This window comes from Impatiens glandulifera, chromosome 6 (assembly GCF_907164915.1).
Source record: "Impatiens glandulifera chromosome 6, dImpGla2.1, whole genome shotgun sequence".
Taxonomy (NCBI): domain Eukaryota; kingdom Viridiplantae; phylum Streptophyta; class Magnoliopsida; order Ericales; family Balsaminaceae; genus Impatiens; species Impatiens glandulifera.
In genome coordinates, this window is record NC_061867.1 from 6,852,967 (window position 1) to 6,997,145 (window position 144,179).

General features: G+C 28.8%; 14 protein-coding genes and 1 long non-coding RNA gene across 20 annotated transcripts; 6 read left to right on the forward strand and 9 right to left on the reverse strand.

Annotated features, from left to right (window-relative positions):
* The first annotated feature begins 9,882 nt into the window (after positions 1 to 9,882).
* Positions 9,883 to 14,256, forward strand: LOC124941342 (homeobox protein knotted-1-like 3). 2 transcript variants are annotated; one of them, XM_047481649.1, is made up of 6 exons: positions 9,883 to 10,927; positions 13,074 to 13,194; positions 13,274 to 13,467; positions 13,551 to 13,682; positions 13,764 to 13,900; positions 14,006 to 14,256. In XM_047481649.1, exons 1-6 carry the CDS (start codon positions 10,160 to 10,162, stop codon positions 14,007 to 14,009), a joined length of 1,356 nt encoding a protein of 451 aa, XP_047337605.1. In that variant the 5' UTR covers positions 9,883 to 10,159; the 3' UTR covers positions 14,010 to 14,256. The 2 variants fall into 2 exon arrangements, with proteins under 2 accessions (XP_047337605.1, XP_047337604.1); XM_047481648.1 differs by having other exon boundaries at positions 9,884 to 10,927; positions 13,998 to 14,256.
* Positions 14,257 to 25,445: 11,189 nt separating this feature from the next.
* On the reverse strand, positions 25,446 to 37,965 carry LOC124941510 (ubiquitin-like domain-containing protein CIP73). 2 transcript variants are annotated; one of them, XM_047481851.1, is made up of 16 exons: positions 37,791 to 37,965; positions 35,289 to 35,421; positions 34,050 to 34,167; positions 33,766 to 33,846; positions 33,249 to 33,358; positions 33,099 to 33,170; positions 32,578 to 32,739; positions 32,245 to 32,314; positions 31,997 to 32,154; positions 30,168 to 30,332; positions 29,980 to 30,051; positions 29,741 to 29,873; positions 29,093 to 29,488; positions 26,940 to 27,247; positions 26,761 to 26,835; positions 25,446 to 25,866 (listed from the first exon to the last, which is right to left on the reverse strand). In XM_047481851.1, exons 2-16 carry the CDS (start codon positions 35,415 to 35,417, stop codon positions 25,858 to 25,860), a joined length of 2,058 nt encoding a protein of 685 aa, XP_047337807.1. In that variant the 5' UTR covers positions 35,418 to 35,421; positions 37,791 to 37,965; the 3' UTR covers positions 25,446 to 25,857. The 2 variants fall into 2 exon arrangements, with proteins under 2 accessions (XP_047337807.1, XP_047337806.1); XM_047481850.1 differs by having other exon boundaries at positions 31,997 to 32,160.
* A 6,198-nt stretch (positions 37,966 to 44,163) lies between these two features.
* LOC124941149 (trafficking protein particle complex II-specific subunit 120 homolog) lies at positions 44,164 to 51,737 on the reverse strand. Its single transcript, XM_047481423.1, has 10 exons — positions 51,141 to 51,737; positions 50,846 to 51,052; positions 50,542 to 50,724; positions 49,343 to 49,452; positions 48,915 to 48,974; positions 48,436 to 48,724; positions 47,683 to 47,975; positions 46,556 to 47,430; positions 44,849 to 45,760; positions 44,164 to 44,592 (listed from the first exon to the last, which is right to left on the reverse strand). Exons 1-10 carry the CDS (start codon positions 51,549 to 51,551, stop codon positions 44,372 to 44,374), a joined length of 3,561 nt encoding a protein of 1,186 aa, XP_047337379.1. The 5' UTR covers positions 51,552 to 51,737; the 3' UTR covers positions 44,164 to 44,371.
* A 1,094-nt stretch (positions 51,738 to 52,831) lies between these two features.
* Positions 52,832 to 59,140, reverse strand: LOC124942035 (synaptotagmin-4-like). 3 transcript variants are annotated; one of them, XM_047482440.1, is made up of 13 exons: positions 58,671 to 59,140; positions 58,489 to 58,593; positions 58,310 to 58,360; positions 58,101 to 58,221; positions 57,854 to 57,975; positions 57,462 to 57,563; positions 57,184 to 57,258; positions 56,044 to 56,123; positions 55,695 to 55,845; positions 55,378 to 55,608; positions 54,453 to 54,746; positions 54,101 to 54,214; positions 52,832 to 53,185 (listed from the first exon to the last, which is right to left on the reverse strand). In XM_047482440.1, the coding sequence occupies exons 1-13, from the start codon at positions 58,773 to 58,775 to the stop codon at positions 53,039 to 53,041; spliced, it is 1,698 nt and encodes a 565-aa protein (XP_047338396.1). In that variant the 5' UTR covers positions 58,776 to 59,140; the 3' UTR covers positions 52,832 to 53,038. The 3 variants fall into 3 exon arrangements, with proteins under 3 accessions (XP_047338396.1, XP_047338397.1, XP_047338398.1); XM_047482441.1 differs by having other exon boundaries at positions 58,484 to 58,593; positions 58,671 to 59,139; XM_047482442.1 differs by lacking the exon at positions 58,671 to 59,140 and having other exon boundaries at positions 58,101 to 58,217; positions 58,489 to 58,580.
* Positions 59,141 to 61,878: 2,738 nt separating this feature from the next.
* On the forward strand, positions 61,879 to 62,997 carry LOC124942842 (probable glycosyltransferase At5g11130). The gene is made up of 2 exons (XM_047483411.1): positions 61,879 to 62,233; positions 62,319 to 62,997. The coding sequence occupies exons 1-2, from the start codon at positions 61,892 to 61,894 to the stop codon at positions 62,982 to 62,984; spliced, it is 1,008 nt and encodes a 335-aa protein (XP_047339367.1). The 5' UTR covers positions 61,879 to 61,891; the 3' UTR covers positions 62,985 to 62,997.
* Positions 62,998 to 74,390: 11,393 nt separating this feature from the next.
* Positions 74,391 to 76,299, forward strand: LOC124941465 (putative pentatricopeptide repeat-containing protein At5g52630). Its single transcript, XM_047481799.1, has one exon. The coding sequence runs from the start codon at positions 74,419 to 74,421 to the stop codon at positions 76,264 to 76,266; it is 1,848 nt and encodes a 615-aa protein (XP_047337755.1). The 5' UTR covers positions 74,391 to 74,418; the 3' UTR covers positions 76,267 to 76,299.
* Positions 76,300 to 76,744: 445 nt separating this feature from the next.
* LOC124942121 (myb family transcription factor PHL6) lies at positions 76,745 to 79,867 on the reverse strand. Of its 2 annotated transcripts, none has more exons than XM_047482547.1 (7): positions 79,087 to 79,867; positions 78,807 to 79,014; positions 78,496 to 78,572; positions 78,234 to 78,273; positions 77,675 to 77,750; positions 77,298 to 77,364; positions 76,745 to 77,197 (listed from the first exon to the last, which is right to left on the reverse strand). In XM_047482547.1, the coding sequence occupies exons 1-7, from the start codon at positions 79,669 to 79,671 to the stop codon at positions 76,994 to 76,996; spliced, it is 1,257 nt and encodes a 418-aa protein (XP_047338503.1). In that variant the 5' UTR covers positions 79,672 to 79,867; the 3' UTR covers positions 76,745 to 76,993. The 2 variants fall into 2 exon arrangements, with proteins under 2 accessions (XP_047338503.1, XP_047338502.1); XM_047482546.1 differs by having other exon boundaries at positions 77,298 to 77,367; positions 79,087 to 79,866.
* Positions 79,868 to 83,184: 3,317 nt separating this feature from the next.
* LOC124943037 (F-box protein CPR1-like) lies at positions 83,185 to 84,710 on the forward strand. The gene is made up of 2 exons (XM_047483604.1): positions 83,185 to 84,405; positions 84,633 to 84,710. The coding sequence occupies exons 1-2, from the start codon at positions 83,185 to 83,187 to the stop codon at positions 84,708 to 84,710; spliced, it is 1,299 nt and encodes a 432-aa protein (XP_047339560.1).
* A 9,269-nt stretch (positions 84,711 to 93,979) lies between these two features.
* LOC124941811 (polyadenylate-binding protein-interacting protein 6) lies at positions 93,980 to 96,745 on the forward strand. Its single transcript, XM_047482164.1, has 3 exons — positions 93,980 to 94,108; positions 95,326 to 95,734; positions 96,414 to 96,745. The coding sequence occupies exons 2-3, from the start codon at positions 95,348 to 95,350 to the stop codon at positions 96,534 to 96,536; spliced, it is 510 nt and encodes a 169-aa protein (XP_047338120.1). The 5' UTR covers positions 93,980 to 94,108; positions 95,326 to 95,347; the 3' UTR covers positions 96,537 to 96,745.
* A 2,519-nt stretch (positions 96,746 to 99,264) lies between these two features.
* LOC124942546 (syntaxin-32-like) lies at positions 99,265 to 103,171 on the reverse strand. The gene is made up of 5 exons (XM_047483072.1): positions 102,538 to 103,171; positions 102,213 to 102,463; positions 101,908 to 102,083; positions 100,660 to 100,860; positions 99,265 to 99,663 (listed from the first exon to the last, which is right to left on the reverse strand). Exons 1-5 carry the CDS (start codon positions 102,770 to 102,772, stop codon positions 99,504 to 99,506), a joined length of 1,023 nt encoding a protein of 340 aa, XP_047339028.1. The 5' UTR covers positions 102,773 to 103,171; the 3' UTR covers positions 99,265 to 99,503.
* A 2,746-nt stretch (positions 103,172 to 105,917) lies between these two features.
* Positions 105,918 to 109,039, reverse strand: LOC124942039 (E3 ubiquitin-protein ligase At4g11680-like). The gene is made up of 5 exons (XM_047482446.1): positions 108,908 to 109,039; positions 107,831 to 108,489; positions 107,059 to 107,184; positions 106,690 to 106,969; positions 105,918 to 106,291 (listed from the first exon to the last, which is right to left on the reverse strand). The coding sequence occupies exons 2-5, from the start codon at positions 108,388 to 108,390 to the stop codon at positions 106,124 to 106,126; spliced, it is 1,134 nt and encodes a 377-aa protein (XP_047338402.1). The 5' UTR covers positions 108,391 to 108,489; positions 108,908 to 109,039; the 3' UTR covers positions 105,918 to 106,123.
* Positions 109,040 to 113,818: 4,779 nt separating this feature from the next.
* On the reverse strand, positions 113,819 to 117,210 carry LOC124941885 (dnaJ homolog subfamily C member 18). The gene is made up of 4 exons (XM_047482254.1): positions 117,113 to 117,210; positions 115,371 to 115,691; positions 115,207 to 115,275; positions 113,819 to 114,549 (listed from the first exon to the last, which is right to left on the reverse strand). The coding sequence occupies exons 2-4, from the start codon at positions 115,608 to 115,610 to the stop codon at positions 113,938 to 113,940; spliced, it is 921 nt and encodes a 306-aa protein (XP_047338210.1). The 5' UTR covers positions 115,611 to 115,691; positions 117,113 to 117,210; the 3' UTR covers positions 113,819 to 113,937.
* Positions 117,211 to 128,025: 10,815 nt separating this feature from the next.
* LOC124941917 (probable L-type lectin-domain containing receptor kinase S.5) lies at positions 128,026 to 130,876 on the forward strand. The gene is made up of 3 exons (XM_047482299.1): positions 128,026 to 128,579; positions 128,684 to 129,394; positions 129,935 to 130,876. Exons 1-3 carry the CDS (start codon positions 128,168 to 128,170, stop codon positions 130,771 to 130,773), a joined length of 1,962 nt encoding a protein of 653 aa, XP_047338255.1. The 5' UTR covers positions 128,026 to 128,167; the 3' UTR covers positions 130,774 to 130,876.
* Positions 130,877 to 131,782: 906 nt separating this feature from the next.
* LOC124941294 (pleiotropic drug resistance protein 1-like) lies at positions 131,783 to 138,495 on the reverse strand. Its single transcript, XM_047481595.1, has 15 exons — positions 138,333 to 138,495; positions 136,513 to 136,795; positions 135,813 to 136,396; positions 135,432 to 135,748; positions 135,189 to 135,349; positions 135,009 to 135,115; positions 134,774 to 134,930; positions 134,491 to 134,702; positions 133,838 to 134,170; positions 133,485 to 133,775; positions 133,197 to 133,414; positions 132,813 to 133,040; positions 132,555 to 132,726; positions 132,226 to 132,480; positions 131,783 to 132,146 (listed from the first exon to the last, which is right to left on the reverse strand). The coding sequence occupies exons 2-15, from the start codon at positions 136,556 to 136,558 to the stop codon at positions 131,889 to 131,891; spliced, it is 3,339 nt and encodes a 1,112-aa protein (XP_047337551.1). The 5' UTR covers positions 136,559 to 136,795; positions 138,333 to 138,495; the 3' UTR covers positions 131,783 to 131,888.
* Positions 138,496 to 138,564: 69 nt separating this feature from the next.
* LOC124941295 lies at positions 138,565 to 139,910 on the reverse strand. Its single transcript, XR_007099633.1, has 3 exons — positions 139,791 to 139,910; positions 138,780 to 138,868; positions 138,565 to 138,651 (listed from the first exon to the last, which is right to left on the reverse strand). It is a non-coding gene; the product is annotated as an uncharacterized LOC124941295 (long non-coding RNA).
* Positions 139,911 to 144,179: the final 4,269 nt, after the last annotated feature.

Sequence of the window (144,179 nt, forward strand, 5' to 3'; positions counted from 1 at the left end):
TTGTTCTTTTTCTTTACTCTTTAGGAATTTTTGTCCATGAACGTGTAAAGAACTTTGTAATTTATCCACACTCATTGATTAGTGTCTCTGGCCTCTTCAATAGAGACCACCACATAACTTATTCTATTTGTTAAGGTTCTTAGAACCTTTTCCACAATTATAGAATCACCAAAAAAAATTTCCATTGCTCCTCATTCTGTTAGAAATACACATAACCTTAGAGAAATACTCTTTAATGGTCTCATCATTCGTCATTTAAAAAACGATTTTCTTACTCTCGCATTCCCTCCATATTTACTTTTAAGAGATTTCCAAATAACTTTGGTTGAACTTCTGTTCAACACCTACTCAAGTGTAGCCATTTAAAGCTAAAAATATGTAGTATTTTATCTTGTAATCCTTCGTTTTTGCTTCTTCTAGCTTTGTCAGTTGTTGTCGATCGAGAGCATCAGCTTCATCCGGTTGTTCAATACCTTCTTCAACCAGGTTCCACAAAGCCAAAATCTTGGATAGATCTTTTCTTTTCTCTCCACGCCCATCCATTTAGAACTCAAAGAAAACTATATATATATATTTTGCACATGTGAATCTCAAAAATTGGATGTGTATCAATTTTTCTCTCTAATTTAAAATTGTAACTTAAAGTATTTAATAATTTCTTTTTATTTAACTTTTTATTATTTTAAAAAATTATTTAATAATTTTTCTCTCTTTAAATTTATATTATAAATATTCACTTTATCATTTCAAATTAGATCATTATGAGATAAATTCTTAATTTAATTATTAAGATGATTTAACTCAAACTATAAACTACTAAAATTCAAAATAAATAGAACTCAAACTACTAATATTCCACCTATATAAGAATAAAATACTTAAGTATAAAAGAGAAGTTCTAATATTATATGCTAATTAAATTGAATTTTTAATACATCCTATAAGAAAATAAATTAAAAAAAAAGACTTCTGAGAAATTAAAAAGAGAAATAACAGTTTATATATTTATATATTTTATTAATTTGATTTATTCATACTCCTTATTCATTTTTAAAATACATAAATTAATTAATTATTAATCGAAAAAAATTATAAATACAATAATAATTAATTAAATTAAAAAAACAATTAATATTTTTTATTTTAACCTCTTATTCTCTCTCACATTTTAAAAATATATTAATTAATTAATTAATTAATTCAAATATATAAATATATAATTACAAATTAATAGATAAAAAAAATATATATAAATGAAAAGAAGAGATATATTATTAATAAAAATATGATAAATAAATAAATATTTTAAATTAAACTTAGTTATCCTAAGTAATTATATTTTCATAATTATATTTTCATATCATTCTCTCTACTTAATTATATTTTCATAATTATATTTTCATATCATTCTCTCTACTTTACTTTTGTTACAATTTTTTTTCTCCCTTTCATTACTCATAATAAAAAAAACTACAATAGGGTGAAAATCAAAAGTTACCATAAGAATTCTTAAGCCGAACTCAAGCTATAAAGACACTCTAGTTGGCACAATGACATGTAAGCATCCCCTCTCTCTCTCTCTCTAATAACATAAATATATATCCACTGTTCGTCCTTCTCCCATTTCTAACTTAGACATTGTTTCAGGAAAGGATTTTTTTTTATTTTTACTTGTTTTTAGGAGTTTGGTTAAAAATTAAGAAAAAATTAATTTTTAAAATTTGAAAATTAATTTACTTTTTTATTTTAAAAAATATAATGTATGTGAGAGGATGATGGTTTAAAGAGAGAGGATAAAATTAAAGAGTAATTTTAGTATTTAAATGATAAAATTATTTGATTTGATAGTTAATAAGATGTTTGAGTTTTAGAATAAAAAATGGGTTTTATCCAAAAAATTCTTTCATCAAACGAGCTCTTAGGAATCTTTTTTGTTAGAAATATCTCGTAAATAACATAAGTATATATCTACTGTTGTAATTATTACGCTGCGAATTTGACAAAATACCTAAATTAATCCCTGAGTTTCAACGAAAATACAACGAGTTAAAGAACTCAAAAAACACCCCAGTGAAAAGCTAAAAAAAACACTCAAATGAGTAAAGAACTTAAGGAACACTTAATAAAAGAAAGAAAATACATTTCGAATTCTAGAAAAATAATTAAATGATTGAATTTAAATGATTGAAGTAGAGATATGAAATATTTTTAGAGTTTGAAGAGGATATTAATAACTGAAAATTAAACCATCACAATAAATTCATTTATTAATCCAACGGTTAATAATTTATCCAACGGTTGTTATTCCTAGACTCTTGACATTTCAAGATTTTATCCATTGTCATTAAACTTCATCAAATATTTACATTTAAATTTGATATGAATTTATATTTATTTAGATTAAATTATATTTAATTTATTTATTCAAATTCTCATTTTTATTTATTTAATGAAATTAGTTTAAAATTTTAATAAATATGTTTTTAGGTGGACTCTGGCCATGACAACAGATTTAGAGTTGTGTTCATTAGGAGGCTCTATGCTCTTGGGCATCTTAATCTTTAAGGGCGTGGGTTGTAGCCTAGAGTAAGTTTGTAAAACAAATATATATATAACAAATAGATAGTGCTCTTCATTTTATAATTTATAAACATGTTATTAAAATAATATTATTAATATTTTATAATATACAAATATTTATAACAGTACATAATTTTTAATTAATATATAATAAAACTTATTTATATAAATTATATATAAGATAATGTAAATTATATAATAGTATTATTTATTTTAAAATTATATTTATATGATAATTATATATTATTTTTTATTTAAAAGATAAAGATTAAAGTAATAATTTATATAAATATAAGGGTAAAATAATCTCTTATATTTCTTAATTTTAAACTATTTTAAAAATTTATAAAAAAAATATAAATTAATATTAAAAACAAATTAAATAATTATATTGATTTGGTTCAGTTATTTAATAAATAAACTGATATATTATTTATTATTCCAAAACTATTTATAGGTATTAATATTTTATAATTGTCTTCTCGAGTGTATTCACACTTATATCTGTTTTTGTCCACCATTTTGTACTTTTATTCTAATTTTTATATATTTTTTTCCTTTTTTTATATATTCTCACCAAACAAGGCTTAAATTCATTAAATTATACTTTCATATTTTTTTATTTATGTAATTAGTTGTGACTTATTTAAAACCTAATTAATTTAAATTTTTATGTTTTTTTAACTTATTTTTCTTCAACTATATTGTTTTAGGTATAAATTTGTTTTTTAAATTGAGTATTCATTTGATTAGATTTTGTATATTTATTTTTACTTATTACATATATTAGTGTAATACTTATAATTTTTTTAGCCACACAATAAAATAAAAAATAAAAAAAAGTATGAATTCTTCCTTGATAATATATTCTAAATAATTAGTTGACTTGAGATATATTTAAAATTATAAAATTAATTTATAAAAAATTGAATGTCAACCATTATAAGCTTTTAGTCATATTTTAAAATATCATTTTTACATCTAATTTATTGAATTATTTTAAACTTTGAGACATCAGACATAAACATTCTTTTTACAAGTTATTCTAACCTTATCATGATGTACAATAAAATCATACATGTTAGTAAAGTTTAATCCAAAATGGTACTAATAGCTTAGAAAGCTTCAACAATACATATTTATTAATAATACCACTCATATTTATTAATACATATTTATTAATAATGTATTGCTACCTAAAGTGGTATATATAGAGTGTTTCATTTCTTACTTTTTAAGTATTAAATAACTATAAATACATTATTTACCGACTTTAAAAATTAGTAACTTTAGTTTAATATATTTTTTTATTTAAATTTCATTTTTAATAATATATTTTAAAATAATAAAATTACTTTTTTTAAATAATAATATTAATTATTAAAATAAAAAAATATGTATAAATTATTTAAAACATGTCAAAATAAAATAATATGTAAGAACTATTTTTGTGTATTAATATTTTAAATATATTTATTATTTAACACATTAACCTAGCTAGCTAGTTGTAGTGACTTAGCCTAACCTATCAAATTTTACACGTAAATGACCATTATTTATTATATATTTTAAAATTATTAATTATTCTTATAAAAATAGTATATAATACGATTATATATATATATATATATATATATATATTTAAATATTAAATAAAATAATGAATCCTATTATATTTTGATATATTTTAAATTCTTGATAAATATTTATTATTTATATTTATAATTTATTGTAATTATTACTTATTTAAATAGTGAAGCTACTTAGTGTGTTTGTGCATGTACCAAATTTCAAGTGAAATCATTATATAATTGTTCAATTGTGAGGAAACTAATTTAGAGTTCAAAATAAAAAAATTCACATTAAAAAAAATGAATTGTTCTCAACTAAGGTTTAGAAGAACATAAATAGATATTTTGAGAATAACTAGATAAATAATAATATTATGTATAATAAATTATTAAATTAAAGATATGATTAATTAATCCTGTCTTAATTAATTAATTAAGGAAGTTATTATTGTTATTAATTTGTTGTATACTTTTATTTATTTATTTTAGGAAGTAATATTATTGTTATTTATTATATACTTTTTGTTATTTTAGGAATGTATAATATCTTTTATTTATGGAAGTTGTAATATTATATTTTAGAAAAAAGAGTAATTAAGTAAATCAGATTTTGACTTGGACTCAAAGTAACCCATATATATATATATTGAGCGTAAAAAAAAAATCATATTGGATCGAGAAGTACGAGGAGCTAAGAATCGATGAATTTGTTACCCATGATTCCTCCTTCTCATACGGTAATTAAGTCTCTATTTCTTGTTATGATTATATAGTTTTTGATTAACATGAAAATATTTATTTGAAACTGACTTGTTTGGTCTTGTTTTTTTACTAAAGAAACCACAAACTCATACGGAGAAGTCAGATAAAGTTGAGGAATGCAACAATATCGGCAGTAGTGTTCTTGTTCCTATTATTATTATTGATGACGAAGAAGATGCAAACATGAGAGGAGTGGCAGAAATAATCGAGAATGATGCAGACATGAGTGTAGTGGTAGAACAAGGAAAGACGATGAATCTAGCTGAAATCGAGGATGATTATTTGGTAGGTGATGATGATGATACAATCTACTTCAGGAAGATGGAAATGGAAGAATATAATAATGATGATGTTTCGAGTCGAGGAGGAGGAGGCAACTTGATTGTAGAGGAACATGAGACACCATCATCATCGAATGTGTTTAAGATATATAGTCCTGTATTGTTGAAGACACTAACGACATCAATTACAGTGCAATCAAAGGAAATGTCGAAGAAAAGAAAACAAGAGACAATGACAACCACCACTAGCAGCAACAAAAGATACAACTTGAGAAAGAGGTGTTGTAATTGTGCAACTAGATCAAGTTCATTATGGAGAAAAGGTCCGATGGGGAAAAACACCCTTTGCAATGCTTGCGGGATTCGATACAAAAAATCTGGATGTCTCAATCTTAGATAGTCGAATATCATCCATTTTGTTGTTGTTCAATTTCTAAAACATTTATATTGTATTCTGTCTTTTGGTTTTGCTAACGGTTGGTTAATAGATGTTAAAAGTTTATATATTTTAATGTTTTTTTATTATAACTATTAAACTTTGATTCAGTTAATAATTAAATAGATATTCACTATTAAACTTTGTTTATACAATCAAAATTTAATTTCGCAGCTCTTAAGTAACAAGACAAAAAAATATAATTTATAAACTTACTACAAAATCACTAAATTGTTTCTTTACTTAACCAACTCACACAAATGACCAATTAACGAATGAGAAAGCGAAGCAGTGACCGGCAAGGACCTTCCATGCAATGGCCTGCTCGTATGAAATGTGGCGTCCCATCGCCGACATGCAAATTCCACCCGGTAAATATGTAAAACCCTGAAGGATATCATCCATCAGCCACCAAAACATATGCTTCAATCGTATTGGAGGCCAAAAATCTCAATATATTACCTGCTGCATTATTTTTGACAACTCTGAGAATAATGTTTTTTGTCAAATATCTTGTCCAATGTTATGTCTTGTAATGCCACCAAAGTTGTCTCTAACATGTCAAGCCCCGCCTGGTTTGCAAATATGAATACTGGAAGCGGCTACACACAAAGTTCAACACACTCACAAATAAGCATAAAACAGTAAATTTGTGGTAAATGAGGAACATATACATGTAAATCTTGAGAGCACACCACTGATTCATTCCAATACCTTTGTTGAGCAGCACAGTATGGCATCCTGATGCTGCCACAATTGCTTTAACATTGCTATCTCCACTGCCAAGATCAGAACTCAGCAACTGGCTTCCTATATGGTAACTGAGTAAAAACAATACATAATAAAATAAAAGGATTACAAGTGACTATATAGAACAGACACAAAATTTATTTATTCATTTTGCTGGTTCAAGGCTAATGTTTGACTCTCATTCAATTACTGAGATGTGAGTTCAAGATGTTTTGGATTGCTTGAAAATGATGAAATTTCTTTTGTATAAGATTAATTAACTTATGAAATGTTTGATTAAAGATAATCAAATACTGATTTGGTATTGAGTTGATCACAATATCTCCATTTGATTTGTAATAAGTCAATTTCTCTTAATAATTGAGTTATTTAGACATTTGATTGAAAACTTATCCAAAGCAATAAACCTGAAGAGAAACAAAATTAATAATTTGTGATAATTTTAAAAATGTTAGAATTATTTTTTGGTAAAAAGACTTAAATAGTATTAATATATATATAAATAAAATAAAAAATAATAATTTAAAATATAAAATATTTTAATATTTTAGTTAATAAATTAAATATTTAATAAATAAAAATGATGTTTAAGTGGTTTGTGTTATATAAATAACTCAAATCATGTTAGTACAAAACTATTATGTTTATATTTAATAGAAATCATGTTATCTTCTTACATATTATACTCATTCAATTTTCCTGATTTTAAGACTTAGGGTTTCCTGCATATCCCATATTCTCACTCACAAAGTGGAGAAAAATGTAATTATTATAAATATATTATTATTTATTAAGGCCTTGGGTTAAGGTAAATAGAAGGTAAATAGGACTGTGTAAAAAAATCGGATAATTGATAATCGATAATCAAACCGAACAAATAGCTTATAGGTTTCATTTTACTAATTTATTAGTTAATTGATTCTAACGGTTCATATTTTTACCGATTAAATTGTTCATGTTTTTTACCGATTAAACGGTTCAGTTTTCAGTTGAACTATTTTTCTCTGTAAATCGGTAATAATTTAATTATATATTAATAACTTATATTAGTTATTTTTTAAAATATTAGATATATTATAAATAATATTTAATAATATATATTAGTTATTTTTAAATTTTAAATTATAATTTGTATAGAATTATTTTTAAAAATATTTAATTTATATTGATATTAGTTTAAAAATATAAACCTTAAAATATATATTATTACACTAATATAATATATAATAATATAGAAAAATGAAGAATAGCATAATATTTAATTTTAAAAATTAAATTATCGGTTCACGGTTAAACCGGTTAACCAACCAAAACCGATAAAACCAATACTAATAATGGTCGATTAACTAATTTGTAAAACAAGAGGTAAAACCGGATTTAACCGGTTAACCGACCAATTGAACACCCTATTGACAACTCACTTCTCAAAGTAGCCTATTTAATAAGAATATAAGATGTTTAGTTAAATTTATTATTTTTTTAAATATAAAATATTGTAATACAATGATTCAAGATAAAATATAAAAAAATTATTTGATTATATATTTAAATTAACTAAAATAATTTTTAAACTAAATCTAAGACAAAAAAAAAATTCATATTTCTATTATTCGGGAGCCCAAAATTCGGTGTCGACTCTGATAAAGATAATTAAAAAAAAAACGAATAAAATTCTTAACAAACTCAAAAATACCCTAAAATCACAAAGCCTAGACTAGTAGAGGCTGAAAACAACTGTCTATGGGCTATTGCATTATGTTAGGTTAGGTCTTAACTATGCTGGCTATAAAGCCTTTACTAGGCCCATTAAAAAACTAGCTAGGTCCATTTCATGGGCCTAACTAACTAAAATCATCCACCATTACTAAGCTATTATTCTCAAATAAAAGTTGTAGGACCTAAAAGTACAATTATTAAGAATATAAGGATGATTTTAATAATTTAATAAGTTTAATTTAGTGCTGCCGTATTTCTGACGGAAGGGACCAGCAAACCAGAGACAAGTTGGTAGGGGACCATAGTACTCCGACGTCTCTCTTCCCTTTTGTTTCCCCAATGGTGGTCCCCACTTTCTCTCTCTTCTCTCTTTCTAAATTGTCAGCACCTTTGTGGATCCCACGAGCTTAACAGCTGGGGACCACAAACTTCGTAAGTACCCGACGAGTTATTTAGCCGGCGGCTGGACCACAAGTCAACTGCTAAGTGGGTCCGCTCTTAACCATATCGTGCCACGTTTCCATTTCTTATTGGCTTTGTCGGCGCGTGCTTTCAAATGGTCCCTAGAAAAAGTGGTCCATATAACACCCTTCTGCCACGTGTTGGATATGTCGTTATCGTATATAGATAGAGAGAGAAACTGTCGACGTAAGATTTTACTTATATTTTATTTTATTAAATATATTATTTATTTAATTAATCTTTTTAATTTATTGATTTTTTATATAATTTTTTGTAATAATTTTTTCATTTGTAATAATTTTTTCAATGATTAAATAATAAAAAATTTAACCATCACCTGAAAAAACGAACTACACAAAATGTAACATGTTAAAATGTAACATGTAAACTTAACTAGGCAAGATTAAGGAAGAAAAGAAAATAAATGATTCAAAATAGATAAATAAAATAAAATAAAAATAATACCTCTATTTCAAATAGATGATAGAAAATATATAAAATAAATAGTATTTTAATATTTAAATAAATAAAAAGAGTGTTAAAATAGATAAAATAAAAGAAGGAAAAATATTAAATTTTAATAAAAATCTAAAAACACACAATATCAAACAAACTCTAGTAATATCAATTATGAAAACAAACCAACAATTAATAATACTAACAAAAATAATAATTGCAATAATGCAATTAAATAAAGAATGAACCAAAATTTTAAAAATTTATAATTATTTCTCCTTTCACTAAAATTGACAATTTATTATGATATATAAATATATATTTGTTAACCAGATTAAATTTTAGTTATTTAAATAACTCAAACAAAATTATCCGATCCAACTTTCATTTCATCTATACATCACTTAATTTGTTAATAAAAATATTAAAATATTTTTTATTTTAAATTATTATTATATACTTTTTAAATCTTTAAAAAAAATAAAATAATTAACTCAAAATTATAAACAAACATTAACTTTTTCTCCATTTTTTAAATAACCCCACACTTGATATTTCACAATTAGATTGTTACATCTACCACAGAACTTGACTATTTGTCGGTTTATAATAAGATATTAAAAATGTCCTAGAACAAATTATTTAATCATTAGCTTATTAAAATAAAAATAAAAATATTTAAATTTATAACAAATAAAATATTATTAAAGTAATACTGATAAAATATTACGTATTAATTACGTAGGCAAACCGGAAATGAACAAATATAAAGAAGGTTATTTTAGTAATTTTAAATATATACCGTAGAATTGTATCATCTCTCCATTATAAGCAAGATAAGAAGCATGTCCTACATAAACCTCTCTTTCTCTCTCATCAATTCAAAAATTCCTTCTTCTGCAATTTCATCATCATCACTGATTCACTCTGTATACTGAATTACTGATCTGTTCTTGATCATGATCGAGATTCGTTTCTGTAACCTGTAATTCATCGCAGTTGATTCATACATATATCAAATATATGTACATACCAAAAGTAGATTAACCGTTTCATTAATCAGCATGCTGTCTGCATCGGTATAATCGGTGTTCGTCCTTTGGATCTCTGAAAAAAACTGATTCTATCTATTGTTTTCACTACTCATGGCGTTTCCTAATCATCTCTCGCAAGAAATGGCGTTGCAGAATTTCTCAGGTCATCATTTACCTGAACATATAGGTCAGTCATCGCCGGAAGATGCAGGAGGAAAGGAGCATAAGGATATACAGCGCCTTATACTTGAATCAACCGGTAAGTCGTCTTCGGAGCAGCATCAACATCAGCATCAACATCATCATCAGCATCAGCAGCAACCGACTTGGTTAAACAGTGCAATCCTACGGCAGAGTCAGTACGGTGAGAGTAATTTCCTTCATCTACATACGAATCCTGAATCTACAACTCCTCAGACTTCAAATCAGTGGCTATCGAGATCGATTCTTCAAAGGAACGTTAGCGACGTGAGGGACGATGTTCAAGTATCCGGCGATTCGATGATTGCTGCTGCGATGTCTCACGATTCAACCGATTTGAACCCTAGCAACAACGATAATCGAAATATTGGGAGTCAGTTGGAGAATAATGGAGGTGGAGGTGGAGATTTGACGGAAAGTGACGTCGGCGGTGGCGGTGGAAGCGATGGTGTAATGAATTGGCAAAACGCGAGAAATAAGGCTGAAATCTTATCGCATCCACTTTATGAACAGTTATTATCGGCTCACGTTGCTTGTTTGCGTATCGCTACTCCGGTGGATCAGTTACCGAGGATCGACGCTCAGTTAGCACAGTCGCAGAATGTGGTCGCGAAGTATTCAGGTTTAGCTCATGCTGCGAATCTTGGAGTGGATGAAAAGGAGCTTGATCAATTCATGGTAATACACTTTCTTCTGTTCATCTTCTTTGTTGGCCCTAATCTCGAGATTTGCATCGACTTGTCTTTATCTGTTACAGTGATATTAAATGATTCTGAGATGAATTTATCTCATTTATTGGTTGAATCACATCAAAAGAGAAACAAAATTACAGTAGCCTGTGTTATCTGCTTTGAAGCTTCCTAACTTTTCATATCATATCTGTGCATTAATGGATGAATTGGTGTACGAATTATGCCAGTTTTTATGGTAAATCTCCATAGCTATTTGGCATATCTTCAACCACAAATTTCTAACATGCATGGTTCACTAAAAAACAACTGCCTGTGATACTGAAAGCTGTAGTATACAGGTTCTTGATCAGTCATCAGTTCAGTACTTGTTCTTGTTAAGAAGAAATAGTTATTAATGCAGTGATTATGTGAATTGATCTTGAGCTTTGTAACTCAACATATATCTTAGGTGGACCATGTTTATCATAATTAGCTCCATATATTAGAGTTGATTGTTTATATGTAACCTTTCTAAGGCTTTAACTTACTATATTAATGGCTAGCTTATGATTCACCTTGAATCGTTCAGTAATAGTGTCAAAGTTCGAAGACTCGAACTTCTAACCATGAGGATGTGCATTAAATCTAATTCTTTGTCTATAGTTCAATAGTAGCTTGGCTGAAAAGAAAACATACTTGTCTTCTCCTAACCATGTTTCTCAAAGAATAGGAATGCATCATGCATGTAATATATATAGACTTGGGACTTTGTTGTGGTTTATTTGGATCGTTTTAGATTATTGAAAATTGAGTTATTTGGGTAAGAAGATAATATGGGTATAAATATAAGGAAAATGTATACTTTTAAAAGGAAAATAGAAATGTATTTTAGTTATACTTTGATGTTATAGACAAGGATGGCCCTCCTCCTCACATGCTATTAGGAAGCTCTGAGGGTTGGATTGGATTGGTGTCCCTCTTTATTCTGTCGTTGGATGAATTTTAACAATCACGAGTTTATCGAGTTTGAAAAATATATCATCAACATTTTAGAATCTCATATTCAAATTTAAGTGGTTGGATTCTCTTCTATCTTGAGTTTGAGAGTGATATTATCATATATTACTATATTTATAAGATATTATCACAATATTATTAAAAATATTAAATATTTTGATAATATTATTATTATATTATTTTTTTATAAATTTAATGTAATGTTTATAAATTAGTCATAAAAATGTAATTTTATATACTATTCAATACAATATCTCTATTCTAACAATAAAAAATGTAATTTTATATACTATTTAATACATTATCTCTATTAATCTAACACCTCCAATTATCAAGAGACCACCCAATGAGATTCAAGAGCACTTCAACATGTCGAGGGTAGGAGCCTCTAGTTGGAAATGAGGAGAGGACTATAGAGATCTCCGAGGATCCCTTTTTAATGATAAGACAACGGTTAAGGATCTTTTGACTAAGTATTACAGATTTGTATTACAGTGAATAAGTAGGGTTAGGGTTAACTGTCATAGCACAATGCCAATTCTCTTAATAATTAATGACTTATCAATAAAGTGGAAATTATACCATAATTAATAATTACTTGAATCTTAATAGGTTATCTTGTCCCTTACTAATTAATCTCTTCTCATCTGTATAATCTTACTCTATCATCATCTCAATGGTAGGTTATCACTACAAGTGTTTGTTCTCTTCCTAATCTAATGATTCTAATCTCAGATTCTATTATTCTTTTATACCATTTAGATATTTATCTATAATTCGAGGCTAGGTTTAGCTTAGATTTTAAATGATATCATAACAATTTGTATGAAGGATCACATAAAAAATGTTATATTGGATACTCCCTTGCAAATTACATGAGATGGGGAGATTCCACCCAAAGTTGAGGACATGATGGATAATCCTCCTCCCAAAACTAGAAGTTACCTTCATCGAGAGAATATCAAAACTACGTGAAGAGTACATAGAAAAGAGAAAAAAAACAAATCTTTAAGGAGTACAAGAAACATTGGATATATACTAAATTGTATTTACAAAGTTATGAGTTGAAAAAGAATATTTATAGAAAGTATATAATATTTAATTACTCATCAGCTTCAAATAATTGAAATGTGCAGACTCATTATGTCCTATTGCTTTGTTCTTTCAAAGAACAACTGCAACAACATGTTCGTGTACATGCAATGGAAGCAGTTATGGCATGTTGGGAGATTGAACAGTCCTTACAAAGCTTAACAGGTATAATGTCATTGCATGCCCTTGATCTCTCTTAATAGAATAATGATGATTCTACTTTACACATATAATACTTGTATAGGAGTTTCACCCGGAGAAGGAACAGGAGCTACAATGTCGGACGATGAGGATGATCCACTAGATAGCGACGCGATTATATTCGATGGAGGAATGGACGGTTCAGATAGCCTAGGATTCGGTCCTCTCATTCCCACAGAGACAGAGAGAACCTTAATGGAACGAGTTAGACAAGAACTCAAACACGAACTCAAACAGGTTGAATTTTGTTGTAGCTAGTTAATGAATGGATTTTGTTGTAAATTGTAATTGGGTTAAATAATTTGAATACATAAATATAGGGATACAAGGAAAAGATTGTGGACATTAGGGAAGAAATATTGCGTAAAAGGAGAGCAGGAAAGCTCCCTGGTGATACAACTTCCGTGTTAAAATCTTGGTGGCAATCGCATGCCAAATGGCCATACCCGACGGTAAGGTTTTATTTGAAAACGCATATTTACGTAAATAATTTGTAAATTTGAATAAGATTGGTTGGTTGATTGATTGATCAGGAGGAAGATAAGGCAAGATTAGTACAAGAGACAGGGTTACAATTAAAGCAGATAAACAATTGGTTTATTAACCAGAGAAAGAGGAATTGGCATAGCAATCCTTCAAGCTCAACAGTGTTGAAGAGCAAAAGGAAAAGGTATTTAATTTAATTTAATTTAACTCAACTCAATTCAATTCTATTTTTTATATATAGAAACGTTGGATCTAATTAATTCTTGTTAAAATAAACGAAGTAATGCAGGTGAGAAAAATACAGGAAGCTTTGCATAAACGACGATGAATGAATGATTCATTTTTCATGTATCTATAAATACACAAGATTCGATAATTCGATAAGGTAAGACCTATTACTATTATTATTATTACTATTATATGGTCTTATCAAAACAAAATGAAACGAATTAAACATTTCAATTGATTATTGCATTGTACAGTAAGTAAAATAACAGATTGGAGATTGATGATATGATGGAAGATATCTACATTTTCATCACATATATATATATAAGTAGACATATATTTATAGTTTGTGTTTGTGAGATATTTGGTCAAATTGTTTTGGTTAAGGTATTTAAAAACTATTTTCTATAATTTTTTTATATATATTGAACTAATTCAAATTCTAAAAGAAGAATGAGTGATCTTATTAAAAAATTATCAAAAATTCTCCATTTTTTTTAATGAAATTACAAACTTTACTTATAAAATAATTTGGAACATACTAGTTTTCAACACTATTTTTGTTTATTTTATACATATACTTTTGACTAAAGATAATTATTATTCTGATTAATTCAGTGAATGACATACCACCAAACACTTTTAAATAACTTATTTATTGTAAATTTTAATGTGAAAGGTTTAGAAATATTCTTTCCTACCTATTCTATTATATATAGATGGAATGAATTTAGTGTTTTTCGGATAAAAAATAATTAATGGTTTGATTTTGAAAAATTGTGGACTTTTCCTTTTTTCTGATAAAAATTTAAAAGTTATTTTTAATATTTTAATTAATAAATTCAGTGATTAAGGAATGAAAAGACAGGGTGAAATAGTGATTAATTAGATTATTTTATATTTGATTTACTTTAATAACAAAAATTAAGATAGAGATCAAAATATTACGGGCTTGATTTTATCGGAAAACGTTTTCGGTTGAAACAGAGTTGATTATGACGTATTAGTTCTCATTAATAATAATAAAAATTAATATAAGGATAAAACGAATGGAAGTCTCATGAACTAACTAGTTCTTCTTAATTATTATCCATCATTTTCAATATCATTAATTACTCCTTTTATTTTCTTTATATTTTACATTATGGTGCAACTAAAAAATAAAGCTAATAATATAATATTGTAACAGAAACAAGAATTGTTTTTTTTTAAAAGTCAAGAAAATAGAGCAAAAATGTTACGCTTAAAAAATTATAATAATGACAAATTGCATTCATAATTAAAATTAGCTTAAATGGTTTTTCATAATCAATATATTATTAATACATAAAATTATAAATCTAATCTAACACTAAAAAGTAGGAGGATAATTATAATTTTTCCGCGGTTTTCGATTCGAATTGTTATGTTAAAGACGTTTTTTTTTCAATTTGATCGGTACTTGACCGGGAAGTACCGGGGATAAGGCGGAATCATATTTGTGTTCTCATTCCGATTTTACCTCAATTGTATCTTTAACACTAATAAACACAATTTAATATATAATATCACAAATATATTTATTTTTATTTTTATTTTATAAAATTTTAAATTTATTTTTTTTATAATAATATATCAAAAAAATTCATTTATATAATTTTACCAATTTTGTAGAGAATATAATATAATAGTGTCTAACGGAGATTTCTCAAAACCAAACGAGCCGGAACAAGAGTAAAAAAAACTTGAAGGTAATAGAACGGACGAGATAAACGCATTCTTCACCCCCATTAACCTCCCTACTTACAAGTGATCTAATGTATGGTTAAGTAGTGATCTAATGGTTAAATCTTGCCATTTTATTTTTTAGAATTTTGGATAATACAAATTTAAGGAATTGATGAGGACAATGTTATAGAGACTATGATTCAAATTATCTATGATTGATGAATTAATATGTGACAGAGATGAATTAATATGTGACAGAGCAAGATCGGTAGTTACATATTTGAATTATTTTGAATGTCATTGTATGTAGGAGTAAGGTAAGATGGATAGTTTGAAATAATAATTTCTCCAAATGTTGGATAACCTTTTTTTTAAAGAGAAATGATAGGGGAGCGACTCCCAACGTGACATACTACCGCATTTCTTTTAATAAAAAAAGAACGCGCCTCTTCCTCTTCTCACCTGCGATTTTGATCAAACTCTAACCCATTCCCTCCGGTCACTCCCTATCATTTCTCATTTGATCCTAGCCTTTTCCTCTATCTCATTCTCCTTCGCGCGCCTCTTAACTTTCCCCTTCGCAGGTTTATGAATCTCCGTTCTTTCGTTCGACTATCGTTCTTCAATCTCCATTCTTCTATAATAATTCTTAAAAAATGGTGAACTAATTCATCCTTCTTAACTACTTTCTTCGTTTATTGAATGATGTTGTTTAACTTGCGAGCTTCTGTGATGTTTAGGAATTTGATAAACAAATGGTGTTCTATGATGCATCGAAGAAGAACGAAGCAAAAAAGAATAAGACAGTGAAAATTAAGTTATCTTAAGATGTTAAAAGGTAATAACGAAAATGTTTTAAATACTGCAAATGTATAAACAAATGTTATTTTCTCTTAATGTTTTGAATACGACAAATGTATAAACAAATGTCATTCCTTTTAATGTTTTGAATACTGCAAATGTATAAATAAATTTCATTCCTCTTATGTTTTAATACTGAAATGTATAAACAAATGTCATTTCTCTTAATATTTTGAATACTACACGTTCTTAATCCAACATTTTCATGTTATAAGAACTGCAATGTCTTGTTAGCAAAACTGCGTTGCCATGTTGTATTAAACTGGAATGTCATTTTTCTTAAATTAAAATGTCATTTATTAAACTGAAATGTCATGTTTATTTAACTGAAATGACATTTTATTAAATTGAAATATCATGTTTATTAAACTAAAATATCATATTTATTAACCTGAAATGTCATATTTATTAAATTAAAATATCATACCTGAAATGTCATATTTTTTTTTTAACTAGAATGTCATGTTTCTTAAACTGAAATGTCAAATTGTCATGTTTATTAATTTGAAATTTGAAATTTGAAATGTCATTTTATTAAATTGAAATGTCATGTTTATTAAAATAAAATGTTCATATTTATTAACTTGAATTGTCAAGTTTATTAAACTGAAACAAATTCTTTAACTATAATTTAATTCTTCTTAACCTGTTATATTATTTTATTAAACTAAAATGTCGTTTAGATTTAGTAAACATGAAATATCATATTTCATAAACTAAAATGTCATGTTTCTTAACTTGAAATGTCATGTTTATTGAACTTGAATACGATAGAATCATGTTTATTTCATTTGAATCAATGATATGAAAATAAAATGTTTTATTTTTTTATTTTTATTTATATTTTAATTTATTGAATATATAATTTGCTTATTTTATTATTTAAATTTTGAGTTATAATATATAATATATTATTAACTTATTTTATTATTTAAACGGTTATACATGACATTTATACAATTTTAATTAGTTAATATATTTTTAATTTTATAAAATAATCAATTTTACTTTTGATAAACATCACTTGAGTTTCACATTTTCAATTTGGATTAAGCCTAAAGACTTTATTAATGTTTACCTTCAATATTTCCTTAAAGTTTATTTATTAAACATATTTAACTAAACTCAAATCAAATCAACACATGATTAAAGTGGTTGTATATTATTAAAATTTTCAATTTGACAAATTATCAAGAGATAAAAAGGGCTATATATTGGAATATAAACAATTAAGAGATATGTAATTTTAAATAGACATATTGGTACTTGAGGCTCAAATTTAGATATTTGTGTGATTTGAGATTTTAACTTTAAAAATTATCATAGGAACATCAAATAAAATTAAATGATTACTTGCATCTTTCATTTATATCGATTTGTTTTTTTTTTCAAATTTTTTGATTTTCTTATTTTTCGATCTAGAATTCCAGTAAATCATTGACTCTTCGAATACATTGGGATTTCACGCCATGCCGAATCAACTGAAGAAAACTATTGAAACTTTGAAATATGGGGATTCTTGATGTTGTCCCTAGCATGCCTGTCAATTCCTTTAATCTCTAGGCGAAGTGTTTCACGTGTTACCGAGTCAATACATACCGAGAAGATTTATTTAAAATTTTCATTCACATAAAGAAAGTTAAATTTTAAATAGAAAATGAATAAGAAAAGATAAAGGCTACTTAATTATAGATGTTCATCGTAATTGTGTTCACAATAAAGAAAAAATGAAGTTGCACATTTTAAGAATGACGAGATTTTTCTTTTGGAATTTTATTTTACTAAAAGTAAAAGTAGTAACATATATTTAATTTTTTATACCTACTTTTTATGATTATATAAATAACTCAATCTAAATTATTTCGAACCCTATTCTCGACTTCCTAAATCTCTAAGGTCCAATGTCCAAATCCCTAAACCTTCTTTTTGTGATTCTCCTTAAATCTCTGTTACGACTTAAATCTCTAACAATGGTTCCTGGTTTCTGATCTTAAAGATCAAAAGGAAAATTAGTGTTTAAAGTGCCGCGAAATAATTATGAGAAGAATAATTCAAAGATTATAGGAGAAGAAGAAAAAAAGATGGAAAAGAATACTGCTAGTATACCTAACCGTCCCAAACGAAGAGCGAAATCAGAAAATACAATTGAGGTAAGCAAACTTTTACAAAACTTTTCATTCATATCTAATTGGGGAGCGAGTTCAGCAAATATATAACAGTTGAATTTACCAAAATATTTAGTTGCAACTGCTACAACTGCTAATTGAGATTTTAACCAAAGTATGTTTTGTGAATAACATGAAACAAAATGAAAACAGAATTATTGAACAGAATATAAGAAATAGAAACTCCATAACAATATCTAGCCTAACTACTCAATTGGATGTTGCAGGGTGAGATTCTATTCAGGGATCGTAACATTATCTCCACCATTAAATATTCATCGCCCTCGACGAAGAGCTTTTGACCTAGTTTTCCTCCACGTTGATAGCATCTCATGGCATTGAATTATTATCACTTCAGCATCTTCCCATGTATGGTCTTCTGTTTGTGCCCCTTCCCAATTGATCAACAACTATATTTTTATTTTCCCATGCGTAATGAAGTCTTGTTCACCCACAATATTGCATTTCTTGTTAGTTCGTGCACCAAGCTGGGGAATTTCTACAATGGCAGCAGGGATCCCTTGGAAGTTCTTCAATTGCGAAACATTGAAGACATTGTATATCCTGGTATTATGGCTTCGAGTTCTAGCTTGTAGGCTATTTGCTCAATCTTTTCCAGCACCTGGAAGGGCCATAATACTTGGATGAGATCTTGTGGAATAACTTCTGGACTTGGCGTTGTCTATATGGTTGTAGCTTCACCAATGACCAACCTCCCACCTTCAAAGCGAACTTCTTTCTCCTTTTGTCATGCAACTGCTAATACGATTCTGGACTATTTGCAAATGGAATTTTAGGAGTTAAAGTGTGGCTTCCCTTGCTTTCAATGACACATTCACCTCTTCCACTCTCGAGTCTTTTGCAACATATGGTGTGTGGACAAGGAAAGAATATTCGTATACTATTTCGAAAGCATTGTTTGTATGGTTGTATGAAAATTGATGTTGTACCACCATTTAGTCAAAGACAATCAGGGCACCCAATTTTTTGAAGTTTGGTCGGCCATGCAGCGTAGATAAGTCACCATATACACTACACTTGTTGACAATTTTGATATGGCCATCCATCCGGGGGTAATGTGGACAAGACTTATTAAACTCCTTGTATCCTCACAATTCCCGCCTGAAATTTCTCAAGATCACCTTGCCCCAATCGCTGATGATAGTTGTTGACATTCCATTGAGCTTTAAAACGTTGGACACGAAGGTTTCAGCAAATGTCTGGGCAATGAAGGGATGCTATAAATTCATAAAATTGGTCATTTTGGCTAGCCTGTCTACTACCACAAATATAATAGTTTTTCCTTTTAACTTTGATAACTCTCGATGAAATTCATAGAAATCAATTTTCAAAATTGATTGGGAATTGTTAAAGGCTATAGTAGACTTTAATATGCTGAATTGTCTAATTTATTTTTTTGGCACACTTTGCAGATCTAAATGAATTCTCTAATATTCTTCAGCATCCGGACCGGAGTAAACTAGCTGTATCTTCTTTTAGGTGATCAGTGTTCCCGAATGGCCCCTTCTGCTCCATTACCAGTTGATCATATTTTCTCAGTATCCCATCATCATACAAAATTTCGGGTGAGTGTCAGCATTTGCACGAACTTTTCGAATGATTTTGGCTAAGTTGGGATCATCTTCATATGCTTCGTGAATCTGTTTTTGGACAATAGTGTGATATATGAAGATCCATGCACATTGGAATCTTATTGCCCGCCTAGACAACGCATATGTTACCAGATTCTCTTTCCCTTTTTTATATTGCACCACAAAATCGTATCCCACTATTTTTAAAGGCGTTTCTATTGGATCGGGACCTGTACTCTATATTCTAACAGGTATTTAAGGGCTTTATGGTCTTTCTTTACAATGAACTGTTTTACTTGAGATAAAATCTTTATTTCTCCACAGCAAAAGTCAATGCCATCAGTTCATTCTCAAATGTGGATGATGGTAGATTCCCTAGTTCGATAGCTTTGTTGATAAATGAGATGGGGCGTCCTTACATCAGTATTGCACCAATTCAAGCTCCACTTGCATCAATTTCCACCATAAAGGAAATTCTAAAGTTGAGTAGCGTTAAGACTAGAGGGGACAGCATACGCTGCTTAAACAACAGGAACGTCATCTCGGCCTCTTCATTCCATGCAAATTATCATTTTTTCAATAGGGTAGTAAGGGGTCGGACTATGGAACCATAGTCTTTGATAAATCTTCGATAGTATCCGGTCAGTCCCAAAACCTATTTCAATTGCTTAACTGATTGTGGAATCGGTCATGTACTCATTGCTTCTAGTTTATCCAGGTCAGTAGCTACATTATTTTCATCCAATATGGCTTAGGAAGGAATAATTTGTCCTGTTGTAATATTGACATGACTTGGTGTAGATGGAAGATATGTTCATTCCAGCTTGGGTTGTACACCAAGATGTCATCGAAAAATATCAATATGAACCTCCTCAAGAATTGCTTCAAGGTTGCAGTCATTAAACTTTGGAAAGAAGATAGGGGCATCACCATAAATTTGTATAGGACATAATGAATTCGGAATGTTGTGGCAGTCACTGGGGTGCATCCTTATCTAATGGAACCCATAACACAAATCCAGCATGGAGAAGACTCTGGAACCATGCAACTCTTCCTCAATGACAAAGATGGGAGACTTATCCTTGATAGTTACTAAGTTCAGCCGCCTGTAATCGATACACTACCTTCAGGATAAGTCTTTCTTCTGGACCAGCATCACAGGGGTAACAAAAGGGTTGTGACTTCTTTTAAGACTCCCCTGTCTAGAAGATCATTGACTAAATGTTTATTTTTTTGTTTTTTAAAGGACGTGATATTGGTATGAACGCAGACATACATCTTTCGTGCCTTCCTTTAGTGGGATTCGATGATCATGTTCTCTGGCTGGTGGTAAGTCTTCAAGTGGTTGGAATAATGAGTTAAAGTCTTCGAGCAGCCATTGGAGGTTTTTAGAAACCTCTTCTGGTGCCATTATGGTAAGTGGAAAAAAAATTGGCCTTCATTTTCACTCTTTATTTGAACCATGGCAACAACATTTTCTTTTCTTCACTAACTCTGGTTGCCTTGAATCAGGTTGATCTATGCATGTGCATGTGGTATATATCCTGCAAGACAGTGATTATTCCTTCTTTTTTAAAAGATAGAGTCAGTTTCTCAAAATCCCATTATGAAAGATGTAAAGTAATCAATAATTTAATGATCAACACAATGTCTTATCCTATCATGATAAGCATCTTCATATTTGTTTGGTAATCATACTCTCCATTAACCATTTTAGATCTTGGCAAATGTTGGAGCAGTCTGTTACGAGGGATTATTAGGGTTAGGTTTCTTAACTCTAAAATAAGTTGACGGGTAGACGTAACCGTGATTAATAAGGAAGTTAGTCAAATTATGAAATATTTATTGATTAAGAATAAATAATTATTTATATGGAAATAAATAATTATTAATAGGGTAGTAGTAAAAAATGTGAGATTTACGAGAAACTGATTATGGCAGCTGGAGAGTATATAAAGAAGATAATATAATCTACAAAATATTCGGTTGAGAATTGATTATGGTACGTGGAGGCTATATAAAGAAGAGATTTTGGTCTATAGAAAACACACTAAATATTATTCGAGAAATCTCTCAAGATCAACTTCTCTCTATCTTTTCATTCTCCTCCCATTGTATTCACCCTAATTGTTAGGGTTCTATCTCTCTTCTATCAGTATCTTATATTCTCTTCGTTCTTAATTCTATTTCTATTATTTATGTAATTTAAAGTTATATATAACTAATTCGAGTTTAAAGTATATCATTCTAATGTTACGAGGGATTATTAGGGTTATGCTTTTTAACTCTAAAATAAGTTGACAGGTAGACGTAACCGTGATTAATAAAGCAGTTAGCCAAAATATAAAATATTTATTGATTTAGAATAAATAATTATTTATTCTCAATCAATAAATATTTCATATTTTGGCTAATTGCCTTATTAATCACGGTTACGTCTACCCGTCAACTTATTTTAGAGTTAAGAAACCTAACCCTAATAATCCCTCGTAACACAGTCTGACACTCAAACTGACATCACTTACAGCACTTAGGTGGACATAGTATCGTGGCTTATGTTCTTCATTATCCCATTGTTTATGAAGTTATAAGTGTTGCATTATCAATCAGAACCATTACCCGTAGGTTCCCAATTTTGCTAAGAATTTGAAGTGTTTGAAAATTCTTAAAACTGGTCAATGTGTGCAAAGAAAGGGCAGGTTCTTTCCACTACCTCAGGCTGCAAATGAGGATCATCAAGAACGTCTCTAGAGTGGCTTCATGGAAATATGGTAAGTCTTCTTGGTCATTAACCGAGACCATGAATAACTTTGATTTACACATGTAGTTATGCTCCCACTTTTTATCGCAGGTGTAACAGAGGCCCTTCTTCCTCTTTCCATCTATTGTAGTCGGGTTTAATTGCTTAATGTGACACTGGTTTGCAATGGAAAAAGACACATATAATGAGTTTGGCCAGGCCGGTTTAACATTTGTTGGCTTGGGCAGTAGCGGCGATTCATCGTTGTACAAGTGCATGTTACTCATCATTGACCTGTATGTTGTTTTTGGACCTTGACCATATTGACATGACTTTCATTTAAGGATCCACGAAAATCGCAAGTTGGTCACATTAGTGATTTCTTCCCTCAATTCGGACATGTAGCAGTCTATAACATACTCAATGGGCATACTATACAGTTTTTTGGAAATTAACATGTATTTGAGATTTTTGTTCTTGAACATAATTGACATATTTTAGGTGCATCAATTGTCTCATGGGGGTGTCATTTATAGAAGGACCGAATTGCAGCAAGATGTCTCTCTTGAACACCTCCCACGTCATGGCTTCTTTATGGTTGCATTGTTAAAAATTTGACCCATATCACATTCTGGCATCACCAGTAAAATGGATAGAAGCAATGTCAAATTTAGTTGCATCATAGTCCTGTCTACCTAAAGAACTACTCAACAAATATAAGCAAACCCTCCACATCTATTCCATCTAACCAAGAGAAATCAACTTTAGTGAGCCGAGTTGGAGGAACATACTGTTGGTGCTGATGGAATGGTCTATCACAGAGAGGGCCATGTTAAAAAAACATCATCAAAAGCCCTGAGGCGGGGTTCTTGGCCAAGAATAGACCCTCCTTCTATCCATATTATTACTCAATTCAGTCATGTTCTGTTGCACAAAAATTTACATGGAAGTTAATTGTTGTGTCAAACCTTCGATTAAAGCTTTAAAAGCATCCATCTCACATCTCAGCTTATTATCCGGTTTTATCATTCCATTAATTGTCTGCCTCTATACCAATTTATTACGACTTAAATTTGTAACTAAGGTTACTGGTTTTTTATCTCAAAGACCAAAGGAGAAATATGTGTTCAAAGTGCAACGAAAGAATTATGAGAGAAGAAGAATTCAAAGATTACAGGAGAATAATAAACAAAGATGGGAAAAGAATACTGCTAGTATACATAACAATTCAAGAAGAAGAGCGAAATCAGAAAATATAATTAAGGTAAACATACTTTCACAAAACTTTTCATTCATATCTATTTGGTGAGTTCAGCATATATAACTTCACCAAAATATTTAGTTGCAACTCTAATTGAGATTTTAACCAAATGGTGAATAATAGAAAACATAATTATATAACAGAAACAAAAAAATCCCACAATAATATCAAGTTTAACAGCTCAATTGGACATTGCAAGGTGATATTCTATTCAGGAATCGTAATACTCCTACAAATTTAGGCAAACGGAAAGGTCTAAATCTAAAATTGAAAGGCTATTAAAGTTTTCAAAATAATATGAAAACTAAGTAGTGAGTCTCAATCTAAGATCCTTTCTTTCCATTTATTAAGTTACATAAAAAAAAGTTATAGTTGCTTTTTTTTTCTTGAATAAAAATCAGTTAGGGTCACTTCCAAAATTATAGATAATTTCAAATTTATAAATAAATCAATAAAATATATTAAGATTTTAATTCTCTATTTATAAAAGTACACAAGCAATAAAGTTTGAGTAGATAAGATGCTAAAAATACATGGTCCAAGTGTCCAACTTTCACAACCACTTGACATTGAACAATAAATAAGTTGTTCAGTTCATCTTTACTCTTAATTTGACAAATGTAACAAATGCAATATACAAAAACCTTTTTAGATAAAAAAAAATGTAACAAATTTTACATTAAAAAACAAATATCACAAATTCAATTTCTCAATCATAAGAAAATAAAATTAAAAACCAGCTTTGAAACTGAATTTGTTGAATGCTAACATATGCTTATTTTACATCAAAATTAAATTTAAAAATAACAGTAAAAACAAACTTAAAAATATTTAAGTTAAAATGGGAGACATGATTGTGGATGTATCCATAGAACAAACTATAATTTTAGAAAGAAAAAAATAGCAATATGAACAATTAAACAAAAGAAATTCAAATCAACTAAATATATGCTTACTTTATATCAAAACAAAATTAAAAATTAGAAATAGACACAAACTTCCAATTAGAAGCCAATTAATTCCTATCACTTAAATTAGGATTACATTGTATTAAGATTTGAATCTAGAAATATAAATAAAAAAAATATTTCCAAATAGGGAATACTAACTCATTCAGAACATTAAAAAAACTATGTACTCTTGAACTCAATTGAGTTCATAGTACAACAACCATATGCATTTAAACTTTCTTTTTCATTCCTGCTGATTCATGTCTCAAATTAAACCCAGAAAAAAAGTGCAGTTTGATTATCAAACTGTGGGATCCAAAAAAAAATATATAATGAAGCATACTCAATAAAAGCATGTTTATGCAATGCTTGATTGGTTTCTAACCCAGAAAAAAAAAATGTAAAAAGTAATGCCAATTTAGAATTTAAGATACTGATAAGATGGGTTCCAGCAATAAATGTGACATCTTATAACTTCTGTATCTAGTGCCCACCCCACTTAAAAGACCCATGAATTTGACCCTTAGCTGCCAGCTGATGAGTAAAATCGGCAACTTCAGAAATCACCTCATTATCTCAATCTGGAGAAAAAACTAGTTCCATGTTGTCTTTTGGCGCCATATTTTGTGATCAGTCATCACTCCCTCTGCAAGATATTAAAAACAGGACAAAACAAATAAATTTTCAAAGAGAACATTTTGAAGGTGTTATGAAGATATTAACAATCCTTGATATGTTTAATTGATGTTGCTCATTTTAAGATGCAATATAAGTTTGTAATAGTTAAAAATGAAGACTAATGCACAAGCTGTTTGCGGTTCAAAGATATTATTAGGTAGAGTTTAGAATCGAGGATACCTAGTAAAGATGGGATAGTTTAGAGGAATTGTTTTATACATTAATAAAACAAAAATGGAGAAAAGTTGTGATTTAATAGAAGATAAAACAAAATGTGATTACTGCAAGATTTTCATGAACTAACCCCACTAGAATAGCTCAAGTGGAAAGAGTCTGGTCAAATAAACTAACTGTCTCAAGGTTCGATTCTCACTAAGAACATCTTGATTGAATTGGAGGGCCATGGTTGTGGAAGGTTGTGCTAGCTTCCTCCAAAAAATAACTATTAGTTTCCCAAACTAGCTCCTAGTACTTCTGTTTCTTCTTTAGACTAGGCTTTTTTTTTTTCTTTTCTGGAGAAGACTCTCATAACATCCCATCATGAGCCCTCACTTCAACCAAAGTGGTTTCAGTGAGAATTTTTTCCTTTTATTCTTTTTCAAGACCGGAGTTTATTACGTGAAGGAGGCTAGCACATTATCCCACCTCCATAACCCCCAACTAACTTCAATCAAGGTGGTTTCAGGTGAGAATCAAATTTGAGGCATCACCTCTCAAGTTCAAGATCTTCCCACTTGAGCCACCATGAGTGGGTGGGTCTTTGTTATGATATTAGGCAATAGAGTTTCTATGTTTGTTATTTTGTTCATCTTTTTCTCTAGAAATTTATGTAAGATTGGGAAAATAATAAACATAAATTTACCTTTTGACGTTTAGAGCTTGGTTCAGCCAATGGTTCCCCAGGTCGATGAGGTGATGCATCTCTATTCAAGTTGCCCTATCAAGTTAAAAAAAGAGGAAAATAATAAGTAGGTTAGTTTAATTCAAAACGAAAAAAGTCATCAGCTCTATTCAGAAAAAACAATGGTAAAGCTTTCATACTTGAGTCAAAGGCTCTTGTCTATCTCCATTCTGCATTTCATCTGCAGTAGAGCTACCCATGTTTTGAGAGATGATAGGCATGATCTGGTGAAGCAGATTAGATAAGAAAATTCCTTCCTCACTAATAATAGTTTGCTCAGTCTCCTGATTGTCGCCAGCATTCGTCATTGTTTCAGTTTGCTCAGTCTCCTGATCCATCTCCTGAGCGCCGGTATTTTCAACATGGATTTGCTCAACGGGAAACATAGTCCTGAACAACTGATCAAGTCTCTGAGTAGAAGATCCTTGACCATTTTGTGGAACTTCATCTGAAACACAAAGTCTCATAAGTTGACATGCCATAATTGTACCAAAGAGAAGCATTTTTTTACATGCAAGGGTATTATAAATAAATAACAGGATAAGAGCTGTTGCCTTCAGATATCTGAAAGAAAAAATAAAATTAGAGAACAAAAAAAAGAGAATTGCAAAAATTAAACCTCTTTCCGTTAAGTACTTCTAAACTTGATTAAGATTGAGAAGAGCTACTTCTAAGACATGGAATTTGAGGTGTGAAAAGGGAATGCAGCATATTTTATCATTTGAATAGTATCAAAGATAAGATAGATACCTATTATTAATGAATTCAATAAATTGTGTATGAAGCACACGCACATCAAGAAACTGATAAAATCAAAATACATAGAGTATAATTGTCATGAAATGTGTGCGCTATTATATCTGCATGAATTTGTGACCAAATCAATATGGATTTTGATATGATTTGTCATCTGATGCCTTTAGATATGAAACCTGAGGGCAAGACAGCGAAAATCCACACCTCCATATTCTTTCAGAAACATTATGGCAAGCAGTAGCAGGAAACTGTTTCCAATGGAAATGTACAAAACCAGGAGCCATCTTCATAATGGGAACTTCCAGGTTCAACAAAATCCAGGCCATTCAATTCACCAAAACCATCCCAATTTCCAAAATACTAGTAAATATCCAGTGATGAATATATACTTGTTTCCCATGATTCTCAATTTAAAATTTTGCAACTAAAGAATCTCACTTTGAAAAAATAAATCGCGACTGCCATAATAAGAAAGAAAATCGTGATAACAAATTGAAGTGATGATTGACAAATTTGCAAACAGAAAAACATGTTTTCATCAATTTTTTTAAGATTAAACAGATCCAAAAAGATCTACAACAAGCTCCCATATTTTTATCAAGTTGAGAGCCAAAATCTCAACAAAAATTGTGGCTTCTAGTGAAAAGGTTCAATCCTGTAGTATCTAACTTTGAAGTCTATCTTATGAACTGTTAATATTCATATCCCATAAAGATTTTATATCTTGAAAATGAAAACTTTAGTGTGTATAAAAATTGGGATATCTTACATATATTATGTTCAATGTATATTTTATAATTCTAAAGTTAATATTTAAAATCACATCATATGCTTAATCAATAGTATAATTTGTATTCAACAATCAACTTTAAGGTCTCTCTATAAATAATTCAGAATTTTGGAGCTAATGTACTAAACCTGGAAGTTCAGGGTATGATAAAGACATAATTCAAAATTTGGGGCTAATCTGCTAAATCTGGAAGTTCAAGGCATAATATGAACGAAGAAGAATATACAGGTTGAAATTTGAGAATCCAGAAAGTTATAAAATAGCAATACTGCTTCATGTATAAAATTGACTACACCACCATATATATAGAACTTTCACATAAATGAGAATTTTTCGATCTTATTGACATTTAAAATTCTTCTCTTGTTTTTTGTTTCTTGCTTTGTTTTCCCCTCCCAGTCCTTTGCAATGTTTGAACACACCTAGCGTTCATTTTAAGGAAAATTTAACCTTTTTTAAAAAAAAGCTTCTAGAACAAGTTATTCAGGTAAGGATAAAGCTTAGGTCATTAATTCTAGTTAACATTATAGTTTAGGTAGTATCTAGAAGTTATATTTCAATTCATAGTGCTTAAATACCAAAATTGTACAAAGCTTAAAACATAATGTAATGGAAGGTTCTTGCAAATATGATAAGAATCAATATATGATATACAAGTAATATCAACGAAAACTAGTTATCTCACCATCGAATATAATAATTACTTCTAATCAAGGTACTATAAGAATGAAGGTTTAACCGCCTTACCATGTAGTACTCCAGGAAGACCAGTTTGCTGTGATGACCCAGAATCTGGATTTTGCTGCAATCCATTCTCAGTTTGTTCATTGGATGTTTGCGATCCCCGAAAGCTCAGGGAAGCCACATGTTGCACTCTTGCTAAAACAGGATAAAATAGGCCAACTGATCCACGAGAAGAATCAGCAGAAGAGGAGCGCCTCATGGATGCAGGTACAGCTGTCATAACAGTCCTCAAAGGAACTATTCTAACTGTAGGCTCTCCATCAGGCAATGGATTTTCAGAAGCAACTCCAACTTCTTGCTGCGCCACACCACCAGAGGCTGATGGGTTCACTTGATCTGCACCTTGCTGCTGACCAGATGATTCCCTTGAATTATTAATAAGGCTGGTCAACACAGGACCTAATTACAAAATTAAATTTGCGTCAAGTTAAAAATATATAATAGAAAATCCACACCACAAATTAGTTAAAAAAAAGAAACTTGACTTAGATTTGATCAAATATGACTATTATATTGGTTTCAGGTTCTTTTTTATTTTTTTTCATATTTTTCCAAAAAATTAAAGGGATGCAATGGTAACAACATATATTAAAGGGCACATAAAATGTCCTGTAACCATCCCACCTAATGCATACAGTAATACAAAGGTACCTGTGCGTATTCTGATATCTATATTCCTAGGGATGAGACCTGAATCAAGAGATCCACCAGATGTCCCATTTCCAGGCTGTGCATTTCCAGCAGGAAGCCCCCCAAAATTTGTACCAGAATGAAAAGGAAGTGGCTGATCCATAGAGAATGCAAGGTAATAATCAAGTCAGAAAATGAACACAACAGATTGTAGTAGAACAGAGAGTAAAGAACACCATATGAGAAGAACTATCATGTACCTGGACCATAATAGGATTAGGGCCAGATGGAGATATATAAACAGCAGGACCAGCATTAACCACAGCATCAGCCTACGAAAGGTATTATATATATATATATATATAATATATTAGATGCAATACAAACACATATAGTATCTGAAACCAGATGGAATTTTATTTTGAAAGATGGAAGACAAGCAACAAACCGGTGCCTGTCCCATTCGCAAAGTCATGATTGTGCGACCAAGCTCAAGCAGGAAAGCGCCTAAATTTCTCAAAAGGTCACCAGATCTTATGGAGTTGGTCTGAATGTTTATTCTTGCTAAAGGATCAGACACATTCACCTGGTTCTGCAGCTGTACTGCAAGATGCTGCACAAACAGAATATCAGTTTGATGATACTTGGAGCTGCTTTTCTTAGTTAAAAAATTAATAAGATAATCTTTGTCAGCATGCTATAACAGGATAAAATTTGCATCATTGCTAAGAAGAGTTAAAGCCAAAATATCCCCTGATATCGTACAAAACCTTATGAGATAAAAAATTTCAGACCATTGTAATTGTAAAATCATGCAATGCCCCTGAGAACATGGTCCAATGACTATTTTTGGAAAAGTACATTATCTAACATTCAAAGATGAAAGGATGACTAGTCGTCTCTCTTGTTATGAATATAAGTTTCAAAACAAAAACAATGTAGTTTCACTGTTACAAAATCCAAGACAATTAAGATATCCAATACATAAAGCATAGATTTGAAAAAAAAAAAAGAACCAACCAATTGTAGAGATGACTTTGTTAATTGTAAGTTTTTTTATACTAAAAACAAGTGTGATACCTCCTAGACAATAAATTATGTTGACATGAGGAGGAATGTAAGAAAACTTGAACCTCCTGACCTCCCACTAGTGAATTAAATCCGCAATCAATAGAGAAAATCTTTAAAATATCATGTTGATCATGATCCAAAAAAATCGACATTTGTTCGCCAAAAATCACAATGATCTATAAAAGGAATTCGATCACATCCAAAAAATAATCTGATAATGATTTGAGAAAAAAATCGTAACACTCAAATGAATCAAGAAAATTACACTATAATTTGGAGATCTAGAAAATAATGTAGATACCAAATAAAGCAACAAAAAGCACACTAATCATGATTGAAAAAATAATCTGGTCATGATCAGATCCAGAAAGAATCTTATGCCAAACGAAAAAAATCACTTTGAATTTGACAATTTTCAAATGAGATCATAATTTTGACATAGAGTGTGTCAAAAACTAGTTTCCAAATAGACACCATGTTCATATTTCCCGCACTATTATTGCATCCAAGACAAAAGAAAGTATACCAAAAACAAAATTACAGCTGCTATGATAACTAGAACACCTAAAGAGCATATTAAAAATAGTTTTCTCATCTTAGGTGTATGAGAAACATCTATTACTCTCAAGTTCAGTTGCAAGCATTTTTGAGGTGCAATTCTACACCGAGCAAGAAAAAGAGGGCCTATACAAGGCAGTTTACAGATCTCAGTAATGTTTAATGCTTCAAATATTTACTAAGAGAATGTTTACCATGGATTTTATTTCCAGCTCAAAAGAACTTAAACAAATTCTAAACAATTGTTATTAAAAAGAAAATCTTCTTTCACACACAATGATGTTAGTGCTCAACAAATTGCAAGCTCAAAAAAGCAGTACACAAGATTCCATGATAGCATCATTTCTTCAATAATACAACTTACCAGCAAGCTTCTATTTATTTCTCAAATGTTAAAGTTGAGAAAGTAAACAACAGGATTTTCTTCATTAGATCAAATTTCCATACCCAAACTGTTACATATTCTCTGATTTGTTTCAAGATCTGAAATTGTTCTCATTTTGATGTCATAATAAGCTGAAGTTCCTATTACTGTATAATTTAAACATGTCTCCAAAATTACTAATAAAAACAGCCACTAATACTAATAAATCAACAATATATACAAACTCAGTGAAGAAAAGAATGATTAAAAATTCAGTTTCATACCGACAAGCACGCTGCAGCTTGTTCAGTGAGCATCTGTCTGGCAGATAGAATGACTTCTGCCAAAGCTGCTGGTGTTGGAACTCCACCCTGCCCTGCTTCTTGTACATCAATCCCATGAGTAATACCAGAAACTTGAGAATTGATGATTTCACCTCTGACTGCAGCTTTCAAAACTCAAAGATAAGTAAAGTATACAACGTTCACAAGAACAAGCTTCAATAAAGTGTATATATAAAAAGTCTTCTTACCATTTGCCTCAAGTTCTCGTCTAATGCGACTCATATATTGGGACAATGTTGTTAGGGAATCAGGAATCACCTGCAAAGTCCCATATAACACAATAACTTTCTCCAGAACTCAACATGGTAGGCAAAATGTAATAGTTAACAAATAGAAAGGACAAAGTAGAAATGAGAAGAGAAATGTAATGTTTGAACGCTTCTTGCATTCCTTTTTATTCTAATGAAAAAGTTGACCTCTTTCAAAAAATAAAGAGCAGAAAGATGACAGCAATAAAAGGGTTTCAAACACACTAAATGTGATTGCACTTAATTAAGATATAAAGGTACAAGAAAGAATACCGGTGATTGCAAAACATCTAATGGAACAGTTTCTGGAAAAGAAAAGGCATTATTGCGAGAATTAACTTGATCCACACCAGTAGCTAGATCCTGCTGCCGTCCTCCAGTGTTTCTCGAATCAACAAAAATAGCTGGTCTTGAAAGCCTTTCCATAGAAGGATCCTGGAAACAATATACAGGAGAAAAATAAGCCCTTATATCTGTAAATTCAATAAAATAATCATTTAGGCCTTGTTCGAATTGGGTTATTTGAATAATCTTCAAATAACCCACCATCTTTTCAAACATCTTCTCATCATTCACATTATTCAAATCATCAACCAAAATACTAAAATACCCTGTAGACTGTAGTCTTCTTTTCTTTTTTTATTTATATATTGATACATCCTTTTACCCGAACAACTAGGCCTAAGAACTTCCCAATTCAAGTTTAATAGATACCAAAGTAGAAACAAAGATATATATTTTCCAAGAAAAAAGGAAAGATATATAATCAGCAAATTATTCGTACTCATGCATACCCTGACGTCCGTGCTAGCATTAACACTTCCCATGTTTGTGATCCCAATAGAACCAAGGACAGCAGATAAAATCTACATATTTTAGGAAGTTAGCCTGATGCAGATTGGTCATATCACCAAATTGTAGCATATCCATAAGTCAATACATACCCGGCCTAGATCTGGAATAACATCATCACCTTGCTCAGATAAGTTAAAGGTCCCAACAACCACGCTAGGACCTGCTCCTTGTCGACTAGTACTTCCATCTGAGTCGTGTCCTACAGAATAGTCATACTGAGAAGTCATGGACAGGTAGCATAAAATGATCTAGAGTATGAAAAGTAAAACAGCTATAAAAAAGTAACCAGAGTCAAAGTAATATTGATAAGGTATGTATCTTCCATCAAAAGAAAAACTCTAGAGTCTAGAATACCTTTTTTTCCCCTTATCTTGCTAGAACAATCAATTTTTTCTTTGTGGCCAAATGCTTGCAGAATTTTGTATAATATAATAGATTGGAAATATAATATAATAAAATTAATCATGAAATATACATGTTTCCTTCGATGCCATGTTTTGCATCTGTAGACAAAGCATCAACTGGTATTCTCGTATAGATAGGACATTATTTTATCATATTAGATGCTTAGAGAATCATATAGTTAAGAAAATAGATGGGACAGACCTAGCTGATTTGCCAAACTCTCAGATGATGCAAGGATCGGTTGTCGCACAACAAGATGCAATGTATGGCCATCTTCCACATCTAAGGACATATAATGTTATGTGGCCAACAAAGTCAACTGATGAAATGAACACTTACGACATAAATATGCATTGCTACTACATTACAATCTGCAACTCACAGCTTGAATCCACAGCTTTTCATTAGGAACTAAAAGAAATGAGCACCACTAGAAATTTCTTAGATGTGTTCTCCTGTAAAGTGCTCAAAATTTTAAAGGATACGGTAAGCTGATAGGAGTTGGTCATCCTTTAAGACTTTTCCACGACAAATAAGTCGCTGTTGCTCAGATAATACACCAGTAACTATAGCAATTTGCTCTTTTAAAGCAGGGACCGGAACCTGCAGAGCACACAGAAAGGGATAATAACACATAGGGAATCCATAAAAGCTTAAGGAACAAGAAATTGTCTGAACATACAAATAAATTAGAACCAATAAGAGTATGAAATAAAGATAATAGAGCCTTCACTAAATTACGGAACTTTTAGGTGTTCTCGTAGTAAGTTAGGTGTTCTCGTAGTAAGTTTCTCAATGGGCCATATAAAATTAGGTCATATCAAGTCTTTTTGGTAAGTGCTATAAATATCAATATATCATTTGTTATTGCAGACAATAAAGACAATTAATGTGTTTTTATCTTTCTTTATTTTGACGATAACATAAAAGTTACAAAACTATTATATTGTAATTAATTATTATTTTTTAAGTGAAAACTTGTATTATGATGAAAGATCACAAGGTAATTGTAATTAATTAATTTTCTTAATGAATACAAGGAAATAGGTTACATTTTCAGTGTGCAAGTTCAATTTTCTTTTGGGGTTAGAAATCGTGATTTTATCTTTAACTTACCTTGTTGGTATTTTCAACAACAATAATAATAATAAGGTAAATATATTGTTCCATTTCCCATTCAAACTAGACCAAAATAATGACATTTAATTTTATTAATATTAATAAAAATTAAAGAAGAATAGACTAATGAGAACATTTTTATTTCAAAATTCATTAACCATAGTAAATAGACATCCTTGTTTGGGGTAAAATTGGATAACGTACGAAGGATGTATTAGTGTCAAATTAATAAAGTATAGTTGGTGTGAATAAGAATGCTCCTATGATACTATAATACTCTGCAACCTCCCAGAAGAGCTCTAGACTATAAACAAACCAGGGAAATTCAAATACTAGACACAACAAACAAAATACAAGACAACTTGCTTAAGTTTTAGATCAAATATAAACAATGCAGAACTGAACATTTCATTACCTACAAGGATTGCACTTCAAATGAATTCACTCACACAAGGCATGAACTTTAAATAGTTGAAGCAACAAAACAATTTCAAACTCCTAGTAAAATAAATGGAACTTCCTTTCAAAAATGAATGGAACAAAGAAAGATCTACACATAAGCTAAGACATATCTTAAATTTTAATCTGCAAAGAAACATGCTTACACATTTGTCCACCCGAAGAGTGTAAGTTTGAGAATCCAAAGTCTTAATCTTGATTTCAACTGTTGTCTCTGAACATGTGTCCATATTTGTCTGGGAAATTAGAGTTTCATCACTTCGATTGCTTGCCATTATTCTACAATGTCACAAAAAGAATACTACTGTGAAACTCAAAACTATGAAATATTTCCATAGATTTCATTCAAAAATCAGATACTAGTTTTAAGATCAACAATTACCATAAAATAATATATGGCAGTTTCTAGTGAATAGCAAGCAGGTTTTAATGAATTAAATGAAAACACACACAAAGCTGTGAAGGTTGTATGAAGCGGCAAGATTGCATATGTAATATATTTATATAATATATAGCATTGCCTACTTAGCCATATAATTCTTTAACGTAGTCATGTACAAGGTTCAAAGCGATAAGAGAAAAACCCACAACCACTGGTAGGAACAAATAGGTCATTGTACCATATCGTCCAATATAATCTATAGCCCTCGTTTGAACAATCATAGTTTGAATCAAGAAACCAAGCATTCAGTCATTCATGAAATCCAAAGTCCATAGATGCAACTGTCAGAAGATATGAGAGCTTCCCTATGCTCATGGGAATAGGAAGAAACTATGCAAGGAAATTAAATTATAAGCTAAAGAATGACCCATCACCCAAGCTATCACTAACATGAAATCCATGAATTCCTCTGAGAAGGGGATCTGGTATCATAGGACTTGCTCTGAAAGCTTCTAAAATTAAATCTTAAAATTATTAATTATTGATGAAGTGACTTAGTGAATGGGCACATCTCAATACCATATATTGAAGATGATCAGTAGCAACATCACGTTAAAATTATAAATTGCAGGCTGGATACTGAGCTTATAAACATAGTGAATGTAAATTATCTTGAGAGAGCATTTATTAGATTTTGTTTATTCTATTAACAGTTCACCTTTTTTTCGGATAAGACATTCATATACGACAAAAATAATTATTATCACTCATAATCAAATATTTATTATGGTTGATAGATTTAGGAATAATTTTGTTATTTCCTTTCATTAGATTTCAATCATCATAACTGAGGATATAAAAGCATCAAAACAAGAATAGGCAATTAAACGCTTAATGGAGTTAGGAACAAAAATTTAGAGATATATGAAATAATCACCATGTACTGTTATTATATCATAATTATTTATCTTTTATTAAATGAATTAGCGAGATTCTTTATATACACAATGCAGAGTTAACATTATATGTTGTTAACATGTTATACATGAAAATATTTCCTTCCTTACTATATATAATGTTACAAGAAGTCCCGTCATTTGACATAATTTTAACTTGTTGTATAGCTAAATCTAGGAATGTCTAACCCTACTGCTACCTTTTGAAATAATATTTGAACTTCCAATGAAATTCATCTCAATATTTCAGTATTTCATCTCAAATTGTTGACCCTCTACGTCCACAAATTGTTACATAACTCATCAAAGAAATTGTATATTTTCTGTTTCCCAAAATAAATGACCATGTCACAGACAAGGTGGCCAATACTTCATTTTTTATCCTACACAAAATGCATTTTTGTATACATTAAGTTCTTATCCTATTATCAACACTAAACTTTGTATAAGAACACCACTCATTCTATTAATAAGTTGTAGAATCACTTATTAATTTTGAGATGGAATAATTTTTCAATGTTATACAAACATTTTCCGATTAATAGATGCATTAAGCTGTTTATAGTGTAAATACTAAATTATCAAACTTCACAAAGGAAAACATTCACAATCATTGGAGAACTGAATCCAATACAAACTCAATTCAAGATAACATAATAACCACGCGCGCAGATCATATTTACCAACTTCAAAAGCAAGACGAATCTATCCTTTCAAAGACATTGAATTTGCAAGATAAAAGAGCTAAATAGAACATAAAAATAGTCATGAAATAAGTCGAGTGAGTGAAGATCAACTCTTTAGTAGTGTTCAACATTAACTAAATCTTAGTGACTTCAAATTCTACACATACATTCATCACTGCTAATGAATGAACTGATAAATCTCCTCTTGTAATCAGATTCAACTTAATAGAAAACACACCAAAAGAAGCTATCAGATATACATTCATTCATAAACGAATCAAAAGAAGCTACAAAACATACATTTCCAGATACATACATTCATTTACGCAATTGTATAGTATTAACATCTCATATCCCGAAAAAACTAACAATCTTTCACTAATACCCACTATTTTCGAAACCCATAAAACCCTAGAACTCATTACCTGCTGAATTCAAACGTGGGTTCTATCGAACAAGAAAAGATATAAACGGGTTCCTATACGATACAAGTTAAATTCATGGAATCACGGAATTTCCGATGATACAGAACATGGGTATGAACGAAAAGGAAAGCTAACATCTAATCAAATGAATAAGATTCAACAATCAGAAGATAAAAGAATGAACGAATTGAAGACACACCTTTTGCGATAGATCGCCAACTCTGAAATGTATGTAGTCGGACCAGTTCAATCAGCTGTCTGCGGCTGCCGAATACACCTATGTTGGGATGAGAAATTCGTCACCAGACCCTTCACGTGGTGTGCAAGAGTCGGTCCTTGTTGTCTCTCATTAAGAACCCGAAATCTTGCCAAGATTGTAAAGAGACGATTTTTATTTTATTTTTGAACTGATTTAATTTTATTTATTTTTTAATACTTCTTTTTGACTTTTTTTTATAGAAAAAGAAGCATTGCCCTAGATTGTACAGAGGATCAATTTTCAAGTTAATTAATGCATAAATATTTCAAGATCTTTTTCTAAAAATGAAATTGTATAGAGGATTTCATGAATTTATTTTTATTTTAAATGATAAACTACATTGTTTTGACAATTAGTGTAAGAAGAGGATTTGTAACTTTTTAAAAAAGTTATAAATATATATAATATTTTAATATTAAAAATAATAAAAAGTTAATATTAATTATTAACCATATTTTATAAAATTGTATGATCTAAATAAAATCTAAAGATGGTATAAAACTTTTATATTTTAACTATTTCTAATTTAAGAAAAATTATAAATATATATATAATATTTTAATATTAAAAATAATAATAATAATAAATTATATTAATTATTAATAATGTTTTTTATAAAAGTAATGATTGAGGCTTTGTAACTTTTATTTTTTTATTATTTCTAATATTTCTTTTAAGAAAAATGGTTAATATATATAATATTTTAATATTAAAATTAATAATAAAAAAATTATACTAGTTATTAATAAAAAGAAATTATAAAATTTATTGATATAGATAAAAGAGTTATGAAACTTTATTTTTGTAATTATTTTTAATATTTTTTAAGAAAAATTATAAATATATATAATATTTTAATATTAAAGTTAATAATAAAATAGTATATTATTATTAACCATTGTTTTTATAAAATATGAAATTTTTTATTTTTTTAATTATTTATAATATTATTTTTTTCTTAAATTATAAATATATATATATATAATAGTTTAATATTATGTAATTTTTATTTTTTAATATTATTTTAAGAAAAAATAAAATATACATAACATTTTAATATTAAAATTAATAAAAAAAAATATTAATTACTAAAAAAACTTATAAAATATGTAAATTTTTTTACTTATTTATAATATTATTTTAAGAAAAATTATAAATATATATATAATTTTTTAATTTAAAAAAATAATAATTATTATTATACTAATTAGTAATAAAAATAAAATAAAAATTATAATATTTAATAATATTTATAAAATATAAGCTTATAATCAAATTATACTAATTATTAACCATCTTTCTATAAAATTTATTAATATAGATAGAAAAGTAAAAATAATAAATTTACGTAACTTTTATTTTTTTTAAGAAAAAATATAAATATATAATATTTTAATATTAAAATTAATATATTAATTATTAATAATATTTTTATAAAATTTACTGATAGAAGATAGTAATCTAATTATGTAATTTTTATCTTTTTAGTTATCTATAATATTGTTATTAGAAAAAATATAAATATATTTATATAATGTTTTAATATTAAGATTAATAATAATAACATTATACTAATTATTAAAAAAAATTATAAAATGTAATGATATAGATAAAATTGTGTAATCTGAGGTTATGTAATTTTTATTTATTTTTAATTATTTTTAATATTATTTTAAGAAAAAATAAAATATATATATAATTTTAATATTAAAATTAATAATAAAAAAATATATTAATTATTTACAATCTTTTTATAAAATTTAATGATATACAATATGTAATTTTAGTTTTTTATTATTTCAAATATTTTTATTTTAAAATATATAAAAATATATAATAGTTTAATATTAAAATTAATAATAAATAAAATTATACTAATTTTTAACAATCATTTTATAAAATCTAATGAGGTTATGTAACTTTTATTTTTTTTAATTATTTTTAATATTTAAATAAAATATAAATATATAATGTTTTAATATTAAAATTAATAATAAAAAAATATACCAATTATTAACAATCTTTTTATAAAACTTAATGATCTAAATATTTGAGGTTTGTGTAACTTTTATTTTTGTAATTATTTCAAATATTTTTTTAATGAAAAATTATAAATATTTATAATATTTTAATATAATAGTTAATAATAAATAAAAGTATACTAATTATTAAAAATCTTTTTATAAAATTTAATGAGCTAGAACCTAATGAGTTTATGTAAATTTTATTTTTTTAATTAATTTTAAAAAAAATTTGAAGAATATGTTGATTAATTAATTATACTTAATTATCTTGATGAACTATACAAATTTGAAATCTTACATTATTATTCATAATATGTAGGTCAATTTGTATCACATTCTATTATAATTGATTTATGTATACTTAGGGGATAATAGATACTTAAGTTTGAAATGTATTTATATATACCTAATCTTGTTTTAAATTATTCAATATACATTTTTATTTTAAATTGTTAGTTGTATATATATATATATTTTTTTTTTTAAATTATACTTTAAATATCTAAAATCATTTAATTAAAATATGATAAAATCCTTAAGTTGGATTGAAAATTGACACAAATTCCTCTAATATTCATTTTTTATTTTTCTATGTTATACGCGAACAAAGTTTTATTTTCGTCTTGAGATGACTTCGTCAACTTCATTCTCAAACGATACATTTGTTTTGTTTCATTTCCAAACAACAATGGTGTAGATTAAGACGATAACAAAATTGTTACTCATTCGTCTCCTTCATATTTAAATATAATGTGTTTGTGTTGTGTCCTCGAAATCACTTATAAACAATAAAGAATGTAATGTTGATGTTAAAAAAAATAAAAATGTTTAATAGTTCAATAATGAAAATGTAAATAATTTGATAAAATTATGAAATATATAATACGATTATCTTAATATAAAACTCGTAATAATAATATATTATATAGACAAAACTTATATCACCCTGGGAGCAAGCCAACAGGTTAGATAATAATATATCATATTTAATAAAAAAAAAATAGACATTTAATTGAATTTATTATTTTTTTAGATATAAAATATTATAACATAGGCTTATTCGGTCCAGGTTATTTAAATAACCTGAAGAGAGAAAAAATGATTATTGGTGATAATTTTGAAGAGATAATGATGTTTTTTTTTTGATAAAAAAATTTAAAGAGTATTGATATATATATATATATAAATAAAATAAATAATTATAATTTAAAATAGATGATATTTTAGTATTTTGGTTAATGAATGGATTGATTTGAAGAATGAGAAGGAGAGTGAAGTGACAATTGATTTTGTTGGATTATTTGGAAAACTCAAATCCGAACAAGGCCATAGTAATTCAAAATAAAAACTATTTTTTTAATTGATTATGAGTTCAAATCTCATCAAAATAAATTTTTTTATCTACTTTTAAAAATTAAATCTAGGAAATAAAAAAAATCACATTTTTACTACTTGGGTCTAGGCATCCAAAAACTCGAGGGGTCGACTCTGCTTATAATAAAAGTGTGGTTATCCTCTTAGTGAGAATGAATTAGCCGTGAAAATAAATATAATTTTGATTTTAAAACAAAATTAGTTTATTAGTAAAAAAAACTTTAATCTAAATCTTAGAAATTATAACTTAGTTGAAATTTTAAATGATCAATTATTTTAAATTAATTATAAAAAGTGTTGAAATTTGAAGCATATAATAAGAATTGTTGATATTAGAAGTTAGATTATTTATTTTATATTATTTGAATATAATTGTTTCAAATAATAAAAAAATAATTCAAAACAAAAATAAATATATAAGAAACAATTTAAAACAAAATTATATATTTAGAGAAATATTTAAAATATATAGGGAGTCTTAATATCTATTAAGATGGAATAAAAAATATAATGATTTATAGAATTATTTGAATAATTTAGAAAACAAAATTTATAAAAATAAATAAAACAAACTTATATAAATAAATAAAATAGTTTTATTTTTAATTTTAACCATTTTTATTGAGTTATAATTTTGCCAACAAAATACAATTTTGGCTCAAATTATACCTAATGAAACAAAGTACCTAATTTTTACTTGTCGAATTATAGGTTTGATATTTTGGCTTTAGTTAGAAAAAGGTACAAAACTCAAAATGGGTTTGAGTTTTTACAAGTGTTCATTTATTTTCTTCAATTTTTAATCAGATCAACTGCTAAATTAAAAAAAAAAAATAAAGATTATTCAATTAGACAATAATAAAATTTCAAATAAATACATAAATTTATTTATTTTAGATTTAGGACGCAAGCATAATCATTGTTATTAGTAATGTTTACTTAATTTTTAGCATCAAGTGGAACTTAATTTTTTTTTAATTTAGATAAGATATTGAAATAAATTTATATGTTATGTTTGTAAATTTACAATAAATTAAACAATAATTTATATAATATTCCATATAATAATATTTATACAAAACAGGCTAAAATCTTGCAAATATCATTTTTTTAATAGATTCAATTGCTTAAATTCTACCAAATAAAGACAAGTTGTCTAATTATAGGTTTGATATTTGTAGATATGGCTTTAACAAGAAAAAGATAAAAACTCAAAATGGCTATGGAGTTTGTACAAGATATTCAACATTTTTCTTTAATTTTTATTCAAAATTAAATGATAAAGTTCACAAATATTTCATGATAATCCAAATTAGGCTTAATAATAAAATTTGATGACGAATATGTTCTATTGAAAAAATTGGTTATAAAAAAATATGATGATATAAAAAGTAATTAAATCATAACCTATACAATTTATTCAAAATAAAGCTAGAAATCATAATCTGCCAAATAAAAAATTATTTAATTATAAGTTTGCTATTTATAGGTATGGCTTTAGCAAGAAAGAGCTCAAAAGTTCAAAATGACTCAAATGTTTGTAATATTCAACATTTCTTTCATTCAAATCAACTTATAACTACACAAAGTTTTCAAATAATCCAAATTAGACTATAATAAAAGAATAACCATTTTCTTAATGGAGGAAACTAACATTTAAGACGTTTTAAATAAGAAACTCGTAACTTTTAATCTCTTAGACACGACAAAAATAAACCTTAGACACGACAAAAATAAACACATGTCTTGTTACTTTAACCTAGTATTTATTTTTTTGAATTAATTTACTCCATTTGTAAAAGCAAAATAATAATACTATTTTTTTTCAAATATTTTCCCACGTCACACATTTTTAAAAACTTCAAAACATATTCAACTGTTTTAAACGTGTATATCTAAAAAAATACTCGATTTAAGATAAAAATACGTCTAAATTGATAAACTGTACCTAAAGTGTCATTACAATTTTTTTTTGAAAAATAAATAAAATATATTTTTATTCAGAAAATCCCAAATCTTTCAATAAATTATACATTTTCCCACCAAAACTATAAATTATTATAAATTATTATGCATAAATCTAAAAAATAATACTCAATTTAAAAAATTAAATTTAAAACGTCTCTAAACATTATCTAATTTCAAAACGTGACAAACTAACTAGAAAAATAAAAATAATAAGTTAAAATAATAGGATGTTTTGTTCATTTAAAAATAGCTCACATGAATTAAAGTTGAATGATTAACCCATATAACAAAATTCAAAATTTAAAACTATTATTTTTTTTAAAAACAACCCTAACAACGACCTCAAATAGCAATTTAGCCTTTAAATTATCATATAATGTTAAAATTTGATAACAATTATGAAAACCTTATGTATTATGCTTGTGAAAATTATAATTATCTATAAAAATTTTTTTGTTAATAATTATGATATATTATTTGCTACAAAAAATCATTTTTTTAAAATCATAACAATCATGTGGTCAGAAAAAGTTAATCAATTTTTTTAATAACTTAGATGTAAAAATTTATCAAAAAATTTATTTTTTTCATCTACTTTTCACTTAAAAAAATAATCTAATTCAATCCGTCATTAATTTCAAATAAAAACAAAACCATTTTCACCTTTTATTTTAAAATAAAAATAAAAAATGATTGCAATAAAAATGGTGACAAAATTCTAAACAATCAATGTTTATACAAAATATGAATCTGAAATATGATCTACAAAAATTATTAAAATATAATACTTTTTAATAGAATTTAGCTCAAAATTCATAAAATAATTTAGACAATGAAATAGAAAACAATTATATACCAATTCTTTTAAAACATTCAATTATTCGAAAAAATCATTTAGACCCAACGAAGAAAATATATATATATATATATATGTTAAAACAGGCATGTAATGAAATTCCTTAAAAATATATCAAAATACCAACATCACACATAAAATATCATCCTAACCACATAACAATACCAACCATAACCATCCCATAAGAAAAATGGTCTTTGTCCTTTTACATACCAAGCATACTTAAAGAAATTATAAGGATTAATTGATTGATTCAAATGGTTTGCTCACAAATGTAATCACGATGAGTAAATGTTTAACTAACCCGCCCCATTTACACGTACATGAAACGGAGGCCCTCGACAGAAGATAGGCTCGTCGGGAGAACCAGCTTTTGCACGAGCTCTAAGTATATCGTTAGCATCATTGATAACAGCTGCAGCCAATAGAGTGTACTCACCAGGGACAAGGAAATAGAGAGAAAAAGAGTGATTCATTTCCTCCAGTGGCGGAACTTCCATGGTCACTCCACTTAAAGCACCTGAAAGAATCAATACATTATATTAGATTTTGGCCTAGTTCGATCTGGCCACTATCCCATCGCGAATCACATCATCATTCAAATTATTGACTAAAATACCCTATAACTTTATATTCCTAATGTTATTTTACCCAAATAACCTACACTGAATAAAATTATATAGAAATAACATACAAATTATTCAAATAACCCAAGATTGAACAAGGCCTTTAAGTATCAATCTAGGAAATCATAAAATCAAAATGAAGAATCTTACCAGACCAGAAGACAGTGGCTTTATCGTCGTCAATGCAGTTCTCTCCAGCCACGTCTTTGCATTTAATGCTAAGGCTCATCTTAATCATTTCTTTAGTGTTATTTCTTACCAAAACTTCCATGGGCGTCATTTCATGTGCCAGTACAGAACCTTTCGACGAAGGCGAACTAATATCTCGTGTTGTACAATTATTCTCAGCTATCCTAAAGCTGAATGTCAATGGATCTGGTAGTAGGACATCCATGACAGATGTTTGAAGGGCTGCCTGCAATGCATCTTTGATGTTTAATTCACCAGAGCTGTTTCTTCCAGATTGCCATCTCACCTTGATTCTAGAAATTAAATTTCTTATAGAAGCGTTCAGTTCAGCTTTTGCGTTCCTCTCCTTAAAACTCAAACTTCTACCCGGTACAGCTCCATTCGTCAGAGATTCCTTCATGAAAAATGAACCATCGAGAATCGACAGTTTAAAATGCTCTAATGGTATTAGAACCCTCGCAGTACAATCCCTGTCGATTCTTGTTTTCGGATAATGGAATTCGGCAGAATCGCCATCCACAGAAGAACCGTCGTCTTCACATTTTTCTATCTGAACCGATACACTAATCTCAAACACCACGTCCGTTGGATTCGACAACTCGAGTTCCAAGAAACGTAAACCCCAGCTTCCCCTGTAAGGATCGATTTTTACTAAACTATCTGACTTGTTTATGGTGCCAATAACTTCATCATTGGGGGAAACCGTTTTGAAAGGAGTCTCACTGACATGGGCAGGAATTTCCATTGACAAAAGACGAGCTTTCACAAAGGACAAACCCTGTAAAACACAGATGTTGAGTGGAACGATAATCCGCCTACCAGGAGGAATAACCGCAGGTCCATTAGATTGTGATTCTGCAGGCAAAGAAGACCCTGAAAGGATGGTGATATTATGAATACAAGGATGCATATTGTGCCCAATTTCATATTATCTAAGGGTATCTGACAAAACAGAAAATTAAGTGTTGAATGTTGTAACTGAATTTTAAGTGTCGAATTAATTAAGTGTGGTAAATAAATTTGAATAAACCAAACGAAAATATGAATTTTAATTATGGGAGTTAAAGTTGTTTTTTTTACGCTTTTAATATATTACCAAGGTAAGACATTCATAATTACCAAGGTAAATAAGTTTGAATAAACCAAACGAATATACGAATTTTAATTATGGGAGTTAAAGTTGTCTTTTTTACGCTTTTAATATATTACCAAGGTAAGACATTCATAATTACCGAATTAAGAGCTTAATTTTAGTTGAATCTAAATACTAATAGCATGTTTGTTGTATGTTATTTGGAAATAACCCGATTTTTTTTAAAAATCTTGTTTAATGAAGAATGGATTATTTGGGTTAAATGACTAAAATAGCTATTGTAAATAAAGTATGAATAATTTGGTATTTTGTTCATGATTTGAGTGATGATGTGATAAGGGGTTATTTGGATTATATTTAAATAACCCCTCATCAAACAAAGACTAAATGATTTTAGATAACCTTTATAAAATGAACTTAAGTCAAATGAGCACTTAATTATTTAGATTAAGGGATAAGGTACTGTCTAAGGCTAATCCATTGGTTACTTACGATGTTTAAAATCAAGGATGAAGATGAATAGTCAAATTAACGTAAAAATACCCGAAGCAAAACAGTGACCAAAATAGACTTACCTGCATAGTGGATCAGTAGCATTGGGCTGCTTCCTTCTTTTGCTTGTCTTCCAGAAGTCCCAGCTAAGCTTTTGTTTGAATTATCAGAATCCAGCAAGCCAAGCTGCCAGGCCTTCAATTTTACTGGTATAGTTACTTGAGCACCAGGTTTAAGAGGAAGAGCAGATTTTAGAGTTTCATGGCCAATGAATAAAACAGAATCTTGATTCTTTCCTGATAAAGATATGTGAGCTTGATCAACCAGAATTGTACCAGCATTAGCCAGATTGATCCATACATCACAAATCTCCCCTTCAAATAAAATGGAAGCTCCATCGCCTCCAACAACATTAGAGACCAATAAAGGAAGAGGTTGTATAACAGAAATATTTGGAACAGACACGTTTTTCAATTTTGCAGATCCACAACAACGGAAGGGATCAGAAATAACCAGACCTTGAGCAGCTCCAAGGAGCAAATTATCAACATCCTTAAAAACGTGCTCAGTGATTACACCAAAACAGTGAACAATGCATCCAGGAATTGTGATGGGCCCTACTTTAGTCGGAACTCCAGATAACGTGATCACTTTCGAAGAATTAGGTGGGAGATTCACACTGATTGGAAAAGCATCAAAATTTTGGGAATGGACTAAAAGGTAGATACTGTCCACCATAAACTCAAATCCACAAGGGTTTGCCAATTCCACTAAAATTTGAACCGGTTCTCCAACAACCCAAATTAACTCTTGCTTACCACCTTGATTTGACTCCCCTTTACTAAATGGAGTGTAGATAAAGGGCCCAGAAGGTGCAGATCCTGCCCACCAATCTTCTCTTCCCGAGTTGCGTTTCACAATGTCCATTTGTGAAGGATGTAAAGGAAAAGAATGCAACCTGCAGGCAATAAACAGGATTAAAAATGTTTTTTCTTCTTTCTCCACATGTTCACTTTGATCAAGAAAGAAGGAATTTGCACAGGATGGGGCTATTTTGATCTGATTAGGAATCTAAAATATTGATTTTGATTTAGTTATTGTCCTTTCCGTTTATTATTCTTTTTCCTGTAAAATGAGTGCACCCCGTGTTCTTTAATCTTTTCAATACAAAGATGACCCTTAAAAAAGACCCAAAATACTAATCAAGTACCTTACGAAAGGTAATGCTGGATCAGCACAGCGGGTACCCGAAGGCAGCCTCTCAGCAGAATTTGTAAGTGCACTTGCAAGACGATTCTGCCCAGGAGGAGTAATAAGAGGATAGTGAGATCTAAGTAAACGTGCTGCTGCACTCCATGCAGCAAGAGGATCACCAGCTCGAACAGCAGATAATAATATTTCTCTTAATACAACCATCTGCAGGGTGCTCCACTGAGATTCAAACAGTGAAACAACTGATTGCTGATGCCATTTTCCAGAATCAGTATGCTGTAATCCAGTTCCCTTCAATAAAAGGAGACGATGAGAAAAAAAGTTTACAATTGGATGCATTATAATGTTTTGACCAGAGTAAATATTTGAAATTATTTGTCATTTTAATATGACATTGCAGGTCTAAACTGGCTGGTGATAAATTACATTATTACATAGTCTAGAGTGACTAATGGTTGTGCAAAGAAACAATTCTTTCAACTAGCCACCTGAAATTACATATTCAATGCTAAATTAAAAGTATCATTATCTTATTATTCATGGCATCACCTATTTGCCAATTCGGTCCAAAGGAGAAACTTTACCCATGTAGCCTTTTGTCATTGGAGATTAAAAATATGCAGATCTGAACTTTGGAAAGAAAAAAAGATAAGCATAGTGATTGAAGATTTATTTTATCATATAAATAGTTTTATTTACAGGCAACAGCTCAACCCAAGTCATCTATTCTGAACCATTTTTTGACACTCACATTGGGTAGAGAGTTGTTAGCAAAGGAAGCTTTGCTTTGAACGCGATAGGCTTTGGTTGTCAATGACAAAACTTGCATGGCACTTGTAGCAGCCAATGAGCTTTCTTGCTGCAAGTACAGCTGAGCTACCTGCCTTGAAAAAAATGCAGCTTTACGATGGTAACCGAGAGCTCCAAACAGGCGAGCTATTTCAACGTATAATATCAACCGATCGCTGGCATCAATTAATGATTTTGCTCCATCAGCAGCAGTTGTCAATAACTCCACTACCTCCTTAGCTAATTCTTGTCTGTAAAAAAATGGTAATACATGCCAAATAATAAGCAAGATAAATATTATTGAATCATATCATCAAACTAATCCTTCTATAAAATTTCACATGGACAAAAACCAGAAGCCTGATTTAGGAAGGAATTTGGTTTAGTTTCACCACAAGAAAACCCAATTCAGTGCAATTCCACAATAGTTAATAAGTATACCTGCAAAGGAATCTTGCCAATTTCACAGTAGCCTCCAGTTCAAAGCTTAAGGGCGAAACTCTGCACAGAAGCAGCAACTATCAAGAGCAACACATCGTTATCACCCAAAAGAAACAAAGCAACAAATGACACGAGCTTCAGGAAAATGTAACGCCAGTTATGAAACATGATCAATTGACTAGCAAACAACAGATTACAACCATCATCAACTTCTAAGCAGTATTCAATGTTCACAACTTCCAAAAGTTGTGCTTCTTGCTCTTTAGGTCAATTTTGTGTTATACATATAAGTTTGTGGCCTGTGAACAATATGACTTTGTAACGGTGTGGAGGGTTAGGATATAATTAAGGCTGAGATGGAAGATATTCAACGGTGGAAAGATGAAGTCTTCGTATTCTTGACAGCACAGTAAATTACATAAAAATACCTTTGAGCATTATCCTGTATAAATGACTTTCTGTAGTGCACGATTACACTATTGTACCGGTACTTAACCTCATCCTCTAATTCAGGATCTTTCTGGCCCATTCTGTCAATCTGACAAACATAAAACACAAGAGGTAAAAATTGACTGACAGCATATAATGGATCGAAGAAAAGTCAAAACACACCAATGTTAGTGGATCAATACTCACTAGTTAAAAGTACAAACTATCCTTAGATCAACTAACTCTACTTAATTTAGTTGCCTTGATTTCATACCATAGACCTTTTGACATAGTTATTAACTTATTATACTCATGTTAGGCAATAATTAATGAACTTCACAATGGCTAAACCAATTATTATATTTCTTTCTTTTAACTCCCAATTAGGGCCTCTAACAACTTCACCCATGCCTTTTACACCCAATCTTTTTTATTTCACTAATATTTTGTAACAATCTTTGTCAAAATCACGATCACATTGTAAAAATCACCAAAAAATTTGAAAGTGATTTTTGTTTTTGGTATAAAAGTGTGATTGAGACAAATTTCTAGATTGTGATCCATATTTTTTCATGAATCAGTATCCAATCTCAATCACGATCACATTGGAAAATCGCGAAAAAAGAAAATTGAAAGTGATTTTTTCCCTTTTGGTATGAGAAGCGATTGAGACAAATTTATGGATTGTGATCAAGAACCTTTCATGAATCAGTTTCATGTTAGAGGTTTATGCCGAATGTAGATTTGATTGAATTTTGATAAAGTTAATAAAAAAATCCTATACCAGAACAGGCCTTCATGTGTACAATACTTAAAATAAGTAAGCTTTCCAAGCCAAAATGGATTATCCATTCATATATTGCTCCAACTAGCATAAGAGATCTTGTAGCCGTTTATCAGTAGTTGGGAATACAGAAATGCATACTCAAAATGAAAGTTTCTTGGACAAATAATCATTACAAAGAGATCCCATAGCAATCTATTGTTATATTCTATAATATCCAACCTATTGAGTTTTTTGGCAACAGTGTTCTTTGAAAAATTAAAATGAGTCACCCTTTTCTTTGGAGAAACCGTGCACTCACATTATAATACAGTATAAAGATGATATAGAAAGGTATTTATGTCATAATGGTTACGAATGTCTTCATATTGCTGTACTAATATTTTGATCAAATGAAAACTAGAGCATGCTTACCAGCAAGGCACAAACACTACCCTCTAAAGCTCCAGCATACCAAAAAAAATCAGCAGTTAACCGAGCCAGCTCCAATGCTGTAGAGTAATGGGCATTGGCATCAACAGGTGATCCCGCCAACAAACAATAGTCTCCTATTGTTTTCTGTGCACGACCAAGTCTACGCTTTTTTGCCTTGATCACCTGTAGTTTTTAAACACGAAACGGTTCATTTGCAACCTCAATTCATTAAGTCAACAAAAAAGTTAAAACCGTAACAAAATAATATGATATAAACCTAAGATAGGACACCTAAGATATAAACCTCCTCTGAGTTGAGACTAGCTTGAGAATCTAAAGGTGTCTTCAAAATAGCCCCATTGGATTCTGCTCCAAGAACCCACTTTTCAAATTCCATCAGCAACGAGGCAGCAATGTCTTGCATCATAGTGTATAAATGAAACTCTTGTGTTTGTCTGTCAGCTGGTGGAAACAGGATCAAGTTATCTCCTTTTCTACTGCCATCTTCTAGCTGCAATACAATCCAAACATGCTTTAAGAAATGCTGTACACCCTTTAATTGTTTACACAATTTACAATAAGTGAAAGACAAATCGAACCTGAGAATCACCAGGAGAAAAAGCAAAACATCTGCGGACGAGGGCAGAAGAGTATCCCTTACACGCACTGGAGAAGAGATCGAGAACATAATCAAGATCGGGGGAAGACGGACAGTGACAGATACCAATCACAGCTAGTATTTTACGGTTCGATTGAAAATCCTCCCAAGGGCTAGGAGGAGATCCACCAACCATGAACTTGAATCGAATGCTTCCGGAATCCCATGGTTGATTTGTAAAAGGGCTCTTCTGATGTTCTGTGTAGAATGAACTAATGGTGGATAGTTCGATCTTACTGTGTCGGATCAACATTGAAGCATAATCTCTGAAAAGAGATGAAGGGATTGGTCCGATCGGAAGGACAGCAATACGGATCATACAACTAGTTTCAATGCTTACATCTGGTTCCATTCTTGATTGACGAAATGAAATGGGTCAGATTTGATTTTGCAGAAAGAGAAGTGAAACCCAGAAAGATTTGGGTAGAATTGGATCTTCAGATCCTTCCCACGAAAGAGATTGAATTGTTTTGATGGAGAAACGCTACTTCTGCAGTCTTGCAATAGCAAGTAAGTTTGGGATCGTTTTCAGGGAAGAAATAAAAAAACCCACAAAAATAAATCCACAAAACTATCCAAATCCACTAGATTAGGTAAGACAAGGTAAAAAAAAACATAATTATTGTTTATGATCTAAACTGTTTTATTCAAATAACCGAACCAAGAACAAATCATATGATCGATGTATAAACATGATATTTTCGTCTTTGTTAAATAAATTGCATTTATATAGTTACTAATGTTTTATTAATATCAAAATGATTGAAAATGTTTACAAACCTATATATGAATGATTAGATTATATCCAAATAATTATCCAACCAAAAATACTGTAAAAACTTGCTAAATAAATTAGATTCTTAATTAGACCATTAGGATTTTGAATCTATTCCTTTAAACCTAATGAAGGATTCTTTAGTGTTAAAGTTATACAAAATAAGATTTTGTTTTAACAGCTTCAATTTAATTTAAGCATTGTTAATTTATTATTTACATTATATTTATAATTAAATGAATAAAATATTCATATCATAAATTTAATTACCTAATTTTAGCGCAATCAGAATTTTACTGAAATTCGGTAATCAAAACCATCAATTCCCTGAAATTTGATAGTTATATGAATATTTTATTTATAAACTTTACGTACATAATAAATTAACCGCGTTAAAAACTTTTAAGACAAAACTGCGTTTTCGTATAATTTTAACATGAGATTTGAAAAAAAAATGCCCCAAATTCCAATTGGCCTGAATAAAGTACCATAATTATAATTTGACATTTAAAATTATAAGGAAAAAATCGACCAAAATCTATCGACGATCGCCTCTAAATAAAACTATTAAGAGAAAAAAAAATAGTTAGTCTGAAACCGTTTAAATTGAGTTTAAATAGAAAAATGTTATTTATATATTTAATTAACATACATTTCAAAATTTATCCCTATCAAAATCAAAATTCGAGATATTTTTCGTTCAAACTCGTAACCAGAATGGAATCTAAGATACTTAAAAGAATGTTTTGAAATAAATTTATAAATATTTTTCCGTTCAAATTCATATCCAGAACGGAATCGGTATTTCCAAATAGGAATGCGAATATCAAAACATAAACCACACGAGATCACACAACTCAACCAACTTTCTATCCTTGAATATTATACATCACTTTCGTGTTCTTCGAAACAATAGTGGAAAAGAAAAATTATATATGTGCACTCTTTTCCAAGTACAACTAAATCTTTATTCACAATAACAATGATTCTTTACAACACAATGAGAATAAAAAAACTATATTAATCAGGATCTGCACAATGAATATGTTGGGACAAATATAGAACTATGAATCCCTGAATATTGGTTTAGAAATAAACTTGATATGTAGATTTAGCTTCCCAGATTTAGTCCCATCTACTGCAAATGTATCTGTGAATTCTTTTTCCAGTATTGCCCTAGTGAGTGTCATTATTACTTTACCCATCTTATCCTGAAATATTAAACCTCAAAATTAGCAAAACCAAAGTATAAATTCCAGACCTAGTTCCATTTCGAAACACCATTTCTGTCAAAATATTTCATATCAATCCAGATGGGATCAAAATGTGAACTTAGTTTCACACACATTCATAAATTTATTCACAGCTTCTCTACCAAATTTGAATACAGAAACAGAAGTTTTACGATTGGGCTACTAATCATATAATATACCAAAATACCCTTCTTTTTGACAAGACAAGAAGGCAAAATAATGAAGTATGAAAAGAAATCTATTCAAATGTGTCAATTCATAGTAGAGTGTGGAAATAAAGTACAAACAATCTCACAAATTGGAAGTTGGGCAAAGAATGGGGATTGGATCTCGATCAGATATTATCCACTATGCATGTTGTTAACAAATTTAGCTGTGCAAGGTAATTTATCGAACCAGATGAAACTTATGATGTATATTTTTCCTTTTAAAAATGAAAGATGAGCATGTCGAGCATCTCTTTAAAATTCTGTAAATTCTTTATATTATTAATACAAGGTTTTTTCTTTTCACAGGAAAATTGAAAATGATATTTTAGTCATTTAATCCAAATAATCCACTTTAACATCAAGCAAGTTTAATTCCCTCCAAAAAAATTGGTTTGTTTTAAAAATAAAAATAAAACCTACATCAAACAAGCTCTAAGTCAGATCACCAGTTGAACCACCATAAACCATGCCAAACAGAATACTATAGTCTATATGAAGGTCACTTTATAGTTCATATGTCTAAACTTATATACCCCTCACTAATTTTACTTATTACACCAAAATATGAAGTCATAACTACAATTGATAAACATGATCTCTGTTCAATGGAAAGAAGGTTTTTTGAACTAGAATAGTCAAGATAGTAGAGATGGGCAATTAGTACCTTTCCGAAAGTGTCGTGATCCCAAACTTCTATTATTAGCAAGTCATGCAATGCATCCTCTACAACAAAGTCAAATGTTTGGTTCCAAACTGGATTCAAGCTGTTATTTACAACCTGCAATACAAAACAGAATAGAGCTTTTAGAAAACCTACACTATTATTGTCGTAATAAAAACTACGACAAGATGCATAAGACAGGGTAAATTGGGTTCCTACACTATTATTGTAGATTTAGTGCAAGTTAGAATGGCAAAATCCAATATTATATCAGATTCTTTTCATAATATCTTCACAAAATCTAAAAAAAATGAAATTAATCAAGAAAAATCCATCTGAATAAAAAACATTTTACCCTGCTCTTATTTTTTTGGTTGGACTTCTTCATGATTAGTACAACAAAGGGATCTGATTTTCCCATCAAATCTACGGCTGGCAAATCCTCTGCTGATATCACTGTAACAGATAAAACTCCTCGAAGTATGACATCCTTCTTCAGAGCACTAGATCTCACAGCATCTGGAGTACTTCCTCCATCAATTCCAGTTTTAAGGACCTTCTCTAGTGCAGTTAACCGGAAATCAGGATTGAAAGGATTTGTAAAGACACTTTCCGTACCAAAAGGACAATATAAGAGCTCCAAGTGTACCTACAGCCAAGTGGTAACCAAATTATTTAAATCTCAGGATAGGGCACACAAAATACACATTCTATTGCATTTTTTTGTATGATTATTGAGCTTCTATGCTAGTGTTTTGTGTCATTCCATCTCCTTTTAACATAATAATTCCTTTCAACACATAAAAAAGAAAGGGAAAATCAGATAGTCAACTGAACTTGCACAGACTCAAATAATCCATTGAACTTTTGATTGGCTCAAATAACCCATTGACCTTGCAACAAAGGGTCAAATACCACATCTGATTGAATAATTGTAATGCCTTCCAAAATTCCCCTTCATTAGTGACACTCCAAATAGAAGAAGAACTTTAGTTGATGTTACTATTACTTTATTAAATGCCTTTCTTAAAAGTTCAATGAGTTAATTGATGTAATCAGAAGGTCAGTGGGCTATTTGAGTTTTGTTCGATAAAAAAGCATCATGTCGTGGATTCGTGATGTAATGAAGCCTTATACTTTATATTCCCATATTAGCAATCAAATTGAGATTCACAAAAAAAATCCTTCTTGGTCAGAAGACGGTGAATAGAAAGGCAGAAACAGAAATTAAAATAGAAAGCAATTTTACAAAAAAGTTTTGATAGAAACCTAGTCTTTACCTGGCCCCTGTACTTTGTATCCCTCTGGACCTCCAAATCTTTGACAAGCTTCAACCATACATCCTTCACTTTACCAGGCTCAAGATCCTTCAATGGAATCTGAACACAGCCGATGAGCTCACCAGCTTGAATGCCTTCATCATCAAACAGTCTCGCTGTTAAGTGTTGTGTGGATGGATCTTCGACTATAAACTCAAAGTGTTCATTCCAGATAGGATTCAATTGGTTGTTCTGAAGAATTTAAAACATTTTTTTTTTTATATTTTCCTACACTAGAACCTTGAAAAAAGCAATAGATAAGATTCAGAATGTCTTACAATTGTCTTGCTAGTTTGCATTTTCGCGCGCAAAGGACGGATAAATAAGACAGCATAAGGATCAGATTTTCCAACCAGATCTTTATTTGTCAATTCCTTTGCCTGTATAAGCTTTACTTCTAATGTTCCAACAGGTTTCAACTCCAGGTCACTGAATCACAATATCATACAAACAAATAGTTAATTTCTTCAACATGTGATGTGAAGAGAAAGCAAATTTCCAATAGCCCAAACAATAAATGAAATTATAATCCCTGATCTCTGTAGATGGTTACAATAGTGTTTAAACAAAGAAAAAACAACTAATGCAGTTGCTTCAAAGGCATTGTGGTCTGTCCAAATAACTTACCTGTAATCCCCAGGTAAAATGGAAATGATATTTCGTACTGGCCAGGTAATCGAGTCTTCTACAGCATCTCGAAGAGTTTCCTGCAAAATAGTAAAACAAAAATTGTGTAGAGAAACCTATGTATTTTTCCAATCAGGTAAGTCACCAATGTGCTTAAATGAACATTTACAATTGGGATCAATGGAAACAAAAAACTTTGGTTCTAGGAGAAAGAATAAATATAATTACGAAAGCTCCATGTGTTAATTTCAATTTTCAGTAGTAAATTCAATTCAATTTATTTTTTTATTCTTTTCTCTATGGAAAATTTATGATATTAGCTCCTTTGCATATGAAAGGAACTGCCACTGATTTCTTTTATAGAAGTTCACATTTTTCCTTTTCATAGGCTTCCCTGTTTCTTCTAGACCTTGTGTGTGTGTGTGCATGTCGAAGTTGTAGCTCTTTCAGATCAACAGAAATTTATTATGGCATTGCACAGTAACAGGTTAACAAATGGATGTATCCACTTTATACTAATACAAATCAAGGAAAGGGATATTGTATCTATATGACTGTAAACAAGTTTAACCTTCATTATCTATACACGCATTTTATTTGTCAAAAAGAAAAGTTTACACTATCTTTTCTGTCTAATTCTTGTTTCAGGCAGCAGTTTTGAGATAAAACATGAATGAGTTCAATAAAAGAGTTGCTATTACCGCAAAAATCCCATTTTTTGCCAAGAATCCATTTAAAATGCAGATCTCAAAAACTACAATGTTATAAGGCTAATTAGAATGCTAACTAGGATTCCTTCCTTATTCAATCTTCTATATCCATCTTTCTATTTGTTCAACGATGTAAATATCTGAATCAACCTTAACTACTTATGATATTGAACAATCCCTAACTCTTCGAATAAATCCAGTGGACCACATGGTTTGAATGTTTTTATATTTCCAAATGCGACTTGATGTACTTTCTGATAAACCTCTTCAAATCTTCCAATCTCTATTGTACCAACAAATGTGGCATTTTTACTTATTGCCTAAGGTACTCCTAAAGTGTTATGAAGAATAGCATGCATGAGATAGTAAAACAATAGTTTACCCATTTACATTCAGATATGGAATGGAAGTAAGTGCTTAATTTTCAAACCTCGATAGCCTCTGCAATTCCAGGAATTGCTGAGATATCCCCACCAATAACCTTAAGAGTAAGATCCATCCTTTTCTGTGAACATAATAAAAGGTCTTCAAGAAAGGAATAGAGAAAGATGAAAATAATAAGTATAAATGCAAGCTTAATGAATGAAAAGGTATTATTCCTTTTTCCAAAAGAAAAAAGAGAACACGCATGAAGCTAAGTTACACAGAAAAAGCTTAATGAATGAAAAAACAAAGGGAATTTAAGGTCTTAAGATAAGGAAACCTCACCTTCTCCCTCAGGGAATAGCAGACTGCACCAAAGCAAGGAAACTCATCAACAAGTGGGCTGAAAATTAACCTGAAAACTCCTGTGAATGCAATGTTCTTGACCTAGATAAACAACGATGAGGCAGAATTTAGCACAGTTCAAATAGATCAACTCCTGATTTAGATTTTAGCATGTTTGTCTTTATCTTTTACACCTGTTTCACAGAAAAAATAAATATAAACTTGACTAATTTTGGGAAAGAAAACCTTCTTCTGTCATCATCTACTATTTACATTAGTGTCCCTAAAACACGAGAAAAATAGCAAATAAATGCAACAGTTTTAAAACGAGAAAAAATAAAAATAATTTCTCCTATTACAATTAGAATGAGAAGATAAAATAAAGATGAAACCTCTATAGGTAGTGATAAACCAACTCTGGTTTTGATATCAAGAACAATTTTAGGGTTTCCATCCCATTTCATCTCCAATTCCACTGTAATTCCCTTATCATCACCTTCAAGTATAGATATTCCTGAAGAACATCAAATTCAAATTAATAGTTGCCCACTTTAATCTGGATAGTCACTCAGCCGTCTTTCCCTATGAACATCAATTAGTTAATCAAATCTACAAATTTCTATTATCGACCAATCAAACCTGTAAATTGAGGTGCCACAGTACCAAGAGTTAACTTTGAGAACTTCAGAGAAGCTAAGACTACCGGTCTATATTGCTCCAAAATAGGCTCAACTGAACTTCGGATTAACTCTGATGCTGCCTAAGCCACAATGTAATAAAAGTTCAAAAATGAAAGGAGAACCAATATTGAAACCCCCCAAATTAAACTACAATGATTTCAGAATTACCTCATTTATATATGGCCAAATTTTCACAAGTTGAACATTAAGCCAATTAAGCTGTAACAATATTACAATAATCAAATAAACAACTATCAGAAATGTGATCTAGAACCTTAAAATCAGCTTAAGTCTTTACTCAAATGAATGTATGAACAATCAGAAGAGAATTTAGAGATGCACCTGACCTTTTGCTTCTGTGAGAAAACAATCCATGGTGGGTAATTGTCAGATGGAAGAATCTTCTTCAAATCCTGAACTGTTAACCTAGCAAAAGCCGCCACAGTTGCAGCCTAGTATATAAAACTCCAAAATCAATAACCAATCAAAATCAAAGATATACCCACGAAGAGAATAGATAGATAGTTACCAAAGCAGAACGCTGCTTAGATCGGATATTTTGACTACGAGCGAAACGGAAAATCAAACCGATGCCTATTGGTAAGCCAAGAAACAAACCAAAATAGAAACCCATTTCACCAAGAAGGTTCTTAACTTCTAAGACTCTCAATCTTGTTCGAATAGATAATCAAGACTGAAGTTGGAAATACGGCGAGTTCTGGCAAAGAACGGAAGAGGAAGAAAGTGGGTAATGGAATTGTTGGATAAATGAATCAATAGTTGAAAATCATCGCATATCAACATCGTTAATGATGGTATGGATTAGTTTGTCGTCATTTGTCAGCAAGGGAATTGGGTAAGATGGGTTAGAGCTTAATCATTATAGGAAAAAAGTAAAAATGGAAGATTTGTGGAATGGGTAGTAGTGTGAAGGAAGAAAGTAATATATTCTGTTCTTTGCTTTTTGGGTTTGAAGACTTGGAGTATGATCATTCTACAATCGCCATAGCCAGCATGATACCATTGTTCTTTCATTTTCTTTTTTATCTGCTAATTCTATTTTAAGTCTTTGATTGATTTCAAATAAATCACCATAATTAACTAAACTAGCCTATATCCCGCGCAAATGCGCACGAACAATAATATAAAAAAACGTGAAAAAAATATTACGATAAAAATATTATAGTATTTTAAATTTTATTATTTATCGTTTTAAGTTTATGGGCGAGTCAACCTACATGACCCAAATATTCATTTACTTTCACATATATATTCAAATTAACTATAGTTATGTACCCGACAATCCGGATACTTAAAAATTAAGCATCATTATATATATATATATATATATATATATAATTATTAAGGATGAAAATTATAATTCATCCCGCAAAATATTTTTATCTCAATTTTTCACCTAAAACACAATTAAACTTATAAAATCATCAATATATTTATTTATTAAAAATTTAAAATTTATTAACCTACTAAGAAAATTCAAATTATAATAACATATGGGTGAGAAATTATACTAATTTTTTAAATTAAAAAAATTAAACATAATTTTATCATAAAAATTTTATATTTTTATAAGTATAATATCAATTGTCAAGTTAAAATTCTACCAAACAATAATATCCCACACAAATATCTAATTCGAGAAAGCAATGGACGAGAAAATTTTGTTTGTTATTCTCATCCCATTTTATTTTGTAATTTTTTTAAATTTTAATTATATATATATTTTTTTAAAAGTATTAAATTATATATAATGATTTTCTTTATATGATATATTAAAAATTCATATTATTATATATAATTTTTTTATAAAATAAAAATAAATAAATATATGAGTAATGTTATATATATATATAATTATATTTATTAATATTCGATGTTTATACGGTGGAATTGGGTTGTCCTTCCAGGTAAAATCCAAAATAACTGCTTAAACATTTTAATTATCATCCTTATTATTATCATCATAATAGCTTATTTTTTTTTATTTTTTATCTAAAGTAATTAATGTATGATATTTCTTTCTATATTTACAAGAGAAATTAAAAATTAATAATATACTAACTTATAAAAAAAAGTTAATGAACAAGAGTTATTTAATTTAAAATACTAACATATTATTTTATATTTAACAGTTAAATTAAAAAAATATATATATAATTTATTATAGAAATTAAAACCCAATAATCTCACAGTTAGTTGAATCGAAAAAATTGAATAATTTTATATTAAACTATTAATATATTATTTAATAATGAGATTCATTAAATCCAAATACCCACATTAAATTATTATTATAAATTCAAAAGAAGCAAACATTACCAAAGAGATTTAGAGAGAGAGAGAAGTGTTTATCAAATTACGGCTCCTTTTTGCCGCTCTTTTATGAAATTAACGATCATGTTGTCAACGTTAACAACAATCATACTTGGATCCTTAATCTTCTTTACATCTTTAGAAGCTTCTATAGATAACAGTCGTACGAGGTTTCTCCCCGGCGGCGCCGTAAGTAAATGTTTTTTTTTTAATTACGAGGTTAATAATTAAAGATTTGAACTTGATCTTGGTTTTTATGCAGGATAATAATAATAATAATTATATATATGATAGTGGGAAGAAGATAGAGAGAGATTTAGTTAGAGCAAGAACAGCGATTAGAAAAGCTATTAGAACACGAAGTTATGAATCTTATGGAAAGAATGAAACTTTTATTCCAAGAGGATCGGTTTATAGAAACCCTTATGCCTTTCATCAGTTAAGTTATCATCTTTCTCTTAATCTTTAGAATTTTTTATGATTTTCATGGGTTTTTTTGAAAAAAAATGAAAAGACAAGTTTGTTTGATGAATATTGAGTTAAAATTGATTAATTTATAAATTGAATTTAGATTTTATATAGTTCTATCCTAGTACCACATCCCAATTATCTCCTAGAACTTGCTTGTTTGATCTTGGAGTGGTTGTGGGTTTATGAATTTGGATAAAAAATTTGTATAATTTTTTTAAAAATCTAGTTTTTTTAAAGTTGAAATTGATTTTGATGGGTTTTTTTCAAAAAAAAATAAAATAAAAAAAGAAGTTTGTTTGATAAAATTTGAATTAAAATTGATTATTTTAATTTATCAATTAATAATTTTAAATAGTTTTATCCTAGATCTAGGTCCCAAATTTTAGGGTTTGTTTGACTTAATTTTTTTTTTTTAAATTAGTTTTTTAAAGCTTAATGATCATTCTATATGAGAAAAAAAATTAAATAAATGGTATTTAAATATTTTGATGGATTAAAAAAGTAATGGGATAATTGAAGTTAAAGTATTGAGTTTTGAATAAAAATATAAAAAACCTAATATCAAACATGCTCCTAAAATCTCTCAAAATAGGTTATTTCTTGACTCTCTTAACAAAAAGATAGGAAGCTATAACCTAATTCATATGTTTTTCATGTTTTCACTATAATATTTATTTTTAAAAGGTTTTTCTTTTAAAACAAATTTTTTTATTTAAAAAAATTGATAATTTGTGTATAAAAAAATTGAGGTCTTTGCTCGATCATTCACACCTTCTATGAATTTTGAAATTCAACTTATTTCATCGGATCATTATGTAGAGTTCACATCCTGGGTTTATTTCGGTTTGAGTAAAAAAATTATTTGACTTAATTTTTAATATAACAACATTGCCATATTGGTATGTTTCTTGATTTATTTTTCTTTTACTCAGGAGTCATATAGAAATGGTGAGGTCTTTCAAAATATGGGTGTACAAAGAAGGACAACCTCCATTATTTCACATTGGACCGGTAAATAACCTATACTCGATCGAGGGCCAATTTATCGACGAGATGGAGAGTGGTCGTAGCCATTTTCTAGCCCATCGCCCCGAAGATGCTACAACATTTTTCATTCCGGTTAGCATAGTGAAAATAATCTTCAATATTTATAGACCGCTCACCACTTATTCCAGAGCTAGTCTCCAAAAAGTGGTGTCTGATTACATAACCGTGGTTGCGAATAAATACCCATTTTGGAATAGGAGCATGGGGGCCGACCACTTCTTTGTTTCATGCCATGATTGGGTATATATGTTTACATAATTTAATTACTCAATTTTAATATATGTAACATTAGTACTTAAAAATGATTGTGTATGTTTTAATGTAGGCACCTCATGTTTCGACAGGCAATCCGGAACTATTCAAGAACTTTATAAGAGTTCTATGCAATGCCAATTCTTCCGAAGGGTTTAAATTCACTAGAGATGTTTCTCTTCCAGAAACCTTCATACCCTTCGGGAGTCTTGGACCACAACATACAAGCATTGACACTCCGAGCAATCGCACAATTTTCGCTTTTTTTGCGGGAGGTGAGCATGGGGACGTAAGGGAACAACTTTTCAAGTATTGGAAAGATAAAGACAAGGAAATTCAAGTTCATAGCTATCTCCCAAAAAACATAAATTATTATGAATCCTTAGGAAACACGAAGTTTTGTTTGTGTCCAAGTGGATACGAAGTCGCGAGTCCTAGGATTGTCGAGTCAATACATGCTGGTTGTGTACCTGTGATTATATCAGAAGGTTACGTGCTTCCTTTTAGCGACACATTAGATTGGACAAAATTCTCGTTTCATCTGCCTGTTTCGAAGATTCGACGTCTCAAGAAAATGTTGAAAGGAATTTCGAAGAAAGAATACGAAGAAAAACGAAAGGCAGTTCTTCAAGTGCAACGACATTTTGTGGTTAATCGTCCGAGTAAACCATTTGACCTAATTCATATGGTTCTTCATTCTATATGGCTTAGGAGGCTTAATATAGGCTTGCCATTGTAAAACATATTTTAGATCTTCATCAATGTTATATTTTGTCTAGTTGAATTCTTAATTCTTAGCTATCCCACTTTTTAAGTTTTTTAATGAAATTATGTTAAAATGTTTTTCAAAAACATAATAATAATTTTTTCACAAATCACAAATCTCAATCAAACCAACACTTAATATGTGTGTTCATTCCTAAACTTCACCTATTAAGCCATTAGTTTTGATTATTCAAATAACCCAAAAAAAATTAAGCATCACTTCACTCTTTTATCATCCATTAAATCAATTAATTCATTAAACAAAATACTAAAATATCCCATATTATAAATACTATAAATTTTTTATAATATATATATACCAACGCGCTTAAGTAAAATTTTGGATGTTTATTACACAAGCTCTCCACAATTATCATACCTCTCTCCTAAATATTTTATATTTCCTAAATTATCAATTTCTCCCAATAATTATAAATAAATTCTATTTATCTAATATATATATATATATATATATATATATATATATATATATATATAATAATAATAATATTTAATTTTAAAGTGTCTGAATTGTTGGGTCGAGAACTCTAGTTAATTTGAATATATATGTAAGAGGAGTAATAATATATACAACACAGCACCTTTGTACAACACATACATGATTTGATAAGAAAAAAATATTTTTCTCTCTCTTATATTTTTTTCAAAATATATTTTCTCTTTCTTGCCAAATTGGATAAGTGTTATATAAAGGTGTTGTATAAGGGTACTGTATATATCATTTCAAATGTGAGAGTAAATGGATAATTTGGCGAGGTTGTGAGTTGATCCGTCTATAAACTTAAAACGGTTAAAAATAAAATAAAAATGTTATAGATGTGTTTTAAACTTTGCAACATAGCAAAAACAAGTACATTTATTTAACCAACTAGGCTAAATAAAATAAAGTTTGATTAGCGTGCCACATATCTAACAATATAAGTTTAACTTTTTAATTAATCTATATATCTATAATAATGCTTAATTTCAAAGTGTCAAGAATGCCGTGTCGAGAACTGTGTTAATTTGAATATATATATATATATATATATAAGTAAATGGATATTTGAGTCGGGTCGTGAGTTGACCTGCCCATAAATTTTAAATGATTAAATTAAAAAATTAAATTAAATATAGTATATATAAGTTTCAAACTTGTAACATAACAAAATAATTATAAACTTTTAATCGACTAAACTAATAATATTAGACTTTATATTTTAAATTTAACACAAAATTTGATTAACATATTACATCACTAAAAATAAAAATATAACTTCAACATTTTAATTAACTAAGTTAATAATTTATATTTAAATTTAATATAAAGTTTGATAAATTGAACTAATTAAGTTAACAATAATTTATATTTAAATTCAATTTAAAGTTTGATAATCGAACGTTTTTCATTTATATAATTTTAATTTTTTTTATTAATCTCTTATAAATTTTGCAAAACCTATTTATTAATTCGTGATATATTTAAATAAAAATAAATTATTATTTTTCTCTCTTTATGATTTTATATACATATACAAAAATATAAATTAAAATTAACAACCACAAGTAATGCATTGGTGAAAGTGTTCACATTTCAAACTCAAGACAAATTTTTGAGTCCCATGTAGGGTGGATTAATCCGAAATCCAATCCAATCCGAATCCTAAATACTAATTTGGATTGGATTGAGATCGGATCGGATTGAGTTCGGATTGAATTAAATCGGATTGGATTAGGATTATCCAAATTATCTAAACTATCTAAATAAAAATATATTTTTTAATTTATTTTACTTTAAATTAAATTTCATCTCAATATAATATATATTTTACTTATCATCACTTTGACAACAATATATATATTTTTTTATTATTTTTTTTATATTCAAATTTAATAATAATAAAAAAATCGATTTTTTTTTTTAAAAAAATTGTTGACTAATTTCAAGTTGATATATATAAATATTTTTTAGTTTGCATTATTCAAATCATTTTCAATCTAATCCGTATCTGATCCGTATTAATTAGTAAAATAGTTTGGATTACGGATTTGATAAATTTAGTTTGGATTTAATACGGATCAGACAAAACAAATTGATTTTACCCATTTACTCACCCCTGTTGCTATGATGTATTAAGAGAATTATTAAATTTTAGAGAAAACTTATGAAGATTAAAATGTATATGTGGGTGTGATAATGGATTAAAGAAATAGTCGGATTTTAGAAAGGTTAAAGAGAAATGATTGAGGGAAGAAATTCGGGAGAATGAATGTTGTGGCACAATTTGATTGGCTGAAAAAATTAAAAAAAATTCTCTATTTTCTCTCTTTTCTTCCATTTTTTATTTTTTCCAATGAGTGAGTGAGGTGATTATCTCATTCTCTTTCCTAAATTTCTTCTCCTTATCACTCATCAATATTAAAATGGGAATGATGGCTCGAATTGACAAAATGCCCAAAGTGAGGGTGTAGTGTGATTGACAATGACGAATCAGATGAAGCAAAATGCTCAATGTGAGGGTAGAATGTTGCTCAATGTGTGGACTGAAGGTGCTCGATAATACGACGAGTCGTAGATGAATTTGTTTGATTATTTCTCATTTTTATGATTTTATACACACTATATATACATATAAAAAATTATAAATTAAATTCAACAATCACAAGTGGTGCATTTATTAAAGTGTTTAAATTTCAAATTTGAGACAATGGTCGAGTCCCAACTTATACGAATTTTAGAGGGGTATTATAAGATTAAAATGATGTTTGTATGGGTGCGATAATAGATTAAGGGAATGGTCAGATTTTAAATTTGAGTGATGGTTCGAATTGGATCAAAATGCCTAAAATGAGGACGTACTGTGTCAATAATGATAAGTTGGTTAGTGCATAATGTTCAAAGTGAGGATATGTGTTGGTCAATAATGACGAGACATATAGAGAAAAATGCACAATGTGAGGGTATAATGTGGTCAATAATATAACAAGTCGTGGATGAAGCAAAATATTCAAAGTGAAGATATGAGATGATCAATATGACTTGTAGGTTATGCTTAATGTTCAAAGTAAGAGTAGGTGATAGTTAATAATGTCAGATCGGTTAAACATAATGTCCTTTTAGGATAAGGTCGGTAATGTCGAGTCACTTAATAAAACATAACTTTTTTAAAACAATGTCCTTGAGAAGTGTTGTGAAGATAGACGACTCATATATATATATATTATATTATAGTATTGAAAAAAGGAATATGATTCATCTCTGCCAGGAATTGGTTCATACGTTATAATTTTTTAAGTATTGTAAAAAAAAAAAATATTATTTTATCAATTATATATTGATTAAGATATCAACTAATTTTAAAATAAGATAAATATAATATTTTTTTTAATTAATTGTATTATAATTTTTAAAATATTTTAAATTAATTAGTATAAGTAATATTTATAAAAAATATTAACTGAGGATAACATTTATTATATTATTATATAAAAATAATAATTTAAATATATTAAAATATAAATAATTAAATTTATAATGTATTGAGTAAAATTAACATAATTTTTATATGTTATCTACTTTTCTATTTTATAATTAACTTTTTTATTCATTTTATTAATTTATTTGAACATATAATTTTTTTATTAATTTAATTAAATAATTTTTTTAAATATATACTTTTTTTACTAATTAATTTTAAATTATAAATATATCTTTTCAAATTATAAAATAAAGTAATATTTACAACTCAGTGAACATGCTAATTATATTTATCTCTCTCTATATTTTTTTGTATTATTAATTTTATATAATGATAATGTTTAATAATATTTTGAAAGTGTAAAAAGACGGCATATTTGACTTTATTATATTTTTTAAACCTTCTTTTTCTAATGATACATGAGAAAGCTGATCTCTCCTTGCTATAGACCATCTCGACAATCATTTTATCTATTTCATAAATATATTTTCTTTTTTTAAATTATCAATTTCACTTATTTCTATTTTCCTAATTATATTATAAAATAATATATATATATATATAAAAAAAAAATTTAGGATTGGATATAATAAATAAAAAATAGAGATTACAACGAGATTTTTAGGATCAGATATAATAAATAAAAAATAGAGCTTACAAAAAAAGTCTGACAAAATTTTTAGGATTGGATATAATAAATAAAAAATAGAGCTTACAAAGAAAGTCTAGATGAGGGACAAGTGGACAACACATGTTTAGGATTTAATAAATGTCTATCAACTAATTATAATACTTAACTTTAATTTTTATATATATATATATATATATTTAATTTTTTATATTTCCTAATTAATTTATTTATCTCTCATTTTAAATTATTAATTTCTCACCTCTATAATTATAATTAATTTTTATTTTCTAGTTATATTTAAAAATATAATTATATATATAGAGTAATATACAACACCCTTATACAGCACATTCGCATAGCACTTACACATATGGAAAAAAAAGAAAATATTTTTTTCTCTTTTTATTTTTTTTTAATATATTTTCTCTTTCTTTTCCGTAACTATGCAAATGTGCTGTATAAAATGATGTATATATCATTACTCAAGATTTTAAATGTGTACTACTAGATGCAATCTCCACTACTAGATGCAATCTCCACCGTCTTTCTTTTTCTTTCCTAAATTTGTTTGTCATTATTAGATTATCAATTTATTTCTCATATAATTATAACTGATTTTTATATTTTTAATTATATTTAAAAATTTAAAATTATATATATTTTATATATTCTACCATATATATATATTATATATTTTTTATTATTAATTTTATATAAAAATAATGCTTAAGGTGGTGCTAGTTCAAATAAAGGAATGAGAATAGGATTGAGATTGATAGATGTGTGGAATGAAAATGAATATGATTGATAGAAGTGTAGTGTTTGGTTAAGAGTTTTAATCATTCTTATTCTTATTAATAACGTTTGAATTTATAAGAAAAAAGTTATAAATATAATTTTGTTATTAAAATTATGATTAATTTTTTTTTATTAAATTAAAAATACAAAATATTATTATTTTTATAACATAATTGTTTAAAATATTTAAGTGATATCTATTAAATATAAATAATATAAGACAAAGTCTTTCAAATATTATATATTTTAAATTAAATATAATATTTTATTTAATAATATATTATAACATGGTATAATTTTTTTAAAAATAACTTTTATTAAAATATTTCATATTTAACTTTTTTTAATATTTTTTATATATAATTGTTATTTTTTTTAATTTTTTAATTTTATATTTTAATTAATTTATTTTAATTTTATTATTAATATATAATATTTAAAATTAATTATATAAAATTAATTATATTATTATTAGTTATTGTAATTATTATTAAAATTTTATTTTAAATAATTCCTTAATATTATTTAAATAATTGAAATTATTTATTCATAAATAAATAAATAAAAATTTATTATTATGTTAATTATAAAATAACTTATAATATAAGTATAAAATATATATATGATATTATAATTATGAGAGGGGAGATAATGAGAGAGAAAATGTATCACTAGGAGGAATGAGATTCATTCTTTCCAATTTAGAAAGGATTGCATGATTCATGAGTATCCGGAATCAAATTAATATCATGGAATTAAAACTACCTACCAAACATCTCATTTCATTCCTTTTCTCTTAGTATAAAAATCACTTACCAAACATGCTCTCAGATACGTCAATTATAACTAATTAAGATTTTTCGTAAGTTAAGATTTTGAAGATTCCACGATCATCATATCTCTCCTAAATATTTTCCATTTTCTAAATTGTAATTTTCTTTCCCCTATAATTAGAATTAATTTTTATTATTTTAATTTATATAAAAATACAATATTATATATATATTCTACCATATATATATATATATATATATATATATATATATATTTATATCTCCTAATTAATTTATTTATCTCTAATTGTATATATTATTTTCCATTATTATTTTATATAAAAATAAGGTAAGATTTGAAATTTTACTATATTTTCTCTCCAAAATTATGATATCACTTTAATATTTTCCCTTTCTTAAATTATCAATTTCTTTTTCCTATAATTATATATTCTACATTATAATTATATATATATATATATATTAATTCTACCTTATTTATATATATAATTTTTCATATCTCCTAATTAATTAATTTATTCACAAGTATCATATCTCTCTTAATTATATGAATTACTTATCTAATTAGTCCGAAATTCACTTTAAATAGTTTCTCCAATTCTTTTTATCAATTCACTTAAATTTACATTATTTTTACAAATAAATACAAAAGAATATTTTTTAACATATTATTAGATCAACATGAACAAATTACTTTTTGCTTTTATTTTGGTGTTAGTTTTTCTTCTTTCTAGTAAGTTTATTTAATATGATTTTTTCATAAATTTCGATTTTAACACTTATATAACTAAAAGATTTAACAATATTTATTATATATTTTTTTTTTCAGAACAAGATCAAGTAATGTCACTACAACCTTGTAGAGTTTATAGTAGCACTTTCAAAGGTGTGTGTCTATGGAGTCCAAATTGCAGGAAACATTGCCTACACGAAGGTCATCAATCTGGAGATTGTAATTTAATATTTCAATGCATTTGTTTAATACCATGTCAACCCGACAATCCCCCAATTGGTGCTTTATAAATGTACCATTGCATTAATTATTATTACAAATAATTTTTGTATGCAAAAGAAATAAATAAATTATAATAAAAGAAATAATTTCATACATGCTTACTTAATTTTACAATTAAATTGATTATTTTAAATTTATTTAGCACTTAAGCCAAGTCAATAACTCATTTAACTAATTAAGTAAGGGAAAATAAGCATTTTATAATCTTTTATAAATATTTTAAATAAAATTAATATTTTTCAAATCTAATTAATTATAAATTAGTTTTAGTTTATAAAAATTAAGTTTAATCTTAAACTTATAATTAACATACATATATTTTATCCTTTCAGTACTCACTTAACCCCTTAATTGACCATTATTTTGTGACTCACATTTTTTCATATGTCTCTTTATCCCTCGGCAAACCACTCACTACTTTAATCTTGTGACCCTAACTTTTTCATATGTCTCTATCGTTTAAAAAACCACTCACCAATCTTAGTCAATCTCTCTTTTATTCTCACTTCAACAAATTAATAACCAATTTCTCAATTGATCACAGACCTCTTATCCAACGTCAAACAACCACTAACCACCACCAAACATTCATCTCGTGACCTCACACTTTCAAATTATTGTCAAACCAACCATTAATTACAACCTCACACTCGACAAATCACCCACACCCACCACCTGACTTCCATCTCGTGACCTCACACTTTCAAATGCTCGTCAAACCAACCATTAATTCCAATCTCACACTTGATAAACCATCCACCACCCGACCTCCATCTCGTGACCTCACACTTTCAAATGTTCGTCATACCAACTGCTAATTTCGACTTCACACTTGACAAACCACCCACCACCTGATCTCCATCTCGTGCTCGCCAAACCAACCACTAATTCTGACCTCACACTTTCAGATTTCCATCATTGATTTAAAAGTTTATTTGCATGTTTTGGGATTCGAACCCTAATTTTAAGCATTAAATATGAACACTTAAACCATTAAGACTATTTATGATTGTTGAAATAATTTTATTATTGTGTGTATGTATATATGTTTTGTATTTAATATTTATTACCAATTAGTTAATTTTTATATTAATATAAAAATTATTTATATATATATATATATAACAAATAAATATAAAATTATGAAGATAAAAGATAATATGATGAGAGAAAAAATGTATGATAAAAGATAATGATAAAAAAGATAATATATATATATATATATATATATATATATATAACAAATAAATATAAAATTATGAAGGTACGTGCATTTATAACTAATTTTTATTTATTTATATGTATATATAAATAAAATAAATATAAAAATTATGAAGGTATATGAATTTATAACTAAAAAAGATTGTTTATATTTTGAATTAATATTAATATAGATATTTTTTTATATTATATATGGTAAGGAAATATATATATGATACTAAAAAACAAAATTTAATTAAGAAAGAGAGTATAAAAGAGGAGAGAGAAAATACATAATTATCTTGAACTAATGTGCTTTTTTTCATTTTAAGCATTATATATATAATATAAGAAATGATTGTGAGAGAGAATTTGAGAGAGCGAATGAGGGAGAGAATGATGTGACCAATTTAATTAGCCAAAAAATAACAAAATTTCTCTCGTTTCACCTTTTATTTTTTTCCAATAATGACACATTATTTCTTCTCTCATTCCCTCCTTCAAATTCTCTCTCTATCACTCCTCATATAATATATATATGATAATAGAAAACAAATTTTAATTAAAAAGAGTACATAGAAGAGAGAAAAAAAAAATACATAATAACATGATTAAGAGAGAGTACATAGAAGAGAGAAAAAAAATACATAACAACGGATTATATATTATTGACTTTAAATATTATTATATATACATAGATTATAGATTAGTCACTTAAAAATTTAAACATATATTATTAAAATGTTGTCCTTATTTTGTTAGGGTGCAAGTTTTAACCTATAGCTTTTTTTAATTTTATTTTTAACCGTTTTAAGTTTATGGGCGGGTCAACCCACAATCCGACTCAAATATCCATTTACTCTTATATATATATATATTTAAATTAAGTATAGTTCTCAATTCGGTAATTCAGACATTTTTTAAATTAAACATTATTATAAATATATATATATAGATATAGACATAGACATAGACTTTAATTTAGCAATCAATTTACATTTTGTACGTTATAAAACCATAAATTCTTACGTTTTTTTTTCTTTTATAAAGTTTCAACGTCTAATAAGAGCTCACATTTAAAAATATATATATTTAAATTTATTTAGGATCAAGTAAGACTCAAATTTTGAATTGTCCAATACAAATATTGCAACTATCAAAATTTGAGATTTTATTCCAAACTAACAAACATCTGTTTTCTTATTTTAAAATAAAATATTCATTTTTTTTAATTAGTTTATCAAATTTATAAAACAAAATAACAATTCTCTATTTTTTTTCAACTATTCGTATCTATCATATATTTATTGAGACATTCAAATTTCAATACAAAAAAAATAACATACAAAAATTAATATAAAAAAAATTTAAAACATGTATATCTTGAAAAAAATTTAATTTAAAACACAAAAACGTCCAAATTTGTATACCATAAAAAAAAAATAATATATTTTCAATTTTTAAAAAATAAATACAAAATTGATCTCTAATCAATTATTTTTTTAATTCTTTTCTTATATCAAACTTTTTTTTAGTCACCCAAATTAAAATGCATAAATCTCGGATTTTTTTTTATTTAAAAATAAAAAAGTAATAAAACTTTTGTAAATATTATTTCATTTATAGAATATGATACAATAGAAAAACGAAAAATGATATGATATAATATAGTAGTGACATTTTATCGATTTAAGAACCATTTTAAATTGTTAAAATGGTGATAATTCGAGTCTCATCCAAAGTTTAATCCACCTTGAGATATAAAATCCCCAAGTTCAATCCTGATATAAAAAATGAGAAATTAATCTTCACAATTTTAATTGAGAATTGAACATTTTTCTCTTTTATTTAACTAAATATAGATGAAAAAAATTATAATTATTATAAGATTAATTTAATTTATAAATGTGAATAAACTAGAATCAAACATATCTCAATTAGGGCGATAATCGAGCAGCTTGCAAGTTCGACTTGAGTTTGATTTTGATCTAGTTCAAGTTGAACTCGAGCATACTCATTTAATATTCGAGTCGAACTTTAACTCATATAATAATGTCTCGATGAGATGTAGAATTTTTTCGAATCTGATAATAAATAATATATTTTTTTATTTAATATTAAAATTTAAAATAATTTTTTTATAAATATTTGAAAATTTAATTTTAGTTCAAGTAGAGTGGAACTCAAATTTCTAATGTCAAGCTCTAAATATTTAATCCAGAGTTCAAATCAATTTAACTTTGGCTTAAATCTAAGACCAAATTCTTGTTCTATCCATCTTTCAAACAATTTTTTTTAAAAGATCTACATTTTCATTCTCATTTTCAAGCTACTCATCTTTCTCTTTCTAAATCATTAATTAACTTTTTAATTACACATCTTCCACACGTTTACTAATTATTTTATTTTATAAATTTAATTATATATAATTAAAAATAATAATACATATATTAAATAAAATATATTATATAAATATTAAAATAACTTATATTTTTTTAATTAATTTTATAAATATAATATATATAATTAAAAATAAAAATTAAATAATTCAAATAAATATTATAAACTAAAATAAAATATATTACATACACCTCTAATATTATATATTAAAATAAAATATATTATATTATATAAATATTAAAACAATACATATATTACATAAATATTAAAATACCACCTATATTTTATTTTTACTTAATTTTATAAATATAATATATATAATTAAAACTAAAAAAATGCTAAATTAAATAATTAAAATAAATATTATAAATTAAAATTAAATAAATAATATAAACTTTAAATAAAATAAAATAAATTAAATCTTAAAATAAATTACTTAAATTTTAAAATATTTATAAGAGTATTAATTTACAAAATCTTAAAATAAAATAAATTATATAAACTTTAAAATATACGTGTTATTTAAATATTTAAATAATATATGTATTATTTTAATATAATATTAAAATTTTATTAATGTATTTTATTTTAGTGTATAATATTTTATTTTAATTTATAATATTTATTTGAATTATTTAATTTATAAGGTTTAATTTTAGTTATATATTATATTTATGTAATATATTTTATTTTATATATAATATTAAAAGTTTATGTAATGTATTTTATTTTTGTATATAATATTTATTTAAATTATTTAATTTATAATATTTAATGTTTAATTATATATATTATATTTATAAAATTATGTAAAAGTAAAATATATGTGTTATTTTAATATTTATATAATATATTTGATTTAATATATATTATTAATTTTAATTATATATATTTATATTTATAAAATAAAGTAATTAATAAATTTAGTACGGAAAAATGTGTAATTAAATGGTTAATTAATAATTTAAACAAGAAATATAAATAAAAACATGGATACTTTTTGAGAAAAATTATTTGAAAGCTGGATAAAACAAGAATCGGTTCTATCAAGCTGACAATTTCATGAAAAAACATCATCAGCAGTTGGTCTGATGTTGGCGCGGCTCCCTCAAATTGCTATTCGAGAATCGACTCTTCTTCAACCTCCAATAACCTACGCTTCATCTCTTTCACATACAAACCCTAATCATAATCAATTCGATATCTTTACCTTTGAAGCGATCTATAGAAACACCTGCAAACTACTACTCTTTCTAACCCAATCCAGATCTCTCTCCAAAGGTCTTCAACTACATACATTCATCGTCAAATCAGGAATTCAATCAATTCCCATCATTTCCCATCATCTAATCAACTTCTATTCAAAAACCCAACATCCATTAGATTCTTGTAGAATCTTCGCAGAGGCGCCATTAAAGACGTCAACAACTTGGAGCTCTGTTATCTCTTCTTTCACTCAAAATGAACTTCCTTGGCTCGCTATTGAATATTTTCGTCAGATGTTGGCTGCTGGAATCCCACCGGATGATCATACATTCCCAAGCGCAACGAAAGCTTGTGCGATTCTTTCCAGAGCTGACGTTGGTAAATCGTTTCATTCCCTTGCTGTGAAAACTGGGTATGACATTGATGTGTTTGTAGGAAGTTCGGTAGTGGATATGTATGCTAAATGTGGTGAAATTTTAAATGCACGGAAGGTGTTTGATAATATGCCTGAGAAAAATGTGGTTTCTTGGAGTGGTATGATTTATGGGTATACTCAACTTGGTGAGAATGAAGAAGCTTTGAATTTGTTCAAGCAGGCTTTATGGTATCAGCTTGAAGTTAATGATTTCACTTTCTCAAGTGTTATAAGAGTTTGTGGTAATTCAACTTTACTCGAATTAGGAAAACAAATTCATGGATTATGCTTGAAAACGAGCTACGATTCGTCGAGTTTCGTAGGTAGTTCATTGGTTTCGTTATACTCGAAATGTGGAGTTATTGAAGAGGCTTATCAAGTATTCGATGAAATGCCAAACAGAAACCTCGGGTTATGGAACTCGATTCTAATAGCCTCTGCTCAGCATTCCCACACCCAGAAAGCTTTTGATTTTTTCAAACAAATGGAATTCCAACCGAATTTCATCACGTTTCTTTGCATGTTATACGCTTGCAGCCACTCGGGTCTAGTTGAGGAAGGAAAGCATTACTTTCAGTTAATGAAGAAACAGGGGATTCAACCTAACGATCAGCATTACGCATCCATGGTTGATTTACTAGCTCGAGCAGGGAAATTACAAGAAGCGGTTTCGATTATTGATGAAATGCCAATGAAACCAACTGAATCGGTTTGGGGGGCTTTACTAACCGGATGTAGGATTCATGGCGATACTGAATTAGCCTCTTTTGCTGCAGATAAAGCGTTTGAGATCGGTTTCCTTAGCCCTGGCATGAACATTCTCTTATCGAACGCGTATGCAGCTGCAGGAAGATATGAAGAAGCAGCTAATGCTAGGAAAATGTTGAGAGATCGAGGTGTTAAGAAGGAAACCGGTTTGAGTTGGGTTGAGGAAGGGAATAAGGTGCATACGTTTGCAGCTGGAGATAGATCGCATTCGAGAAGTTTAGAGATTTATCGGAAATTGGAAGAATTGGAAATGGAAATGGAGCGAGTTGGATATGTTGTGAGCACGGGATTTGTGTTGAAAGAAGTGGGGGTCGAGGAGAAAAGGGAAGCGGTTAGGTATCATAGTGAACGGTTGGCGATTGCGTTTGGTTTGATTGTGTTTCCGGGTGAGAGGCCGATTAGAGTTATGAAGAATTTGCGGGTTTGTGGCGATTGTCATAATGCGATCAAGTTTATGTCGAAATGTAGTGGAAGAGTTATTATTGTGAGGGATAATAATCGGTTTCATAGGTTTGAAAATGGGGAATGTTCATGTGGTGACTATTGGTGATTGTTATAGTGATTTTTTTGCTATTAAATTTATGTTGACTCGTTTTGCTATTTAAAGTTTAAAATTGTCTCAATTACTTTTATTTGTTATTTATTGGTTAACATTGTCCTATCTAAGTGCAATTTCGACGATTTTAATATTATTCCAAATCTTGTTTTCTGATATTATGATTCATAGATAAGTGCAATCTCGACATTTTAATGTTATTCCAAATCTCGTTTTCTATTATTCTGACCCTAGAGTCTTATATAACAGTCGAAAAAGTCTTATTTCAATGTGAACATTGATTTTGACCTATTGACATAATCTCAAACATGAGCAAAATAAGGTTGCAAAGACATAGACAAGACCAAAGTTAAGATTACAAAATCTAAGCTTCAAACACACTAGCTTTATATTAGGGTCAATGAAGATGGGAGAAAGATAAAGTCGACTTATAATCGTGATCATTTGTTTTTTCTTGACGTTTAAAAGTTAAAAAAGCAAAACGAGTAGGACATTATTACAAGAATTAAAACGATATTTTTATACACGTTAAAGAAGGAAAATGACCTTATTTTCCTTAATATTAAGTTGCAAATAGGTCCTTTCTACACACAACATCTAACAAAGCATGGTGCTATAAATTAAAGAAATGAAAACATGAATGAAAATATTAATACAGATATATACAAGCTAAAAATGCCATTTCATAATCCAAATTCAAAAGCAACAACAATGTTGATCTCTATAATGATTCTTTCTCTGCTTTACGACAGATTCTTTTCGGGCTCGGCTGTTGTTCAATAATGTCTACAGATTCATCAGGACTAGGTAGATTAGCCACCATTTGTGCATCACTCTCGCGAATGCCAACTTTCATCTGTTCCTCTAAGATCTTCTGCAGATACTTGGCATGTTCTTCAATCCTTAACTGAAGATCTCTTTGCACCTGATTAACCCATTTAAGAACAACAAATCTTATTTTGAAGAGATTTCATTTGGTTTACATTAACTCTGGAGGAACTGCATTCAGATCAATGTAGTTATACCTCAAGTTGTTCATGTAGTTGTTTCTGAACTTCCATTTGCATACGCAAAGCCTCGGAAACTTGAATGCTGCTGTAATAGAAAAGAAAATATGTAATTTGATGAATAGACTAATAGTCATAACCTGAAAATAAACTTCTTAGTTCAAGATTCTTATATATATCTCTAGGGTTCATTTCAAAACATTTTCTGGAGTTGGTTCCAAGTTTGAACAAAAAAACATCAACAAATTTCGTTGGAAACATTGATTTATATGAGATAATGTTCTTGATGATAACTTAATTAGACATATATTCACAAATTTTGTAACATTTTTTCGTCCAATCCCATCTCCAAATGATCCCTATAATCAGTCACAAATAAATAAAAGGAAAAGTACCATCTTTTCTTTCCGTTGCTCTCGTTGCTACTAGAAGAAGGTGACTTTAGTTCTTCCGAGCTAGAACCCTTCCTCTCTGAGACGAAGAAGAAAACAAAGGCATTGTTAGATGAAGGGTTACCTTATTCTATTATCAATCAAATCATTCAAATAATTCGTTTGAAATATTTTACTTTTTTTTTATAATATTTTAAATGATTAAATACAAGGAGTATTTTAGTCATTTAACCCAAATAACCCTCAATAACTCACTAATCGGTTTATTTAAATAATAAAAATCTACTTTCATCGAGCTCTAAATTATTTGGATAAAAATCTAAACACAACATCAAATAATCCTTTTACTCAAGGAGGTTGTTTGATCTTGGGTCTTTTTTTTTTTAACTTCTCTTTATCATATCACTGTCATCCTAACAATCAAATCACTTAATTCATCAATTAAAATACCAAAATACCCTTATTTTAATTTACTTTTTTTTATCAAACAAGATTCTTTCAAAAAACCCAAGATCAAACAAGCCCAAGGTGCAATAATCTTTTACATAAACTTTTTCTTTACCTTCTTTTCTCTCGGGCATGTACTTGGCGAGTCGATATTTCTACAAAAGAAAAACAATTTTCTTATTTACTTCATAAACTCCTTAAATTAGGTTAATCATAAATATAATTCATAGCTTGAATCTCAACTTTTACACAATCATAACATGTTTACCATGTCCTTCTATCGAATCAAGATTCACGATAATTGAACAAAATTTTAAAATACACAATAAACTAAAAATTTCTAACAAATATAAACATAACTCCAGTAAATTGTTAACCTGTAAGTGGCTTTTCACATGATAAATTGTCAAACCTTCAACATTCATAAGCTTGAGTACACCTTTGGGAGTGGCCTCTACAAATAAGAAGAGAAATATTACTACAATCCCTTCTCAAAAGGACCCCATCAGACAATATTCCATCAACAAATTATTCGAACTGTCCAAAAAATCCTAAAATACCCTCATTTTAATCTTTAAAACATTAAATACTAATGATATTTTGTCTAATAGGTAACAGAGTGGAAGTTGTCTAATAAATGAATGTCTGCAATACTAGCAAATAGCAAGAATGTAAAAGACAGACTTACTTTCAGGTCCTTCAAGCTTGTTAACTGCCTCCATAAAACAATCATGAAGTTCTTGTGTCCATCTCATTCTCGGCTTGTGGACAGAAGAATCAGTAGAGATTTGACAAGGTAAGTTATCGAGAGGTGTTGTGCAAGAGGAATGGGGCTGATCTGATATCATCAATACACTGTTTGCTCTTAAAGAATCTTGAGGTGTTTCATATATATCCTATGTAGATTGAATATTAACAGGTTAAGACATAGAAGTTACAGTGAGCATCAACATAGCACATATACTTACATCAATTCTAGGATTTTCTCCATTTCCATTTATGATGTCAAGCTGATCAGATAAAAACTGTAATTCCAACTGTTCTGTAACTTCTACATCTTCACTTGGACAGTTGGTACCGTAACTTCCATCACCAACACCAGCACATTCTACATTAAAATTATTAGACTCCTCCTGCATAAGTTTTTTCGGCTGCTTTTCATCAGAAGTAAGTTGGTTTTTCAAAGGAGGGTGAGGTAGAAAGGGAAGACATCCATGAAAGTATCGAGTTTCAGAGCTTGATGAAGATGACAAATACAGGCTGGTACAGAACATTGAAGAACGAGAAAAAGTGGTTTTAAGATGTTGCTTGCTATAATCATCACTACAACTACTCAGACTAAGCTCTGGACAGTTCCTGTTAGATTCATTTGCAGGTAAAGAGGTACAGACATCTTTGAAGGTAACAGCAGGCGATAAACTTGAAGATAGAGATCCCACAGATGAATGTCTTTGATTTTCCCATTGGACATCATATAAATCACAAAGAGGCACTAAAGTAGTGCAGTAAGATCCTGTTTCTCCAGCAGATTCATGACATGTTGTTTTCTTCATGATTTTCAGTGACAACAGAATGATTCAACATCAAAAGTCTGACATCCCAAAGTACACTAAAGATTCCTCAAGAGGCCGGTTAATGATGAATGATATGTAGTCAGCTCCATTTTCCGATCTTAGCAAGAAGAGGTTTGCTAAGCCCTTCATTTTGAAATGGAAAGGGAAAGACAATCTATCTACATGTAGAATAGAAAGCAAATAAGAAAGTAAGCAACTATAATACCCATAATTTCCATCTAAACCTAGCTAGATTCAACCATTGAAAAAGATGTTATAATTGATAGTTCTTAAAATGAAGAGATGGGTTTCAATAACAATCAGGAAAAACATTTGCCCATGAAAGAAGATACAAACTTCATCCAAATAAATGCTCACTTATTTTGAAATTGAAAGGGAAAGACAATCTATCTACATGTAGAATAAGAAAGCAAATAAACAAGTAAGCAACTAAATACTCATAATTTCCATCTAAACCTAGCTAGCTTCTACCATTAAAAACAGATGATATAATTGATAGTTCTTAAAATGAAGAGATGGGTTTCAATCACAATCAGAATAAACATTTGCCCATGAAAGGGAAAGACAATCTAAACCTAGCTTCTACCATTGAAAACAAATATTATAATTGCTAGTTCTTAAAATGAAGAGATGGGTTTCAATAACAATCAGAATAAACATTTGCCCATGAAAGGGAAAGACAATCTAAACCTAGCTAGCTTCAACCATTAAAAAACAGATGTTATAATTGATAGTTCTTAAAATGAAGAGATGGGTTTCAATAACAATCATAATAAACATTTGCCCATGAAAGAAGATACAAACTTCTTCTATTCTCATGTTTGTAAAGGAGAAGACAGATGCTTTATAGAATCGAAAAAAGTGAAAACAAATAGAGATTCAAGGAATGTGCAATGTGAAATCCAGTGCAAGTGAGATTTAAAGAGTGTGGGAATCTGAGTGGGCGCGTGTATTGAAGGAGAAGAGAGAATAGAGAGAGACCTGAGAATCTTCTTGAGCTCCAATTGTTGAACTCTAATGGATGCCAATTACTAAGGATATGGTGGACGATCTCTCTCTCACACACTTAGTGTGTGTGTGTGACGTAAGACTGATAGGGACTTGTTTGGAAAATCATTTAGAATAGACAAAATAATTCTAATAAAAGTTTGCGTAAAAGACTTCTTGTTGATCACTAATTAGTTTACCGTTTGAACTTGTAAAATTGAAGGAAGACAACATTAATGGAGTGTTTTTTTTAAGAATTTGAATTATTGTTCACTTTTAATGTCAACTTTGATTGTTCTAAAATTTTAGTGAGTACTCCCTAGGAACAATGAATCGTGTAAAAATAAGGGACAAAATTACGGTGGAGAACACAAATATATCTTTACCTCATTCCCGATCATCTATCCGTCAAACTAGGATAATTCAGATCGAAAATCACGTAACAGATTGTAATTACAATCTCTACTCTTAAAGATGACAATGAGGGGAAGTTGAACTTAATATTATTGTTGCTTTATTTAGGTAACAACACAAATATCATCGTTATAAAATTTTCAGTTAATTACCCGTCCAATGAAATAAAAATATTCGTATGAAGAGATAATTTGGATTCAAAATTGAAGTAAATTATAATTGTCATCTTCAATGCTCCTCTAATCGGCTAAATTTAGTGTGAGGCAACAACTAACCTTAAAAATTATTGTGAAATTAAATTTTATAATGACTTATAAGTAATGTTTTGGTTGTTATATTTGAAATTTTGGAGGACATTATCGATTTTGTATTCTTTACATTGTATCAAATTTGTAAGACCTAAAAATGGATAAGAGTTAAAAAAAATAAAAAGATAGATTTGTTTAAAATGATTAATTTTTAGATTTAGTCCAAATTCAAATTAGTAATTTGTATAAATTGAGACAATAAAATGTTTCAACAAACAAACAATTATACATGTGTATGCACTATTGTCTCCCTAAAATTAAAATAATAATAAATAAATATCATTTTTGTAAATAAATTATCAATAAAATAAGAGCAAAAATATTATTTTGCACCAAAAATTTTTTATAAGGTGTTTATTTCTTAAAACAAGGTTATAAATGATAAGAAGTAACAAAACTCATCTTTGCACACAAAACATACAAAAAAAATATAGTAAAAATCATAAATATTGGTTGTTACTAACTCTTTCAATTTTTTTAATTATACCTTTTAAAATCTTATTTTTTAAACAAACACACCTCTACATATGATCCAAATTCCAAAATATGTCAAACTCAAACAACTCTTAAAGGGTTAGATGACTTTTGCCTAATAGGACAAATATTAAATAGCCCTCAAACTTCTATTATTGGTTAAATTGCTTCAATAAACTTAAAAGGAATATCCAATGGAAAAAAAGGCATATTTATGAATGATTTTGTTAAATGGGAAAAATATTATTATCATTTAATTTATAAAAAATGTCTCAAAATAGTTTTATTTAATACTTTTATTCTCAAGAAGAAATGATGAGGAAATAAATAAAAATTGTTATTAGTAAACTCATATAAAATGAGATATATGAGCTCAATATTATCATGATCATAACTATAAAATATGTAAAATTGTGGTAGGGTGACTTTTTTTATTTATTTATTAAAAACAAATCATGTTTATTAATTGGGTTTGAATTGTTTTGTTTTGTTTGTATAACAAAGAAAGAGCTTATCAATTAAAATTCAATGTTGAGTAAACAAATAATTAAGTTTGTATCTAAATGATGTTAGCTAGACATCATTATCAAAATTACATATATTTTTCATTAATTAATTATTAATTTTTACTCAGAGATTATAAATTTTCAATTATATAATGAAATTCATTTTAATTCATTTCTTTAGTTTAATTGTTAATCATGATCATGTCAATGTGATTGTTGAAAACTGAAATATATACTCTATCTAAATACTTCCAATTGTGAAAATGTAAAAAAAAAAACTAATTCCTTTGTGGCGAATGTGGGTAGCCAAATATACATTGATATATATGAAGAGTGCATAATTCCAATTACCAGTCTAAAATATTTTTAAACTATATATATTAACAACAAAGTTCATATAATTTCAGAAAGATTATATACAAAATTTAATTTATAATAAAAATAATATAATTTAGTCATTAATATAATAAATCAAATAAAAATAGAGAAATTATTAACGTCAATTAATTTCTCATTAGATGCAAATCTTTCCACTTCCTATTATTAGTCATTAATTAATTATAGAGAGCAAGGTAAGCCCTAGTCTTGAGTAAAGACCAAGTTTCCCAAAAAATTAGGCCTAATCATGCCTATTTATTTAGGACTTGGAATTAGGTTAAATGTAAATAATGTGCACGGTTATTGCTTAAGATAAAATACTTCTTTTTTAACATGGCATAATTAATCCTGAATGTTTGTGTTTGGTGAGAAGTGTTATGATACAAGTTAATTTTATTTTCTTCGTGCATTGTATAGTAAAAAAAATGGTACATTTGTCGAATGATATTCTAGAAGAGGTTCTCTGTCGATTACCTATTAAGTGTCTGATCCGTTTTAGATGTGTATCTAAATCTTGGCTTGCTTTAATCAGTAGCCCCTATTTCGTCAAATTACATTTTAACCGATCAGTCCAAACCAAGAGAAACCTTAGGCTCTTCAAAAGTAATCTTTTTCAGGTGGATTTTGATTCCCTCCATGACGACGATGTTCTTCAAGAGGTGAAGTTTCGGAATTATGGATTTGTACCTAAATCTTCATGTGATGGTTTGCTTTGTATGTCAAATACCCGTGACACTCAACGTGTTCTTGTGTGGAATCCTTCAACCAGAAGGAATCCTTCAAAAAGATGGCCGAATACTATAGCCGAAAAGAATTATCCGACAACCTGTTTAGGTGATGACTTTCTTAGCATGCCAAATGTCCATGCAATTGACAATGTCTTTTTATGGAATCCATCAACCAGAAAGGCTTTAAAACTTCCTTACGCATCAATTGAAATAGAAAAACAGATTGGTCTTTTCAATGCCTATGTTTATTGTGTTTATCGAATTGGTTACGATAACACCAATGACGATTACAAGGTGGTGAGAATTGTGATACTTAGTGAGCCTAGGTCGTTCTCCGAGTATGAGATTATGGTTTATAGTTTGAGATCAAATTCCTGGCATAGGCTAGAGAAGTTTCCTCACTGTCCGAATTGGAGTAACTTCGGAGATTGCATTGTTGGTGGAGCTCTACATTTTATGTCAATTGTGAAATCAGATTTAAAAAGTGAAAACTCGATTGTTGCATTTGATCTTGGGACAGAGAAATGCAGAGTACTTCCACAGCCAGAGTACAATGGTACTCCATCCAAATTATGTTTGGATAATTTGGGAGGATGTCTTTCGCTAAGTTGTGTGTACGAATCATCAATTGTGGATGTGTTTTTGCTGAAGGAATATGGCGGAATGAAAGAACATTGGTCGAGATTAATTACATTGTCACGAACAAGTACTTTTAAGATTTTTCACCCTTTGAAACCTATTGCTTATTCCAAGTGCGGTAAGAAAGTATGGTTGAATATGGATGATAAGAGGCTTGTTTTGTATAATTTGGAACAAAAGTCAGTTGAGGAGATTAAGGATCGTGATAGAAGCTCAACTAGCCTCCTATACAAATATTGTCTTGAAAGTCTCGTCACTGTCGATGTTCCAGGAACCACGGTATGTAACCAAATACTTGTCACATTTGATTTACAAATTGGAAATAGGTTCTCTTTAATCTCCATATTTTTTGTTTTGCATGAACAATATTCCTATTCAAATATATGTATTTTCCTCAATATACTACTATTTGTTCATATTTTTTAAAATGGTGGATTGATCTAAAGAAGATGTATCAGAAAATTGCATTCTTTGAAACACCTTTTTTTTGTTATATTTATTTTCAGAAGATCATATTTGGAAACTGGATCCATAAAGAGAAGATTTTCAAATATGCTTATTGTTGTGCTATACAAGCCACTTAATTCTTATTAATATAATTTTTCACTTGCATTGATTCTGAATTCGATATTTGTGTTTTTTTGACAGACGGAGATAGAAGAAGTGGTATAAAATTGTTGTCGCGGTATATATTGTTGAAGAAACGGATCAAATATCGTAGTAGTTTAAGAACATTTCAAGAATATTTGATTTAGACATTAATATATATTTGAGATTCTCTCCTCTCTTATATTATTATTATTATGGTAGGTCTTAATTTGATCGAGAAGGTTTTTCATATACTTATTTTCTCAAATTAATAAATGATATACCAACTAATTAATCACATTGATTTGTGTTTTTAAAATCCCATAACTTCATATATTTAATGTATAGTTGGTTACTTTCAATTCAATTCATAAAAATATATTTATTACAACAAAAAAAATATATTTAATAAATAATAATAAAATATTATTACACTTAGAGGGATGATTATATAACAAGGGAAAGATACACAAAAATGACATTTGAGATAGTTTGATTTTACAATTTTTTTTAACCAAAATGATACTCGAGAAATAATAGGAATATAATTCTCATTGTCTCAGAATTTAGTCATCTCAATCAACATTTTTAGCACACCAATGGTTCATAATATAACTCAATGTATAATAGTATTACTCTAGACTCCCAGAAATTCTCACAACAAAATACAGTCGGAACAACTTTATCGAATAGAGAATAACAATATCCTACATGATTTAATAAAAACACCACTTTGTGACCACTAAAGATAATAACATTGTGATACGATTAACAGATTAACCGAACCTTAGATTAACCGAACCTTAAGAGCTGTAAATGTCATTGATTATGAGATCTCTATAAATAAAAATAGTGGCAAGCACAAAAAAAGGCCAGCACAAAATATTTACCCACACCATACATCATCCCAAAATTGATGAATCATTAATCACGGTAAACGAAGAAGGTTCACGTTAACTTTTCGACATAATTGATATGTTACTCCAAATGCTACATCCCGCATTACAATTGGACATTTTTATGAACCAACTAGACCAATTCAACTCATATTTGTTTCCAGTCATACTAACTCAGAGACTCCCCTATTTTGAAGCAAAACGACCAAACCACTTTGACAATAAGACCTTATTAAAATCACAAAGGTTACAAAAATCCAAACCCTCTTGATACTTGGACATTTTCATTTATCCAACTAAATAGACGTGAGAACGAAGACTTAGAGATCCTCATAAGTATTTACACATCAACCTCTCCATTTTCATACCTATACTTTTAGGAATAATAATAAACAATGACATCATATAAGTAGACATAAAGACCAACATGCTCTTCATAAAGACCATAAAACCTCCCTTACAGATAAATTTACTCTCCACATAGCTAGAGAGATTTATTTTCATATTAGAGATAATTGAATCTCAAGAGCTTTTAGAATGAGACTTTGCCCCCATTGGATACCAATATAGGTGGCAAAAAATAATCCAATGGAAAAACTCAAAATACTCATTGTACATGTTAAAAAACGACATGTTTTGATAAACAGTCGAACTCTTAGATCGAAGCTCCATAACTTACATTTATCTTAAATCTCAAATTAGATGAGAAACTAAAATGGTAGTCTTATTTAGAGTTCATTTTTTATTTTGTCGATTAAATTAGTTTTGACTTTGAGAGTTATAATCTAATTTTTTTCTTTCAAATATTAAGAAAGAAGATATTTACTGTTTGATTTTGATTAATAACACAATTACTAGGGTAAAAGTAAATTAGATACCTTTAAGATTCTTCCCATAATTAATAGGGCTACTTGTGATCTGTTATGTAATATATTTTTCTTCTTGACACATACTTCTATGTCTTCAAAATAAATAAAATAACTGGAATAAAATGATAGTCATCAGTTAATATAACCTTAACTAATCGATTAATTAAAAATTATATTAGTTTAGAATTAGTGTGGTATATTATTTTAACATGAAAAATTAAGTTATGTTACGAAATTCCCCAAAGTTTTTTACTTTGTTTGGAAAGTAGTCTTTGTTGCTGTTGTATAAAAGTAAAATTTAGAATTATGCTTATATTTTTAGCACTTTATTTGAATTGAACCTTATTTTTAGAACATTTGAATTCAAGATTTAGACGTTAACACATTTCTCAGATTGCAATTTCAAAATTTGTAAAAAAAAAAATGGGATTTTTTTAGTAAAAAATCTAAAAATTATTATTATATAATAATATTTATTTTTAAAATAAAGAATATTTTAATATTTAGATTAATTAATTAAATGATAACCAGAACCAGGATTAGTTGAATAAATATAATTTAGTTAAATATTAAATAAATAAATAAAATTATGTGGCCCAACTTAGAATAATTAAATTATGCCTAAATAAAATTTTCCTTATTAGAGAAATTTGAATTATTTTTTATGTACAAAGGATGACTTTTGCCTAAGGGAAATTTGAGGAAATGACCCCAAAATAGGGCCTAATAGCCGATGGTGCGGGCCCAAGATTTTTATAGCGCTGTTGACCCCCAAACATTTTTCTGCCGAAAATACCCCCGTTGCGTCACGCACCCTCCCGTTGCGTGACGCACCTGAGGGCATTGTGAAAAGTCCACAATGCCCTTACTATATAAGAAAAAAAAGATCAGTTCTTTTCATTCTTTCTTTCTTCTTCTCCCTCTTCACTTCCCTTCTCCTCCTTCTCTCTAAAAAACCGAACCACCGATCGACGAAGACGACGGCGGAATCCTCTCTTCCTTCACCATGTCTCTTTCTGCTGCTACAGGTATTCTTCTCCTTCTTCATTTATCTCTTGGATTGCTTTGTTTGTTAGGTTAGGGTGTAGTGATTAGTGAATGAGTAGGTGGAATGCCACCGTCGCGGCGGAAACCGGGTGCGTAACGCAGTTGCGTCACGTAGTTGCGTAACGCAGTTGCGTCACGTAGTTGCGTAACGCAGATGCGTAACGCACCCCAGACCCTTTATAACTATTACTTGATTTCATTATTACGGTGTCTCTCGATTGATACTATAATTTTTTCAATTGCAGCTGAAGTATTTGCTGACGTATTTGTTGTGTACAATGGAGAGTGGCAAATTGCAGCCAATGGTACCAGGTCTTTCTCTGCACAATCATGCAAAACCATGGATATACCTCAATGTACTACATTTGCTCAATTAGTTGATACAATCTATGAGACGATTAACGTGCAAAAGTCTGCATATGATTTAGTGATTAAAGTCATGTATGATCCTTCTGCAAAACTTCCCCCTGTTGTTATTGAGGGAGATAAAGATGTGGGCATGTATTTATCACGGTTGATATCGGGTCGAAGTTCGTCATCTTCGTCACCACTTTGTGTCTCATTAGTAGAGAAGTACCCAAGTCAAGATACTACACTACCAATCATTACTCAAAAAAGTATACCCGGCGTTGTTTCTCGAGTTGTTTCTCAACAGATTTTATTTGAAAGTGATAATGAAGGAGGAGGAGAAGAAGATGAACGAGCTCATCATGAACTGATTAATCATGAACGCGTTATTGACTTTAATTATGAACGGGTTAGTGATTTCCAAGCTACTACTAGTCCTGCATCAGTAGTTGCACGCACGCCGCACCGGTCAATACCTACACCAATGGGTACACCATCTAGTGCAAGAGCAATGGGTACACCATCTAGTGCAAGAGCGTCAATGGGTACACCATCTAGTGCAAGAGCGTCAATGGGTACACCATCTAGTGCAAGAGCGTCAATGGGCACACCATCGACAGACCCTACAGACGTATCACCGACAGACCCTTCATTTGCATTGGCGTTAACTAGTGAAACCGTATTGGAAGTCGGTACGTTATTTGATACTAAAAAAGAACTTCAACTGACGCTATATAAATATGCGATGACTTATCATTTTGAATTCAAAGTGAAAAAGTCTCGAAAACATCTTTGGTATGTGAAATGTATGGATGAGACATGCAAGTGGAGCTTACGTGCTGTGAAAGGTAAGTTTTCCGAGATGTTTGAGATTCGGAAATTCAATCGACAACACTCATGCTCAGTTTTGACGAGGCCGGAAAAAAAAATGCAAACACCGGCATGGGTTATTGGGCAGTGCATGAAGGGTAAGTACATGGATCATCACCATAACCACTTGCCTAAAAAAATAATTGAAGACATGCAGTCAGATTATGGGATGTTTTTGACTTATAATAAGGCTTGGAGGGCAAGGGAAACGGCTTTAACGGCGGTGCGAGGAACGGTAGAGGATTCCTATGGAAAATTGCCTTCATACCTATACATGTTGGAGAAGAATAATCCGGGTACCATAACAGATATTCAGACAGACGAGCACGGGCATTTCAAATATATGTTCATGTCTCTAGGCCTCTCAATTAGGGGTTTCAAAGCCTTCTGTCGTCCCGTATTGTGTGTTGATGCAAGTTTTCTCAAGCACAAGGTGGGAGGTCAACTATTGGTGGCTGTTGCATTGGATGCCAATGAGCAACTGTATCCTGTTGCATTCGGCGTTGTTGATTCAGAGAATAATAACTCGTGGACTTATTTCATGCAAAAACTTAGAGAAGCAATTGGATTAGTTGATGATCTCGTCTTCGTATCCGATAGACACCCAAGTATAGCCAATGCCTTGTGTGCTGTTTTTCCAGAAGCAGACCACGGTGCGTGCACATATCACATAAAGATGAATATTAATGCCAAATTCAAAACTGATAATTGCCATGTCGAGTTTGATTTGGCTTCTCGTGCGTACACTATCCCCCAATTTAATCGGTTTTTTGACAAGATCAGGGTTAAAGATCATAGGATTGCTGCCTATTTGGAAGAGATTGGGTTTCAAAGATGGAGTAGAGCATATTTCCCCGGTAAACGATACAATCAACTCACAAGCAATTATGCAGAGAGTTTGAATAGTCAGTGCAGGGAAGCCAGAAAGTATCCAATTTCAGCAATGCTTGAGTTTTTAAGAACAACATTACAAGGGTGGTTTAATGATAGAAGAGAAAAAGCGTCCAACCACCAAGAATTTTTATCTCCAACGTATGAAAAGTTATTATGTGATGGTTTTGAGAAAGCAAGATTCTATACCGTATCATCCCTTAACCGATTTGAGTTGTATGTGCATGATAATGAGGCACATTATAAAGTCAATTTGAAGGACAAGGACTGCACTTGTAGGGTATTTGAAGTCTCCGGTCTTCCTTGTACACATGCACTGGCTGCTGCCCGTCACAGGAATGTGGTTCCTTACGACTTATGCTCAAGGTATTTAATCGTTTTGAACTTATTTATTTAACCTATTTTTAATTGTTTTATTATCCTTCTCATAGGTATTATACAACTGTATCTTGGTTGAATGCATATGCGGAGACATGTTATCCGGTTGGTGATGAAGAGAATTGGGATCTTCCCGATATTATCAAACAACGCGTGTGTCTAAAACCACCTGTGAAGGTTAAGAAAGGTCGGCCACAAACTAAACGTAGGACATCCCAAGGTGAGGTCCGTAAGGTCCCGAGACGATGCAGTTCATGTGCAGGTCTAGGACATAATAGAGCAACATGCAAAGCAGTGATGCCTGCACCGTCTACCGCAAGAGCAAGAGCATCATCTCAGCAGCATGAGCCCTCATCATCTCAGCAGCATGAGCCCTCATCATCTCAGCAGCATGTGCCCTCATCATCTCAGCAGAATGAGCCATCATCATCTCAACTGTACGAGCCCTCATCTCAGCTCTACGAGCCATCATCTCAATCTTACGAGCCATTAGCTTAGAATGAACTTGTTAGTGTTGTGTTGTGGTGTTAATGTTGTTTTTGTAGACTTATTACCAAATGTCTTGTGTGGAGGTGTTAATGTTGTGTTTGCATCAAGGATTCAAGATTCAAGGATTCAGTAAAGTGTATTGTATTGTTAATGGTGTTAATGTTGTTTTATGGTGTTTTTGTAGTTTTCTGGTGAATGTAATACAGGGACAGGGTTTTTGTACCAAGTGTTTTTCTAGACGCAGCTGCTTGACGCAGCTGCTTGACGCAACTGCTTGACGCAACTGCTTGACGCAGCTGCTTGACGCAGCTGCTTGACGCAGCTGCTTGACGAAACTGCTTGACGCAGCTGCTTGACGAAACATGGTTTACATTAGTGCAGAACCTATTACAAAGGTTTGAGATTAACATTACAAAAATTACAAAGGTTTACATTAGTGCATGGTTTACATTAGTGCATGGTTTAATTAATTAGAATAACATATATATCATAAACAACATTTGATATCATTAAATCAACTATATTACAAAGGTTTGAGATTAACATTACAAAAATTTGATATCAGTACAGAACAAAAGTTTCATAAATAACCTATGGATCTACAATACCATGAAATAACCTCACTGCCCACTTTTCTCTCCAAGCTTTCATCTCAGTTGAGGTCACTTCTGATAGATTCAGACCTGCAGTCAAGTACTCAATATACATAAGTACAAATACACCACAATCTCCACTCTTTGTTGCTTTGGGAACTTCGGACTCTGGACGTCTAGTGTATGGCAAAACGGAATCAGGGTTGAGCATTGGAAATCGTTGTTTATCTTCAAGAGGCAATGCCTTGTCAAATATAACCGGAATCATTTGGCACATCGGCAGCACAAACTCATCAAGATTAGCATAACATCCAGGATCGCAGTCATATACGTCTACGCGCCTCTCCATAAGACCCAGCGCTTCAAACCTATCAGATACTTTTTTCAAGGCTAGGACAGATTTCAATGAAATCCTACCAGGAAAATCATGAACCGTGAAGTCTGCCATCTACAAAAGGGAAAAGAAAAACAACAATGTTTGAGAAAACATTTCACAACAAATATAAACAAACGAGAAGAAAAGCAACCGACAAAATAGCTAGAAACAACTGTCAGATGCGTCAAGCAGCTGCTTGACGCAGCTGCTTGACGCAGCTGCTTGACGCAGCTGCTTGACGGAACCCAACCCATAAACCGTGCATGAACCATTTGAAATCTCAAGAAGCATCCTACCCTAATTCCTAACATAAAACATGCATGAACCGTTTGAAAGCAGGAAGCAACCTACCCTAAAACCCTAACATAAAACATGCATGAACTTTTTGAAAGCAAGAAGCAACCCTAAAAACATAACATAAAACATGCATGAAGCATTTGCAAGCAAGAAGCAACCAACCCTAAAACCCTAACATAAACCATGAATGAACCATTTGCAAACAAGAAGCAACCAACCCTAAAACCTAACATGAACATAAACAAACATAACTAAAACTAACCTCAAGAAGTCAATGAATGAACGAGAAGATGAAGACGAAGACGAGCAGGAAGAGACGTCGAGGCAGGTGCGTCGTCGAGGCAGGTGCGTCGTCGGGTGCGAGAGAGAGAGAGAGAGCATGAATAGTGGTCGAGGCTTATTTGGGTTTTTATATAAAATAAAAATAAATGTGACGCATCGTCTCCTACTTGACGCATCCGAGTTGACGCATCGGAGTTGACGCATCCGAGTTGACGCATCCGAGTTGACGCATCCGAGTTGACGCATCCTACTTGACGCATCCGAGTTGACGCATCCATCTTGACGCATCCGAGTTGACGCATCCATCTTGACGCATCCGAGTTGACGCATCCATCTTGACGCATCCATCTTGACGCATCCATGTTGACGCATCCATCTTGACGCATCCATCTTGACGCATCCATCTTGACGCATCCATCTTGACGCATCCAACGTGACGCATCCTACCAAACAAACAATCTGCATTCAACGAATCAGTAAAGGAATCAGCGAATCAATGAGGAACAAACAAACACGAAACAAACAATAACGAAATAAACACAAAATATAGTGGAATGGCCGAATGAAATGTCAATTTGTTCGAAATCCTCAGCGCTGTGCAAACTCGTCTCCATTGGATGTTCTTCGAAGCTATAGGCCGTTGAATATGGTGCCATGGTCGACGGTGCCTCTTCGATTCGTTCTTCATCGCTGAGAAAGAAGAGAAAATCTTCTCCGCCACCATTAGGGTTTCACGGCGGAGAAGGGGGCTGGATGAGAGAGAAACTGAAACGAAAAAGAAAAAAAATTAAGCCTTTATAGGGTTCGGGGTGCGTCACGCACCTGGAGGGTGCGTGACGCATGGGTAAAATGGTCATTAAAAAATTTGGGGGTCACCAGCGCTATAAAAATCTTGGGCCCGCACCATCGGCTATTTGGCCCTATTTTGGGGTCATTTCCTCAAATTTCCCTTGCCTAATAGGACAAATATTAAATAGCCCTCAAACTTCTATTATTAGTTAAATTAATTCTATAAAATTAAAAGGAATATCCAATGAAAAAAGGAATATTTATGAATGATTTTGTTAAATGAAAAAAAATATTATCATCCTTATATTTATAGAAAATGTCTAAAAATAGTTTTATTTAATACCTTTTATTCTAAAAAAAAATAATAATAAGGAAATAAATAAAATTTAGTATTAGTACTCATAAAAAGAAAAAGATAAGCATAAATCTCAAAATATTATCATGAACATAAATATAAAATTAAATCTATAGAAAAATGTATCCAAATAGTTTTATTTTAATATTTTATAAATATACCTTATTTTTGTTTATATTTCATTATTTTAAAAAAAAACTCAAGATTATTTTAATTAATTCTTTTAATATATAAATAATTAAATAATATTATATAACATTCAAGATATTTTAAAAAATAGTTTTTAAATAAATTATTTTTTTCTCAAACTGTTTTTAAATTGAATAATTATTTTTTTATCATTCTACTATTTATTAGCCTATAGAGTAATATTTTTTTTTTTTATGTTAGGCTCTATGTTTGTGTTAAATGATTCTTATCATTTTTTATAGAGCAATAATAGAGAACCAGAATCTGGTGTTATGAATGGTGTCGAGAATGATGTACCACGTAATTAAATTTAAATCTAATACAAGATAAATTCTATTTTTTAAGTCCAATTATTTGACAATAAATTTTTGTTTTCTATTATTATTTTTTTAATATATATATATAAATATTTTCAAAGAATATATATATATATATATAATATTTTTGAATTTAAATTTTATAAAATTAAAATAAATATAGATTTTATGATTAAAAAAAGAAAAAAAAAACATGTTTGACTATTTTTTAATAAAAAAATATTTTATTTTAAAAAAATTATTAATGAGCATTAATTAAAAAACAAAAATAAAACATGGGTCCATGAAATTATTTGTAGACAAAGACACGAGTTTTTCTTGAGAGAGAAACGCTGTCTTCTTGGTCAAGGCGATCATCGCGAGGAATTCCGATCAGCTAGCATCCGGCGATTCCATAACCCAACGCATGTGAGTTTTCATTTCTTCAATCCTTTAGATTCATATCTCACACGCGAATCGATCGCCAATCAAAAACTTATGTATATATATATCTTTGATTACTCGTAGAATTTGATTTCTTCATATAGTTTATGGAAATGATTGAACTGTCAAATTCTTCTGAATTAAGTAATGGGTTTGTCCCTGCTGTTTTTTTTTGTCAGTCTGGATTAGAATTAAGTAATTGGGTTCAGTTTAGACTACAATCAACTAGTTAATGTAATCGAATCTAAGATGTTAATGTTTTGTTTTCTTCATGGATCTCTAGGTAAGGATGTGAATGTTAAGGTTTTTGTCCAAATGAAAAGTAGGATGAAAATAAGATTGAGCTGGTGTATCAGTTTTGGTATCATAATGAACAAAAGATGCAAGCTCTGGATTATAATTGAGTATGATGCATTTAGACACTTGTATTTATACTTATTGTAGAACCAAGTCATTTTCATCATTTGTTAACTTGTAATGTTTAGATTTAGAATAGTGAAATAAGATAATGCAGTCCATTCAAACCCTAGAAGTTTGAGTCTATATGTAATATTGCTTTTATATTTGGCTACTAGAATTTTAGTCCAGACAGGTAGTTGATGCAGCATATTCCCTTTTCGTCTGCTTAGTTTAGTGTCATTGCTATATATCTCTTGCAAGGAGAAATGAAGAAAATGCATCAGCTATGGTAAAAGTGCAACCAAATATGTCATGATATGTGTGGTTATGAATTCAGAAAAAACAACAAATGTGAATGATGCTCACTCAAACAAAAACAGTATGAATCTCAAAATGACGCTGATTTCCTAATGTCATACTTGACCCCCAAAATGTTTGTCTTTCCTCTCTTTCTGATTTCATCATGTTCATTTTATTGATCATTCTACTAGTTATCTCTTTCCTTCGCAAAGAGTTGTGAAGAGGGCAGACAATACTGCTACCTCATAAACTACAGAGTAGCTCAAGTGGAAAGTGTCTTACCTAACATGTTTGATTTCCACTAAGAATGCCATGGTTGAAGTGGGGATCATGGTTGTGGTGGGTTGTGCTAGCTTCCTCCAGGGAATAAACCCTGATTTTCCAAAAAACAAAGTATTGCTAGTTCATAGGTTTCTTTTTTTCTTTTGGGTATTTTTCAGATCATTGGATGAATCATGTTATACATTTCAAATGAGCTGAACTACCTTGTATCATTTTTACAGTTGCCTCTTTCGGAACTGCTCAATGAAATCTGGAACATCTTCCTTGAATCCATATGCTGCAGCATACATTCCCCTTTCAAGAAGAAATACTGCATGGCAAGACACAGATCCTAAGAGCAAGAATGAGACTGGTAAGGTGGGACTTCACACTAAAGGTGTAGCATGGAACCAACATCAAGCTAGTGATGAGTACATGATGAAGGGAAAGATAACCTATGGCTCCTATGGTTCAACTTCCCAAAGTTCAAAAGATAGATTTGATAAGGCAAATCTTACTGAAGAGTTTGATATGGATTTGACATACCTTCAGATGACATTTCCTGGTATATCAGATGAGTCACTTGCAGAGGTTTATTTGGCAAATAAGAGAGACTTGGAAGCAGCAGTCGAAATGTTGAGGCAACTTGAGGTAAGCTTTCTTAACTGTCGAATATAATGAAGTTCCAAAAACTATCTGCGTAAGGTATATCTTAGTTTTACATTTAAATGAATCGATATAAGACAAGGATTCTGCAGACACTGAATCAGTTTGCAGATTTTAATTTCACCTGCCTAACACATCATGTTTAAAATTCGATAGAAACTTCATCTGTACCATCTTCACTAAAAATTTTAAAGCCACAAACGATTGCACAATGAAGGTGGGATTCATTCCCAAAAAAATGAAGATATTGACAGATTCTAAATGAGTTGCAACAAGAATAGACAATAGGGATAATTTTCATCATGTATGGAGAATAAATAATTGAATTCGACCAGGATTTATTCTGGGGTGGCTAGCATGACCCCTTTTAAATCAGAGCGTTTTTAGTGGGAATTGTCATTTGAGCTACTTGGTTGAGATTAGGTGTAATAATCTTTGCATTGTGAGAGTTGTGATATTTGCTTAATTTCAACCAACGAATTGCCCTCGCTTAGAAAATAGAAGGTATTTGTTTTATTATATCAGTTCTATTCCTTTTTAGTTTATTTCATTTTGACAAACATACATTTTACATAGTAATTATTTTTCTATTCAATGCATGTTTTAAACAATCAATGTATATCTTGTTGTATAATCTTATGATTGTGTCCATGTTAATCTACAGCTGGACACAGATGATTTTTCTGATCTTCCAGACAGCTTGGATATTGGAGATATTGTGGAATCTGGATTTAGCCTGAAGAATGGGAAAGATGAAATAGCAGGTTCTTCAATTGGATCCTCATAAATGGTACACCAGATGATCATGCTTCCCCTTAGCCATAACAAAAAATCCGAAAAACAAATAATCCAAAAACATAATTTAGTTTTCTGGTTTTTAAATTATGAACTATAGCAAGGTAAGAAGAGTTTGGTTAGGCTTGGTTTTTGTTTGTATAGTTCTTTGCTATTTGAAAATGCTTTGTTTCTTTATTTCCATCATGACTTGAACCATCATCTCTGGCTCGGTTTTTTGTTTTCGCATGCCATATAAATATTTTCTAAACAGCTATTCCGGAATTGTGTGTGAAAAACCCACACAAACAAATGGGATATGTCACATTTGGTCTTGTATCCGAGTGTTTGGGTTTGGTTTGGGATGCATTTGTTGTAATGTTTTCTTAAAATGTTCATCATGTTTTGGTTGCATCTGTTGTCTGAAAGTTGATCCATTGGTTTTGGTCCTTTCTAATTTAAGGAAATGTTTACTTTTCACTTTTTTGGGCTTATTTTAGCTTTTGGAGTGTGAAAGTCAAGAGCCAGTGAATAATGGTTAACTATACTCATAATAATAATAATTTCTATTTAAATGGTCCTTAGTTATAAAACTATAAATAATTTTACTTTTGAAAAAATTGAACTTTTTTCATTGCTCTTTGATTTCACAGAAATACAAAATTTGATATTATTATTTGTTAAAATACTAAATAGTTCAAAATGAGAAACCAAAAGCATCACAAAAGAAAAGGTTGTAATGTGTAACAACCTATTTCAAAGAATAAACCCTAATCTTTGAAAAAAAATCTAACACACTTAATGATAAGAGTTCTTTTTCTAGAAAATCAAAAGTTTGTAATTTCAATTTTCACTAATGTGTCACGACTACAGGTGATTTAGCCACGGTCGCACCTCGGGAAGATACTGAGGAAAAAGAAGCGTTTTTTGACACTTACGTTTGCCGACGGAAAACCAGCTATATTCGATCTTGGTTGGCCTTTCACCCCTAGCCACAAGTCATCCCTAGACTAAACTCGAGTGAAAAAAAGTTCCTAAAATCAGTTCATTCATTTGTAAGGGTTGAAACTTACGTTTGCCGACGAAAAACCAACTATATTCGATCTTGGTTGGCCTTTCACCCCTAGCCACAAGTCATCCGACTAAACTCGAGTGAAAAAAAAGTTCCTAAAATCAGTTCATTCATTTGTAAGGGTATTCAACCCTTGCATGTCTGTCGGTTCTTAGCTGCTCTTTCAACCGGTCAGTTAACCGGTTACGGTTAAGTTCAATTTTACTCTTTATTTTACAAACTGGTTAATCGACAAGGTTTGGTATCGGTTTTATCGGTTTTGGAACCATTGGTCTGGTCAGTACCGGTTGATTAACCGGTTTAACTGTAAACCCGATAATTCAATTTTTTAAATTAAATATTAAACTTATTAAATAATTTTATTTTTCAAAATCCTTTGCGTTATTTTTCATTTTTTATCTATATTATAATATATTATATTATTGTTATAATATAATATATTATATTATAATAATATTTCATATAAATATTTAAAAATATTTTATATATTATATTATTATAATTATATAATATATTTCAAAAGTATTAATTTTGTAAATCGGTTCTTAGCTGCTCTTTCAACCGGTCAGTTAACCGATTACGGTTAAGTTCGATTTTACTCTTTATTTTACAAACTGGTTAATCGACCAGGTTTGGTATTGGTTTTATCGGTTTTGGAACCATTGGTCTGGTCAGTACCGATTGATTAACGGGTTTAACTGTAAACCCGATAATTCAATTTTTTAAATTAAATATTAAACTTATTAAGTAATTTTATTTTTCAAAATCCTTTGCGTTATTTTTCATTTTTTATCTATATTATAATATATTATATTATTGTTATAATATAATATATTATATTATATTAATATTTCATATAAATATTTAGAAATATTTTATATATTAATTATATAATATATTTCAAAAGTATTAATTTTTAAACTAATAGCATAAATTATATTTTTTTAAAATAATTCTGTACAAATTATAATTTAAAATTAAAAAAAAAACTAATATATATATTATTAAATATTATTTATAATATATTTAATATTTACAAAATAACTAATATAAATATACATGATTAAATTATTACCGATTTACAAGTGAAACCGTTAGAAAAATAGTTCAACCGAAAATCGAACCCGTTAACCGCTAAAAAAATAGTTCAACTGAAAACCGAACCCGTTAACCAATAAAATGAAACCGATAAGCTATCGATTCAGTTGAGTTATCAATATTTTTGCAAAACCATATTCATTTGTAAATACAATTTTATTCATTTAAAAATACAATTATATTGACATAAGCTTACAAATAATTTTTTTTGGAAATTTATCCTTTTTCACAATTTCTCTATCGCTACCATTCTAATAATGAAAATATCCTTACTTTCTCTTTATAAAATTTAAATACAAAAATACATTATTATAGTAATTTAACAAATTAAAAACCTAAATAACCTAATTTTTCATCAAACAAAATATTTTGAAAAATCCCTAAAAATCCCCAAATAACCAATATGGAAAAGCCCTAAAAGTTTATGAACAGTTTTGCATAGTTTACAGTCTTGTAATTGACAGCTGCTACAACTAATTGATTAAAACAAAATTGCTTTAACAAAACAAAGTCAAACAAACCCTAAAATCCCCTGCATCTTACAAATATAAACACTACAAATAGAGATGAATTAAAGAGACAAGAGAAAATAGCAAGTTGCTCATCAATCATTCAATAGTGTTCATACAACTCATATGCCTCTATGGCAAGTGCAACAAATCTTGTAGCAGCTATATAGAATTACATGAAATCCAATTTAAGATAATGTCAAAAGAAAAGAAGAAAAAAAAAATGATTTACCCATCATCCATCCACAGTAGAAGTTTTTAATAATACTATTGAAAACATATTATTATTATCATTATTAATCTAGGCCACAAAGAAGAGGAAAATCATTAGAAAGAAAATAAGAACAAAGAAAACTTTGATCATCAACCACCTGTTAGATGATATGCTGTTAAGGTATTTAAGCAAAGCTCCCTGAGCCCCTTCCACATTTGCCATTGTATCATCCATGTTCTCATCAATCCTGCATACAAAATTAATGCATCGGCCACAATTCGATGTTACATAATTCAATTGGAATATAAGATAGAGTTCAATACTTTAATAATTATTCTCCAATGATTTTTTAAATGTGTGGTCAATTCAACTGGATCCACATCCATATGAGATATCTCACTCAAAAAGTTTTTCCAAAATTGGCCATGACTAAGACAAAGCAAACTGGTTAAAATAAGAAAGCTGAAGGTAAGCAAAACTAACAACCAAATGAATTATGCATAAAGCTAACGATTTTTGTGTTCTTTTTAATATGAACCTCATTACAAGAAAAAAATGGATTATGAACAAAGCTAAGCAAACTCAAGACTACATATAAGATGCATATGTTCACTGCTGAGGCAGAAATTAAAGAAGTTGCATTAGACACCTAGCCAATAATCAAGCACATTATTTATAAGGGTATCCAAATACAAGCCAAAATAGCATGGCCAAAAACAAAGAATGTAGAGTCTGAACTGCTTGCAAAAAATGGAAAAAACCAAACATCATACTACTACCTATGTTCTTTTTTGCTAGATCACTAAAGATTTGGCACAATCTTTAAGAGTTCAAATAACCAACATAGGTCAATGCTAACTTATTTCTTTAAACTGTTTTAGTAGAAGAAACATTGACACTATTGCTTGCTTTCTGTTCTCGATTTAAAGCTATAGTAGATATCAGTGATATCAAGCATTGACATTTGATCCCAAATTGTGTCTCCGCTAATCAATTTTGTTTTTTTACATGAGCTTTAGCATATAGCTGCTGAATTAGAATAACAATCATGTTATTGTTAAAGTGTATGTCTATGTAGTTCAGAGAAACAACTTCAATCGATACACTGGAATATAAAAAACAAATTAATCACTTAAGGCACCTAAATTAGACGTAATTTTCAGAAGTTCCAAATTGACATAATGTAGTTGAAATTTTTTTCGAAGGAATGAAAAATAAATAACTAAATATTAAAAGAAAAAACCTGATTGCAATTTCTCCTTGCTGAGAAACCAAGGTTGCCAATTGGTTGAAAATATTGCTGAGTTCATGAATGGTTGACTCCACATTTTGGAGAGCTTCAGCTCTACTCTGCATGTAACTGTCCTGTAATGGAACCATCTGCTGCTGCTGCTGCTGTTGATGTTGTTGCAGCAAAGGCTGAGATTCTCCATCCACCTGTTTTCTGATATAAGAGTGAAAAATATCATCAGGTGTTATCTTCAATCTCATAAATTAAATGTTGACAACATATCATACAACAAAACTGTTTTGGTATCTATTTTTTTGTTCATGTTGATCATAATCAGAAAAATCAACACTTGTTATGTTTGTCAAAAAGCACAATGATTCTCTATATGAAATGAATGTTATAATTTGGATCATGATCGAGAAAATGATCTGTACACAAAAACAAAAATCACAGTGTACTCTTGATCATGATCCAAAAGGTGATTTGATCCTGGTTTGAAAAAATCTTATATCTTTCAGTTTTAACTTTGGCAATTTTCCAATAAGATCATAATTATGGAGAGATTGTGACAAAATACTAGTTTTCCATTCAACCTAAAAGCCCCCATTCAGATTCGAAAACGCTCTTCAATCATATCATAATTTCGTGCAGGAAGTGGTGGTCCAATCATCCTAAGGTTGAGGGGAGACCATCTTTTATCCTTTTTCACAAACTTCAAAATCTCAAAATTTTTAAGAGAATGGAGGAAAACCAACTTTGGTTCCCTCCATTCAAACATTTCTAACGTATGTCATGAAATTGATAGTTTCAGCTAGATTTCAAATAGACTCATTATCAAATCCATGAGAAGTTCAACAACAACAAAACAAAAAAGGAAGGAAAACAATGTGACAAGACAAGTAATGTGAAGCTTGAGATTTCACAAACAAAATGGTATCACGATGTTCTAAATAAATTCTCTTGTTGTACAATTTCACCCAAAAAGAGACTTCCTCTTTTAAACAAAATTTTGTGTCCAGGAGGCGAAAGAAAGCTGGGTTGACAAGAGAACAAAGAGATGAATCTATTTACTGGAGAATAGAGACGCAGCAGTCTTGGGTAAATTGAACAACTGAGCAAATTTTGGTTGAAGAGATCTATCTGAAGTATGTATAAAAAAAGAGAACCAAACATGAAAATTCCTAGTTCACATATGAAGATTGGCTGTAACATCATGAGAAAGAAACAAAAATAAGTTCTTGACAGTCATTCATTTTTTACCTAGGAAACAACTCTGCTGAAGATGTTGGTCCATTAGCCCATGGTGGAGGAGGACCCGCAGAGGCACTAGCTGCAGATCTAGCTGCTAATGGCCGTTGACGTACAAAAGAAGTTGCAGAATCCTTAGAAGCTGTAGAAGAAAATAACTGTCTCCTGTTTTCATGAACCTTCAAATTCTGCATAAGTTGAAGCTCCACAATCAATATATGCAAACTAATCATCTGTTTTGTTACCAACTTTATGTTTGCCAAAGATGTAACAAAATTCAAGTTTTAACTCTAATGATGAAATTAAATAAGCATTACCTCTGTTCTCATGGTAAGAACTTCTTTGAACTCCTTTGTTGTGCTCATCAAGCGGTTCTTCAGATCATCAACAACAGTAGTTGAATGACTGCTTGTATCACTAGAAACATTCTCATTCCCATTCCGAGAGTTAGAGTATAGTTGAAGATCAACAACAGCCGAGTTTAATGCAGTAATATCCTGCTTGATAACTGCAGTCAGCTCTTGAATTTCCATTGTTGGGTCATCAAAAACAGAAGTCCTTTTTGCTACTGAAATCAGGAAAGGCAAATCTAACTGTTATACAACAAATGAATCACCAACAATCATGAAAAACAAACATTACATTTGGCCAATTTTGAAAGCTTTTGCGATGTCTGATGTATGCCAAACCCAATTTTGGAAGCCTTCTTGTTGAACTCCGATTGCATTGAGAGAGCAGCTCGTTGATCATCCGATTTCGTACCACTACTACTTGGCCCATTCTGTGGAGAAGAAAACGACTTCTTCAATCTCTCGGTTATGCTCTGAAACTCCTGCGTCCGATCCCGAAAAGAGGAACTTGCACCTTTCACAGGCATTCTATAAGATCAACCAACAAACAGATCAGATACAATTCTTCAACCCGCCTTCCTCTATCGCTCAACCTGGAAACTGGGTTTTAGATAAAGAAAATTTGTGGGTTTTCCCAAACTCAGTGAACCAATTGGACCCTTAATATGATATAATCAGTAAAATCAGCTAGAAGGAAAACCCTAGATCTGGTTGGCGATTCTACCCTTTAAGCAAGTGTAGACTTTTCAATGATCAATGAAAGCAGATGACGGATAAGTTTCATGAAATTTGTGGGTAATAAGAAGGGAAAGAATCGAAATTGATGAAATCTTGACAGAGTGTAATGGGGGATGAGCAAATCCTTCCCGCGATGCAAACAAATCCTCTTGAACAGGAGAGAGATTTCTGGAGAGAATAAAAAGACTTGATTTTTACCCACAAATTGATCCCTCAATAAATACTTCAATTTATTTCTTCCCTTCCTTTCCTTATAGTTACCAACAGAACAAAATTATGAAGCTGATTTTATAATTTTATTAGGGTATAGAATTTTGATATAAAAAAATGTATATTTATATTAGGGTAGGATATGTTACATTTAAATAACCGGGTTATTTTGATTCGTATTCAAAATATATTAATTAAAGTTGCAACATATAGCTAATTAGGGTATAAAATTTTGATAAAAAAATATACATGAGTTGGGTATAAAATTTTGATATATATATTCATATATAGTTTATCATATATGTTACGGGATCTCGTGTCCCTCTCATCGAGAGTGACAAAACAGTAAAAAAAAATTAAATATAACTGTTTTGTCCCTCTAAATGGAGGAGAATAGATGATTCGGTAAAAGGGATCATTTCTACTAGTTTAGTTATATGTTTAATAAGGTCGAAAATAGTTTACTTAAATAACTTGTACTTATTTAATTCACATTCAAAATATATTAATTAAAGTTATTAGATGTGATTTTTTTTTTATTTACGTACACATTCACATATTGTGATATATCGTCTAATAAAAAAGGGTCGAATCCGATATAGTCTACATATAATATAGTATACTTAAATAATCTGACATATTCTATCCGCATTCAAAATATATTAATTAAAGTTGTGATGTTTGATTTTATTTTATTTCTATACACATTCAAATATTGTGATATTTCAATTTTGAATGTTTAAATAGTTGAAGAATTTATTTTATTTGATTAGTCATTTGAAAATTAGTTTATAAATAATGTTCAAAGATGAATATTGGATTTATAAGGTCGAATCCAAAACATTATACATTACTATTGATACATTCAATCCTTTAGGTTTTATTATCCATCCATGGGTAGTCTTGATAGAATATATTCATCGTATTATCGGATCTTACGTCAACTATGTCACCAATACATTTTCAATAAAATATTAATATAAAAAGATTAAAACTTTTATTTAATAATTAAATATCCCTGGATTATTCAATTCATCCTGGAAAACATTTTTCATGTTGGGAGTGATCTTTCTCCGTCTTTATGATGTTAATGTTGGGTTTAATGTTGGGTCTATCGATAAGTTTTCAATAAGAATATGATATAAGATATAATATAACACTAGCTAAGGTAGTCCATTTTTCAGGAAATTCATTTGATAAAATAAATAACTTTTTAGAGTTAAATTTACTAATTTTTAATATAAAACTGTGTAATTTAGTGGTTCAGATTTAAAATAAATCATTTATTTTAGTTATGAGTTTAAATCTTACCAAAAACAATTTTATAATATTTTATTTGTAACTAAAATGAAGGCTGCTAAATTTTTTTCACATTTTTATATGAAAATTGTGAGCCCAATTTTCAGACCGATCCTACTTATAGTCTTCATATTGGGTCAACTAATATGTTTTCAATAATAATCAAATATAATATAAAAAATTGAAATTTTTATTCAATGATTAAATAACCCTAATTTATTTGTTTTTAAAAAAAAAAATATATATATATATATATATATATATAATATAAGATCTAATATAAAAAAAAACTTTTATTAATAATTAAACCTACTTATATTTCATATTGGGCCAACTAATATGTTTTCAATAAGAATCAAATATAATATAAAAAAATGATACTTTTATTTAATGATTAAATAACTTTAATTTATTTGTGTTTTCAACAAAAATAAAAATTAAATATAATATAAGATCTAATATAAAAAAAAACTTTTATTAATAATTAATAACACTCCATTTAGTTGTGTTTTGAACAAAAATCTAATATAAGATCTAACATAAAAAGAAACTTTTATTTAATGATTAAATAACCTTCCATTTATTTGTGTTTTCAACAAAAATCTAATATAAGATCTAATACAAAAAGAAACTTTTATTCAAGGATTAAATAACATTCAATTACTCATTCATCCTAAAAATCATTTTTCAAGTTGAGGGGAACTTTTCTCTATGGGTATAGTGTTCAGGTTGGGACATCAATACATTTTCAATAAGAATATAATATAATATATATTATAAAGATATTAAAATTTATATTCAATGATGAAATAACTCTCGAATACTTAGTTTATACTAAAAAAAAAAATTAATATTGAGGGTGAACTTTCTATATCCTAATAGTGTTAATATTGAGTCTACCAATAAGTTTTTCAATAAAAATATGATATAAGATGTAATATAAAAAGATTGGAACTTTTATTTAATGATTAAATAACCCTCAATTACTTAGTTCATCCTCGAAAGTTGCATTTTCCATAAGAATCAAATTTAATATAAAAAAATATTGAAACTTTTATTTAATGATTAACTATCAATTACTATGTTCATTCTCCAAAAACATTTTTCATAATAAGGCACAATAGGTTTTCAAAAAAATCTAATATAAGATAATATAAAAAAAAATTGAAACTTTTATTCAATGATTAAATAACCTTTCATTACTCTCAGAAATGTTAAGGTTAATAAGTTTGGTTTAAGAAGCCTAATGATTATATATAAAAAAAAATTTATGTTATTTACTCGAAAATCAAAGCATGAAAATAGCTTATTTCAATTCCGAAGAATTCATGATAAGCATCAATGCGAGGATAATTCGAGTAAAAATTTTCAACTGAATATGAATCTAGATAAGAAAAATAGTAAACTTTCATTTATAACCAAGATATAATATATATCAAACTATTCCTTCAATTTTAATGATTATTTAAACCTTTATAAGCATCCATAACTTCTTTCACAGATTAAGAATTAAACATAAACATCTTATATACACATAATGTGCCTTTCTTCAACATATAAAATAATGAGAATTCTTCTGTTGTTTATCGAGAATCTTGAGGACCTTCATTGTGTAGAGTCAGTTTCAAAGGCTAGAAGTCTGGATCCGAAACAGTTTCACCAACCGGGGATTTGCAAAGAGGGCAAAGTGCATTCATCTTTAACCACTTGTCTATACATTCTTTGTGAAACAAATGACTGCATGGTAATTCCCTTAGCTCTTCGTTATGACCATACTTTGCCAAACAAATGCAGCAAACCTGTGTTCGAATCAAATAAGAACAAACATGGATTATTCGTAATAATATTATCTCAAAGGGCTTCTTAGTTGTTACTTGTTAGATGTCGTTTTAAATTCCAAGGTTATTTTGGTCATTTGACACAAATAACACAAGTAAACAACTTTTCCCATCAATCGGGGTTTCTCAAATTTTCATAGAGAGCTGAGGATGTTTTGGTAATCTTCTTATATTTTATCATGATCCGAAAATATCTACATTTATTATGTTGTTATTTTGATGATCCAAATTATCCTTATAACTTGGATCATGATTAAAAAAGAATCTTATACCAAACTGAAAATAAAATCACTATTCCAATGAGATTGTGAAAAACACTAGTTTTTAAAAAGATAAAAGTAAATAAAAGTAGGGATTACCGCATCTTCCGCTGTTATGGAGCGTTCCTTGTCAGTTCCAGCAGCAATAACTCCGCCTTCTTTACCATTACTAGTGTTTTTTTTGCACTTCTTTGTCTTGAACTTATAGATTGGCAAAGAATTTATTGATTCCATAGTGGCCCCTCTATTAAGAGTTGATTCTTCTTCTCTAAGTCCAATAAAGGAAATTATACAAGGGAAACAGAAGCAGACTGTGATACCGATAACAAAAGGTATTGCGTAACCAAAATAGCTAAACGACAGAAAAACTAGACATAGCCTGCAAAATATTAAGGCATACATTTGAATCAGAAAAGAGCTCTAAGAATGAAGGAAATAAAGAGATGGAAAAAAAGAGTGAATATAAACCTGTACAGGTTAGGAGCATCGGATAGAGAAGAGTGGCTCCCAAAGACCCAAACATTGCCAATGATAAACCAAGCAGCAGAGAAGCAATCTAAAGAGATCTTGAAGTAATCCATAAAAGCTTTTACTCTGCATGTCAAAGAGGACCTTGTAATGAACCTATTCTAAAATTGGTATGTTGTTACAATCATGTTCTTATGGGAAAATCGACGCTGAAAGTAAAAATTGAAATTGATTTTTTTTCATTTGGTATAAGATTATTTTATGGGATTTTGGGCTTCACTTGGTAGTAAAATTATTTTATGGATCATAATCCAAATTATAGTGTGATTTTTTACTTCATTCGATGATAACAAATAGATTCAATATACTCCATAGAAGTTTTTACAAATATGAGATATCAGAACAGCCAAGTCTAGTCTTCCTCAATAGCTTTTCATGGAAGTAAGTTTCATACATGGAACGAGACTTCACTTGACATATTAGAAGCATAAAAGTGGACATTTATGTTATGTTTATATATTTTTTTCCAAGAGGAACGGAAGAACGTTTCCTAATCATGACAATTTGCAGAAAAAGTAGACATTTCATGCATGCATAATTGCATATACACTGTCTATATATCAGGTCACCCAAGTACTATAACAACTACCTTAAGTCCATAACTCTTTTGGGGACTCAATCACTAGAAAATTTAAGCAAAGAAATATGCTTGTATAGATCAGATAGCTAAAAATGGAACATATACAAGAAAATCACAAATTCATTGTCATACCTTGGATTTGGGGCTTCCATAGTTGGATTGCCCTGGCTGGTTGTAATAGTAGATGGGCGATCTTCTAGTTCAGAAGCCCTAGCAGCTGAAAGAGACAAAAAGGATGGGGTGATAATAGGAAGGTTATTCCTTGGAGAACTTTGACGGGCCTGGGATGAATCTTGAACTATTACTTGATCGCCATGCCAATAACGCCAATACAGACGGGGAATACTTGCAATACATCCACTCGCATAACCAACAATCCATGCAAACAAAGGAGCACGTGGATGTTCATGTCTCGATAACGACAAAACAACAGTAGCTGCAATTACCTGGCAAGTAATTACAACCAATTCAACTGATATCCAGAATCCAGAATTTAGTGGATTTCCTTGTAGTTGTTCATGTCCATTTCCCCTCATAATGGATGATAAACCAGGAAGTTGAGATGCAGGTGCATTGACAACAACAGAAGACCGATCTTCTTGCTGCGATCTGTTGAACACATTTAACGAACCAGGCGAGGATGCATGACTAACACTTCTTATTTCTATCACATGGTCATCATTCATATCCATTATAAGAATCTTCAATCTGATTCTCAAATGAGAATCCCAGATCAAAGATTAACCTAGGTCGAGGATGGATTCCTTCCAGAAGGAATAATTCACTTTGTTCTATAAAAACAATAGAGCATTTGCAACACATTAGTTGATATATAATATACAAAAACAATATAATCTCATTCATAAGTGTTTCATTTCCAAATTTCCTACTAAAATGAACTAATAATTCAGAAGAAATTCAAAATTTCAAATCAACTGATAGATTGAAGAACATTAAACATCAATGCAACAACAAGAATAGACCTAGAATCGGCGCTGACTATCTCCAGAAGCTGAAGAACTAAATCTGTAAAAGTAACACAGTTCGACATGCAAATCGCTATAAGTACAGCATTTGATAATCTAATCAATCAGCTGAAGAACTAAACATCAGGGATTACAGCATCCTTAGTAAACTAATGATATATCACTGATAAGAGAATGAATTTGAACGGCGGCGGCGGAAGAATGAACTTGAGAAATTACTAACCAGTGGATGGAATTAGACGCCGGAGAAGTTGATCGGAGAGAGAAACTGCCGAATCGGAGTAAATTCCGGTGAAAACTCCGATTTGATTTCGAAGATTTCTTCCTTCCTTTTATACACGCAGGGAGAGGAGAGAGAGAGTTTGTGTTCTTCATAAAAAGAATGTTCTTTGGTATTATAATATGTCACTATACTATAAAAAAAATATTAAAATAATAATATTATTATTTCATACTAATAATTCTAAATAAATATATATAAATTGTTTGACAAGAAAAAATATTTCAAAAAAAAAATATTAAATTGAGATCTAAAGAAAATATATTGTGTTTTTTTTTAAATAACTTATACTTTCCGCGCAGAGGCGCGGAATAATGCGCGCATACATTTTTTTTTAAATGTCTCGTAATAGGAAACGACAATTATTTTAGTTGAAATTAAGTCGGTATATCGAAATATTATGAAACAATATAAAAAAATGAATATAACCGTCTAGCGTTAAATAATTTTGAGGATTTTATAATCGTTCTCTAATCATTTTTAACTTAAAAACGCTTTTAAATTGGAGTATAATTTATTTTTTTTGTAAAAGAATATATTATTTATTATTATGCATATTGTTAGAAATGAATGTGATTAAATTATTTGATAAGAAAAACCATTTCAAAAAAATTATCAATGATTTTTTACTTGAATTGAGATCTAAGAGTTAATTTTTTTTAAATAGGGAATTTGGAATACATTGTATTTTTTTAAATAACTTATATTTTCCGCCTCCGCGAAATAGCGCGCCGCCCTACACTTTTATTTAAAATTATCTTATAATAGGAAACGACAATTGTTTTAATTGAAATTAAGTAGTTATATGAAAATGAATATAATCGTCTCGCGTTGAATAATTTAGTGACTTTATAATCATTCTCTAATCATTGTTAACTTAATTTATTTTTTTTAATTAGAGTATAATGTCTTTATTATTGGGTTATGCAATTTTATAAAAGAATATATCATTTATTATTATGCATATTGTTTGAAATGAAGGTGATTAAATTATTATATTTAAATGAAAATTGAACATATTTTATTAATATTATATGATTCTCTATATTTTTCTTTTTCTTTTTAAATTTTAAATCATGAGATCAAACTTTTAGCTATAAATAATTATGCTTTTAAAAATGTAAATAGAATTTTAATCTAAAAAAATAATTAAATATGGAATTTTCAAAAACATATATATATTTTATCATAATAATTTGTTTTAATATAAAAAAAATGTAGTGTTGATGTTGATTTGACATTATCCTTTCATTTATTCCCATAAATAATTAATTAAATACTATTCACACATTTCCATAATTTTTTTATTCTGGTCCAATTAATAAACTTTTAAAATGATTTGTATCTTAACCCTTCATTTAAACTATTTGATTATATGATTAGACTTTTCTAATTAATAAATACTTTTATATTTTTCAAAATTGTATAATAAAATAAATAATAAAAAGTATCATTTTAAGTTTGTAACTCCCATATACATAAAGACTAGTTGAAGAAGTAACTTGAGATAGTTAAACATGACATATTACATTATATATTTTATTATTAAATATATAAAAGTTTATATATATTGAATTAAATTAATAATATTTGTACGACAGGAAGTATGTCACTATTTCGGTTAAAGTATTAAAGCTCCTTAAAATGTTTATGTAACGGACCTATATAAAATATTATTTTATTTATAATTGTGAAAGTAAAACAATTTTCAGGAAACGTATGTAAGTTAAAGGGTTGAACATCACTACTTTTACTTGTCAAATTGAAATGTTATTTTTGGCTACTTTTTATCTGTCATTTTTTATTTAACTTCTTAGACAATATTATATTTTTATTTTTGAGTATAATTATTGGCAGTCAATTCACGCTAGACAAATTAATTGGCACCTCAATTTTTTTTAAATAATTATTTTTAACCATAAAATTTAAGACAATAATTTATATTTATTAATAATTATTCGAAAAAATTCTTATATTCATAACAAATGAAATAACAATCTTTTCTACTTTCAATTTCTGTCCAATTTTATTTAATTTCTCATAGTCTATCAACTCACGCAAACAAATTTATCGCGTCCATTTTAGGGAAAAAATTTATTATTTCAACAATTCAAATTGAATCAATAAATTATATTTGTCAATAATCATTCAAAAAAATTCTTCTATGCATAACGACATAAATATTTAGTTCGATTTCCATTGAATATGCGGCAAAGAGACTATGGTCACATCAAAAATTAATTGGTTGATTATTTATATGTGTCATTTTTATGTAACTCGCTATCAACTCACGTTAAACAATTTAATCGCGCCCATTTAAGAATAAAAAATTGATTGTTTTAACAATTTAAAGTGAACCGATAAATTGTATTGTTCAATAATCATTGAAAATATTATTTTATGCGTTGAGTTCGATTTCCACTGAATACGCTGCATAGACTATGGTCACATAAAAAGTTATTTGGTTTATTATCTATATCAATTTTCAAGTAACTTCTTATACCTTGTTAACTCACGAAAACAAATTAATCGCGTCCATTTTAGAGAAAAAAATTATTATTTCAACCATTCAAATTGAGACAATAAATTATATTTGTCAATAATCATTCAACAAAATTATTCTATGCATAACGACATAAAAATTGAGTTTGATTTTCATTGAATTTGCGGCAAACAGACTATGGTCACATTAAAAATTAATTGGTTTACTATTTATTTTTGTCAATTTTATGTAACTTCTTATACGTTGTTGTCGACTGTCAAAAACAAATTAATCGCGCCCATTTAGGAACAAAAAAATTGATTGTTTTAACAATTTGAAGTGAACCGATAAATTGATCGCGCCTATTTTAGGGAAAAGATGATTATTTCCACAATTCAAATTGAGACATTAAATTGTATTTGTCAATAATCAAAAGATTCTTATATGCATAACCGACAAATGAAACATTGATTTCGATTTCCATTGAATATGCGGCAAACAAACTATAATCACATACAAAAGTTAATTGTTTAATATTTATCTGATAAATTTTTATGCAACTTTTTATACCCTATCAACTCACGCCAAATAAATTAATCACGCCCATTTAAGAAAAAAATGATTATTTCAACCATTCAAATTGAGACAATAAATTATATTTATCAATAATCATTCAAAAATATATCTTCTATGCATAACGACAAATGAAACATTGAGTTCAATTTCCACTGAATACGCGGCAAACAAAGTAACAGTATGATCACATAAAAAGTTAATCGTTTTACTATTTATCTATACCATGTAAACTCAAGCCAAACAAATTAATCATGCCCATTTTAAGACAAAAAATGATTATTTCAATAATTCAAATTGAGACAATAAATTGTATTTATCAATAATCATTCAAAATATTCTTATATGCATAACGACAAATGAAAATTTGAGTTCAATTTCAACTGAATATGCGACAAGCGGTCACATAAAAAGTTAATTGTTTTACTATTTATCTTAGTCAATTTTCAATTTTATGTAACTTCTTATACCATGTCAACTCACACCAAACAAATTAATTGCTCCCATTTAGAAATAAAAAGTTAATTATTTTAACAATTTAAATTTTAGACGATAAATTGTATTTGTCAATAAACATTCAAAAAGATTCTTCTATACATTGAGTTCGATTTCCACACTATACAACACACAAACATAAACTATGCCCACCTAAAATGTTAATTTTTTTACTAATTATCTTTTTTATTTTCATGTAACTTCTTTGCCAACATAATTATTGAGATTAGTTATTGGCTAAATTGACAAAATAATCGCGCACATTTTAAGAAAAAAAATTAGATTATTTGAACCATCCAACTTGAGACTTCGATGATAAAATGTATTTCTCAATAATCAATTGAAAAGATTCTTCTATTCATAATAATAAATGAAACAACAACTGAGTTAGATTTTCATGAAGTATAGGTCATGATTTCAAGTAGCTTCTTATACCTTTCAACTCACGCCAAACAAATTAATCACGCTCATTTAGAAAGAAAAAAATTGACTATTGAGACATAAATTTTATTTATGAATATCATTCAAAATAATTCTTCTATTCATAACAACAAATGAAACATTCTATTTGAATATGCTTCAGACCTATTATGGTCACATAAAAAGTTTTATTTTACTATCTGTGTCAATTTTCACATAACTTCTTATACCAACATTATTATTAATCACGCACATTATAAGAAAAAAATAATTATTTCAATCATCCACAATTTCAAAATTTTCTTCTATTCATAATAAATGAATCAACAATTTAGTTAGATTTTCACCAAATAGTTGAAACTAGCATATTAAAAGAAATACGAGCAGATACGATATTATAAGTTTATATATCTTACTATATGAGAATCAACAACTTCGACTATCATATCTTGAGTTGGTACCGAAATGGGATCATTAAAATGGAAATGAAAAGTGTTCAATTAGTAAAAAATTATAGCAAAAAAATCCTATCCATTAGACAATGGATGCTTTATTTCTTCCGAACTTTTCGCATATATATTCCATTCAAAAAATAGAAACACCTTTTTCTTCTTAAATTTTAGCATATTCCATTCCAAAAATAGAAAGTTCCAAACAAATTTGATTTTTTTGGGTAAACTATCCCAATGAGAATGGTGAGAGGATGCCCAAGCATTTCAGAAAATATCATTATTTGACTGATCTAAGAAAAATTATTCTTTTAGCTACTATTTATCTATGTCATTTTCATGTAACTTCTTATACACATCTCACTATTGAGCATAGTTATTAGTACTCAACTAATGCCATACAAATTAATCTCTCATTTTAGGGAAAAAATGATTTTTCAACATTCCAATTTGAGACGATAAATTGTATTTTTTGTGGATATTCATTCGAAAAGATTCTTCTATTCATAACAAAATGAACAACAATTTGGCATCATTTCCCCCTTCCCCCTTAATTATCTAAGTTCTGTTTGTAGCTTAATAGACATATACAAAAGGGTAAGAATTGCACCTTGTGGCATTGGAAAGTATCTCAACATATGCGAGCTAACCCAAACCGCAACAACCACCAAACAAACCGAACTGCTACTATTTTTTCCGCAAAAGAAGCTCGCGAAAGCGAAACATAACGTTAACAAAACTCCAACTCTTCCGCCCAATACCCATGCGATCAAATAACCGACTTTATAACCAGCATCCAGATTCACATCCAGAAACGCCATTAAGCTGCTACAAGTGATAGACATTCGACAACCGACGGTTTTCATTAGAAAGAGCGATAGTAAAGCGCACCTTAAAACATCGATAAAAGGGCTTTTTGTCTTGTTGTTTGTGTTCTGCTGATGTTCTTCGGATTCCTCGTAATAAAAGGAATGCATCTCCTTTTTATACCGTTGCTTGTAATGGCTATCTTGCATTCTTTCTCGAAGATCAGACCATTTATACATCCTGTTTCCATCTTCGTATTCGTATATCCTTTCCCTACTTCTTCTACGAACTTCGTTGTTGTTCTCGTGAAAAATGAGGTCTTTGTCGTACTGTTTCCTCGACATCTCATTGGACAGTGTCTGTAAGAAAAAAAAGAAAAGAGATTTGTCAATTGATCATAAGTTTTTAACAAATCATAAGATAACATTGCAAGGTCGTAACTGGTTTGATCTTGAGTTATTTAAAAAAATCTTGTTCCATAAAAGTTTAGACTATTTTGGTTAAATCTAAAATTTCTTTTTGTATTTAAAATTTTATAAAAATTAAATTATGATATTTTGGTTGATGAATTGAGTGATTTGAAACTAGAAAAGATATGTGATGTGATAAAGGAGTTTTTTTTTTATTAAATAATCAAATAACCCCCAATATCAAACAAGCTCCAAGTATAATTGATGAAAGGTTTGGCTCAAATGGAAACAATGAGTCTATTTGAAAACACTTTTGTTTTTCTGAAAGTTGATGTAAATTTTTGTATCTGTGTCCACTAAGAGCTTGTCTGATATAGGTTTTTCAGATTTCTTGTATATAATAAGGGTATTTAGTTGATGATTGATGATGGAATAAATCCAAATAGCCTTTCATCAAACAAGGCCTACATTAAATTTCCAAATGTGATTCGAGAAATTTGACAGTGTTTTCAAATGAAACCAGCAGATCTAGAATTACTGTTTAGTATTATTATAACACAAAGAAGAGGACAAGTGAAACATACTAGGAAAAGGTAGAAAGCTCACATCATATGCAAGGCGGATACTTTTGAAAGTTTCACCAGCTTGCGACTCCTTGCTAACATCGGGATGAAACTGTAACAAATTACATTGAACAGATGAAATGTCAAAATGTTAATATGATAAGATGGAATAAATAAGAGAAATAGAGAAATGACACTGAGTTTAACCTTAAGAGCAAGATGTCGATATGCCTTCTTAATATCAGTTGAAGAAGCATTAAGTGGGATTCCAAGAACAGAATAGTGATTCTGACGGAGGCTGGACGAACAACAGAGGAGGCGATGACGGTTTTGCACCACACCACATTGCCAGGGATAGCGACGGCGATTTGGGATAATCGAGGAACAAGAACGATTGTCTAAAGGGAAGGTGCGTAGTTCTAGAAGAATCCAGCAGGCTTGCTGCATAATTCTTCCCCTCTGACGTCTGTTCGCCCCTTTTGTTGACTTTCAAAAGCCAATAGATAGTTGATTAATGAGTACCAGTCTCTGTTGAATGGCAATGCCAAGGTCAGTTACAATCGTGGCTTGCCTTAGATTTAAGGTCATCAATCACGAAGTCAATGTAAACTAAAAGTATACTAACTATTTGCTTTTTGAAATTGGAACAATAAATTTATTACCAAATGACAAGCATAAAGCAAGAAAGATGCAACAAAATTGAAATAAATTAATACCGAGTAGGCTTCAACAAGTTTTTAATTGAAACATTCATCATATGGTGATATCACATGAACAAGATAGCTTTTAGTTATGTACATTGAATTAGAATTCAGTCTTGGCATCTTGTTTCTATCTACCAACTCTTTCCATTTCTATTAAAATCATGTCATAAACCCTTCAAATCGTACCAAATCCAACAATTAATGTTCACAATTCAGCAAAAACAATAGTTCATCTAGTTAGATAATTCATTCATTTGTTTATGCATATTGAATTTGTGGTACTCTATGTAATAAATAAAGCTAGTTAGGTCATCAAGAAGATATCGATGAATACATGAATGAAGAATTCAGTCTTGGCATCTTGTTTCTATCTACCAACTCTATCCCATTTCTATTAAAATCATGTCATAAACCATTCAAATCATACCACAATCAAACAATTATCGTTCACAATTCAGCAAAACAAAAGTTCATCTAGTTAGATAATCCATTCATTCATTTATGCACATTGAAATGCGGTGCTCTATGTTATAAATTAAGCTAGTTAGAGCATCTAAAAGATATTGATTACTATATGAATGAAGAATTCAGTCTTTCCATCTCGTTTCCATCTTCCAACTCTTTTCCATTTCTATTAAAATCACATCATAAATCCTTCAAATCGTACCACAATCCAACAACTACTGTTCACAATTCAGCAAAACAAAAGTTCATCTAGTTAGATAATTCATTCATTTGTTTATGCATATTGAATTTGTGGTGCTCTATGTTATAAACTAAACTAGTTAGGGCTCTTAGGGCATCAAGAAGATATCGATTAATACATGAATGAGAATTCAGTTCGCATCTTCCAACTCTTTCCATTTCTATTAAAATCATGTCATAAACCATTCAAATCGTACCACAATCCAACAACTATCATTCACAATTCAGAAAAACAAAAGTTCATCTAGTTAGCTAGTTAATTCATTTGTTATATAACACTAGGTCAGTGATTCTCTTCTACATCATTTACAGAGAAGTGTCGGTAATAAATAGAATCCATCAGATATTCCATTTGCAAATTACAATTTCATTAATCAGATATATTATGAATGTTTAAGACCAATAAGAATCCAAAACGATCGGCTGATCCTATATCATTGCCTTCCAAGTCACAAATTTCAATAACGAGATATAAAAAATGCAGAAATCGAAAACTATGAGTTACAGAATCCGAAAAGAAGTAGTGAATGAAAGAGAAACCTGAACATCGCCAGAGATTCATAGATTCTAAACGAAGAAGACGATCTCTGATAAACCTATTTCTGTGGCGATGGATTGAACAAAGGTTAAGAAAGAAATAAGGATTGAGTTTATTTTCAAGACAATATTATATATAATTATGACCTTCACCTTTTATGTATTTGCAATTTTTTACCTTAAATCTTTTATTCTCTAAACTTGTCGATCATCGAGCCAGCTTGAGCTCGAACTCGATTAAGTATTTGTTAGCTCGACTCGAACTTAAATGAGTTTATAAATTTGAGCTTGACTCGACTATTTACCTACAAATTCGGCTCAATTCGAAAAACTTAAACTAAAATTAAATTTTTAAATATTTATGAAGAAAAAATATTTATTTTAAATTTTAGATTTTAATATTATAATAAATAAAAATATATTATTTATTATCAGACTCGAAAAAGTTCGAAAAACAATCAAACAAGTATTATATGAGCTCGAGCTCGACTCAAATATTAAATGAGCCGGCTTGAGCTCGACTCGAACTTGGTCAAAGTCAAACTCAAGTTAGCTTTGACCTAGCGGCTCACGATCAGCTTGATTCATTTGCGCCCAAAGTCCATATTCATTTTTTGAATGCATTGGTTATTTTAATAAGTTTCTCCTATAGAAAGTTAAAACATTTTTTTTTAAATAAAAACTAAATTTGTAAAAGAAAAATATAAATAAAACGAGGAAATAAATGTGTATTTTGTATATTCTTTAAAAATGAGATAAACCATTAGAAAATTAAATAAAAAATTGTGGATTTTTCAGGGAGAGTACAACTCTGTTGCGTTCAAATCATATTTTCATTTTTTTTTATTCTAATCAATATTATCAGTTCCATACGCTATCAACATTACTTAAAAGAAAGATCATTTATATAAACATATTCAAAACTGTTCAAATCGAAAATATGATCAACATTATACAAATACAAACTATCAACAAAGAAAGAATGTCTCAAACTAGTACTATTACGATTTTCCGAGTTGAAGCTTGAAAGTGAAACTAAATTTCACGGAGATGGACTTCCATTATATATGTACCAAAACGACGTAAACCGATGTAAGAGGAGCCCAATGCCATGACATCTTCAAAGACTAAAAAAAATGTAATTATAGAATTGGATAACAAGGATTATTAGCATGATCTTTGTGCACTGCTCCTTGATCTAGAAAAATTTGGGCAGTAACATAGAAACCTCTCTTTAGGAAGTGATCATGGAGGTAATTAAGTTTCCAACCTATGTTATAATATTCAAAATGAAAATACAAGAAATTAAATAAGATCTTGATCAAGAAGAAAAATGATTATTTCTTGGCTGATTTTGGATGATATTTATTATGAATTGTCAACTCTAGAAAAATAGTTAGGCATAAACAAAACACAAAAAATAATATTTTAGTAATGGGTATATATATATAAATTAAAATTGTTAATTTTATTTAAAAAATTCATATCATTTGGTTAGTTATTGAGTTGTTGAGATTTATGTATGAAAATGGGTGGAAAAATAACTAATTTAAAAAGAAAGAGAAACAATAAATTTATTCAAGAAACAAATTTGAATTTGAATTATCCACCCAACCCATTATTGAATAAAATATTTTTTTTGGTAACGGATTAAATAAATATAATTTGGGTTAATATAAAAGTTATCATCCATCAATAAATTGTATTAATGAAATATGAATATAAAAATTTGTTTTTGTTTTTGTTTGTTTAAGAGATTATAACAATGCAAATTTTGTGTAGGGTAGTAAGTCTTTAAGATTTTAAAGTAAATAAAAATGACTAGAATTTGAGTTATTTTTCAAAATAAAAAATAAATAAACTCAACATACAAATTGAAAATACAAATAATCCATTCCATTCATTTATCATTGTGTTTATAACATATTATTAACCTACTTTAAGAAAGAACATAAATTAAAATTTATAAATATAACCAACATAAATTGTCATAGTGTATAATTATATGTTGGATAAATTGATTAAGACAAGTTTAAAAAGTTTTGAAATTTTATAATTTACTATGTTAGATTAACCGATAAGAAGTTAGAGTAAATATTGTTTTAAATGGAAGTAAATTTATTACTGTCTCTTTTAAAATAAAATAAATAAATAAAAAGGTTTTCAAATCTACTTGATTAAAACAAGCTTAACATTTTGAATAGTAAATAAAAGTTCTCAAACACATTTTTCAATCAAGACTGTTTGAATATAATTATTTGAAATCATTTTTTTCTATATCATTTCATCAATAATATTAATTAAATTACAAACTAAAATAATAAAATATTTTCTATTTTATTTTTGAAAAAAGTATATATTTTTATTATACACTAATACCCTTTAAACATTTTCACCAATTAACTTAACTTTTCATAATTTAAATCCAAAACTTATCATATGTTTTTAAAAATTGCTCACAAATCCTTAATAAAATCATTTTTTTCAAGGTTGAGCTAAATAAAAAAACTAAGACTATAATAACTAAACTTGAACTAAGATCGGCATTAATAGTTCAATTTACATATCTTGAAGACAAATAAAAGAAGAAAAAAAAATCAAAAAATATCTTGATAGAAAATACTTTAGCAAAAAAATAAAAATACTTCTCAATTTTCAATTGATGCAAAAAAAAAATGGAATTAAAATAATTACAAAATACTAACTTGTTTAGTATTGAAAAGAAAATTGAATAAGAAATTTATTACATATTATTATGTTTAATTATTGATTATCTGATTTAAATATTGATGTAAGCTTAAATTATAAATGTAAACTTACCATTGTAAAGGTGAGTCTATTAGTTAAAGTTTTTATAGTATAAGAAAAAATTGAGTGCAAAATGTGAGGGTAGGATGTCGGTAATTACGATTTCATTGGTGCATCATGCTCAAACGATAAATTAATACTCGATTCGTGTGTTGGAAGAGATATTTTTCAAATACAAATTTGGAGAAATTGTAGGTTGACATCTCGCCTTAATTTGTGAAAGTTTTTCATTTGCTAGTGAGATATTTAAGAAAAAACGTTGTAGCCTAGTAGGCGGTTAGAGAATCATTGATATTCTCGAGTACATTTATATCGGTCGATTTTTAGTTGCTTGTTTGTGAGCATTTTATTTTTTATTGTTATTTTTTTTATTAGTTATCCCTTGTTTTGTTTTAAGTGTTGAATGTCATTTTGGGATATTCATTTTTACTAATTTTATAATTAAACATTTATATTTCAACTATTTTCATTTATATTATATTAGAAAAAAACAAAGAATTCGAGAAATTTGTGACATGAAATATTAATATAAATAGAAAAATATTAAAAAAAAGTGTAGATAATGTAATTAATGTCGCTAAAGGTCGTGGTAGCAATTAAAATACCATTGCTATTGTTAAAAGATGCGAGTCAATAGCGACGAAAAACCATTGCTATTTATATTTTTTCAATTAGTGAGTAAATTGTAATTGGAAAATATGTTATTTTAAATTAATATCAAATTATCCCAAGGTTACCATTAAATTTATTATAAATTAGTCTATATCACCTAAAATATTAATTTGACTATACTAAATTGAAATAAGTTTTTTTTAAAAAAATTAGCCCTGTTTCAGTTTTTATTTTATTTTTAGTTACCAATAAATATGATACCATTTTAAAATAAGAGTTCTTAATGTCAAATAATTTAGAAGAATGTTAATTTGACATTTATCTCTAAATAAAAATGACAAGCATTTGAGTTGTTTTAAGAGTAAAAAATAAAATAAACTCAATATACAAATTAAGAAAGTACAATCATTAATGGATCACATTTATCATTATGTTTGTAACAAAATAAATGTCTATATTACTTAAGAAAAGAACATCATCTAATTAAACATATCAGCAATTATCTAAATTGAAAATCAGATCTACATTGTCCATATACGAATGAGTAACAAAGAAAAGAATGTCTCAATATCGAGAGTTGAAGTCTGAAAATGAAACTAGATTTTACGGAGATGGACTTTGATTATACAAGTCCCAAAATACTCTAAACATATCTACGAGGAACCCAATGTCAGGAATATCTTCAAAGACTACAAATTAAACGAAAAAGATTATAATAGAGTGGTATTATTTCACAATAAATAAAATTACGATAATATTCTTACAAGGATTATCAATAGTTTCATCATCGTACATTCCTCTTTCATCACGGAAAGTTTGGGCGGTGACACGGAAACCTCTCTTTACCAAGTAATCATGCACGAAAACTTCCAGCCTAATGTATAAAATCGAAACGAAAACAATAGATTACAATGTAAATCTTGAATAAGTTCTTGATGAACAAGAAGATTTCAATCTCCAACACCTATGAGGAGACTCTTGATTGATCTTGTAAATTGAAAAGAGATTTAAGAAATCAGAAGCTTACATTTGTGCAGTCCATTTAGAATGTGACATGGTTCTCAATCAATGAGCAATGCCTTGAATTAGTCTTTTTTGAAAACTCTTGAAATTAATTAGTGAAACATAACTATTTATTAATGTAGCGTAACTGTTTTTGATTGATATTTAGGTCTTGTTTGGGCATCAATTCTTGAAATTAGTTTTTGATTGGCTTATAATATAAGAAAGAGATATATTTTCCAAAATATAATAATAATTATCAATTCTTAACTCTAGAAGAATAGTTGGGTACAAAAAAAAATTGCTTAATTTTAATTTTACTAAAAACATGCAATTAATTAGGGGTAATGGAAATGTCATTGTCTTATTCAAATACATTTTTATTATGGGTAATTGGTATTTTTAAATAAGGTTGAGAGAAAAAGCAAAATCAATGTCCATGAAATTAGAAATTCTTATTATTTCTGGTTTGACATGATGATTACTTTTGTTACACATGTTCGATTCAATTGAAAAAAAGACACGATACGAGATGAGAAATTTTCGATAAAATTCTTACATTGTTATTTTTTTAAAGATAGAATGCTCATTTTTATCAACATTTAAAGTATGGTTTATAAAATGAAAATGTCTTATATTATAATTGTATAATAGAGGAGAATCGAGATCTTGAGTTTGAAGAATTATTTTCTTTTTTTTATAGATGAATTTCAGTTATTAGGATAGTCCATTTGTATTGAATGTTTTTAATGATAGAATATTTATCCCTTTTTTTGTTAAGATTTTTTTAAAATACTTTAATTTAAATCCGATTAATAATTGTTTTATAATTTAGAATGATGTTTAAGTTATCTTACAAATTTTGGAATGTGACCTAAAATTCTAATCAAAATTTTAGAATAGGTACATTTCTAGTTTTTATTTTTTTATTCATCTACTAGACAAAATGAAAAATACTTAATAATATTAAGTGAAATTGATTGTAAATTGAATAGTATAAATCTCAAATAACCAAATGCAATTCATCATTTTATTTATTATCCCATTTATCTATTAAAATATAAAACTAATTTATATTTTTAGAAAATGCCTAAAATTATAATAAATTAAGAAATATATAATATATCAATTTTGATTGAAAAAGTTAACATTATAACAACTTAATATACTCAATTAATGATGCCATTTATCATTACTTTTGTTCAAACATACAAACATCATAACATCAATTTATTTTTAAAACATCATCTACAAAACCATATTTACAATAATTCCAATTGAAAATCTAAGTAACATTATCCGCGAACAAATGAATTAAAATACTACTTATAAGACGCCGAAATGAACTAAGTTGAATATGACCTATGCTTCATGGTCGGAAAATACGAATCCCAAAATAGCAAAAACCATTCTAAGAGAAATCCACGACGAGCAATATCCTCAACAACTATACAAAAATACAAGAAATTTCAATAAATATTTCAATAAATGAATAGAAATTGAATATTTTTTATTACCAGGAGGACCAGGATCATAGAAGTGTCTTCCTCCTTCATCTAGATAAGATTGAGCAGTAGCAAAATAACCTCTCTTCATCAAGAAATCATGGATATAACAATCCAAACTGTGTAACAAGAGATTGATAATCAATATCGAATAAAGATTACGGGTTTTAAATGAGAATCGAATCTTGAATACATCGATCTTCTTTCGAATAGAAGAGATTGATTGATGAGTTCTTGATCAAGAACAAACCCAACAACAAGAGAAATTAATGAGAAACTTACGCTGAATCAGCATCCAACAGGTAAGGTAATTCTGACATGGTTTTAGTTCAAAGATTCTAACGAAAATTCTTTTCTTCTGGGCAAGGAGGAAAATTTAATGAAGAAGTGTAGCTATTTATTAATGAAGCATTAACTGTTTTTCTTTGATATTTAAGTCTTGTTTGGGAATCAATTCTTGAAATTAGTTTTCGATAGATAAAATATGATAATTAACTCGCTAAGGTAATTCAAGTTACATGAGTGTTTTTTAATAGAACAAAATTTACGCGTTTGAGACGGAGGTTATTAATAATGCTAGCTTCTTAACTAAAATAAAAAATAAAAACGATAATAAGTATATAACGTTGAATATACCTCTAGTTAAGTTTTAAATATCTTTCTATACATGATTTTGTTTGAAAATATTTCTTGTAAATTTATTTTTGTTTGAAATAATTAGACGCTTTCAAACGGTACAAAATGAAGAACATAACTCGAATAATTTATATTTAATGGTCGAAAATTAAACCTTTTTATAAGTAATTTAAAATTATCGATTGTCTAATTTTCTAATTATGTTGCGTTTCTTAAATTTGGATTAGAGCTTATTTTAACTAATTTTTTCAAATTCAATTACATTCATTCTCACTCCCAATTTATTTTCACGGTAAGGATAATTGCTATTTTGGTGTAAATCATATTACGGATTTTGTATTATAATATCGTATTTATATTTTGTAATCTCTATAATAATATTTATATTTTAATTATAAAACTACCATATATCATCATCTCTTCTACATAAATATTTTTTATTGTTTAGATAAAGTTTTGAGACATAACACAAATATACAATATTTAAATATAGAGGAGACGATTGTGTAACAACATCGTTATCACCTTAATCTGCAACATCTTTGTCTGAAAACTAAATATAACATAAATATGCGTTGTTGATTGAGATTAAGCTAAATAATTTGTCTCAAGATGAAGATGTGAAAGTTTTGCTCCTAAGGACTTGTTAGAAATAAAAAAAAATAAATATACCATATATATAAGAGGAGTTTGTGACTATTTTCAAATAAAATCAACAGTTTTATAATATGTTAAATATAAACTAAATTAAAAATAAATATATAAGAAGCAATTTAAAATAAAAATAAATATTTAAAAACTAATTTCAAACAAAATAAATGTACCATAAATAATGTCAAACAAAATAAAATATAAAAAAATATTTTAAAATGAGTTAAACTTATAGGAAGTAATATATCTGTTACCTAAACTAGAAAGATAGATAAAAAAATTATTCCTTTTTAATTTTTTACATAACTTATAATGAGAAAAAAAAATAGATATATTTTTAAAAATTATAATCTTAAAAAATATGATTAATTCATTAAAATAGCTCAAATTACATAGTGTTTCTCTCATCCAAGATAATTCAAATTACAAAATTAATTAAAAAAAAATTAAATATTACATATTTAATTAAAGTTGAACTTGAAGGATTTGTTATATTAAATCACCATTTATTAATATTTTTTAAACAAATAATGTTTATTTAAATAACCTCATATTCAAGTAACTCTAAGTCTTAGAATTAGTTTGTTTGCTAAGGGCTTGTTTGATGTTTAATATTTGGGATTTTATTGGATTTAAAAAATAGTGGTTGTTCTTGAAAATGATTATTTGAAATTTTAATTTGTTAAATTCCTATAATATTGTTTTTTATTAAAATTTTATAAATTAAAATTAAAATATTTTAGTTGATAAATTTTATAATAAGATGATTGAAAAAATATAATAAAAATATATACTTTTAAGTAAATATCTGACTCTATAAGCCATATTAAAATTATAGATTGTATGATTAATTTTTTGGTTTTAAAAAATTCAATCTTAATTAAACATAATTACATCCACATATCAATAATCACATAACTCAAAAAAAAAATTATCACTTTAAAAACTTAATATCACTAAATATTTTTTTAAAATAATCCAAGTATATTACAATAAATCTAAACCGAACGTTCTAAGGATAATGAAACCCGCAATTTTTATTTTCTTAAAAAATAACTTGTGCTTTAATGAATTATGTTTATTATTATTAATCATTTTAAATAATTCACTTTCTTATCATTTAATATTTTTCATTAGTCAAATCATAGACAAAAGTATTTTTATTTTATTTTATTTTAAAATATTTATATCATTTTATTCAAATAAAAAAATACTAATACATCAAACAATTTTATTTTCATTTAATTAATCCAAAATTTAGGAAAATAATCCAATATGAAATAATTAAGCTTTAGATTTTATAAACATCCCTATAATTACTTTAGATTAGGCTAATATTACATATATAATCCTATTTAATGTGTAACAATTGTTATAATATTCAATATTACATAAATTACTCTTAATTGAAAAAAAATGCTAATAAAGTGTTTATATACAAAAATGTTTTAGTACTATTAAACAAATGAAAATAACAAAATATAAATATGTAAAGACAAATATTTTTTTTTTTTTATCTATTTTGTTTCCATCCAAATATTTTATATATTTGTTTACTATTACCTATTTGTCACGCTAAGCTATTCAAATATTCATTTTCAATTTGTCCATATATCTCTTATATGACAAGAACTGGCATATTTTGCCCCTTCTAGAAGCTCTTAATTTCAAGTTCTATAGTCATACTTTTTAAATAATAAATAACTCATTTTTATTATTATTATTATAAATTATAGCATTAAACAATTTTATTTCTTTTAAAGAAAACATTTTTATAAGTTATCCATTTGAATAGCTTAATATAAAAGACTTATTTAAATATTCTTAACAACTATAAAGTTTGATACATGTAGTTTAGGGCTTGTTTAATGCGATCCAATCCAAATAAATTAATATATCATCATCAATTATTTATGTATAAAATTATTGACATCAATTATTTATGTATAAAATTATTGACATAATTAATTACAATATTCTTAAGATATGTTTGGACTAGAAAATTTGAAATTTAACTAGATTTTGATACATCATTTATAAATATTAAATTAGAAATGATTAACAAAATAAAACACAAAAATTATAATTATAAAAAAATAAAACCTAAGTATAAAATCAGAATGAATCTGATTTAAATTGATTTTTTTTATTAAATTTATTATTTTATAAAAGAATAATATAAAAAAAAATGTTTTAAAATTAATTTTCAAACAAAGCTATAATTACCTATTATTAGTTTTAATAAAAACTCAATAATTAATCTATATTTCTAAGGATTATTTCACACTAATTTTTATTCAAATAAAATTTAAAAGAAAAGTGTTTAGAAATATCTTTTCAATCATAATTGACTTTCAATTCCATCACAGTCAAACATCTTACTTTCTATATTATTTAAATTATTTTATTGAATTTGTGTGATCTTATCCAAATAGTTTAAATAAATCAACATTTCATCTAAAATCAGATTTCTTAATTATTCCAAAAATAAAATAAATAAATTTTCAAGACTGAAATTCAGTCAAATATCCTTTGTAATATATATATTTTTTAAATGTTTCATACAAAAATGATATAAATGAAAGTATTTTAACAAAAATATTACAAAAATAAAAATAAAAATAAAACAGAAAACAAAATAATTCACCATTAAAAAAAAAATATATATATATATTAACTTTTAATGCACAAAGATCTTAAAAAAGATCAATGAGTTCCCCAAATGTCTCATTTAGTTTACCTAATATAACCTTCTCAATCTATATATATATAATGATGCTTAATTTTTAAAGTGTCCGGATTGCCGGGTCGAGAGCTGTGGTTAATTTGGATATATGTGAGAGTAAATGGATACTTGGGTCGGATTGTAGATTGACCCACCCATAAACTTAAAACGGTTAAAAATAAAATTAAAAATGTTATAGGTATGGTTCGAACTTACAACCTAACAAAACAAATACAACATTTTAACCAACTAAGCTAATAACACTTTATATTTTAAATTCAACCCAAAATTTGATAAACGCGCGACATTTTAAAAATATAAGTTTAACTTTTTAACTAACTAATATATATATATAATGATGCTTAACTTTTAAAGTGTCCGGATTGTCGGGTCGAGAGCTGTGGTTAATTTGGATATATGTGAGAGTAAATGGATATTTGGGTCGGATTGTGGGTTGACCCGCCCATAAAAATTTTATCGTAATATTTTTTTCACGGTTTTTTATATTATTACTCGTGCAAATGCACGGGATACATGCTAGTTATCATAATAATAGAATTATTAATTAAACGCATTTGTTAATAATGATTCCCGAATATTTTACGATTACTTTCGAACGATCATGACATCGCGAATAGGGGTGCACACAAGATAAAAGGAATGAATCCGTCGACCTACTCTTTTTCTATAATAGTTTAAAAAAGAAAAAAAATTCTCTATAGAATTTTTTCTTCATAAAAATCCGAAAACTCGATATAATTGAGTCTTAGTGCAGCTCTTCGATTAATAAATGTGACCGATTGATAAACGGGACCGATAGCCAACTAGAAGATACGCAAAACCGATGACCGACGACTTAGACCAACCGAACTCCCATTTCTATCCCCACATTCCAAATCAAATGTCTATTTATTTAATAAATTAATTTTTCATTCTTCAGTCATCAGTCAAACCTCCATTTTTGACATTGAAAAGCATCTTCTTCCCTCTTTGAATTCAATTCAAGAAACCCTTCTTTCTCCTTCGTCTCTTTCTCCAAATTTCCATTCTTTCTGTTCATAAATTCAGAAAAAGAAGACGAAGAAGAACAAGAACACTCAATCTGTTCAGAAAACAATCATGTTTCCGATTCATTTAGTTTTGATCATCAGTTTATTGATTTACCCTGCATATTCAATCTGTAATGGTCCATTCAACATATCCTTCACTACCTTCAACAATCATAGCTGCTCACCCGAAGGCGGATTGATCTGTTACGGCTCAGCATCTTCATCCAACGGAACACTTAGCGTTACTCCAGCCCTAGATTCAAATCAGAATATGACTTGGCAAGTCGGACGCGCGATTTATCATCTACCGATGATTGCTTGGCCAGCCTCCTTTTGTTCAATATTCACGATTCGGATCTCAAAACCCTCAAATCAACCTCTGTCCGGTGATGGAATGGCATTTATCATGGCGCCGGATAATCAGACATCGCCTGATGCCAGCTTTGGATCGTTTATGGGAATCGTTGATCCGAAAACCGAAGGTAATCTCAATTGTTTATCTTATTTTGATTATTTGATAGTTAATGTTAAATGTTAGATTTGATTTCAAAGCATTAGAGATTGATCTATGATAAACATTAAACAGGTAGTACTCGAATACTAGCAATTGAGTTTGATACATTTAAGAATGAATGGGACATTGATAACAATCATATTGGAATCGATACGAGGAGTATCGAATCATCTGTCGCGAATCGAACTCTATCCGATGTTGGGATTGATCTAACAAGTGGAAAAGACATTACAGTTCAAGTTGAGTATAATGGTTGGAACAAGATGTTTGAAATATCGGTAGCATATGCAGGGAAACCCTTGGTGAGTTTCCTAAACCAAACCTTGAAAATGAAGGATTCGACAGCGAGTTCTGTTTATGTTGGATTTTCGGGTGCAACAGGGACAGTTTATGAGAGTCATCAAGTATTGGGATGGAACTTTACGTCGATTGAGTTGCCTGGAAGTACGCTTATCGAACCTAAGGACTGGACAGTGGTTTACGCGACGGTTTTTCCTATTTTGGGTAGTTTGTTGATTATAGGGGCAATTGCTACTCCTTTTGTTATAAAGTATAGGAAGAAAAGGAAGGAAAGGCTGGCGAAGAAACGGGAGATTGAGGCATTTATAGCGGCTGCAAATGGACCTAAGCTCTTGACATATAATCAACTTAGATGGGCTACTCGAGGTTTTAGCAAAGAAAGGCTACTCGGAGTTGGTGGATTTGGATGCGTTTACAAGGGTGTATTGTCGCGTCCTCACTTGGAAATCGCGGTAAAGAAGATTAATTCCACTTCTAAACAAGGTAAGAACTTGTTTTTCAACTAGGTTATTTCAAAACAAAAATATTGGTTGATGAAAAAATTGTTTATTTAGGGTTATTTAAGTTACATGAAATATCTTTTTTATCTAATAGTTTGAAAATTAAAAATAAAGGAAGAATATTTTATTATTCAGTTAAGATTCTACATTTTGAACATATTAAACGAGTCAAAATAGTGTTAAACAGGTAGGTCGGTTTAGGACTCGGTGAATTGCAATTCCAGATTCTCTATAATGAATTGAAGATAATAAAATAACATACAAAAAATTTATTTATTTATTCTATTTGTGACATGGATTTATGCCATGACCCCTCTTTAATGCATAACTTCATAGTGGAATTGAACATTTGATTGGTTAAAATCATATTGATTTGAATTTGATTAGAGTTTTTGACAATGAAATTGGATTGGATCACTTACTTTTAGGATATTTTAGTCGATAATTTGAATGATTTGATTCATACGATAAGATAGATTATACTTCATAACATGGCCCTAAGTATTTCCCTTTTTGTATTAAGGCGAGAAGGAATATTTGGCGGAAATATGCACGATCGGTTGTTTGCGTCACAAAAACATCGTTCAACTCATAGGTTGGTGCCACGGTCACAGCCAACTCCTCCTCGTCTACGAATACATGTCAAACGGAAGCCTCGACCGTTACATCGGTAAGGACCATATTCTCGACTGGCCAACCCGATACAAAATCCTCCAAGGTCTAGCCTCGGCTCTCCTCTATCTTCACGAGGAATGTGGAAACCCCGTAGTCCATCGAGACGTAAAGCCCAACAACGTAATGATCGACTCAGAATTCAATGCCCACTTAGGCGATTTCGGGCTAGCCCGACTACTACAAAACCGAACCTCAATCACAACCATGATCGCAGGGACCCCTGGCTACATGGCACCCGAAGTCAGCTTCACCGGAAGAGCCACACCTGAGTCGGATGTGTACAGTTTCGGAATGGTGTTGTTGGAAGTAATATGCGGGAAGAGATCGACCGGGGTGTTTGATGAAGAGGGTAGTTTAGTCGAAGAGGTTTGGACTTTTCACGAAAAGGAAAGATTGTTAGATTGTGTGGATCATAAACTTGAAGGGCAATATGATTCGGTTCAAGCGAGGAGGATTTTGATTTTGGCACTTGCTTGTTTGCACCCGGATTTAATGTTTAGACCTACTATGAGAAGGGTGGTTCAGATATTTGTGAATCCCGACGAGCCATTGGTGGATTTGCCCGATACGCGGCCTAATGAAGTTTATGTCTCGCTTAATCCGTCTTCGGTTTCGACCACTAGAACTGATTTCTCCACGGTTTCTATGACCTTAAAACCTTCTATTCTAGGTTCGAAGCCAGATTAGACCATAATTGATTGTATGATGATATGTTTGTATCATAATTCTCCTTTATGTGTCTATATATTTGATCATGATTTAACTTTTTGTGAAATGTTTGCTTATTTGATAGTCATTGGTTTGATTTTGAATTAATATGTATTTGAAAGTTTTTTATTTTTATTTTGAACTAAACTTATTTGATTGATTAGTTCAACAAGTAAAACTGATATTTAGGGTTGAATTTGTGTCGTTTTTATCGAATGTGTATCGAATTACGAAAGTTTTAGTCATTCAAGGCTTTTTTAAATGTATAAAACGTTTGTCATATTCTTATAATATTTTTTTTATTTATTTTATCATATTTATAAATGAAATGATATTTAGAGACGTCTTAAATATTTTTTTTAGAATTGAACATTATTTTTAAAATTTACCTATTCTAATTAGTCGAGACAATTTTTGATGATTAAAAAAATATGTAATTCAAGATTAAATTTGAGAAAATTTGAATAAAGATAATTTTATTTATTTATTTATAAAAAATATTATAATGACTTAACTTGTGTATTAATGTGACGTATATATATTTTAAATGAAGTGTTTTTTCGTGATATATTAATTCAAATTGCCGAATATGATTTGAATGTTTTAAATGATTTGTAATATGTGGAAATAATTGAAAAATAAAATAAAATTATTATTTTGATTTTATAAATGTGATAAGTTATTTAAAAAAAGAAAAATATGATGTTAAGGTAAGATGATAATGATTTATTGATTTTTATAAATCCACATAACTACAACTTTAATAATTCAAACTTAATATAAAATAATTTAAAGTAAGATGATAGTACTTTATTCGTTGTTTTTATAAGTCTCCATAACTACAACTTTAATAATTCAAACCTAATATAAAATAATTTAAAGTTTAAACCCTACTTAATAAAACAAAAGACAAGTCATTCACCATAATGAGGTAAAAGAATATAACATTAAATAATAAAAATGAAATAATAACAAACTATAAGTCCAATCCAATTAAAAAAAGAGAATAATAATGGATAAACAAAATTATTTACAACTTGCAATAATAAAAGACAAGGATATCATTGATCCTTTTTTATTTTAATTTTTGTTCCTTATCTTTTCTGAAAATTAAATGCTTTAATAGAGAAAGCAAAAATAACTCCAAACATAACACTAAATCCAAATACTATTCCAGCAACATTTCCAATATAATCTTCTTTAAACCCGAAATAAGACTCCAAGAATTCTTTCACACTCGAACCATTGTCGAGAATATCGTCTTTGTCTCCGTATTGCGATACTACGAGCCCGTAAATAGTCCACGCGACCGGGCATACGTAGTAATACCACTTCCACCATACCGGAATCCTCTATTTCGATTATAACAAGAACAAAAATTCAAAAACTACCAATTTTAAATACTTTTCGAAAGAAAAAAAAGGGACTTACGGAGATTGGAACGATGAAACCCGAGAATAGATTCCAAAGGAGGTAAAACGCGGATGAAACGATACCGGCTATGCTATGGTTGGGAGTTATCGCGACTGCCATCATCCCGTAAAATGTGAAGTACAATAAGCTAAAATAAGTGAAAAATGTGTACCAAAAGAACTTTGAAACCGTCCATTCGAAGCCCATCATAGGGTAAACTATCGAAACGTATACAATAATTTGTAGTAGAACGTGAGGGATTTCGATCGCGACCTGCATTTAGAAAAATTACCCGTTAGAGAATATGTCGCGATTAATATATTTTGATTTAATTTTTCACTATTTACTTGTCCAAATGCGTAAGGAAAAGCCGAATACATTCCAGCCGCTCTTTCCCTATAAAAGACGGTTCTTTCGGTGTCGACGATAGGTTGCACTAACGTGGCATTACTCGCGCCTAGAAAAGCAACCGTTACATACATGGAACCAACCGAATTAAGAAGATCTTGCACCTTGTCCCTAAAAAAATAATAACAAAAAATTAAACATCATAGTAAAGATCATACCATATAAAATTAGAAAGGAAAAAATGACATAATTAGTACGGTTTCGATCCCATGTTCCAACACAATGCTCCCAAAATCAATGCAATTGCGGCGGTTATGTATAATCGTAGAGCAGTATATGTCGGGTTTCGCCAATACGACAAATGTTGTTTCCATAAGCAAGCTATGCATTGAGTGAAGAATGGCTGCGAATATTTCGAATCGAAATGCAAGTCTATCGAGCCTTGAGCCGGCGTACTTAGTTCTTCAATCACCGCTTTGTTTTGCCTAAAGATTTTCGAAAAAAAATATTATTCATTGCATAATAGAAATTATCTATTTATATGACCTAATACATTAATATATTTGAATGTCTTAAAGTTGATGTACAAATATATTTGTTACAAGTAACACTTAAAAAGACAACAATAATACACTACTTACTTGTATAGTTCCGAATTCTTGTACATATTTGTGAAATCAATTCCAAGAGCGTCTTCTTGAGCGATTGACGTCACTTCTAGCATCCATGTCGCGGGATTGTAACCTTCTTTGATTTTACTAACCCCGGGGATTCCCTCGAAGTAGTTGATCAAATGGGAGCAATGACGACCTAATGGTCCGGAATATATCTCTTCACCGCCTTGTTTCAATAGAATCAACTACAATTCGAAATAAGTATTTTAAATTGTGAAATCCTCAAAGTTGAACATAAAATGGTTAATTTCTTACCTCGTCAAAAGTATCAAAAATGTCGACGCTAGGTTGATGGATGGTGCAAACCACGGTTCGTCCCGTATCCACAGTGTTCCTCACGGTTCTCATCACAATTGCGGCCGCTCTAGCATCAAGTCCGGTTGTAGGCTCATCCATGAATATTATCGATGGATTAGCCACAAGCTCAACCGCGATGGTTAGCCTCTTTCGTTGCTCGATTGAAAGACCATTTACACCCGATAGCCCCACAAGCGCGTTCCTTAGTTGGTTTAGCTCTACAAGCTCCATGATCTCATCTACAAACATCTATAATAACACAAAACATTTTATTGAAATCTATAGTTACTAAGTATGATTTAAATATTTACCTCTTTTGTTGCGGAATTAACGTTGGGAGGTAACCGTAGCCATGAAGAGTATTGCAAGGACTCGAAAACGGTCAATTGAGGCGAATGAATATCGGTTTGCTCGCAATATCCTGCAATACGAGCAAATGTTTCTTGTTTTTTCGGGTACCCCGATATTGTAATTTTTCCCTTGATATAACCTCCCGTTTTCCTCCCCGCCAAGACATCCATAAGGGTAGTTTTTCCAGCTCCTGTTACTCCCATCACAGCCACAAGAACTCCCGGCTTAAATACACCACTTACGCCTCTCAAAATCTCGAGTCGCTCTCCGAATATTCCTTGGCCTTTCATTTGCTATAAAAATGTAACATTTTAGATTGTATTACAAACAAGTTTTAAAAAATGTGCATTAAAGTAAAATGTTAGAACAAAGTAACAAACTTCTTTTAAAAAAAATTGAGTAATATTCATAAATTTATTAACATATATTTTTGTCTTAACTAAAATCTATTTTAAAAAGTGTTTCTACATAGTTCCTTAAAAATTAATACATATCATTAAAAGTGGTAAGATGTGACTAGAACTAAGTTCATTTTCTATGTATTATCAATATTTATTTGTGTCAATTTTATTTTAACAAATGAAAATTTCTTATATAAAAAATTAAATCTTACCTTGGGCATATCTACATCATAACTTATATTTTCAAATGTCATGTGAACTTGTTTAAAAGGGAGAATCATTCCATGTTTCCTCGTCCCATTAAATACGCGTTTGTTTCCATCTATCGATGTTCCCGATGACAACTCAATTAGTTGGCCTCCTTGTATGCTCGCGTTTCTCTCGGAAAATGCTTCTTCCGATAAATTTGTATGCTTTCCATAAGCTGCAATTTGTTATGAATGTTGATTTAATAAAAAAAACCTGCCAATTGATATGTTTGAAGTCAATACTCACTTTGAAGATAAGTTAGAGCCAAAGTGCAAAGAACATTGAAAAGAATAGCGTATCCAATCGAAGCTCCAACTCCGATCCAATACCAATAGCTTTCGGGAAAAAGCCCACGAAGTTTGAGAACCGTAACACCAACACTGTCCGATGAATTTGGAGAAATCTGAAATTGAATAAATAAGTAATAAGATAAAAATAAATGTGTAAAAATGTATTGATATTAATTGCTTATAAGGCTTACTAATTGGCTCCAACTCTTGCCAAGGAATTCATTTACAGCAATTGCATTTTGCCCATACATCATAGGTGATGTCCAATAAGTCCATGACCCCCAGCTCGGTATATTGACTTTATAAAAATCGAAAATTTTTTGTCACGAAACAAAAACACCAGAAAATAAGTTAACATTACGTTGTTTTACCTCGTGAGACAACGAATCCTCCCATAATAAACATTGTAAGAAGCATAAACGTGCCAATCGTGTTTGCCACGATAATTGTCCTTCCAACTGCTGCCAAGAATTGAAAGACCGCACATGCAGCTTGGTTAACACATAGAAGAAGCAAGTATTGCTTGAAAAACCTACAAATTTCGAAGAACACGAAATTAGGAAAATCGAATGCGTGTTTATTCTTTAGAGAAAGCTAACATCACTTCAACTTACCTTGTGATATCCGAATCCAAGCCCATGGGATAGTAAGTTAGGACAACCCAAATGGCAACTTCTACGAAACTAACCGGAGTCTTGAGAATCCATATAGGAAATGTGTATGCCCAAGCGGGAAAAAATAAGGAGTTCCTTTGCTTGAAGAAAACGGGGAGTTTCATGACGCTCAACGCGAGTTCTATGTAACCGTTAAACATAATCATCATGAGTGTCAAGAATAGAGCGCCTAAGAATATACCGCCATCTTGTAAATTTCTCTTTGGCATTTGTGTTCGGAGAAACATGGTCATCGCGATCAACGCTATAAACGTAAGCTGAAATCGTCGAAAAATTAAGTACAATATAATGCATTACCATAATGTTAATATATTAACTTACTTGAACCATCTTGAATATGTAAATGAGTGAATTCCTTTTCATAAGCAAATATTCTCTAGATGCAAGAACTTTGAATAGTTCTTTATTGCTAATTCCATATTTTTCCTTAGTTAAAACATTTGAATGACACTTGTCCTTGTCAAACGGGATATCGAGCTCGTCTTTTAGTCTTCTACCGACGTGAAAAGTCCAAAATGCCCTTGCAAATTCTTTGGCAGTCACGTATCTATACGATTGGTTTTCACGTGCCCAATAGGCCGGTTGATCTTTTCGCGATGTCACTTCTTGTAAAAAATCAGCCGCCTCCTTCCTCTCGGGACATTTGAATCCCATGTATTCGAAAAACTCGAGGGCATTATCACAAGGGCCTTGATACACGATTTGACCGTCGGACAGAAGGATTATGTCGTCGAATAATGCATAAGTTTCGGGTGCGGGTTGTAGAAGGGAAATTAATGCGGTCTCTTGAAAGGTTTGAACCGATTTTCTTATCGAACTCACGATTTGATACGTCGTCGAACTATCCAATCCTGTTGATATCCCGTCCATGAAAAACACTCGAGCCGGCCCAACCAACATTTCCCCTGAAATTTATTGAATTATCATTCTCAATATTACTTAAAATTGTCGTTATACAATTAATTATAATGTATGAATTGAACTTGAAATATTTTTTTTATTGACGTCTAATTTATTTTACCTAAGGTAAGTCGTTTCTTTTGACCGCCAGAAATACCGCGCCTCATTGCATCGCCAACCAATGTATCCGCGCATATCTCGAGTCCCAAAATCTGCGAATTTTTTTAAAATCTCGATAAGTAAAAATCGAAATTTAAGAGATTTATAAGTTGTCACATTTACCTTGATAAAATAATCAGCAATAACATTGGCTGGTGAAGCCTCCTCCTTATGATAAAGATGATCAATGTTATTTGGCTTCATATTAGCTTCTTTCTCCTTCTTCAACAATTCTGTCAATTGCTCTGCAATTTATTCCATTTTATTCATAAGCAAATGGCGAATTAACTAAAATAAACTATTTTGTTAGTTTAATTCAATAAAAAAAATTATATAAAGTTAGTACAATCACACAATTATAATCACACACTTAAATTAGAATCGGACATTAAATTTTTAGTTTTTTAAACAAAATCTTGAAATATCTCGAGCTGATTTTAAGTTAATACAACATTTATAACCAACAATTTTTAAGATTTAGTTATGCATGTATGGTTGGTTAGATGGTGTGAGAATTTGGAAATATTAATATTAATGTCTTAGATTAAAAAAAAAGGCAACTAATAAATTTACTTAATTTGATCACATTATAAAAAAAAAAATCAAAAACAAATACATTTGCCTAAAAAAATTATTATCTTTTTTTTTTACCACACAATAAAATGTTTGGGACATAAACACTTTTCACCGTAACAAAGGTGGTTGTTTGATTTTTTTTCTTATTTTTATAAATAAATAATAAAATCTTATTAGATACATATAATTTCATTCAATAAATCACTAATTAATTTATTAATTAAAATATTTTATTTTTATTTTTTATATAAAATTTAAATATACAAATATATTATAATAATTTAATAAAATAATCATACAAGTTCCATTTTTTCAACAAACATTTACAATTTTGATTTCATAATCTTCAAATAAGCACATCAAATTCGACGTCTAAGTCAATCACATCAAACTCATTTAAAAATGTAATTTTTTATTAAAAATAATTCTAATAACTAATCTAATCTAACAAACAAACAAAAAAACATAAATTCAATATCTAACTCTTCTGTTTTTTGTTTACGTTAGTTCAATCATATCAATCATAAGCCAATATTATTTCATTTTCTTCTCATAAATAACATGACTTAATTAATTAATCTATTAAATATTATCTATCTGTTTTTAAAAATAATTATTTTATTATTATAAATTAATATCCTTTAAAACTCCGTTTTTAATGTAAGTTTGTTAGTTTGTTATGAGATTTGACCTAATATTTTATAAATTCTCATTATGTCCATCATTATACTTTTAAATATCAAATCACATATCTCATCAATTAAAATATCATTGTTTTATCTTTAAAAAATTTAAAATTTAAATAAAAAAAGACATTATAGTAATTTAACAAATAAAAAATTCAATAATCTAATTTTTCATCAAATAAGATATTTTTTTTTTTGACAAAATCCTAAAAAAATCAATATAGAACAATCGAGGCCGGATCCTCTACTATTAAAAAATCCATTTTTACGGGAAGGGGTAAAATAGAGATTTTAAATATATATATATATTTAGACTTATACCCTTTCCCGTGGGAGAAACAGAGAACTGAAATTTTTTTAGTAGCAAGCAATTCCTTCAGAGAACAATCACTAAGTAATTTTAAGTAGTGAATTATTCCTCAAAATCACCGTCAATCAATATATTTTTTAAATAAATCCCAACCGAAATCATTCATTCGTTATATTTATAACATTTTTCGAAAAACAAATAAAATCTAACCGTATCTTGTATTTGGGCCTTGACATTTTGCTGCAAAAATGAGTGTTTCTCGAACAGTCATTTCTCCAATATGAAGATCATGTTCACTAACATAAGCTGCAATCCTTTGTGAAACAAATTTGTCAAATCCTTGTCCATTATATGTCACCACACCAGAAACCTGCATTTATTTAATTAATTAATTATTAATATTATTATTAATCAAATAATAATAATTATTATTTATTATTATACATTTATGTCTGAACTGAGTCTTCCAGCCAAAGCTTGAAGTAATGTCGTCTTCCCTGAGCTTGGTGGACCCAAAAGTAATGTCATTCTGAAAACAAAAAATAAATACATTAATCATTTGATCACCTAATTAATTAAATACTTTATTTTTAAATTAATTAAGTTTGTTTGGTACTAAATCAAAATCAAATCTTAATTAATTAATTAATTAATTACCTGGATGGCTTGATGATCCCAGTAACATCATGAAGTATCATAAACTTTTTTTTCCTACTTGGACTTATTCGGAGATTATTCATCAAACCCTGATCATCAAAATATATAATTAATTAAACATATATACTGTGTTATTTTCTAAAATATAAAATTTATAGGTAGTGTAAGTAAAAAAAAAAAATATGTGTGAATTTTTACTACCTTGTTTGATTTATTATTGTTAATAATTCATTTTTGTAAAGTTTAATGACTGATGAGATAAATGAAGTTAAATGGGAGAAAATATTGAGTTTTAAGTAAATTAAAAATAAAATAAAATCACACATATATATAACAAGTTGTAAGAGTGTTTTTTTATTATGACGTGATTTTATTTTAACAAATAAATCACTTATTTTATTCACTAAAATACTATTACTTATAACAAAACATTATAATAACAATTATAAATTTCAATAATATACTTTTATTTTATTTTGGATAAAACCCTAAAAAAATATATATAGTCAAATAACCAATATCAAACCAGCTTCTTAAAATATCCATTTTAAGGGCAGATCTTCTACCTATTCCCTCCCACAAGGGAAAGGAGTCATAGGGGAGTGCAATATCGTAATAAAAAAAAAGTTTACGTTATTGTTCGAGAGAAACATGGAGTACGGCAAAGGAAAGTTATTAAATTGAAAGAGAAATTTGATTTTTATTTTTATTTTATAGATGATGACTACTCTATTACATTAAATAACATACAACAACTTTTTGAACAAAACTCAACTTTCTTAGAACCCGTTTATCTAGGTTATTTGTGATAAAATCTGAGTTTAAAAAAAAAAATCAGGTTGATATGATATGAGAAAAAAATGTTTTTTAAATTATTTTGACATTTATTGAATTTTTTTTGTGAGGGATTAAAACTACCCAATAACCCACATGAGACAAGCCCTTGAAGTACACATTTTTTAAGTTAGAATTAATCCATATAAAATTTCATAGAGTAAATAAAAAAGTTACCAGCAGTAAATTGATAGAGAAATTTGGTAAGGATGGAAGACCACTACGGCCAACATAAGCCTTTCCATCAACACTTAAATGCTCAAAACGTACTTCCACTCTACAATTCTTCTTTTCCCTGTAATCCAATCCAATCCAATTTCAAATAAAACATTCAAAAATGTTACTAATCAAATATTTGTAACTTCAATAATAATTACCTATTTAATGAAATGAAAAAGAATATATAATTTACCTGTCCATGTTACACATGGTTTCTTCTTCTAGAGAAATTTCACTTCCTTCCTCTTTCTTCATCTTCTTCCCTGCTCCATTTTCTGCAACTAATTCCATTAAAGCTGTCTTTTCTCTCTCTATATCTATCTAGAAGATTGAAATGATGAGTATATATATATATAATATATATATATATGCATTTAAAGTTGGGTTGTTGTGCGACAGATCTCTATCATAAATCTATTTTTGAAATAAATATTTTAATGACTTTAATTATAATATGGTTCATTGTTGTGTCAAGTTAGACCTAGTTTGATGTTGGTTTCTTAGGAATAAAAAATATTTTTTTTTTATTTTAAATCGAATTTGATACGATTTGAAAAAACAGGAATGGAGAGATGAGATGGCGTGATATTAATCCATTTATTGAAAAGAAAAAAAAAAGTGAGGAAAAAAATAATAAAATATTTTATTTTATCATTTAAGATTGTGTTATTTCATTCACTCCTATTTTTTCTTTAAAATCTTTAGTCTAATTATTTTTCATTATTTAAATGTTTTTAATTTTTCTAATAATAAAATTATAAAAAATTTAAATAAAAAATAATGAATGAATAAAGGAAAGATGGTATAGTTGAATTTTTAAGTAGTATCCTAAAATAAGCCTTAAAGAGTTAATTAACATTTTTTTATATTTTAAAAAATTATTAATAAAAATTAGGACGAGGTTAAAGCATAAACACAAAATATTACATGAAAATACAGAAGACAAATATAAGTAAAAATAATAATAATAATTTTAAAACTAATCAAAAATATAAAATCACAGTTGAAGTCTTTCTTAATATAGTAAAATTTTTTAGTTGGCATTAAATTATTAATTTTAAAAGGTGTAATTTGTTATGGGATTATTAATATATATTTTTAAATATTACAAAAATGCAGAAAATTTTCAAAAATAATATAAAACAATAGAGCATACATCAATTTACAAAAGTCACAAAAATGGACTATATACATTATTGGTGATATCATATGTATGTATGTAGTTATCTAATGTATATATTAAAAATATAGAAAAAATTGATATTTTAGTTTTTTTAAGGCCTTAAAAAATTGGTATTCTAGTCAAATTAAATAAAAAGAAGGTACGTAGATAAGTTTATTGAAATAATACTGTTAAGTAAGAATTTTAATATATTTAATTTTTTGAATAAAAATACTTTAAAATATGAATATAAAATAATTATTTTTTAAAAATAAATAAAATGTATTTTTTATAAATTATGTAACGTGATGAATTTGAGATTGCAGAAATGGTGATTTATTTATAAATTGTTTAAATAATTTAAGCTGAAATTAAATTGAAATATAATAATATTTAAATTCTGTGGGCACATTTATTAAATTTACTGTTTAAGATAAAAAAATTTAAAGGAAAAAATTATTTTGAAAACATTTACTGATCAAATATTAATGACTCCATTTAATTTTGGTGTTTTAAATGATAGCTGTTGTACTATTTTTATTTATAAAAATGTATATTTTATTTAATATTACTTTGTATTTCAAAACTAATGAGGCCTAATATCTCCCAATAAATAAATTATGATCATAAATAACTTAATATATATATATACGGATTGAATCTCATTAAATTAAACTATTGACCAATCTACACAATTTTATCTCTTAAAGTTTTAAAAACTTTGAATATATAACCATTTATTATGTAATAAAAAAAATAATCCTTACATCAATAAGTTGACCTTTCTCTTCCAACCTTTTCACTACTAATTCAATGTAACCATCACGAAATAGTTAGAAATAGTTTTTCATTTTAAATAATTAAAGAGAAACTAGCATTAAAATAAGGGCCGAATCTAGGTAGGAGTTGCTAAAACCCACCTCGAAAAATAAATTTTGTTCAGTACACACCAGACATTACCCTATAATTTTTTAGATTTTTTAATTTAATATATTATTTTGTTATCAACTTTTTTTTAAAAGACAAACTTATATTTATCTACCATCGTTTTATTCATAATTTTTTTTTTTAAGTCCATCTCAATTCGGGTTCCTGAATCCGTCATTACTTGACACCCAACAATAATGACTCTCCGTTTTCGGTCAAAGTGTTTTCAAATAAAATCGAACTCGTGAACTTTTAATCTCTTAAGCCGACTCTTACCGATGATTTTTTTGTGTGTTTTTTTTAAGTGCATAAATAAAAAAAAGTTTTATAATTATTTTTACGCGCTTAATATCTATCTAGACATGATATATTAATAAAATATTTTACTCTTTTAAAAATATATTTTAATAGTGATATAACTAAACCCTAATTTTAACCAAGTTAGCCAACAAATAATTGAGTAGGATAATGGACAAACCAAGTTTTTGTTTTTTTTAATACAAAATTCTTATTTGTCCAAAAAAGTATTAATTATTAATTAATAATAATAAAAAGTTAGTGATACTTGCAAGACATTAATATCGAAAATGAGAATGAAAGACGTGGTCTAATTTTTCAATGCCATGTCACTTACGTAGATAGTTGAAAAAAGAACATCAAGACAAAAATAGTAAACATAACACGCAATTAAAGTTTTTTCAAATATGGTTGAATAAATTAAAATTGCCCTATCCTCTAAGCAATCTTATTATATTTTATTTTTATTTTGAAAAATACATTTTAGCAATTTTTAAAAGAATTGAATTACTTCTAAACTATTTTTAAATGTGCAAATAAATATTTGTGTTTTAAGAATACAAAATAATTTACATAAACTTAGAGATTATTCGGTTGAGTTATTTTTTGTGGTGACTTTGAATTTTTTTAGAAGGTTTTTTTTTGGGTAAGAGTACTTTAAATGTATTAATATATATTGATATTTTTTAAATAGACTATATTAATTTATTTATTTATTTTTTTGTTAATAAATTAAATTATATGATTGATGAAAAACTTATGAAATTATGTTTGAATTTAAAATAAATAATCATACAAGGTCTTTATAACAATTCATCTAATTTTTGATCTTTGATCAATTTAAATTATTTGAATTATCAACACAAACCACTCAATTCATTAACTAAAATATTAAAATAGTTAATATTTTTAATTTATTAAAATTTATTTTATCAATATATTTTGATCTTTTTACTTAAAAAAAATACCCACTTCCTTAAAAATCATAATTCATCATTATTTTTTTTAAATAACCTGCATCCCAACTATGCTCTAGAAACCATATTTTACCAAAATAATGTTTTCTTTAATAGTCGGTGTTTCCATGAACCTCAATTAATTTGTGGGAGAGAGCAACACAACCACCATTAACCTACCAATATGATCTCAATTTCAATACATGTGATTTTGACTTCAAACCAATAAATCACTTAATTTAAGGCGCCTCTTTGTCATTTCTTTTTACCTTTAAAATCGAATTTCTATATGTTTCCGACTCTTCATTGATATATCTTAGGTTTGAGTATAAGCTAAATCCGAGTTAAAATACAATGAGATGAAAGCATGATATCATAAAGGAATCGATGATATCAAGAATTTCATGAATTAGAATTGTTATAATAATCTTTTTCATAATTCTTGGACCAAACTCACCAAAATAAAAAACCTAGATAAGAAATATAGTCCACAAGCATGCATGACATTAATAAAAGAATTAATTATAAAAGATGATCTAGAAAACTCTATAAATTATAAAAAAAAAAAAATATAGAATAACAAAAAATAGTAGCTAATTAATGATGCTACATATAAAATTGGAGTATTTTCCAATATTAAATTCATAATGTAAATTAAAAAAAATAAATTAAATGAGTGATATTTTTAATACTAAATCATTTATAATTAACCTAAATAGTAAATAATAATATAATATTAATTTATTTGGCAATTTGAAAACTCCAATTTGTATATCTCTATCTTAATTATCAAATAAAAGAAATGAAATAAAATTGGTATAGAATTCAAGAAGGATTTACTTGTTTGGACCATACTATAAAGAAAATATATTGAATATAGAAAGAAAGCAATTATACATATCAAATTGTACAAAATTCCAAAATGGTCTAAATTTACATGTTTCCAAAAGGACCATTGTTATCAAGAGTATCACGCATTTAATTGATCAAAATATTTATGAATTG

Coding starts and splice junctions, on each gene's coding strand:
- LOC124941342 (XM_047481648.1), top strand. CDS start 10,160: ATGGCGTTTCCTAATCATCTCTCGCAAGAAATGGCGTTGCAGAATTTC. Junction 10,928..13,073: donor AGGAGCTTGATCAATTCATG/GTAATACACTTT, acceptor TGAAATGTGCAG/ACTCATTATGTCCTATTGCT. Junction 13,683..13,763: donor CCAAATGGCCATACCCGACG/GTAAGGTTTTAT, acceptor TTGATTGATCAG/GAGGAAGATAAGGCAAGATT.
- LOC124941510 (XM_047481850.1), bottom strand. CDS start 35,417: ATGGCAAGCAATCGAAGTGATGAAACTCTAATTTCCCAGACAAATATG. Junction 34,168..35,288: donor CTCTTCGGGTGGACAAATGT/GTAAGCATGTTT, acceptor TGTGCTCTGCAG/GTTCCGGTCCCTGCTTTAAA. Junction 30,052..30,167: donor TGCGAATGGGACAGGCACCG/GTTTGTTGCTTG, acceptor TACCTTTCGTAG/GCTGATGCTGTGGTTAATGC.
- LOC124941149 (XM_047481423.1), bottom strand. CDS start 51,551: ATGGAACCAGATGTAAGCATTGAAACTAGTTGTATGATCCGTATTGCT. Junction 50,725..50,845: donor CTAGTCTCAACTCAGAGGAG/GTTTATATCTTA, acceptor TAAAAACTACAG/GTGATCAAGGCAAAAAAGCG. Junction 47,431..47,682: donor CCAGCATTACCTTTCGTAAG/GTACTTGATTAG, acceptor TATTGCCTGCAG/GTTGCATTCTTTTCCTTTAC.
- LOC124942035 (XM_047482440.1), bottom strand. CDS start 58,775: ATGGGTTTCTATTTTGGTTTGTTTCTTGGCTTACCAATAGGCATCGGT. Junction 58,361..58,488: donor TTTTCTCACAGAAGCAAAAG/GTCAGGTGCATC, acceptor ATATTGTTACAG/CTTAATTGGCTTAATGTTCA. Junction 53,186..54,100: donor ATCACGACACTTTCGGAAAG/GTACTAATTGCC, acceptor TTAATATTTCAG/GATAAGATGGGTAAAGTAAT.
- LOC124942842 (XM_047483411.1), top strand. CDS start 61,892: ATGGTGAGGTCTTTCAAAATATGGGTGTACAAAGAAGGACAACCTCCA. Junction 62,234..62,318: donor TTGTTTCATGCCATGATTGG/GTATATATGTTT, acceptor GTTTTAATGTAG/GCACCTCATGTTTCGACAGG.
- LOC124941465 (XM_047481799.1), top strand. CDS start 74,419: ATGTTGGCGCGGCTCCCTCAAATTGCTATTCGAGAATCGACTCTTCTT.
- LOC124942121 (XM_047482546.1), bottom strand. CDS start 79,671: ATGAAGAAAACAACATGTCATGAATCTGCTGGAGAAACAGGATCTTAC. Junction 78,573..78,806: donor CAAGCTTGAAGGACCTGAAA/GTAAGTCTGTCT, acceptor TCTTATTTGTAG/AGGCCACTCCCAAAGGTGTA. Junction 78,274..78,495: donor ATGTGAAAAGCCACTTACAG/GTTAACAATTTA, acceptor TTTCTTTTGTAG/AAATATCGACTCGCCAAGTA.
- LOC124943037 (XM_047483604.1), top strand. CDS start 83,185: ATGGTACATTTGTCGAATGATATTCTAGAAGAGGTTCTCTGTCGATTA. Junction 84,406..84,632: donor TCGATGTTCCAGGAACCACG/GTATGTAACCAA, acceptor ATTTATTTTCAG/AAGATCATATTTGGAAACTG.
- LOC124941811 (XM_047482164.1), top strand. CDS start 95,348: ATGAAATCTGGAACATCTTCCTTGAATCCATATGCTGCAGCATACATT. Junction 95,735..96,413: donor AAATGTTGAGGCAACTTGAG/GTAAGCTTTCTT, acceptor GTTAATCTACAG/CTGGACACAGATGATTTTTC.
- LOC124942546 (XM_047483072.1), bottom strand. CDS start 102,772: ATGCCTGTGAAAGGTGCAAGTTCCTCTTTTCGGGATCGGACGCAGGAG. Junction 102,084..102,212: donor TTCTTACCATGAGAACAGAG/GTAATGCTTATT, acceptor CAACTTATGCAG/AATTTGAAGGTTCATGAAAA. Junction 100,861..101,907: donor TCAGCAGAGTTGTTTCCTAG/GTAAAAAATGAA, acceptor CTCTTATATCAG/AAAACAGGTGGATGGAGAAT.
- LOC124942039 (XM_047482446.1), bottom strand. CDS start 108,390: ATGGATATGAATGATGACCATGTGATAGAAATAAGAAGTGTTAGTCAT. Junction 107,185..107,830: donor ATGGAAGCCCCAAATCCAAG/GTATGACAATGA, acceptor TTTGACATGCAG/AGTAAAAGCTTTTATGGATT. Junction 106,292..106,689: donor CCATAACAGCGGAAGATGCG/GTAATCCCTACT, acceptor ATTCGAACACAG/GTTTGCTGCATTTGTTTGGC.
- LOC124941885 (XM_047482254.1), bottom strand. CDS start 115,610: ATGCAGCAAGCCTGCTGGATTCTTCTAGAACTACGCACCTTCCCTTTA. Junction 115,276..115,370: donor ATCGACATCTTGCTCTTAAG/GTTAAACTCAGT, acceptor AATTTGTTACAG/TTTCATCCCGATGTTAGCAA. Junction 114,550..115,206: donor GTATCCGCCTTGCATATGAT/GTGAGCTTTCTA, acceptor TTTTTCTTACAG/ACACTGTCCAATGAGATGTC.
- LOC124941917 (XM_047482299.1), top strand. CDS start 128,168: ATGTTTCCGATTCATTTAGTTTTGATCATCAGTTTATTGATTTACCCT. Junction 128,580..128,683: donor CGTTGATCCGAAAACCGAAG/GTAATCTCAATT, acceptor AACATTAAACAG/GTAGTACTCGAATACTAGCA. Junction 129,395..129,934: donor TAATTCCACTTCTAAACAAG/GTAAGAACTTGT, acceptor TTTTGTATTAAG/GCGAGAAGGAATATTTGGCG.
- LOC124941294 (XM_047481595.1), bottom strand. CDS start 136,558: ATGAGGCGCGGTATTTCTGGCGGTCAAAAGAAACGACTTACCTTAG. Junction 134,703..134,773: donor GGCTCTAACTTATCTTCAAA/GTGAGTATTGAC, acceptor AACAAATTGCAG/CTTATGGAAAGCATACAAAT. Junction 132,727..132,812: donor TGGAACATGGGATCGAAACC/GTACTAATTATG, acceptor TTATTTTTTTAG/GGACAAGGTGCAAGATCTTC.